Source organism: Lagopus muta, chromosome 1 (genome assembly GCF_023343835.1).
Source record: "Lagopus muta isolate bLagMut1 chromosome 1, bLagMut1 primary, whole genome shotgun sequence".
Lineage (NCBI taxonomy): Eukaryota > Metazoa > Chordata > Aves > Galliformes > Phasianidae > Lagopus > Lagopus muta.
The window spans coordinates 29445120-29567015 of record NC_064433.1 but is presented as its reverse complement, the minus strand read 5'-3'; the positions used below and the strand labels follow the sequence as shown (position 1 = coordinate 29567015).

At 38.5% G+C, this 121896-nt stretch overlaps 1 protein-coding gene across 8 annotated transcripts; it reads left to right on the top strand.

The window, feature by feature from the left end:
* Nucleotides 1-318: 318 nt before the first annotated feature.
* On the top strand, nucleotides 319-85248 carry ADAMTS20 (ADAM metallopeptidase with thrombospondin type 1 motif 20). 8 transcript variants are annotated; one of them, XR_007379936.1, is made up of 39 exons: nucleotides 319-731; nucleotides 924-1258; nucleotides 12046-12208; nucleotides 16301-16563; nucleotides 27497-27580; nucleotides 28073-28197; nucleotides 29032-29072; nucleotides 29372-29477; nucleotides 30490-30636; nucleotides 30955-31096; nucleotides 32451-32555; nucleotides 38552-38697; nucleotides 39269-39450; nucleotides 39575-39711; nucleotides 40846-40963; nucleotides 44198-44293; nucleotides 45394-45560; nucleotides 45673-45802; nucleotides 46730-46856; nucleotides 47520-47730; nucleotides 48412-48576; nucleotides 49236-49400; nucleotides 50082-50204; nucleotides 51481-51597; nucleotides 52815-52979; nucleotides 53160-53447; nucleotides 53740-53901; nucleotides 54568-54744; nucleotides 71378-71545; nucleotides 74001-74174; nucleotides 76935-77105; nucleotides 77616-77816; nucleotides 77949-78078; nucleotides 78236-78330; nucleotides 78425-78519; nucleotides 78942-79075; nucleotides 79781-79849; nucleotides 82762-82866; nucleotides 83561-85248. XR_007379936.1 is itself a non-coding variant. In XM_048961075.1 (39 exons), the coding sequence occupies exons 1-39, from the start codon at nucleotides 641-643 to the stop codon at nucleotides 83648-83650; spliced, it is 5709 nt and encodes a 1902-aa protein (XP_048817032.1). In that variant the 5' UTR covers nucleotides 319-640; the 3' UTR covers nucleotides 83651-85247. The 8 variants fall into 8 exon arrangements, 5 of the variants coding, with proteins under 5 accessions (XP_048817032.1, XP_048817021.1, XP_048817012.1 ...); XM_048961075.1 differs by having other exon boundaries at nucleotides 40846-40939; nucleotides 79758-79849; nucleotides 83561-85247; XM_048961064.1 differs by having other exon boundaries at nucleotides 51481-51588; nucleotides 79758-79849; nucleotides 83561-85247.
* The last annotated feature ends 36648 nt before the right edge of the window (nucleotides 85249-121896 follow it).

Sequence of the window (121896 nt, the reverse complement as noted above, 5' to 3'; positions counted from 1 at the left end):
TGAAGGGACGGTCCATAGCTTTACGGAGCCCTTCTTGGGGTGAATTTGGGACAGCCGGGCTTCACGGCTCTCCTTAAAAACCAGCGCTCGTCTCAGGAGCCCGTTTCCCTCCCCCTAACGACACCGTTCTCGGGCTCTCGGCCGCTTCCGCCAGGGAACGCGGAGTGCCAGGCGGCCACAGGCTCGGAGCACCCCCAGCCGCGGGGCGCCGGGCGCGGGCGGGCGCTGCGGGCGGAGGAGGCGCCGCGCTCCGCCATTGGGCAGCGCCTGCCCCGGGGGCGGGCCGGGCCCGGGGCCCGCTTTGAAGTGCAGGTCCAGGGATGGTCACCGCCTGAAGGCGGCTTGGCATCCTCCTCGTCTCCTCGCCGGCGGCTGCGGCAGGGGCGAGGGAGGCGGAGGGAAGGAGGAAGGGCCGCCCTCGCCCACCTCGGCGGCGGAGCGGAGCTGGGAGTGGATGCGAGGGGCCGGGAGGAGAAGGGCTGCGGGCGCGGGGCGGCTTCCCGCCTCGTGAGGGGAGCGCGGCGGCGGCGGCGAGGGGGGACGCGGGCGGCATGGGGGAGCCGAGCGGCGCGGGGGCGGCCCAGGCGGTTCGCGGCCGCTGAGGCGGCGGCCCGGGAGTGCTGCGGGCGCGGAGCGAGCCATGCGGGGGGCGAAGTTACTGGCGGCTGTGCTGTGCCCCCTCGCGCTGCTCGTCGCCAGGTCGTGGGCGCTCCGCCTCCACCCGGGACAAGGTAAGCGAGCGGCAACAAAGGCGGCCGGCGGCCCGTGGGGCTGCGGAGGGGCCGGCGGGGGAAGGGGGGGAACCGGGCGGGGCGGCGGCGGGGGGCTTTCCGCGGAGAGAGCGGTGCGGCTCCGCGTGGGGAGCGCCGCCCCAGCGCCTCTGCGCTGCCCAGCGAGGCTGAGTGCCGCGCTCTCCGTTGCAGAGACCTTAGTGAAGCAGCTGTCCTCCTATGAAATCATCACACCTGTCCGGGTGAATGAGTTCGGAGAAGTTTTTCCTCACGCGCGTCACTTCAGCAGGAGGAAAAGGAGCTCGGAGCCCGCCGCTCTCCGCACGCACTACCGGCTCAGCGCGTACGGGCAGCTCTTCCAGCTCAACCTGAGCGCCGACGCGGGCTTCATCTCCGCTCAGTTCGCTGCGGTGCACGTCGGAGCCCCGCGGCAGCCTCCCTCCCCCGACCTGCGGCACTGCTTCTACCGCGGGCACGTCAACGCGCAGCAGGCGCACGTGGCCGTCCTCAGCGTCTGCGGCGGCCTGGTAAGTGCGTGCGCTCCCCGGCCCCATTCATCTCCTTCCTGAAAGGCACGCAGTGAGATGCAGGGCTCGGAAGCTCTCGGGAGGCTTTCCAAGAGGTTGGTCATGCAGTGTCTTGGCACTGCTTGCTTGCAGTTGTGACGGGATATACAGACGCTGCTTTCGAAGAGTCTTTCGCTGGCCGATGGTGGCATTGCTTGATGTAACGCTCCGAGTTTCAAGAGCTGCGTCAACTGGTAGTTACAAGGGAGAAAACAAAATATGCTCGGGAAGCTGTTGTTTGGTAAAAATGATGCTGCCAGTTGGCATCAGACAGGTGTTTGCAGCTAGATGGCTGTTATTTACGTATAAGGTTAGAATAATGTTTCTTGAGATGATGAGAGAAGACTGAGTGTTGAAGCTGAGTGCTTTCAGCTGTTCTGTAGAGGTGTCACGTTCTTGGCGGTGCACAGTCATCTTTCTGTTGAAGTGAATGGGAAGTTTCCTACTGGCTTATTTGGGAGTGTGACTATAAAATGCTTCCGCACACAATTTAATTGAACAAATAAATCAAAACTGTGTGAAATAGATTCTGTACCTCTACTTTAATAGTGTTTATGTCTTTCCAGGGGTATAATGAAGAAATAGTACTACACCACTGTATGTCAGAGCAGTTGTACTGTGTTGCTGCATTCCATAGTTCCTGGTCTAAAAACAAGATGAGATATCTGGCACTTTGCTGTATCACTACTTATGAAATACTTAAGAGCTTTGGGAGGCCTGGTCTAGTGGCTGGGCAACTGTGCACATAACAGGGGGGGTTGAAACTAGATGATCACTGTGGTTCTTTTCAACCCAGGGAAGTTTATGATTCTGTGAAAGCTGCAGTTACTGCCATACCGGTCACTGAAATTTGAGTGCTTTAAAATAGCTAGACGTCAATATGGGATGCTGTAAGTCTTCTTTAAATTCAAGTCAGGGTTGTGTGGTGCTTCTTATTGCCACAGTATAGACATACGGGACTTCTGGGAACTGAAATAATCCAGTGTCAGCGTTTTCTTATCTCTTCATAGTAGTATATAGAAGATACAATGGAATTGGGTGGAAGGATGTTGGAGAGTGTGATGTGTGTTGAAAGTAGGTTATGCAAGAGATGGAAGAGCATCAGAAAGAAGTGATACTTCGGAGGGACGCTTGTATTGTCTAGTGCTTACTGTTGGATTTGTGCTTATATACCACCTTTTCTTTGAGTTGAGGCCTTTGGACTTGAGAGCAGGTCTGCAGAAATTGCTGAAGAAGACAACAAAGCCTCGATTCTATATGCAGCACAACTTTGCCTTCTTGCTTTACCAACAGATCTTATTGGTTCTGGTTTGCTTTATACAAAACCCAATTTGAATCTACACTAAAGCCCTTAGTTTGTTGCATACCTGGGGCACAGAAGGAGTTGATAAGAGGAGTCCTCGTAAGTAATTGCAAATGTTTTTCATGTGCAAGTTCATTCATATAGCATGACACTGAGAATGGTGCTGTAGTCTACACAAGATAAATACAAGAAGCTTAATAGATGAGATAGTATTTTCTTTTAGCTACTTATTGCCTGTTTTAATTATCTTCTTGCAAGTGGTCAATTTTCATTACTTGAAGGGAAATTACTTACCTGAAAAATGTGTACTACTGTACTTCAAAGCTGTCCCAACAGCTATTATTTGGTGGTTCCCAAACTATCAGTGCAATACTTCCTTTAATAATTAAAATGTCATACTTTTCTTTTCCTATACTTCATTTGAACATTACAATTTATACTATGCATTATTCCCCTCAGAAGCCATTGAACAGCAGTAAGTTGAACCCTTACATCTTATAGATGAGCCTTGTGAACTTCCACTGAAGTTTCTGGCTGTACTTCATGGCCTCCGTCACTTCCTGGCTGTCAGGAATCTCTGGTCTGGGCTTCTACCAAATGCCTTTCTTTCCCAGAGTTTCCCCAGACCTTCTCTTGTTGTTTATTCCACCACCTTTTGCCAGGCAGGCGTAGCCTTGGGGAACGTAGATGTCACAGTCTGTGGCACCCCAGCATTATGGCCACCTTATCCTTGTTAATGAACCTGGTGACGTTTCGCAGAGAGGAAGCAGAGCTCTGCATGGGTGGCTGGTGCTCTGTGTGACATGGTTAGCTGCCAGGGAGGGGCTGTGAGGGGATAAGGAGACTGTCACAACCAGCTGATGTATGTAAAGAGTATTCTCCAACCTGGTTTGCTGCCTTCAGCCCGCTGTTCTTCCTCATTCTTTTGTATTCATGCTCCTTGTGTGACTGCTAGTAGAGAGCACTTCTTTGGAGGAGAATGGTTTTAAAAGGAAGGAGATAGAGGTTCTTTTTGTAGTATCTTCCCTAAACATGTTCTTCACTTTCCCAGTGCAGCTGTTCTCATGTTGAATGACTAGGAAAGTTAGTAGATCAGGGGTTTTAAAATGTATTTGCCTTGTGCATTCAACAAATGTACCTGTGAAAGTAAGCTAGATTTCTCTTCCATTGACAATACTATGCTTTGTGGATAAATGTAGAGATAAGTGATTTAAGGATTGCTGCTGAGGTAAGATGCTGCTTCTTGTGAGTGAGTAGAAATTAGGCTGTGGTGACTTGGCAGCTCTGTATTCTGTTTAAGTAAAATCTGTTCTCTCTAGGTCTGTTTTTTCCTATGCGAAACATGAGTTTTGTGTGTGGAAATTTAAAATACAAGGGATTGGTTAAAATTATTAGATAGAATTCTATCTTCCAAATTTGCATGTGTAAGGCAATAGCTGTAGAGCAGTTCTTTAAAAGCAAGAAATGGATGAAGAATGTGAACTTATAGGAAAATTAAGGGTGATGTTCTAAAAGTTGCTCTTAAGATGTGCCTGAGAGTGATCTGAAGTTGCACCATGTACTTTCTTTGACATTATCCTGTAGCCTCCTTTCCCCAAGCTCTGCATCACCTATGCTGGCAGCTTTACTGCTGCTTCCCAGGTTACTTCTTTTCTTGACAGCACTGTGAAGCTGAGTGTGTTGCTGTTCTTTTTTCCCCCAAGCTCTTTTCACCTTCAGTTAAGCCTTTTTCTGAGTGTGCCAAGAGCATGTGCAACCCAGAGTACCCATGGAGCTTTGCTTAATGGCCTCTGACACCCTGTGTGCAGTTTTGTTGTGTTATGTTTCAGTGTGCCCTGGGTTCAGGGATGCAAATGGCAAAGGGAGGTTAGAAGGTCAGTCGGGAGCCTGTAGTAATTGCAAGGAGGGAGCCTGTAATTAGGGAAGTTTGGGAGGCTGTCAAAGGCAGAAGGTCATTTGTAGTGATGGCCAGGGTGCCTTGTTGAATGTCTGATTGCATACATGCATTTCTTACATCTTTAGAGTGTTATTCTTTTTTAAATCTTGCACTTGATTTCACTCTATTTTCCTAAGATCTAAATCTCTTTTTACTTTTACTGCATTGGTCCATTTTAGCTTCATACTAATGTGGGAAACAAGATCTGCTGAGAAGGCCCATGTGAATCCAGTGACAAAAGTGACCTCTCAAACATTATCTTGACAGCGAAATCATAGGTGAAAGCAATTTAACTTTCAAGAAAGTATAGGCTACAACTTCACTGACAAATGTGATCAAATGCCAATTTTGTATTGTATCTGACTGTGAGATATCATTATTTGTAACTATGTAGGTTGTTTCAAAAGTAGTGTATCCTACATTATTTCCATGAAAGCTATGATAGATACAAAGAGGACAGTACCAGTATTTGATAGAGTTTTGCAGCTGAGAAATTGTACTTTTTTTTTTTTTTTTTTTTAGCATAATCACCACCATTAGCAGGTTTGTGTGGATGAGCTGGTAGGGATGCTCTTCATGTTGTCATGTGACAGCTCTGCATGGCCATCCAGAATGTACCTTATGTTGCTGCTGCTGAAATGAACCACCCACTGTGGTCACATCCACTGCTTGGCTTCTATAATGGTTCAGCAAGCGTTAATGAGCATCAGTGGATGCCATTTTTTTTTTCTGTGAAGGAGAACTAACTGACACACCTTTTACTTTATATGAACTTCTATGCCAGATGCTGTTCTGTCAGACTGCCCTTCTGCTGCTGTCTGTCACGTGACAACAAAATGTAATGGAATATTCATGGGAAGGTTCAGCCTCTACTACACTTCATTGTGTTAGCCTGTGACATCAAAGGCAGATGGTGGTGTGGCTGTAGGAGGCATTACTTCTGGAGCAACCTACAGAAGTGTCTAATCAAGATGTAATTTCTTGTGGAGTTCTATTGCAGGTAACAGATTTGTTGCCTTGATAGTTCTGCCCGCCTTTTTTTTTTTTTTGTACTGCATACTACTAGTAACTTCATTTAGTTAAGCTACAGTGGTTTTCCAAAGAAAACTTCAATACTTGTAACTGGAAGATATGTTTACCTTAATATAACATACAGGTGCAGCTTCCAAGAAGTTATTTTCTAAATTTAAATGTCAGATTAGCTTTCAATATTCAGATAACTGAAGTCTGTGAGCATCTGTAAGCCACACGATAGTTCTTACAGATTTTTTTTTTTCTTCATAAACAAGGAAGAAGTCATACTAAAATGTCAAGATGATCAGTTCTTGTTTGGGCATACATAGTCTTATTCATGTTGACAGGCTGACCTGACACTTGCACTTAATAGTCTTGGTTTTATTACTCATGGAGAGTTCAAGGTGGATCTCTAGCCCTGAATATCTGCAATATAACAGTAAAAAAAGTCACTACTACTGTTATTGGCTCTGGCATTTATTTTGTCACAGTACAAAATGGTTTTGGGTATAAGGACTAACTGAGTAAAAGATGAATTGTTTCATAAGAAACTGAATAGAACAAAAACAATTCAGAAGTAGAGTGAGCTTATAGGTAGAAATACTGGTATTCAGTTGCTTTGTTTGTGGCTTTTTTCCTCTGTGTTCCTATTTGATTATTTTTTTGCTATTGACTTCAATTCATTTGCATTTTCTTGTCTTTCTTTGGTTTGCGTTCTTATCTTTCCCTAATGTGTGTTGTCAGAAGCAGGATCAGTTAAGTATTTTCACTTGTGATGTTCAGTCTCTTTGAACAGGAGACTATTTTGATGACTGCAGCTGCCTGTTTCCTGGTCTTGCCTGTTGACCTCAGAGTGGATGGTGCAGACTTTTTAACTTGTGTTATCTTGTCTTAGCACTGTTTTTCTGCATGTGGGCATTAGAGGTCTTCCATACATGTAAGGGTAGACTATAATTGCATATGGACCTGTATTGCTGACTCAGCTTCTGCCTACGCATCTTGGCAAAATAACTGCTGACTGCACAAGTCATTTAAAAAATGACTGCTTAAGTTTCCAACTAAGAAAACCCCCAAAAATCCTTAAAACACTTTTTTCTTCCTCAAGCTGTTTGCATCTCTATTTCCAGAGATGCTGTGCTTCTACATATGAATCAGAACAGAGGAAGTACAGACAGAATTAAAGCATTAGGTGAACTGAGCAACAGCCCAGCTGGGACGCTGTGTAAACCTGCATTTTAAAGCCAAAGTAATGCTACCACCTTCTGTGGTGGTCAGCAGTTGGCTGTCATAGATTCCAGCAGATTGTGAGTTCTTGGGTATAGATGGGCTTTCCTGTGAGATGTCAGATCAGCAATAGCTTCAGTTCTCGTTGTTCTGTCTTCATTTTCTGTAGAAGATGTAAGATTGTGGTAGTTAAGTTAGGTGGTATGAGAAGAGGTCATTTTCTGGACATAACCAGATTGACAAAAGTATTTAAAGCATGCACTGCAATTGACTAAACTGAGGTGAAATTCTCACTGTACCTTACATGTGCTAACTGCTGGAGTGATAACTGCCTCATAAGGGTAGAAGGGCCTCTTGGAGTTATTTGGCTCTCTAGGAGAGTGAAAAGTGTTTCTGTGTTTTCTTAAAAGCTGGACAGCTCTTCCTAAACAGAGGTAATTGGAAATGTGAGCTTTTCTTCTTGTTCACTGAGACAGACAAGATTGTGGTGGAGTTTCCTTTAAGACCAAGTGTTTGGAGGATCCTTTGGGTTTGCATTTTAGGGGAGTATTTAGCTTGATAAAGTACTTATGAGTGGTTTTTTTTTTTTTTTTTTTTTTTTTTTTTAGATAAATACAATCATATGTACGTATGCTTCATTTCCCAGTTCCTCTGGGCATTGTGAAATAGCTAACTTTCCACAATCTCAATGCAATATTTCTGTGACAAAAGTTGACAGGTATGTTTAAACTTGATTTGTCCAACTAGTTCACTGTAAGTTTTAGGGATAAATGGGCCATCTCATTCCCTTCCATTTTCCTTCCACTCCAATGAATCTTGTTAATTGCTATGACCCCTGCAGGCTCTTCTACCTGCTTTTTCTGTACGTCTTTCAGATAGGTACATAGCAAAGAACTGGAGAGCATATTAAAATAACTGGCCTGTTACTACACATTTGACTTATAAGCTTTCAGGAATGCCTTCTTTTACTTGGCTTCAGCCAGGTCTTTTGCTGCCTGCAGTAGACTTACAATGAGACTCTCAGGATACCTAAGTCTGAATTTTCCACTTCCCATGTGTGCTTTCCCCTCTGCCATTAGATGGAATATAAACAGTTTTTTTTGTGTTCCTGAGTGAAAGCATGATAGTATTCAACCAGGACCTACACTTCTATCTACCCTGGATGCTTCTGACAGAACTGATAATGCACCTGCCCACTCTCAGAAGTGTGATTTAGTCTGCCAGGAATATGATTGCTATCTGCTAATGAAATCCTGGTGTCACAAAATTGGTAGGCAAATATGAAGTTAGAGCATGCAGTTAGGTATTTTTTCCTGTGTGCTTTTTTTTTTTTTTTTCATTTTACACTCAGTCTTTAAGAACCTGATTGGAAGAAATAATACATTTCACTTCCAAAAAGGTATTCCACTACATAACTCTTTAATTAGCTGGGTTATTTATTCTGTTGTTTAGCTTATTTATTAGTTTTTTCTTTATTATCTCAGTTTAATGAGAAGCTACAACTGTCTTGTTGTATTTCTCTGGTTGAATTATCTTCTGGTAGAAGTGTCTTCTGCAGATATTGGCAGTGTACCTTTATGAGACAACCCCTAATGCTTTTTTCTTCCTGGAGCTAATTAGGCTGCATCTCTTACTTTTGTTAGAAAACATTGTAACCCTGGAGCAGGCAGAGAAGAGTGAAGGGTTTACTGGCATGACTGAGAAGAGCTTTGAATTAACATGATATGGGAAAGAGGGAGAGTAATACAAGAGGAGGGTATTTTGTAACTTAGTTTGAATGAGAAAGTGTCCTTGCTGTAAACTCCTTGCAGGTTCTTGAGTTGGAGTTAGAACCACGCTGTAAGGGCTTGAAAAACCTTCATAGGAGCAGAAGTTACCTGGGAGGGAGTCTGCCAGTTTAGAGTCATGTTTTCAAGACAGTCATCCTAGCATTTTTCTGAAGTTGTTCTAGTTTTGCTGTTGGACATATTAATTCCATGTTTTCAAAAGTTGTTTTATGTCCCTTATGTTTTCCATATGTTCTTCGAAGTTGCCATTATACACAAGGATGTAATTTGTATGTGCATACAGTACATACTTTAACCATAAGTTGTGCAATACTTATTTCTACTCTTGGAATAGAGCAAACGCATTGATGAAGACTGCAGTTTTAAGCCACTTCAAGCTGGTAAGGCATATCATATAAAGTCAGTAGCCATTCTGATCCATTCAGTATTGAGTATAAAGTGTCTGACTCATCCAGAAGATTTTAAACCCAAGAAATAAATTATCGTTTTCGTGTGGGTTTTCTCAAATTTCCTCAAGTCTGTGTTATGTATATGTTCTGTATAGTGTTCTCTCTTTCTTACTTTCTTTGGACCATTTATTTATAATGCACAGCAGGGTCTTCTCGGTTTTAAGTTCTATTTCTACTGAAGAGACCTTTTAAATATACTTCTATCTCTATCTGAGAACAGAAGTAAAATGCTTAGGGCAGATTTCTTGTTACATTGTTTGAAAAGCATCTGTAGATAAGTAAATTCAGTTTGCTTCTGATTTGACTTCCTGCAGAAGCAACCTGCTGTTACTTCTATTTCGTCAACCTACCTCTGTACTTCCAGGTTATTTGCTTTTGGTTGTATAGCACTATTTTTTAAATTTGGATCTTCAAGTCCTTTTCTTTGTGTGCCTAACTCAGAGGAATGGCTCCGTTTTTATTTACTGTCTGGCACCGAATGAAATATGACTTTCATGAATGAAGCACTGCAAACCAGGCAGAACAGTGTAGCTGGTGATTGAACTTTGTAGACCCGTGTGTTAGGAAAATGAGGAGATAACACATAGTTAATCAAAATAAAGCTTTAGTCTAAGGGTTGGTGGTGGTAGTTTCAAAATTGGCTTCACTTAGATTTTTTTTGGCTGACTTGCCTTTTGAGATGCTGAATTCCACTTGTTAATCTGATGGCAGCCACATATGGGTATTGCAGTCTCCAAATGCGTGGATTTTTTTAGTATTGCACTTCAAATTTATTTTACTGATGTGGAGTAGTTCTTAATGTTAGTAGGTCTTAATGTTAGCTTGGATTTTAAATTGCAGGTATAATATACTACTTGTTAAAGCACTGTTGTTTTTTTTTTTTTTTTCCCCTTGTGCAGTATATTCATTTCACATGCAATGTAAAGACTTATCAACTTGGATAGGAGATGTGCAGTGAATTTCATCATAGACTGCAGGTGGGATATATACCTATCCAGTCAGTGACAGTAGTAATTAGTTGTTTATCTATACATTATGAGGAGAGAATTAAAGGAAGGATAAAAGCTTGTGTTACAGATTTTGATCAGCCAAATGCACGTAACCAAACAGACAGTTGATCCTGATAGACTGCAAGAATCAATTGCCCAGGGCATGAATAAGTGATAGGTAACCTAGTGCAATTTCTCTAGTGCCTAAAAAGGTGGAACCTCCTGTACCTTGGATTTTAATCTTCTGGTTTAAAACATATTAGGATAATTCTGAAAGCAATAATTCTGAAGTGTGGTTCAGAACTCTTCCTTTCCAGCTGTCTTTCCTACCTTTCTGCCTTGTAAGCTTATAATGTATCTTTTGTTATGTGTAACAAAAGAGAATGTGTTCTGCTTCCTGGTGATTTTTTCTTTTTTTTTTTTTTTTTTTTTGTGAACTACAGATAAACATGGTTACTGCTACTTCTCAGTGTCTTTTAAAAGAGGGAGCATTGCCTGCTTCCCCATCTCTTCCCAAGTGACTTCAGTATGCCTACTACTAGGACAAGATTCTTAATTTCACTTAAGATGTTCGTGTCAGTTCTGACTGTGATGCTTAAACTTCAGAATAATCAAAGTTGAACTGCAGATGTTGTTAGGCCTTTAATACTGTGTCTTCGTGGTTACACCCTGCTTCTCTCCTAGATAAATAGTTCTGTTTCCCCAGCTAATCTTTACCATTTCATCTGAGAAATAACATTCTTTGGTAGGAAGTGTAGATCTTAGCTGGAGAGTGGAATTTGTGTATGTAAGCTTAATTGCTGGTGCTGAAATGAACTGTGGGAGTACATAGAGGAAAAGGAAAGCAGGATTACTTCTTGTGGAGTATCAGCAATACTAGATTCACTTAGGTCAGTCATGGTGCATTGTGTTAACTGTTCACTGTATAGGTCAATGCATGCCTGAATACATTTTTGGATTCTTAGGTAGTTTACCACTGGTAGGCTTGAGTACAAGATAAGGAATCTGAGTAGTGGGATCCTCAGAGTTATGAAACTCGCTCGAAAACATGAATTAGTGACTTTTGTACTTTGAAATGATAGGGAAATAAACTCTTGTTCTTGTTGTTTTTGTTTGTTTTTTTTTTTCCAGTGGAAGTTTCCTATTCTAGAAGATGAGTTTGAAAAATGTTTGTTGAAAACTTTCCTCACTAGTTGTGTATAACTAGCTGTTATTCTCATAGTTGACATTTGTCATAGCTGAAATAATTTTTTAATAAAATCTTAAAGGCTGTTAACTGGACAAGTTACTGAAGAAACTGGTGTAGAATATCTGCTCGAGCTCTGGATAGTAGGGAAGAACTAAAAGTTACTTGCAGGAATAAAGCAGCAGTAAAGTGTTTTTTTTTCTTTTTTCTTCCATTAAGTCTGAAGTAACATTTTAAATGTCTCTTATCTAAAATAGGGTTTAGGGTATGCCAGCAGGAAAGAATCTATCAGCTTGTTAGGTGTTCACATGGCAGCCACACTTGTCCTTTTTTGGTAGTTTGAACCTTAGCATCAGTCCTTATTGCAGGCTAATGCTGCTGCTAATATGTGGAGAAAACACAGTTCTAGAAGAAAAAGGCTGTATAAGTTATGTGAAGGACAGAAGGCAACAACTCAGTCTAGAATTCAGACAGCAGCTAAACCTTTCTTGATGGCTTCTACTCCTCTCTATGCAGTTTCCTCAGCAGTCCTGCTTGGTTATACTTTGATTCTTTTTACTTCAGTGACCTTGGTTTTACTAAGTCTGTATAAAGATTACATACAATATACTGTTAGTGTTCCTTGATTGTACTGTTAATATATCCTCCTTACTTATGAGTAAGGTAGTCTCTATTATGATATTCCTCTCTGGGGAACAAGACTCTAAAAGAAACTCTTGCTTTCCAGCTTCTACTTCTGTCTCATGTGAATTTACTTTCATTAATCTGAAAATATTATCTTAGTAGTTTATATCATGAAAGTTATAAAAATTGATTTTATTTTTAGTGAAGAATAAAGCAATTACTTCTCTTACTTTCAGATGGGCACCTTTAAAGCACATGATGGTGAATATTTTTTAGAACCTCTGATGAAAACGGATGGAGGTGAACACGAAGATGAGCATAACAAACCACATCTTATATACAGACATGAAGAAATTAATAGAAAGTATCAGAAATCCCATAAACCTTGTGAAGTTTCAGGTATAGTCACTTTCATTTTTAATGCAATTTTTTTCAAGTGTTAGTTCTCATATTTAAAAAAAAAAAAAAGGCAACTTGCCATTTTAAGACATATTTTTCTCCAGATTGTTTCACTAGACCTTTATGTTTTTCTCTCACATAATTTTGGCAAGCATTACTTCTTTTCCTGCCACTGGGTAAATTTAAATATAGGAGGAAATAGGCATGTAATGGTATATCCTTGTGTTTCAGGAACTTCTCTCTTGATTTGTTTTTACACCATACATATGTTGTTTTGTATGTAAACACTTAAAGGGTAGATCCCTGGGAATTGCTGTTGCTTACAGTCACAAAAGTTAATATGTTATTGCAAACTTAAAGAATAATTTGAGATGTATGTCCTCCTTAAGAATGAAAGTATATAATATTACCCATTAATGTAGATGTTTTTCCTTTTGGATATTTTAATAACATATTCATACTACAAAATACATATTTATAAAAAAAAAGCAAGGGGGGTAATTTAAATGTGTATTTTAGGATGTGTCACAAGTGAATGGTTGTACTTTCGTAGTGTCATAGTATGTAAGATAACTGCTGAGTACTGTAATTTTAGAGTGGGAACATATGCAGAGAATGGGAACCCGGAATTAAAACAAAAACCTTCATTCCTCACAAGAAAGTGAGTAGGAAGCATCATGTCTTAAACGAATGTGTTTTTTAGTAGAGTGGAAAACTTCAGAGCTAGTTTTCATGGTTGTGAATGCAATTTTGTAGTCAGAAAATGTTTTGCTGATAGAAAGTCACCTGGAGCTTCTATCAAATAATAAAAGCTACACAGAAGAGCAGGATTAGGAAGAACTGATAAGATGTTTAGAATTTGTCTATGAACAGAGGTGTGATCTACTTAATGTTGCCTGTTTCAGTGTAGAAGCTCAAGCCTATATGAGCAATGATCTTAACCTTTGCTGTTACAGTAGTGCCGTGTTAGAAGTATTTTTTATTGTCTAAAACGTTTTCAAGTCCAGTGAGAATAAATGCTTTTATTTTAGTAGAAGTATACAGGCTTCATGTATTGGGCTTCAGAGAAAATACTGGTGTTGGAGACTCAAAGAAGGAGAATGCAGGTTAAATTTTGTTCAGTTTGGCATATAGAAACATCCTGTCTAATTCCATTCTACATCTTACATGAGACTGGAATCTGCCTTTATGCATTTTGAATCTATTTGCATTTCAGAAGTGTTTACACAACATTGGGAGCATCTGAAGAGAACAAAATACCGAATTTTACCTGAAGGAATATCTGGCCAGTTGTTTGAAAGCACAAACTGCAGAAATAGCATTGTTTTGGCTAATGTTGTGATCTAGGATTTTTCCAAAATTATACTTTGTACGCAGAATGTGTTGAAAATCCTGCTTTTTTTTGTAGATGCATAAAGCTACAGTTATGATTGTCTTCCATTGAATGAGCTCCAGTTAAAGACTTTTTTTTTTTCCTAAAGCTCTGTATTTTTGAAAGGTGGTGCTACCTATTCATAATTGCCACTTAAGAGTAAAGAGCAAAGCTTTGAATAACAGGAAGGTGATTTTAGAGCCAATTTATTAATTTTAAATGATAGATATGTACTGAACCAAAGCAGAGCTCTTTTAGCTGAGTTGAGTATTGTACAATATGCCAGTATTGACATATTGTAGAATAGTACCAGTATTAGCAACTACTGCAAGAAAAGCATAAAGAGAATAGTCAATTTCCCTGTTTTATGTGTTGTATCAGCTACAGAAGACTGAGCCAGGGATTACTGTCCAATTACTATTGGGGTTTGTGGGCATTGCAAAGGAATTCATGAAGGAAGAAGTATTAGTGTAGTATTTTTGTCCTAAATAAGATATTTCTCTATTTCATTGCTAGCCTTGTTGAGTTAGTCATGATTTTTCTTAAAGGGGAAAAGACTTGTGATCATGAGAGTTGGTTCTTTCATTTAGTGCATTTTGACAAGTGTATATGGAAAGGCTTTCCATGTGGAAGTAGTATTTCTAAGCTAAACATTTTATGCTTGATCAGGATGTGACTTGCAATGACAATAGTGATCCATCTCATCTAACTCTAGATATTTTACATCTGTGTTAGTCATCCTTCTCCTCTTTTTATATTTGGAGGAGAGAAAGGATCGCTGGCTCTGGTTCATGTGACTTATTTTAGGTATGCCTTTTAGGGTAACATGATTTACTACATGGAAATGTCTGTTTCACTGCAATGACTATAAAGAGAAGCTGAATGATTAGACATTTTAATGTAGATGATTTCCATGACCTGTTTAAAAAAAATCATGAAAATCATTGTATATGTCTAACTTTAAATCCCTCATCCGTTTTGTTGTTTAGAATTGTTTCCTACTTATTCATTGATACAATATTGAAACATTAAATCTTTTGTCTTGACTTGTTCTACCTTTACAGCATTTCCTAATGCTCTTCCCAATCTCTGGTATCTGTACATCTAGTTGTGTTTTTTTTTTTTTTTTTTTTCCACACTGTGAATGAAATGCTGCTACACCTTTGAAGTCTCCTTCAGCTCATCTTCTTAGTTTGAAATTGGATCACAGTGATTATTTCTAAAGTTGTCTAGCTAATTTTTCCTCACTTTTTTTTTTTTAAAATCTTTCTGTCAGGGAAGGACATCTGATACATTTCGTACTCATAAATCCTGTTTCCTTAATACAGGAAAATTAGAGGAGTTTGACATAATGATAGCTATATGTTGGCTATTGTTCATCCCCTTGTTGTTTTTTGTGCTCATAAACAAAATGAGTTTAATTTAGTGTAGTACTGAAGTTGTCTAGTCCGCAGATTGGTCTTCAGCTCTTATCTTAAGTATGGATTCTGGTTCCTATTTTTTCCAGTGTTCTGAAGTTTCAGACTCCTGTGATGTAATAAAGATGAGTGTGTTACTGCTTCAGCTGGTTTTCTTGTATTGAGTCAGTCAGTCTGAAAACATCAAATATTTATAGGTACTCACTAGCATGGTCTTCTTCTATGTCAGCCCTTACTTTTTTCTATTCACTGTTACTGATAATAATTCTTTTTGAGTTGCTATTCTTGTATTTTGTGACTGTCTCAGGTGACTACTCAGCAGACTTCAAGGTGTTTGTCTCTACTGTCATTTTGATTTAACGTTGTGTCTTGACTTTAATGGGGACAGCTGACATCTCAGAAGTAGATTAAAGCTTAATGAGGAGGGCTCTTCCACTAGAAGATGAAATACATAATATTTAAATCCTTTCAAAATAAGAATGACACCTGAGTCAGGATCTCTTAAGTTTGAAGAACGTAGTTGCTAAGGATTGGCAGCTATACTCTGGCAGCTTCTGCTTAAAAGGAAATCTAGCTTCCAGAAAGATAATAGGGACTGAATCTGAATGGATGAATACCACATTAGGCACTTAAGTTCCAGGGAATAGTGAGAATTCAGGTATGCTTCTCATCTATGTGTTTTCTTGTGGGCATTGCTGAAGTGACTGACTGATCGAGGCATGAGTTTTCTTCAGATGTCACAAGCCCCTGAAGGTAGCAAATTGGGAAGTGCTGAATATTGAGATGTCTCCAAGCTGTATCTTTTAGACTCTGATTCTATGCCACAAATATTAATAGAGCTGTCAAGAAAGTTACTTATATAGCTTTTTTCATATATAAATGATGTCAGTTCAGGACTGGAGTCTAGTCTTTATAGTTTGCTGTTGTTGGTTTTGTTATGTTAAAAGGCTGTGTTTGAATATGGCTATTTCAATTAACTATTTTCCATTCTTTCATTGCTTAAGCTCTAGTGCTTATTTCATTCCAGCCTTCCTGTTTGGATTATTCTGCATTCTAGGAGCTATATAATACTGCTGTCTCTTCTTAACTAATTTTTGACATTGAATCCATATATGAAAAAAGCTGTATGATAGTGTTCAGGACATCTAATTTATGTTCCTTCTGTGTGTAATATATTTTTATTCTTTTATCTGTTCTCCTGGAAATAAGTTCATAATTATAATTTTGTCTACTTTAGACAGAGTTGCATGTCTATTTTTAAATTTAGAAACTGAATTCTGCATTAATTTTTTTATATTACAGAAAAGGAGGTGAAGAAAAGCACTTTACTACATCCAAATGTCAGCAGCTTAAATGAGGAGAGAAACATTTTATGGAAGTCTCCAAATTTAGAGTATGCTTTTAAAAATCTGACTATGGAGGATGCTGGCAATAATCCACATTCCCGGAAAAAACGTTTTCTTTCTTATCCAAGATATGTAGAAGTGATGGTTACAGCTGACACCAAAATGGTTCGTCATCATGGACAGAATTTACAGCACTATGTATTAACACTGATGTCAATAGTAAGTAAAACTTAATAAGTACTAGCAATTTCAGGTTTTTTTCCTGTTTTGATGTTTTCTCTTATGCAACTTCTGTCTTCTGCTTTCTCTGAATTCTGTATTAAAATAGATTCCGTAAACAACAACAAAAAACAAGTAGGGCCAAAACTTCAGATTCTGCCTCTTCAGTTAAACGTAAATGAGGTGTGTAGTTTAGAATGCTTGACCAATTTTCTGATTTGCTGTTACATTAAAAGAATGGTCAAGCTCCAGTGAATTAAGAGTGACTAATTAAAGCAGACAGAGGTTAAAAGGTATTGTGAAAAAATGCTTGATTATGGCAGTCCTAGTTTTTTCAACAAACTTCAGATTGATATGGGTCAGATTTTTGAATTGACATTATTTGTTTCAAGTAAGAATTTAGCACAGCTCAACTAAAAGTCACCTCTTATATCATTTCGCAGCTTAGTATAAGCTCAGTAAAATCAAAAGATTTACTGTGACATCTGTTTAACTGTTTTTGTTTGTTTGTTTTTTTACTAAAAGGTGTGCTAAAATATTCTGTAGAATTACTTCTAGATCTTGTATTCTTTTGTCTGTCAAAAAAGTTAAATTTCTGTGAACTGCATTTTGTTTGGACTTGCGAAGAAGTCACGCTTTTGGTCTCCATGGGAATACCTGGTTTAAGTAAGAATTAATCACTTGACCATCATCTTGTAGATGAGCTGAGTAGCTCTATAGTTTCCTCTAGACACAATTAATTGGTACTAAGTACTTCTGTGAAGCAAATTAAGAGGTGATAGACATTGAACTAGCTGTCAACTGACATTGGACTAGCTGAACTAGTCCCAGCTACAGCCTCACAAAAATGTGTGGGTCTCGTGTAGACCATGTGTTACACCTGCTAGTTGTATGTTGATGTCTAATATGTTGTCTGAAATGACATACATACAGATAGGTAGGTGTCTGAACTGAGTTCAGTGCATTGTCACAACTATCTATCCAGCTGTCAGCAGTAGAGGTGCTGTCACCTCCTATACAATGTAGGCATCTAAGTTTAGAAGTTTTAATGTCGCACTGATTTCAAGCAGGAAAGCTGTATCCTTTTTGAAGTGTTAGGAGGAGGGGCACGGGAAGTTTTTTAGGATGAAAAAGTTACTTTTTTTTCCTTCCTTTTTGTGCACACTACAATGAGATTAGTTACAGCAGTGCTATACTAAGGCTGCTTTTATCCTGTGCAGTTGTGTTGTATCTCTGTGTCCTACAAAGAAAAGAATGTATTTCCAGTGTATGGTTAAGATCTATGTCATACTTAAATCAAACTTCCTTTTTTTTGTGGAATTTTTTATGATGTCAGAACTATCACTGCACAAAAGCAGAGTTGGACAGAATTTTGTTGAATTTCATTATATGACATGTATGCCAAATCTCATAATTTCTAATAATTTGGTAGTCTTCTGAATTTTTATGCTGGTAGTGATGTGAACCTCTAAATTAATGCCTGACCACAATAAAATAAAATCACTATTGGAAGATTTTTTTTTTTAACAAGCTGTTTGGGAGTAATTTATTCTGAAGATATCACTTAGATCTTTCTAATAGAGCTGTACTAGAAAACAAAGTAGTCAAAGCATTATTTAAAAACAGACTGTTTTTCTACAAAACCCTGCAGTGAGATGAAATAGTATTTTGTGTGTAATTTTCATGAACTGCTATTGTGATTATGGCTAATTATTGGTCTAAAATTTTTAACTACTTAAAGGAAACACTAGTTTCTGCATCTGTAGGAGTCATACATTCGACCACTACTCCTTATAATTGGTTTTCTATGTCTTAAGTAGTTAGTTTCTACTTGCTGAACTGCTGCTAATGAGCCTATGGAACTCTTTTTATGATTAACATTAAACAAATTTGTATTGAATGAGAAAGACCAGCTATTTGCTAAAATACCTTGACGTCCTGCTTGCAGTACCTGTCTATTGTAGAACTTGGGCTTAGGTTAGTTGTTGCTGGCTTTGAGGTAATCGAAAACAAGAAAAAGGCTGCACCATTAATGTGAGTTTAATATGGTATTCAGGAAGATGTACAGCATCTGGCAGCAGTTACTCCATGTGTACTTCTACTTGTTTGTTTCAAGATTACCTTTAGGAACCAGGTTTTTAAAAACTTTGTCTAGAAACGTGTGGCTTATATAAAATGTGGAACTTAATAAAAATATGAAATTAGATCCTAATTCTGAATTTTTTTTCTTCACAGTCCAGTTAATTTTACCACTAAGAATATGAATCCCAGCTTAGTGTCATAAAATTGTAGAACTGTTTGAATTGGAATGGAATTGTAAAGGACAAGTCCAACTTCCCTACCTTGAACAGGAACACCCACAGCTAGATCAGGTTGCTCAAAGCCCCATCCAGCCTGACCTTGAGTTTCTCCAAGGATGTGGCATCTACCTCATCTCTGGGCAACCTCTTCCAGTGCATCACAACCCTTACTTTTTTTTTTTTAAAAAAAAAAAAAAAAAAAGTTTTGCTTATCCAACCTAATCTCTCATCTTGCTTCAAACTGTTTCCCCTTGTCTTGTCAGAACAGATCTTGTTAAAGAGTCTGTCCTCTTCTTTCTTATAGCTCCCCTTTAGACACTGAAAGGCTGCTGTTATGTCTGCATGGGGCCTTCTCTTCTCCAGGCTGAGCAGCATTAGCTTTTTCTTCCTAGAAAGAAAAAGCTAGGGGAAGTCTTCCTAGGGGGAAGTGTTTATCTCCTCTACTTCTTTAGGAATTTCAAATGAGATCATAGAATGACAGAAAGAGTTGTAAAGGACCTCTGGAAGTCTTAATTCCTTACATATGTTCGTGTTACTTTGTGTTTACTAGCTCTGTTTGACAGATTAATATACCATCCTCATTCTCTTCTCTTGTCTCAGAGTAGTAGTGCTTCAGTAAGCTAGTAATAAATGTAGAGAATAAATGACTACCACTCTTGGATATGTAATCAGTATCAGAATTCATCAGTATGCAGGTGGATTTTTCTTGACCCATAGCCTATTAATGTTTGAAATGCAACTCTTAGTCTTCTTTTGTTACCAACAAAGGGAAGAAATGAAACTACTACATTCTATTCTTTCTATCATTGAACAGGTAGTTAAATTTTAATAATCAAAGCTGGTACTTGTCTGTTCAAGCAACTTCTGCTGTTACATGAAATTGCCAGGTTGATGGCATTTTAAATGTATCAAGCATTATTCTACTTATTCCAAAACTTCTAAGGATATCCAGTTTTGGCTTGGGTTTTAAACAAAACTAAAGTTTAAGCATATAAATCTCATTAAACTTTAATAGAGTGTAGGTATTTAGCACCCAAAAGAACCCTTGAAATCTTGATCCTTGTTTGCTTTCTCTTCGTATTTTAGTATTAACAAAACCAGCAAAGTAAACTTCCTACTATAGGATACTCTTTTATGGATGGAAAATGAGAACTGAAATGTGCTGCTGAATATTTTTAGAGTTTGAAGTGTCTTGTCACTCATCCAATTTGACCTGTAAAGGCTTAACTCAGTGTGCAAGTAATCCCATTGAACCGAAGCTGGGAATGCATTTTCTCATTTCTTTTAGACTGCATAAATCTTTGCAAGATGAGTGTTCATAATATTTATTCCATCTTGGAGATGTTTGTTATTGTTGACTGAAATATGTATTTAAAAGTTGAAAGATGCTTTTTGCCATAGAAAGGCTTAAGACTTTGTGTTTCAATACAAAGATTTTCATAAGCAGTGGCATTAATTAATGTGAAAGATGAATAAAACAATCTGTGACCACTCCCCACGTTCTTCTTTGTTCTTCTAAATGTTGTATCAACATAGAAGTAGATGCTGTCTTAATAGGTTTAGTAGCTGGAGGACTCTGTCCTAGGCGTGTTAGATTGTAACAGTTCAGAGCCCCAGCTGTAAATCTAGTTCTTAGAAAGCAAGCAAAGCAAGCAAAAATTCACTAAAGCGCTGGAGTTTACTATGAAAATGCCAAGAACCATTTCATTTTTGTGATATACTTTGTGCACTAATCTGATTTTCTAATGTACTGTATATATATCATTTCTGTAGACTTCTTCGTCTATTGTTAGTTTGCTTGCTGCAAGACATTTGTAATCTTGACATGTCAGGAAAACTTGACATGTAAAACCACCTGCAGTACAACTCAGTTGACCTGCTAAATGGGGGAATTGGCTGCTTGCCTGCTCATGTGAGTGCCAGATCTGGGGTATGGAGGAGAGTGGCCATGTGTTCAAAGAAGGGATTGGGACTGGATCAATTTAGAGCACTTAAATTGTCATTGTACTGTAGAATCATAAAAACATTATTATTCAGTAGTAAAGCAGTATCATCTAATAATAATATCACCTGGTTCTAACACTATTCTATGTTGATCAAGACTCATTCTTAATGTGCTTTGTACATCTCTGTGCTGAGAGACTTTATTTTTCCTCTGTTTTGTTCTTTGGTCTGTTCAGATGTAGGAGGTTATAAAAATCTTGAAAAATCATTGTCATTTATAATAGCATTTTATACCTTCCATAATTCACTGAGATATAAAACAGAAAGCAATGAATGAGAGCTCTTACCAAGAATACTAAACTTAGATTTCTGAACTCAAGATCTTGTGTTGAATTTTTTTCCCTGTTTACTGCTTGATGTCTACCAATCATGTATCTTGCTTTCTTTTCTCTCAGATCAGTGTGTGTGTGAACATAAATTAAGAAGTATTGAATGTTAGTATAATCCTAAGTGAAAACTACAGAGCTGGCGCAAAGCCATTTGTTTCTTCCTTAGGCTCATTCCCCTATTTTTTCTTTTGTATATATAAAACCACATGATTGTTTTTTCTATAAGATGTTGTTAAAAGGAGGGTGGCTATTACATTATTAACCAAAAAAAAAAAAAAAAACCCCAAAAAACTAGAAAGTTAAATGGCTTGGGGTGGAAGGGACCTTAAACATCATGTAGATCCAACCCTCCTGTCTTGTGTAGGGTCATCAACTACTCGGTCCTTAAGCTGCCCAGGGTTCGTCCAACCTGTCCTTGAGCACCTCCAGGCATGGAGTATCCACAGCTTCTCTGGGCAACCTGTTCCAGTACCTCACCACTCTCTAACTTCCCCATTAACATCTACTCTAAATCTTTTCTCTTTTAGTTTAAAGCTGTTCCACCTAATTCTGCCACTATCAGACCACAAGAAGAAGTCTGTCTCCCTCCTATATAAAAGCTGCTTCAAAGTACTGGGGGCCTGCAATGTGGTCTCCCTGAAGCCTTCTCCAGGCTGAAGAAGTCCAGCTGTCTTAGCCTTGCATTGCAGGAGGGGTGCTCCAGCCTTCTGATTTTCTTTGTGACTCTGGATCCACTCCAACAGTTCTCCATCTTTCTTGCACTCAGTCCTGGATGCAGTACTCTTGATGGGGGTCTCACAGTCATCTCTGTCTCCCTACTGGCCATCTCTCTTAAATGCAGCCCAGGATACTGTTGGCACTTCCAGGCTACACATGCACACTGCTGGCTCATGTCTAGCTTTCCATTCACTTCCATCCATCAGGACCCTGAAGCCTTTCTCTGCAAGACTCTATATCTACAAACTTATAAGCTCTATGAGTATCACTTAAGCAAAAATTTGTGAGCTAGATTTCTTGCATACCTTGACATACAAATATCTTGATGTAGGAAAAAAAGCCTACCTTTTTTATACACTGACTGCTCTTATGAATTTTCCAGCTCCTGCCTGTATTTCAAATGTCTTAGTGCCTCATAGTGCTCTGAGTCTTGAGGTCCATCAAGTGAGACAGACGTGGAATTTTTGTAGCATGTTAGCAAGCATATACTTTCACATCTTTACTGCTGACTGCTGGTAGTATTCTTTATTACTCTTGTTAGTTAGCTTGTTGTTGTTAATTAGATATTTGTTAGTATTTGTCTCTGTACCGTTCATGTCAGTAGACAGGTTCAAGATCTGTCCCCATGGTGAAGCTTCAGTTGTGTTTAGTTATAGAAAAGGTCCACATGGAACTTTTGTAGAGATAGGAGATGTTTGCCAAACAATGTTCCTATCTTTTATTTTTTTATTTTTTTTATTTTTAGTAGGCTCTCAAGGCTAGAAAGGCCTCTGTGTGGTTGTTCCTCGCAAAATCATCTTTCAGATACTAAAAGGAAGCGCTTTGACATCTGAGTAAGCATTTAAAATAGATATGTTTGTTCTTTTTGCCTTTAAATGGGAAGTCCTCTGGAATATCTTGAATAACTCAAGGAAATGTTAGAATGGAGAGGACATACAAGTAGTAGGAAAAAGTGGTCAGTCTGAGGTACGTAGGTGTATTTGTGCAACTTTCCATAAGAAATTTCTATGTTACTTCAAATAAAGCAGTTTTATACTGGAAAGGTGGATGGAACAGGTTGGGAGTAACACTTGCAAAAATAACACGGCTTTTTCTTACTTTCTCCCAGAGAAGCAATAAATGTTGTGATGCCTTCTTTATCTCATGACTTCAGAAAATTCAGGGGTATTATGAAATATATGACAAAATCAGGATATGACAATGGAAGAGGTGAAGGAGAAATGCTCCAGATCCCAGATATCATGCATCCTTTCAGCACTAGAGTGATAAACAGGAGATTGTTGGAGCCTGCACTAGACACAAGCCAAGAACTGTTATGAACTTTCTTTTAAGTGATATGAATATGTTCTCCTGATATGGTGGTTCTATGTAGCAGATCAGAAAAGGAGAAGCAGTCTTGCTATGCAATTTTCAGAGAAAAAAAAAAAACTGCAGAAATTCAATTATATTTAGGTATATCATTCATTTTCCATTCTCTAGATGCACTTGTTCATGTTCTAGCCCCTTTTCTGAATGTGGCAGTTTGCAGTGATTCACAGTCTCAGTGTAATGGACAGCTACTGCCGGGTCAGCAAGAAAAGTTGCTTCCAGTAGCCTGGCAATGACAGCTGGTAACGACAAGATCCATCTTGTAATCTTTGGGAATTTAATGAAAACAAAAGCAATGATCCTTTCACTGAAAGATAACTATCTTCATCATGGTTCTTGGTTTCTCCTTTCTTTATTGTTTTGGTCTGAGCTGTTGTTCTGTGGTGTAGATGTCCGTATCAAGAGCATGAAAAAATCTCTCAAAAGTTACTTCCCTTTGTCTTGAGCGTTATCACCTCTTGTGAAGGCTGAATTTAGGTTACTATGGAGAAAGTGGGTCTGGAAGTTGCAAATAAATGGTGTATTTTATCAAATTCCTGTCCCATTTCATCATCCATTTTATGAATGCTTCCAATAAAGAGGGATTTAATTTATCCTCTTTTTTTTTTTTTAATAAAGTAAGAAATAATGTCACATTCGGGAACTTTGCTGTTTTCTGCATTAATCTATCATTTCAAGTCTCAGCTGGTAATTTTATCCTGTATGATTCCCTAGGTGAACCTTGGTGAAGGTTGGCTTCCCTAGGTGAAGATTGGCTTGTGATTTTAAACTCAGGATTTTTCTTTTTTTACATGTATTCAGCCTGCCTGCAGAAAATACCTTACATCACAGGTAGGGGCATCTCATTACCAGCACAGTCTTTTTTGCTCCATCTTTCTAAAACAGCATTTATAAGTAAATGTTTGAAGGTCCTGAAAGTGCCCATGAGACAGCGTCTATACTTTGACTGAAACATGAAAATAATAAGAGTAATGTTAGCATCTAGGTTCAGTAGATCCTTACCAGTTTTTGGTATGTGAGAAAGTATGTTTTCGATTCTGATAAGATTCTTGTCAGAACTATTGGCATTATTTCAGACGTCCTGTATGCTCTAGTCAGACGTAGACAGTATTTAGATGTTGAATGTTGCTTAGGTATGGTGTTGACAATCCTACTACAGACGGTCTTTGGATGTGCAAGGCGTGTGTTCTCTTGGACTTAGTCTGATGCATCTTCTCTGATATATGAGTAATTTCCAATGGCTTCTGAAGAAATGCTTTGCCCAAACATTCTTCATGGACACTGGCAGCAGAGGGAAAGGAAGGAACCTGACTCTGCTTTTCATGCTGGGTTCTTTCCATCTTCTGTTTTCAGATTTTGTTTGCAAATAACTGATATCTGTTGAGGTTACACAACAGTAACAGATTTCTCAAAAGCCTGATTCTGTACACAAGAAATTGACTACAGTAAGGATTAAGAACAAGAAATGTAACATTTAAATCTTAAAAAGCCTCCAATTTGGACTCTTTCCCTAAATCCTTCTAGCCACCCAGGACTGAAAATGGGTTTCTTCTTATATACTTTAATACTGGAGGCCTTTATGAAACTGAAGGGTAATGATGCAGTGAAGGTTATGATAGTCCTATTTTGGATGCTTCTGGCATTATTTGTTATCAACTGAACCTAGTACACCCCCCCTCTTCCAGTCCTCTATGACTGTTCTAACTGGAATAAGCTCTTGTAGAACTGGGCAAATCCTATGCCAGTATTTGTCCAATGTATGCAGCATCACTTTACTTGACAGTGAAATATAACTGTTTCCTGAATTTCAGAGCATTGTGTTCAGAAGCTAAGACATTCTTAACTGGATTAATTTGTCTATTTAATTGAAAGATATTTATTTTATTTCTAGAGAAATGCATGTTTCAACATGAAGTAGTCTGGCTTTGTTATCTGCTCTGTAAAAGATCTTCCTGTTAAGATTGTATGCATGTAACCCTGGTAGGTTTGTGCTGTAACAAGTTGTCTGATTATGGTTTAGGTAGCCCTTACGTCAGCTGAAGTGTTAGGAGAATTCTCATGGGCATCTTCTCCCTGTAGAAGGCATTATAAACCAAAGACTCTTGCAGGTCTCATCTCAGATTTCTCTTTGTCATGATTTTGGAGTGCTGTATCAACCAATTTTCTGTTTCTTCTTTGCTGAAGAGAAGTAAAACTTGGAACAGTTGGGTGTAATTAATCTCATACATCTCCTAGACATCTAGTCTCCATCCATTGTAAGTGACTGAAGAAACGTAATTTATCATACTATTTTGTTTGAAAATACATTTTATCTAAATATGTATCTTCAGATGGATGCATCTGGATCATTCTGGTTTGTCTGTTCTTTTTTACTGACTATTGAAGGAGTCTAGACAGATAGCATAATGTTAGTTACATGAGATGAATGTAACAGTGTTATGTTATTTTAATAGGGCAGTTCATTCAGGACAATGCCTAGACTGTGATCTCTCCTGAGAAGAGTTAATATATAGAAATATTCTCTCTCGATTTGTTGAAATTGATCTCGTGCCATAAAAAAACATTCTGTGCTTGATAATTTGTGGTAGCTTTGATAGTAGTAAAATATTGGTTCACTGCATTCAAATTCAGGAAACTGTCTGCATAAATTCTCTTATTTACATTTATAGTGCTTGAGCTATACAGCTGTAAAGACACTTATTCTTTAGTCTTTTGAATGTTCCCATTCCTAATTGAACTCTTCATCAAGCGCTCAAGAGTTGTTCCTCAGAATAACTGGACGTTTGCTAGTTAGTAACCAAGAATGGAATCCTTTTGGAAGGAGACAATAGATAGTTAATGTTTTCCACATGGATTGCAAAGCTCCGACTATTTCCCTGCTATTGAGTCCTCCATATCTTGCTTGTCTGTCAATGAAGGAATGAAGGATGATACTGCGTTTTGCACTCTTATCCACTTTCAAGAACAGGATGGCATGAATTATGGGGAGCCAGGGCTCTGTCATTTCCAGCTTTTAGCAGAATAACTGGATTTTAGGTACGTAGCATTCACACACAGGACTGTGTCTTCGCAAGCAGTTTGAACCAGTTGAAGTGTAGACTAAATAAAAGTATTCAATTCTGCACCATTCCCTCTGTCAACACTTGTGTGAAAGAGGCAGCACCTGTAATGAGATCATGTTGGTCAATATAATGTGATACACCCACACCAACCAAAAAACTAAAAAAAACTATTCAGTTTGATCAATTCCTTTTCTCTTTCCTTTTGTAGCTTTGTAGACATAGTCCAAGCCAGAGTGGGGGAAGATCAGTGCTTTTGTGGTTAGTGGACGGCATTCATTTAGATAAGGCTTAATTGATAGCTGCTTTAAGCCAAATAGGGGAATCCATGTGGATGAGATGTCTGAAGCTGTTATTGAGACTGAATGAACTTTTTTCTGCCTTTATGAAAAATAGCTTTAGTTTACTTTAGTATATGGAATTGAAACATGGTTTTTACTATCTGTCTGCAACATCATAAAGTGCCCGTTGGCTATGTAAATAAAATTTACAAATGAAGAAGAAACCTTTGTATGGTGTGTCAGGTATATTTTCAGTGCTGCCCTGTTTCTATTAAAAGCAAAGGCAAAAGTTTATTGGTTCCCATATGATTTCTGAAATCCTGTAATATTTTAGGCGTTGATTCCTCAAATCATGTGCATAAACCAGCTTGTGTCTATGATAGTTCTGCTGACATCACATAGGCACATTTCTGTCGGTGATATTTTACCAATAATCTACAGGTCTTACAATACATTTAAATACATTTACTCCACTAATTTAATTAACCATGTCTAATTAAATTTAATTAACGTGTCTAAGTGTTTTGAAATAATATGAAATTATAACTAGTTGGATATTTAATAACTGCATTTTTAACATCTAGGAAAACTATTGCTGGATAATTATTTAGAGAATAGCACTGGAAAACATCAGATAAATTCTGACCGTGGTGTGTGTAGTGTGAGACATTTTGAGGTAAAATCATAGTTCAAAACCAGGCGTCTACTTTGGGTTTGTTACCAAAACCCATGGGTAGAAAGGCAGAGATGGATGCCTGAGGCATCTACTGCATAACTGCCTGTTATTCTCTGATAATTCATTTGTGTGTCAACATGAAATGTGATTTGTCAGATGAATTTAATATTCTAACCATCTGATTTTTTTTCCTCTTTAGGTTGCAGCAATCTATAAAGATTCAAGTATTGGAAATCTTATAAATATAGTTATTGTAAAATTAATTGTAATTCACAATGAACAGGTAGGAAAAATATTTCTTAAATTTCAAACCGTGTGAATTTGCCTTATAATTCCAAACTTCAAAATCTTTTACATCTATTTTTTTTATTTAACCATATATTTACATTGCCATTGATATTTACATTACTCTAGAAGAGAAGAAACAGCAACTTTCTTAGAGGGCTTTTGCTGAGAGTTTTCAGCACTAACAGAATATTTTTAATTGTAAGAAGTGTGCATTTTTCTGGTGTATGTTTTAATATTTATTTATCATCATTATCTTGCCACCCTATTTTTCTGTACCTAATACGTGATGCATTGATTAATAAGATGGGTTCTCATGACTGATTATTTTTAGCTAAATTAAGATCCTGATTCTGCAAACAAATTTGTGCCAGTGGAATCTTTCTGACTTCCTTCCATAGTTGTGAAGATTAAGGCCACAAATAACAAAATATTGAGTGCAAGTGCGTGAACATTACAACTGTTTTTTTGTTTCTACGATATTCCCTAGGAAGGACCAACGATCACTTTCAATGCAGCTACCACTCTTCGTAATTTTTGTATATGGCAGCAAGCACAAAATATTTTGGATGATGCTCACCCTTCTCATCATGACACTGCTGTTCTTATCACTAGGTATGTATTGAAAGAGACAGCTGGCTAGGTGAGACAAATGCTTCAACTTTTTTCTTACCTCATTGTATTTAAATGTTCACTGATAAAGTTTGTAGTTAATTAGAGTGAATAAAGAATATCTTACTCTTCCCTCACCCCAGGTGATCACCAGAAATTTAGACCTGAAATTTTTAGAAGGAATTAACGTCTTTAACCATTGTACATGTATGTGACAGGGTTATGGTGGTGTATGTACAGAAATTAGCTAATGCTAATTAAGTGATGATCGGTGCCTTATAAGCTAGGTATAATTAAAATTATCAAAAACTCACAAATGGAAAATGTTAAATACTGTGTATTTTTCCTGTACACTGATCTCAGTGGAAGCTCTGATGCCCATTTATTGAGATATATTCTGTCCTGTTCATTTTAATTTTTTCTCCATGTTCAAATAGGACGCATTATTTTGCTTAAAACAATGTTTGATTTTTGCCTTGAATTTTACATTAATTTTGCAGCTGCTCTACTTTTTGAGGTAATGTCATGTATGCTGGAATCTGCACATTTTCAGCAGCATTTTACAGTCACATGTTAAAGAAACAGCTTATCAAGTTTAACAGCATAGAGAAACAGCTTAACAGTTTATCAATTTGTAGTTTTTACAAGCTAGATAGAAAGTAATTCTGTGGGCTTTGGTGAATGTAAATCACTTCTTTCACAAGAATGCAAATTCTTAGAATGGACTGCAAAATTAAAAATTTAGAATTGAGATTTGCTATTGCTGTAACTAATGTAGCATCAGTGAAATTCTTTTAATGGAAGTATTTTTCATTTGCTTGTAATTTTTCTTTTAAGGGAAGATATCTGCAGAGCTAGAGAGAAGTGTGATACTCTAGGTGAGTTATACTTTTTCTATCAGTATGATTTTTGCAGCAAAATCTGTAGGAGGATTTTACTGTAGGATTTATGAAAAAAATAAAAAAATAGATATAAAATTTAACTGGCAGATGAAATCATTTCAGAGCTGTTCCACACATACTGTCATCTTGGGTGGTAGTTGGTTTTGTGTAAATCTGGTTGCATAGCTTATGCGTGGCTTTTTCAATTCATGTGCTGTAGTGTTCGCTTATAGAGTCATTCCTTCTATGTTAAAACTCCTTCTATTAAGCTTTTGTAAAAGAATTCAATTTTCCAGGTTTGGCGGAGCTAGGTACAATGTGTGACCCACTACGCAGCTGCTCTATAAGTGAAGAAAATGGATTAAGTGCTGCTTTTACTATAGCACATGAGCTTGGGCATGTGTAAGTACCTATTTCCCAGCAGGTAATTTTATTAAATTTCTTTTGAATACGACCAATTTCCAGGGATGTGTTGTACTTTTCCAAGGGTGAGTAGAATGTCTATGTACTTTTGGAATAGTCAGTGGTTTTGGCTCTTGCAGGGAGTCAGCTCTGCCTGCCACCTAGAGATATAGAAACATGAGATTTATAACCTGGCCATTGGCTAACTGGTATGATGGGAGGTACTGGATTTATCTGCCATCTTTTGTCCTTTTATTGTATCAGCTGGTTGGGACACTGGAACAAGTATCTTAGATGTTCAACGTAGCCCTGTTAACTACTTGCATTCTAGCCATGGTAGGAGTTAAAGAAAAGACTTGTGGTATAACACAGATATATTCTTCCTTCTGTTTGATCCTTTCAGAAAACAATAGAGTAACAAAGAGAAATACTTTACACAGAAAAATAAGAGGAGATGACAGCATTTTATTTTATGAAGCATACCTCATCAGTGATGGCAGAAAGATGCTATACTCTAGCTCCATGAGGCATGCCACAGTGTAGGTAACAATGGCATTACAGAGCTCAGTAGCTAGCTTGTTGGTTTTCATTCTCCTGGAAGTTCATTTAGATACATGCCATTTATCATGTTACTTAAACTGAGTTATAAAATACGGTAAAATATTTATTGCATAAAATGATGTTGATGGGCTCTGTAGTTATCGTATACTAAAAATTATAAGCTGAATATTGGGGCAGTCTTGAATATTCAGTTCAGTAGATGGGTTGTTAATTTAAAATGCCATACTTCCAAAACACTGGGATTTTTGCTGGTGAGTGAAAGAATTACACAGCTGTAAATTCTTATGTATTCAGTGTGATTGCCATAATGTCAGATAGTCATAAAATGTGAGTTCCATTGCGGTTCTAAGGTATATTCAGACTTACATCTGGGGCTTTTGCTGTTACAACAGAAGTATTTCCATTAACTATAGCTGAATTTTTTTCGGAGTTTGTTTGTTTTGCTTCTTAGATTTAATGTGCCACATGATGACAGCTTTAAATGTAAAGAAGCTGGAATTAAACATCAATACCATGTTATGGCTCCAACTTTGAATTACCATACAAGTCCATGGACCTGGTCAAAATGCAGTCAAAAATATATCACTGAATTTCTTGAGTAAGTATCAGTATAGTGCATACTTTTTTTTTCGATTTCATGTCATTCAGAAAAGGGTTAAAATTATTGTTTAAATGCCACTTTAATATTGTTTTTGGTTTTAACTACTGACTTGGAGGGCCTAAATCCCCCAGAAATTACAGATATGTAACCCTTTGGAGGATGAGTAGTTCCATGGCTTCAGTAAAGTGATAATCAAAATGTAAAACTAAGACTATTTAAAAATATCGGGGCATTGATTATAGAAGAGCTCTTCAGTATGATCTTAATAGGTCAGAGCAGTAATTAATTCACGTGTTGTTCCTGTTTTCACAACAGCACTGGTTATGGTGAATGCCTCCTAGATAAACCGAGTGGAAGAATTTATGGTCTTTCTTCTCAGCTGCCTGGATTAATGTATGATGTCAATAAACAGTGTGAGCTTATGTTTGGCCTTGGGTCGCAAGTGTGTCCCTATCTGGTGAGTGAACAATGCACAGACTCCTGCTTTATAGGTACTAAAAATTACTGAGATGTAGGCCTAGAAATGAAATCTCAGCCAGTCCATTGTTGTAAGAATTTTATCTTGAAGTACGTCAAAGTTTAGATTCTATTCTTAAAAGGGGAAAGAGTTCAGTGGAAAGCCTTGCTGCTCTGTTTAATAGAAATACATAGGATTAAAATCAGGATGAATTAATTTTGATTTGTACATCTGTGAGTGTAAATATAATTCCTTTAAAAGATCCAAGTTGAGTAAATTAAAACTTACTGCGTGAAAAAAAGAATGATTTCAACATTTTTAATAAATGTTTTCACATTTTAGCCACCATATTGCATTAGCAAATTTCTTATCTGCTTTGACTGGTTTTACAAATTTATAACTTTAAAATTAATATATTAATTCTTATACTTTTCCCACACGTTTGATCCAAATTGCAGATTTCTTTTACTTTGTCAAATATTCCCCTGCCTTTTGGAGTGTACATTTCATATAACTAATCAAATATTCTTTAAAGCAAAATTTGTGTCTGGAAAGAAAATAACGTACATAAAAGTGGGTAAATATAGAAATATTTCAAAACACAGTGTGGCCTATGTGGGAGTGCAAGATATAATAATAAATATAGCATTATGACCTCATTCATTACTGTCAAGATGTCAAGATGATTTTGGAGCAAGTTGTCAAATACCTATACTTGTATTACACAGCTTGTTGGAACTGTTTAGAGGAAAGAATTTAAGATCATGTTCAAAGTGTATTAAGTGAAACTATTGGTGTGGTAAACTACTATATAAAAGGAGTCAGTCTTTATGGGAATATTATAGAAAAGTGAAGAGGAATTCAAAGACCTGAAGATGGGTTACTGAAGGCTGCTTTGAGACGTTTTTAATCCATAAAGTTTATTTGTCCATCAAGAATCTCTTTAATAACTTGAAAAGAAGGTTTTTTTCTTAAGTTTCTAGTCAGTGTGTTTTCAGAATAGTTCCAGTTAGTGTCTTTATCTGAGTATTATGCTCCAACTCTATTGCATAATATTAACCATAATCTCCTACATGCCTTCTTATTAAATTATCTATTGAATTATAAAATCTAAAGTAATTTATCATTTCTAATAAGATCTATTTCAACCATTCCATGTTTCTGCCCAGTGTTAGGCAAAATCTTTTTTTTTTTTTTTTTTTGGAGGGGTGAGGGAGGAGCTATCTGTACAAAATAATAGAAAATAATAGCAAAAATTAAACCCATATGGTATGAGAAAAACAATGCAAATATCTCAATAGAAGTCTAAAGTAGTCTACAAGTACAACAAAGGTAATCTTTTTTTTCTGTTTAGAAACAATGCAAACGTTTATGGTGCACGAGCACAGTGGGAGTTCACAAGGGATGTCGGACTCAGCACATGCCTTTGGCTGATGGAACAGTTTGCGGTGTGGGAATGGTAAGCCTTCATTTGTTTCTCAGACCTTGTATGTGGCAAGGTCATTGATGTAGATAAGAAAGACAAGTGCTTTCTGTGTGACAGTACTACTCCTGCAGTGTAATGATTGCTTAAGAAGTACCTACCTGACTTAACCTGCAGAGTTTCTTTTAGTCTTATATCGTTATGACATAGATAATGTAGGTTGTCTGTTCAAAATAAGAGTAATAGTTTACAGGTGTCATATTGGTAAAAAATAGGCAGAAGACCTCAGGTGGAAGTTGCCATCTTCTCTTCTGTTTGTAAACTTCAGATAATTCAAAAAACTTGTTTGTAGTAGTAGTGCAACAAAGATGAATTTCCTGAAAAGCAAGCACCTCCAAAGCGTATTCCCTAGTTTCTCTTATTGAGGCTGTTTTACTGACCTAGAACTAATTAAGTGTGAGTGAATAAAGTACAGGAGTACAGTTCTTTGGAAAAAAATCTTTCAATCAGACTCCTGGCTTCAGAAAATATTTGTGTATTCTATCTGTTTCAGACAAAATGTGAAAGTATCTATCAGTAGCTCTTCATCTATTCCAGCAAGTACCTTAACCACATGTAACTCACACTCATTGTCTCTCTTGCCTACTGTAATATAATTCAACATACTTGGATTTGTACAGGGCTGAGAAACAGAACTTTCACTTACACCCTACCTATATGAGGTATGGATTACATTTTTTTTTAATGTGAAACGGAAAAAGTGGAAACTGGACTTCTTGAACCTTGAAATGTTGTTTTATTTCATTAACTGTTTAGAGAATGAGAAGGCAGCTCACTGTTTCCTCATCTGGCAGGTTTTGGGTTTTTTTTTTTTTTGACTGGAGATTTTGATCTGCATCCTCTGAGTACATAACCTACAGCACTTAAAATACCTCGCACAAAGCACTTAAAATATCTTGATGGACACAGAAGTATGAATGGATGTTAGTTGAAGTCAGTGTTAATATTGAAGATGTGAGGATTTTAGCGTTGGATTTGCATGTAGCTAGAGACGTGAGAAGAAGCAAAACACTTGAGTTCTTTGCTAATCTAATCTTTGGCTTCTCCGTGTCTCAGTTCACCACCAGCCAACAGAAATATTTTCTCACCCATCAGCTGACTGCGAAAATAAGTATTTCAGAGATTCTGACATGCTCAAATATGACAGTGATAAGATTATCTTATGTTTGGCAGGTTTGTTATGCTAAGGTGCTTTAAGTAGTAGTGTGCTTGGCCAGCTTCAAGGGCTGTGGGAAAACTTATATTTTTATCTTTTAATAGTTTAATAGCTTCAAAAAAGTCTGGTTTGATTTCCATATGGAATATGCTTACTACTTTATATATAATAATAATATTATGTTATTACTGAATTTCCCCCAATAACTTTTTACCTTCGAAGATTACCTTTTTTCTTTTATTTTTGTATTTCACAATACATAAGTAATGAGGAGTTTCAAAATACTGCCTTAAAGAATAACAGTTTAACGGGTAAACAGTGTCTTACAAATGGCTTCTTTTCCTCTTGCAAAATTAGGAAAAGATATTTGAAGGTTGCGAAGGAAGCTTTACTTGATTATATCTACCTGGTGATACAACATTTAACAGATATTTCAGTCAGTCATTGATCAGAAAGAAAGTTCATCGTTTGTATAAACTTTATATGTAACCTTAATTCAATTGACTCAAATTTGCCAACAGCAGAGCACTTCTTTGATACAAGAATTCAAAAGCCTACCTTATGCAATTATTGCAGTGAAACCAAACAGTTTTCTCTAGGAAGTGAAAAGCTAATTACAGTTGTTACATCTGAAAAGATGCAAGAAAGAGCAGCCATTAATCTGACAAATTGTCATGCCTTCTTGTGTAAGGCACAGCTCCTTTTCTTTTGATTTTAGTGGGAATAAGCCATGGTGATGAGTTAATGTAACTAGTATATGCTAGCACAGTAAATATATTTGTGCTTGCAACTCTTTTGTTGTGATGGGACCCAGAGGGAACGACATGGAGCTGTGTCAGAGGAGGGTCAGGTTGAGAGTTAAGGAAAGTTCTTCGCTAGAGAGTGGTTGGGCCTAGAACAGGCTGCCCAGGGCAGTGGGGGAGGCACTGAGCTGCTGGAGTTCAAGGAGCATCTGGACAGCTCTTTCAGACATGGGCTTTGATTTTGGGTGATCCTGTGTGAAGCCAGGAGTTGGACTCAGTGATCCTGACGGGTCCCTTCCACTAAAGTTATTCCACAATTCCATGGTTTTCTACCTACCTCCTCTTAGGAGGATAGCCAGTAGATATTTGATTCTGACCCAAAGTTTTTGATGTCCTAGATACAGTGGAACTGATTTAGCAGCCACCTCTTTCATGAAGATCTCTTCATCTAGAGAAGTCTTCTGACCCACTGTTCCTGTTCATAATTGTAGTTTGCTATTTGTGTAACAGTTAAAGAACAAATTTCAGAGTAATTTGGAAAAACCTTTTTACTAACAAGAAGGAATCTGCACAATACAAGCTTTGGTCCTCTTGGAAAAAATGTGCCCAGTATTTATGAGTGAGAGAAAGTTTTTTACCTTTATTCAGTGCCGATATAGATGGTATGTGGGGTTTGTGTCTTTATAAATGCCCATAATAGCTGTAGAATGAATTTAGATTTTTGTCCTGAGCCCTTGGTAACATAAGGAGAAGGACACTTAAATATGTGAATTCAGACCAAGAAGAGATTATTTTGATCAGCAAGCAAAGCGCCAGCTTCTAATTCTGAGATATATTTGCTGTTCTGTTGTTGTTGGTTTCTATTTCCTTTAAAATCATTGTATTGTTTGACTTCCTCATGAGTGCAATAAATGTGGGTAATGCATCCTAAAGAATGATTCATTGTGTGTATATGTATATGGAAAATAAGTATGAAAAATTCAGATGATTTTAATAAAGGTGATTAGATTATAGCTGTCTAGCTGTCTGGGAAGCAGTGGAAGATTTTTGAGCTGTAAAAACAGAGTAAAATTTTTTTAAGGGTCAAATTTTTCCTATAAACGGGGATTTTAATGAAATATTTTTCTGATTAGATATGATTTCAGAAAAACTGAGTGTTTTCTGTGGGAGTATTACTAGGGGGAAATAAAGTATTTAGATTTTTCACAAGGAAAAAAATGTTGAAAATGTGAAAATGTTGGAAAAAAATGATTAAAATTGTGTGTTATTAGAATATGTTTTAAAATAGTTGATATCGTCTGAGTAATAGATGCAGACTTCTCTGAGAACCAGTACTACAAAGACTTGAGATGCTGTAGGTACAACTTCAGTTAGTTGCAATTCAATTTCTTCTACATTACATGTTCATTTTACTAACCACTCTGTTTTCATTGTTATTCTATGGTCTAGTCCTCACTTCTTGACGTGGTCTGGTTTGCCTGATGCCATACTTGACCTTTTCTCAGAAAGCAGACACAACAAAGCTGTAAGATGTACATGTATTGTAGGAAGAAGCACATCAGACATAAATCTAAAGTGCAGCAGCAGGTTTCCATAGATTCGTTTGCAGCAGATGACACGGAGAGATTTACATTAAAACATTCATTTCAAGGTGATAAATGGTAACACTCCAAAAAGATAAATACAGCCAGAAACAGTAGTTTAGAGATTTTTGAACTTTTAATTCATCTGAGCAGATGTTCTTATCTAGTTCTTGCTCATTGGGTTATATGATGAGTATGTGTAACTAGAATCACTGTATAGCATGTTCTTGTACACTTATCTGTTACTCTTGATTCAGTTAAGTTTAGCACAGCCTGACAATTAACACTTTAATAATTTCTTTCAAACTTGCTTTCCAGGACACTTAGCAAGTACAGTAAGTTGTAAGATATATTGGAAGTGCTTGAAATCAGTTTATCAAATCACTATTTAATCCATACTTAGAAGTCAAAGTGCTTGTTCTAAGTCGGTAGTTAAGAAATACGAATCTGGGTACCTGTAGATCCATTGATCCCAAACTTTGAACCTCCTTCTCATCTCTGAAGATGTAATAATTGCATGTGGATTTGGGTTGGGTTTGGGTTTGATTCAAGCAAGCATTAAGGAACATCTGGAATGCGTCTGGTGCCTGAGTTTTTGACTGTGACTCCATCATGTTGCTTCTGTAGGAATGCAGCAGTAGAATAATAGCTGAGACAAGTTTGTTGAATTGTTGAATGTTGAATTGAAGCTATTAAAATCCCAGATGTGAACATGTGCTTTGCATTTTTATAGATCAGAACAGTGCTGTTGTGGGTATAAAATTTCATTTTACAACTCTCTTTTCCTGAGTTCTTCCTTCAAGCTGCTGTGAATGTTTTTGTGGAAGGAAGAAGAACTTAAACACAAGATCCTAGTGTCATATTTGGATGTTTGGATGCGTTATAGGTTTTTGATGCAAGATTTAGAATACTCAGCCTATAGTTGTAAAAAGATATTTCAGAATATGTTAATGACAGTTCTTGGATATGCAAGATCTCTCTGTTTCCTCATGTTTACCTTCAACCTTCATAAACTGCATTTGTATCTTTTATGTTAGTTGGTTTACCTCCTAGAGGTACTAGAAAGTTGAGGTACAAAGGAATCCTAAAGGCATCTGGGAAAAAAGTAAAAGTAATAAAAACTGACAGTAAGCACTGTGGTGATATGCAGATAACACCACAACAATGCCATTATTTCACTGGTTGAGTTACAGTGTTAGTCTTAGCATCAAGTGAGTGATCTGGCCAGTTTGCTGAAACATTTAAATGGCAAGATAGATCTGGCTTTGATTCTGTGCTTGCTTTGAGCTTTTAATCATCCTGATTGATCACATTCTCAGAGGAAGACTTTCAGGGCTTGAAATACATAGACAGTGCTCGAGAGTCAGCATGACCAAGGTCTGTACAGGCAGAAATTTTACTACCAAATTGGATTAAGAGTTTGGGCATAATTCATAATGGAGAACCTGATTCTTTAACGAAGTCCTGTTTGGAGAACAAGGCCCTGGTCCTCATGGGGGACTTCAGCTACCTTGTTATCTGTTGGTAGGACAGCACAACAGGGCACAAGTGATCTGGGAGGTTGCTGGCATGCTTTGATAACTTTGTTCTCCAAGTGATTAAGGAGCCAAAAAGGAGATGTGCTCTGCTGGACCTTATACTAACAGTGAAGGCCTTGTTGTAAATGGGAAGGCAGTTTTGGCTCTGGTGACCATGAGGTGGTAGAGTTCAAGAACCTGAAGGTACAGAGGAGGCTGAATAGCTGTTCACAGCCATGGATTTCAGGTGAGCAGATTTTGACCTCTTCAAGGATCTGCTTGGTAGTATACTGTGGGATAAGGCCCCAGAAGGAAGAGAGGCCAAAGAAAGCTGCTTAGTATTCAAAGATCACCTCCTCCTAGCTCTAGGAGTCCATCCCAAAGAATAGACAGAAAAAATGCTCATGTTAGAATAACTCTTGAGAAACTACATGCAACATTTAAATCAATTACTGAAAGGGTTGGAATTCTTGGGTTGTTTTATTTTCTGTGTATCCTTGAATTATTTTTCTGTGGTAGAGAGTTTAGTTGGACCAAAACCTTTAAGACTGTGGGATAATACCAAGCTGCTCTGTGCCACAGAGAGAAATGCAAATCCTACGCTTCATAAATAACAAGCAGTTGAGTTGATATGATCTGTTCAGATGATTCTCGTGACTGATCCATATATGTACTGCAGGGAATGATGGAGTATACTACTGTCAATGTGGCTGTGAGAACCCCTTCTGACAACAAATTAGATCATCAGTCTAATCCTGAGTTTGCAGTCAGTCAACTAAAGTATGGAATTTTCTCATTTGTCTATGAGCACTGTCTCTGTGTAGTTCATCCAGTCTGCTCTTTTGTGCTCAGTTGTGGGCAGTCTTCGATGCTTCAGAGGATGGCTGCAGTCAATTTTTTTTTTTCTGTGCCTAATATATATTGTAACCTTTTGCTTAACTTAGAAATCTTTTTTTGTTTGTCAACTGCACAGCACTGCCGCCATGGAATTTGTGTGAGCAGAGAAATGGAGACGCGTCCTGTAGATGGAGAGTGGGGACCGTGGGGACCTTATAGCTCATGTTCAAGAACTTGTGGAGGTGGAATCAAGAGCACCACCAGGCTCTGTAACAGACCAGAGTATGTTTTCTGTTGTTCTTCTTCATCAGAGCAGAGTAAAGGAATTATGACATAATGGCTTAGTTAAAAAAAGATGAAGATATTTTAATTTTGTGAATTCGTTCTAAACACCAGTAAAAATTTACATTATAGTAAGAAACTTTCATTGACTGCATAATCTATGTGGGTTTCATTCTCTGTAACAAAAATCAGAGAGAACTTTACCCTTATCTTCTACAGAACAAGAGCTGCAATTATGGCTATTGGCTTTTCTTAGGAAGTAATGCCATCTTGATATTATCAGAAGGATATCACCCCAGGTTATTTTGTTTTCCCTGATGAGTAAGAGACAGTAGACTAGATCTTGATTAAATAGGTCTCTGTCAGTCTGTAGTAGCTGATGCTACCAATATGCTGTTGATTTTTTCCTTTCCAAGAACCTGCTAGTATGGAAGTATTGTATAACAGGATTTACAAGTTAGGAAATGTAATTTAAAATTACAGAGGAGATACTGCTTCTGTGAAAATTTTCCTGGAAAAAAGGAATTTAGAAAACAGGGGACAACATTTTACATTTATCTGTTTTTATCAGACCAAGAAATGGAGGAAAGTACTGTGTTGGCCGCAGGATGAAATTTCGTTCCTGTAATACTGATTCATGTCCAAAGGGCAAAAAAGATTTCCGGGAGCAACAGTGCTCTGAATTTGATGGCAAACATTTTAACATCAATGGTCTTACATCTGCTGTTCGCTGGCTTCCAAAATACAGTGGTAGTAAGTAACTACAATTTTTTTTCAATTAATAAAATACAAATGTTTGTTTAACAGTAATTACTTTAACATTAATTACTTTAAAAGTAATAAAACAGACAAGAAACCTGTTGGATTTTCTTTCCAGTTTCAATGAAAGATCGCTGTAAACTTTTTTGCCGAGTTTCTGGAACAACTTCCTACTATCAGCTGAAGGACAGAGTTGCTGATGGTACTCCCTGTGGAGCAGAAACCAATGACCTTTGTGTTCAAGGCTTATGCAGGGTATTTAAATCTAAACTTACTAATTATTAAAATCAGTTTTAACAGCTTGTAGAATAGATATTGAATAAATATACACTGAAATAACTGTTATTGAAAAATATGTAAAACCAGATGTTTTGAATTTACTTAAGTTGATTTTAATCCCTACCAAATTAAGATCTGGAAATTGAGGCAATTAAGCAAAGCACATACAGCTGAATCTGAACACCCACAGTCTTTCCTCATTAAGCCTGATGTGTTGTTATTGTCCAAGAGAGCAGAGGGAAACTGATCTGAAATTGGTGTAAAGGGAGGAAAGAATCATGCTGTGCATTTATTGCTATCATATTTCTGCTATCAAAGAAGTGAAGAAGTCAGAAAATGCAAGATAGATAAGAAGATAAGGTAGATAGATAACGCATTTATGACTTTACTGCAAAGCGAGGATGAACAGACCCAGGAAAGGAATCATTTAAATGTGCTGAATAGAAGTTATGGAAATGCCCACCAGATTTTGTTAAAAAATAACAAACTGATATATTATTCAGTTTGTTCAAGTTCAAGACCTTTTTGTCTATCCTAAGTAGATTTGCTGATTTCAGTGAAACTGGCTAAATTCAGAGTGAGGAGAAAATGTAGTTTATTTGGCTGTATATCAGAATGAAAGTGGAAATGCCGCAGAGCAGTCCTGTTTATGACTGTAGGGGGGAAAAAAAAAAAGGAAGTGTAAGTAAATATTTATAAATGAGAAGTGTTTCTGTGCCAGTCTACATGTATTCTCTTTCTCGTTTTGCAGTCATGACAGACTTGCATATAATTGATATTCATGCACGTGTACATACCCATTTTAGAATTCCAAGACTTTATGTAAATACACCTTAGTTTACATACCACGTTGATATTTTTATACAAAATCTTTAAATACTTCTAGGTAGCTTTGTACAGTTCTTGGTATATTGAGTGAATTTGTTGTACTAAGAATGTATAATCCAGAGCTATACTGTATACTAAAATGTAAGAAGGCTTTTCATGAACTGCCAAGGAAGATTAGATATATACAGTAAATGAAAATGTTTTTGGGGAGCGGGAAACTAGCATTGTGTGTTTTCACTGTTTTCCACTGGGCTGAGTGATACAACATTATATTTTTTGTAGCAAGCAGGCTGTGATCATGTTTTGAATTCCAAGGCAAGGAGAGACAAATGTGGAATCTGTGGTGGTGATAACTCTTCATGTAAGACACTTGCAGGTACTTTCAACCGTGCTCGTTATGGTATGTTTGTATTTTTAAAATCTTAATGTATGTTTCAGTGTGGTTTAGAAATTGTATGTTTGAGGAAATGGGATTTCAGTGTATGTTCTTTTTGGCCTCTGCTAACAAAAAATATCCTCAGTTTTCACTCATGTGCCCTTTCAAGGATGAACAGTAAAGTACTGTGACACAGTGACCCATTCCCATATGGTGGAAAAAAAAACCAGTTCAATATTTAGAGCAAAAAACATAAGTAATCTCTGGTTTCATATCAAATTCCAAAAGGCCTCTTTGTGTGGTTTCAGTGGTTGAAAGAGACCACAGGCAAAGTGAAAATGACACCTGGAGAGCTGCCAAATAGGATCTTCAGTGGACAAAGGAGTTACTGGTCTGCAGGGAAAGCATATTTAGCATCCTGCTGGATTTATTTATTTTTTCCAGGCAGAGGCCTTGTGCCATGCAAAAAGTATCAGAAAGCTTAAAGGTGGGATACAACCGCTCCTTCTCTATAAACATAACTTTTCTTGTGTCTATCCAGAGATGATGGAAGAAGACACAAACAACTAATTTTATTAGAGACTGGATTCTGAATATTTGGTCAAAACACTAAAGAAGAAGAATGTAGTTTTTTGTTTTCCATCACTAGAAGTATCACACGAATTATGTCAGAAATACATTTGATACAAATAAAATAGTATACTAAAGCTACCATTCATTCAGCTGTGGTAGAGATTGTCACTATGTTGTTTTTATATTAAAAAGTAAATTATGAAAAATGGAAGCTCATAGTATGTAGTTTTTTTTTTTTTTTTTTACAATCCACAACATAAGGTAGTCTGACTTGAAAGTTACTGTGTCATTTTGCTTTCCTAGATGCTTTAACTGATTTACTGTAGTGCTACGTGTTCTGAGGAAATAATTTATATAGGAGCTCATATTTACACTGGGAAGCAAGATGACTACATTAATTATGCAGACTACAATAAAACAAGTTTCCCAACTTGTTGCTATAGATAAGACAGAATGTTGTCAATTCTCCGAATCAAATAGACTTGCTTGGATTGGAAGGGATTTGTCTAGTTTCAGCACTCCTACCATGAGCAGGGTTGCCATTCACAAGATCAGGCTGCCCGGGGCCCCATCCAACCTGGCATTGAACACTTCTGATGGGAGTGGGATCCACAGCTCCTCTGGGCAGCTTGTTGCAGTGCCTCACCACTCTCTGATTAAAGAATTTCTTCCTAACATCTAACCTAAATCTTCCCACTTAGTTTAAAGCCGTTTCCCTTGTCCTGTCATTATCAGACCATGTTAAAGGTCAGTCTCCCTCCTGCTTGTAAGTTCCCCTCAAGTACTGGAGGGCTGCAATGAGATCTCCTTGGAGTCTTTTCTTCTCCAAGCAGAACAAGCCTGAATCTCTCATCTTTTCTTCACAGAGCAGGTGCTCCAGCCCTCTGATCATCTTTGTGGCCCTCCTCTTTGTTATTTCCTTAGATAAGCTTGCCAAAGTCTGTATACTTGGTCTTTTTCTTTAATCTGTGACTAGTGCCATTCCATACTGTCACAAGCCATTTTACTGAGGAACTAGGCAAGAGCAGCTTGTGGTACGTGCTTGTATTCATACAGTTATGAGGACAGTCATGATGATGTCATTAAGTGTTTAAATGATAGTGAAACAATCTGAAGAAATTCACTGTAATGAAAACGCTAATTTACTAAACTCTCAGTTCAGAAAATGGTCATCTAATTATGTAAGCATAATTGTTATGCTGGTTATAATTGCAGTAGACTAGAGATTCTGAGGATTTCCTGGAAAACTTTCCTTCTCACTGCCTTAGTATGTGATCTAGCATCCTTTTTATACTTGACAAGGCTAGGCAATTTTATTTGTAGTTTCCTCCCATATTTTGTCTTCTGTATTCTAGAAGGTTTTCACTGTGAGAGATGAGGGCCTTTTTTGTGTGTTTTTTGTTTTTCTTCCCAACAGCACTAGAACAGAGACTAAAGGCTCTTTTTATCCAGAGCAGATAGCAAATCATGCAGTTGCAGTGCTGCCCCCATCTGGTAGTTTTGCACCTGTGATTAGTTTAAACGTTCCTTTTAAGTTTTATAGTTTTATTAGGTTAAAAGTACTGGAAAGTTAGTGAATTAAGAAACTTAAAAGACTGTACCCATTTAATTTGCCTCCCATGGAAGTGAGTCAACTAACTAAAGTTCAATACAGGCAAGACTTTTAAACACAGCAAAACTGGATGTTGCGTTGAGGGACATGGTTTAGTAGGAGCTATTGGGAATAGGTGAACGGTTGGACTGGGTGATCTTTTAGGTCTTTTCCAACCTTAGTGATTCTATGATTCTATGATTCTAAAACAAGTGGCAAAGTTAGCAAAGCTTATATTAATGCTTCAGATTGCATGTTTTTGTTTATTCTTTCCCATGTTTGCCATATTCAGTTGTTCTTAGTCACAGTGATCCTTCTGAATCTGTAATTGGCATCTGTGATCTGTGAGAAACTACTGTTTTGTTTTGTTTTTTTTTTAGCCTGTACTTAAGTACAGAGCAACAGATCTGAAAAGTAGATCAGTACAGATCTGATTTTGTTACCTGGAGACAAGGATACCGTAATACTGATTGGAGATATTATAGGAAACAGTGACTCATTTGTGAAGCATTTTTATTCTAGAGGATGCTCAGCATGATAACACTTGTAGTAGCAGAATGTGGATCTGACATAGCTCGTTTGTCTGGTACATCTACGTCTATTATAACGCTGCACTATTTGAGTATTTAGGACTTGTTCTTTAGAGTGCTGCAATGCAGTACTTTTGTGAGATAGGGAAAGCCTAACTCAGTTGTACAGAGAATGGAAGTAATTTAAGTGATTCATTTAGGCATGTATGAAAGTTTTGTGTCTAAATTGTGATAGACCACCATGTTTCCTGAGTCCCATGTGATATATGCGACTGCTCTCCAGGTGAACTCGTGTTATTGTTAAAGAATAGAATTCACATTTATGAACACAGGAATGAATTTTAGCTGTCTTTTCAGTTATGAAAATAAAAATTCAACTGACTTAAAGAAAAAAGATCCATGAAGATACTCATATTTCCATCCTGAAAACATGAGGGTATTCAGAAGTAATGGTTGCTTGTGCACGATAGAGTTTGTTGACTAAAAGTAGTTAAACGTATGCTCATATCTGCCAACATCTGAGTATTTTTATCTGTGGTTAATTTGTGAAAAATTACATTGCAGGTTACAATGTTGTAGTACAGATTCCCAAAGGAGCAACAAACATTGATATTCGGCAGCACAGCTACTCAGGGAAACCAGAAGATGACAACTACCTTGGTAAGGACCTCCAGTGTACAACACTGACAGATGATAGTTGTGCTCATGTCAGAAGTCTGCTCTAGACACATGTTGTCAGAAGCTCAATAAAGTCTGTAGAGCAAATATGTAATTACATTGTATCACCACTTGCCTGACTCTCTGGGTAGGTGTTAATTTTAATAATAATGAGATGATGGTAGGTTTCTGATTCCTGAATGTCTCACTTGTCAGAGAAGACAAGTTATAGCATGATACTGTATGATTTTGTCAATTTTTGAGTTTGTTGTGGCCATGATAATTAAATCATCATGAGCCAGCTAAAGAGCATTTGAGTTTATAAATATTGAAAACATATTTAGAAATGAAGCAGTCAGCAAGCTTACCAGACTTCTCATGTTTTTTCTATTTTTCTGTCATGTCTGAGTGTAAAGATAATATTTTGATAAATTTATTTATGAATTTGTGAGTATGTGATAGAAACAAAGAAATCACAAGTGAATGATACCAAAGATCTTGGTTGTTTTATTTCAGAGTAATTATGTTATCTCTGAAGTGCCTGAGAGTAGTATATTGATGCATAGTTTCTTTCTCCCTTTTTCCATTGTTTTATTAATGTTTACTTTGCTATTCATCTTTGCTATTACAATATTATATACAATATTATTATTCTGAATGCATAATAATTCCCTTTTTCTTATTTTAGAATTAACTTTTCGTGGCTACTTAACTAAAAATGGCTCCAACAAATAGAAGAATGTGCACTGTAGAAATATGTAGATGTTTGAAATACATAGAAATATGAATGATGTTTATTCTCTTCTTCAGTACCTAACTAAACTAATCTAAACTAACTAAATTTAAAGTGTGACTGTACTCAGCTTTCAGAAAAACAAATATCATTAAACATGTTATTGCAGAGAAATGATGACTGCTCAAATGAAAGCTGCCAATGGTTGAGATGGAATTAATGCATTAGAAATGTTTGATACAGCTTTAAAATCTTACATGTAGACTAAAACATGGCAGTGTTGATGCAAAGGTGTATTTTTAGAAGTTTTGATAGAAAGAAACTTCTAGTTAAAATAGAAGCTTTACTTACATATTTATTTTACTTACAGCATTATCAGATGTTCATGGGAATTTTATCTTGAATGGGAATTTTGTTGTAAGCATGTCAAAAAGAGAAATCAACATACATGGAGCAATTTTTGAGTACAATGGTTCAAACAATACAGTAGAACGAATTAACAGCACTGATAGGATTGAAGAGGAGTTAACCTTACAGGTGAATATTTACCTTTTTTCATGAATTTGAAAATTGGCTACGTGGTCATTGTGTTCACAATCTTATGTCATGCTCAAATTTACTGAAAAACAGTTATTTTATCTCAATTAAGGTTTTGTGTGTAGGGAATTTATACAACCCTGATGTGCGTTATTCATTCAATATTCCAATAGAAGACAGAAGTGATCTGTTTACGTGGGATCCCTATGGACCCTGGCAGGACTGCAGCAGGATGTGTCAAGGTAGTGTAAATTCTTCTGACATCAGATCCAAAGAGCTGATGGCATTTAGGATGGGACTAGTCTTAAGTACTCAGATTTTGTTACGTCTGCTTGTAAGGAAGAAACTCAGCATTTTCAGTAAACTTTAGGTGCACATAGCATTTAAGGGCAGAATGGCTTCACTTTTTCTCTTTTCAGTATAATTCTGTACCCAGAATTATGTTTGTGTTCCCTCCCTTTTTAACTATGGGAGTGGTTCATAGAAAATAGTTGAATCAAGTCTAGTACATCCTTCATAATTGTATGTCTACTAAGATATATTTAGCAGCTGTTACAGTACTTCCAGATGGTGACTGACTGGTTTGCCTGGTATTTTCATATGTTTTTCTGTGTTTTGGTTATCTGCTACTTTAAGTGGAGCTATTTGGAAATATAAATTCAAACCAATATTCCATATGCTATTACAGCCTAAAAATAGAGCCACAATATGTATAAAGTGTATCTATGAAGTGTGTGTGCTCAGATTTTTTTTATAGATTCTCCTATTAGCAGGTGCTTTCCCGTACTTGAGATAGATGGTGAATTTCTGCCAATTTTGAGTCAGGCTGAAGACATACTCATGTGCTAGAGAAGCATAACATCTGCCAACTGTGGTACTTCTCCAACCTGAAAGACTCCAGGTCTTTTAGGTACTTTGTGCTCAAACTTTCTCCTTCCTTAAAGAAAGGATCATGACCTCTTAGGTAACACAGTGGCAAATGTGATTAGGATGAGTCTGTTCTCACCAGGAAGGTAGCCAGATGCACAGAGCAGCATGGTTCAGCAGATTTTACTCTATACAAAGATTAATGCTAATGGAGTATCTCAGCTAAATTCCTAAATGATGAATGAAATCCATTACTGTAAAAAGGCTCTCTTATTTCCACCTGCTTTTCACTTCTTTACAAGGTATTAGAAGAAGAAGAATGACGTGCATACGTAGAAGTGATCATGTGGTAGTGTCTGATCAAAGATGTGAACATATACCTCCTGTTCCAGATGTCTCTGAAGAGTGTAATACAGAGTGTGAATTAAGGTAAAAAGAGTTTCTTCACTAATTGAACTACTGTGGTCTTTCTTACTTTTATTGATAGAGATTGAAACAAAGTAACTGACTGCTTTATTCTTCCTTCCTCCACTCCCTCTCCTTCCATCATCTGTCTGATTCTCCAATCTTTCCCTCCTTTCTCAAATCTGTATGTGTGTGTGTATTATATATATAACTATTTATATAGTTGGTTTATACAGTAGGCCTACAGTTCTGCAATTAAGTAGAATTAATGTGTTTCTTTTCTAGTTTACATTCATAAAGCTCAAAAAAATTGTTTTACTGAACAGAATACATTTTTCACCAGAACTGTACCTACTGTAACTGAAACTAATTTGGAACACAGTTTTTTTTTTTTTTTTTTTTTTTTTTTTCCACTCCAAGAAAGCCCTCAATGAAGTGTTCAGAACATAAAGGTTAGAATTATAGCTTATATTTTTCAAAATCACCTGGGAGTTTTAGACAGATCCTTTAAAGATCCTTTAAATTTAAAAAGATGTTTTTAAAACTGGGTTAAATTCTTTTATATTGCTTTGAAAATTCCAGTCGTGACTAGCTATTCCCTAAAATGCAATTCTAGGCACTTTCTCTGAGTGCTTAATTAACTTAATAAATCATAGTTAGACTTTCTATAACAGTTTATCTTTGCAGGTGGCACAGCATTGGCAAAAGTGACTGCACATCAAAGTGTGGCCCAGGGTATCGATCTATAGAAATCCACTGCATGAAGTACTCCGTTTCAAAAGGACTCAGTGCTCTGGTGGATGATAGATACTGTGCTGATCAGCAGAAACCACCAACCAGAGAGCCCTGTCATGGCGACTGTACGTTAACAAGCTGGCACTACACAGAATGGTCAGAGGTATGAATTCAAGACCTTTGTAATTATAGCGTTGTAGTTCTAGTTAGTGTTCGTAGGAAATCTTTGTTTCTATTTATATATATTTTTCAGTTTAAATAACTAAAAGAAAATAATGCTTGACAAATCCAGAATGGCCAAAGGTACAAATTCAAATCCTTTTAGCATTAGACTTCTAATTAGTGTTCATAACAACTCTTATTTTTTTCTAAATATATATATATATATATATATATATATTTAGTTTAAATAACTGAAAAAAAAATAAAATAACGTTATACGAATGAGATGTTGTTGGAAGAGGTGATACCGGACTCTGGATTTTGGTAACTGCTGGACATGATTCCTCATACTCTTGTAAGAACCTCTAGCTGTCTACAGTAGTTCGCAGCTTGTATTTAGAAGTCAGCAGAGAATATCAGGGCATATTTTATTTGGAGCCTTCGTAATTTAGTACTGTGTGTACTGGAGAAAAAGAGTAAGTACAGTTTCAGCTTTAACCTTCATTAATGAGTTTTGTATTGGAGCTGCTAAACAAGGTGCCAAGTTTATCTCAGGTGAACACAGTAGCAATGTTTAACTTTGTAGCTACATTTGTCTAGCACCTCAAAGACCAGTAACCCATTTTGACCTGTGTTTTTCCTGCTATGCTTCCTATTTCGTAATATCATCTGAATGCTGCAGTGCTCCAGGAGCTGTGAAAGAGGCGTCAGAACCAGAGAAGCTTTCTGTTTGAACAACTTGGGTCGTCATCTTCCTGACAGAGAATGTCAGGAACTTCCAAGAGTTGTAACACAGAGTTGCAATGAATTCTTGTGTCCAAGCTGGTCTGCTAGTGAGTGGAGTGAGGTAATGAATTATGTAAAGTTTAAGACTCCTTTGGGCCCGATCACCAATATAAAAATAATCTGAACTGTGTTTTTTGTTCTGATTATTTTGGAGCACATGAAAGTAAAAATTCTTCAGTTACAGGACTGCACTGATGTATCACTCAGGTGTACAAACGGCATGAGAACTTCTGAAAGCCACAGATTTAATTTTTTCTCATAAATTTAATTATGTTAAAGTGATATAGCAAAAGCTCCTTTATCTGGTCATACATGTACCTTTCTTTTTTTCTGAAGCAATGAACCTTCAGCCAACTGAAGAGCAGAATTATATCCATTTCATTGTAGATTTTATGTATGTAATAGAATGATGGATGGCTTAAACAGGTTCCCAGTGAAAGCTGTGACATGTGCACTCATATTTTAACTAAATGTTTTTATTCTATTGAAAATAAGCAAGTTGTACTTTGTTTTCATATTTTATGGCTTTAGAAACTTGATAGTGATTATTTATATTATGTGTTTGAATTGATGTTTACTAGAAATGGAGAACTCACGAAATAACTAGTTCTGTTGCATGAAGTACATTCATGGAATATTTTTGTGAATTATGTAATCTTCAAAATCCTGCAGCTTGCTATAAGGAAGTGAACTCTTTACAACCTGATTATTATTTTACAGTGCCCTGTGACATGTGGCAAAGGAATGAAGCATCGACAAGTGTGGTGCCAACTTAATGATGAACAACTGAGAGACGATTTCTGTAATCTGAATGATAGACCAGGATCAGTGACACCATGTGAACTTCCTGAATGCGCATCTTGGCAAGTAGGCCCTTGGGGAGCAGTGAGTACATAAGTATTTCTGGCTCTTTGTTACTATTTCAGACCATGAATGATCACAGAACACCTTTTATGCATTTTAATTGGAACTTAATCAGCTATTTGAAGGTGTATTGGTTCACGTGTTTGTTTGGTTCTATTGACCGTCTAGCCTGTAATTTAGGAATGCCCTCATGTAAATTAAATGCTTCAAATAGCCACTAACTTTGAGCCTTAATATAAAAAATTACTAATGATATTTCTCATTAACATGTTTCATCTCCAAAATAATGAAAATGTAGATAGCATAGCATTCAAATGAATGAGAAAAGTAAAAGACCAAGTATTTATAGTTGCACCAGCATGTTTAATTTATAGCTTGAATTAAGATAATTGAAGTGTATATGCTAAATAACAGGAAACAAGTTGTTTATCCCAGTCTGTTGCACACCGTCCAACATACTGCAGGGGGCAGAGTGGGGAAAAGGAGGAAGTGGTGATATTCTGCAAGTACTGTTGTGCAATAACCAAAATACTGGTTTGTTGTGAACGCTGTTTTAACACCATATGGTCTGATGTGAAGAAATTTATCTTCATCCCAATACATGTTCCTATTTATGCTAGAGAGTTTTAAAATAGAAAATGGAATGAAAAAATAATTTTGTTTAAACATAGTGCTATTTCAAACGTGTGACATTCTTAACAGTGTACTGTAACTTGTGGACGTGGATACCAGATGCGTGCAGTCAAATGCGTTACTGGGACTTACAGAGTTATTTTGGATGATGACAGAGAATGTAATGCTGCTACTCGTCCTAGAGATAACCAAGTAAGTTAAGAAATAACTTCCAGTTGGTTGAGCATCTTAGCTGAAAGCATCTAAACACAAACATTGTCTATTGACTTCTTGGAGAAGCTTACAAGAAATGAGTTCTAGAGCGAGGAAACTATATACTCTTTTTCCGTGCTATTTGACGTGGAGAATAATGCGGAAATTGGAGATTTGAAAATTTGATACATGTTGAAGGGATCCAAAGAATTGATTATTTGTAAATACATTTTTTTAAAAAGCTCCAATTTGTAGAATAAAGTAGGGTGACTGCTTGCTGTTGTACTAAGTAATCACACCTAGCTAGATTGGAGTTCTGCTCCAGAATTCTGTTTGTTCTTTAAAGATAATGTGCTTACTTGAGGAAAGCTTTAATAGTGGAAATAATAATTTAAAACTCTGTAGACATGAATTGTATATGGTTCAATATGGTATTAATATGGGTCTCTACACTTCCTCCCCATCTCTGTTTAATTACCTTATCTCTCCTTAATTTAAATCTATTGTTTTTCAGAAGAAATGTCTACAATAAGTTACATACATACAAATGAATAGCAATTAATGTCAAACATGCTACATATTAGTTTGTTGATCTGGCTACCAGATTGCATTTACATGCAGTTAGGCAGGTAACCACTTATCTCTAGGAGGGCAGGCTCTGATTCTGATCTTTTTTTTTTTTTTTTTGAGAGCAAAAGAACATAGGGTATTGGGATCCAGAATATACCTTGCACAAGTCACCAGCCTACTGATGGCTTCTTGAATAAGATTCCAAAATGTAAAAGCCAAGCAATGAGTACAAATTAATTTCCTCTCCACTCAAAATTGGTTTGAGTATGCTTCATATTTGGGGTTGTGATACTTCTTCATCTGTTGACTGAAACTGAACAATTTATTGTTATTGGTAACAGAAGGTATGAAGGACAGCAGAGCTGCTTTTTTCTCTCAGTTCTGTATTGCACGTGGCTCTGAAACAGAACAGTCATGTTCATGTCAACTGTCTCCAGCAAGCTACTAAATATGGCTCTTTCTCAAACTGCAAATATTAGCTATTACTAATACAGAATTAATGTTAAATAGATTGTCTTCACCTCTCTATTTAAAACAAAACAATTTGTTAAAAACCTTTGAATAATGCCACTGAAAAGTAGATTCACTGGTTAATTAATGCTGGCATATTGTAGTAAAAGGGTCTGTCATTGTAGGAGCCATCTGCTTTACATTTGGCTTTTCCTAAACTTAGATTTTGAAAAGTTTTTTTTTTTAAACCCCATAGGAATGTGAATTGCCCTCTTGTCCAGAAACTACAAAATTATGGACTACATCGTTTCCTCTAATCCATGTAGGAAAGGTGACCCAGTGGCGATATGGATCATGGACCCCAGTATGTAATGTAATGGTGATCACAGCCATCAAAGCTGTTCTCCATTCTTTCTCCCATTTTCTGTAAAACCGTCATTATTATATTTATCAGACCAAAATGTGCTTGAGATAATTTTTAAAGAAATTCTGATATTTTTTTTTTCTTTTTTTAAGAACACGTTAGTTTTTGTTTTGTTTTTTTTTTTTTTTAAAGGAGATGGACAATTCCAGCCAATTCTGTGATTAAGCCTAGCCAAGGGAAATTAAGGAAAAACAAATGAGTGGGGTTTGAGAGGCTGGAGTTGTGAGCAGACTAGTTTTGATATGATTAAGAACGTTCAAGGAGATGTTTTAAACTAATTGATCATTTTGTGAGAATGGAAAACATCTTTCATTCAAAAATATGATTTACATCTTGTATACTTGAGTAACATATTAAATTGTTTGTGTCTTTAAAGATCCAATTATACACAACTTCTAAAATAAGCAACACAGACCCAGCTGCCATATGCACTAACTCTGTTTAACCAAAGAGTGTTTAATTTTCATAGTGATGAAAATTAGTTGTATTTGACAGAATTATGAAACTTTAAAATCATCTGTAAAAATGTACTTGTCTGTTAATCCCTTGAGGTTCTTAATGAGGCATATAGCAATTACATTTTTGCTGAAAAGGCTTTAACAGAACAGTAGTAAAGAGTGCATAAAGTGGAGCTACATAGAGGCTCTCTACTAAATCCCCATGGTACTTTTTAGCTATAAAGACATCTAAAGGGGCTCAATGGATTATGTTAATATGAATTAGAATGTGATTACCAGGTTTTTATTACATCAGTTCATGTAAATGTTGCATCACTATGGAACAACTGGATCATTCTGGAAGCTGCTCTCTAATGTTCCTATTGTTAGTAAATTTAAAAATTCCCTTTGCAACTGTATAATGATTCCATATTGGAGTTTAAATGCTTCCTCTTAAATATGCTGAATTACTTTCTAGTAAGGCTCAGCACTTCAGTTTTAATCCTAGAGGAATTCTTAAGACCCAAACCATTCTTAAGACCTAGCAATATTCACTTCCTGAGTGCATGGCTCTGTACTTGACACTCGGGTATCACTGTGAGTTGGAAGTCTGGTTGTCAGTGATTAATATTAAAGTCACGCTGATACTAAGCTATGCTAGCATTTTTGATGCTTGCATGATCTCTCTGATCTCCTGGAATGCAGTTAACATGGATTGTCCTCTGACAGTGTTCAGCATCCTGTGGGAAGGGTGATCGTGCTCGCTATGTGAGCTGTAGAGATGCTCATGGAGGAATAGCAGATGAGTCTTTCTGTGCTCATTTGCCACGTCCAGCTGAGGTTTCAAGTTGCTTTAGCCCATGTGGAGAGTGGCAAGTTGGAAACTGGTCCCCTGTAAGTATTGCTCAGATTGTTGTTCTTTTTTTAAATGTATAAAAAACTGGAATTTCATATTCTGCACATGCATGCATCGTCTGAAAAAGAAAAGTATATGTTTTATATTGTCAAATGTAAATGTCTTTGGTTATTAGCTATCAGTGTTCTGTCACAAACATTGGATTAATTTTTGGTCAGTGCACAGTTACATGTGATAGTGGAATAATAACAAGACAAGTTATCTGTGTCAACTACCATCAACAAATCAACGAGAATTACTGTGATCCTGAAGGCCGTCCCTCTAAAGAACAAGAATGTAACATGCCACCATGTTCACCAGTTTATCACACTCCGAAAATACATGAGCATCCAAGTCATTTTCCAGAAGCAGGTTATCCTCCAATACATCATCCACTAGACAGTGTGAACCAGTGGAATCATCCTTCTGTAGGAGGATATCAATGGAGGACTGGACCCTGGGGAGCAGTAAGAAAATTTTATTTTTCTATGTTAATTTATCTCAATTGTGAATATACATTTGGAGAAATGTTATTGCAGTACAGAGTTGGTGAAAAGTACATTGTTTTAAAAAGTACCATTATGAAAAATATATTCAATTTAAAATCTGTGCAATTTCAACTTTCAAACACTTCTACATAATAATATTTGCAAATTTCCAGTTTTGAATGCTAATATATTTTTTTCAAGTTGTTTTAAGCAATACAGTATATATTTTTCTAATGATACAACAGTGATATTTGTCTCTATGTTTCTGTAGTGCTCTAGTACTTGTGCAGGTGGATTTCACCGTCGAGTTGTAGTATGTCAAGATGAGGAAGGAAGAAGCGCTAGTTATTGTGATGAGGCAAGTAAACCTCCAGAGTCAAGACACTGTGATTCTGGACCCTGCCCACGATGGAACTATGGAAACTGGGGAGAAGTAAGACCATTTCATTTTCAAGCGGAAACATGGCTGCATAAGCTTAGAAATAGTATCAAAATAATTTGAATGTGAATCGAACCATTCTTTTAAGTTTTAAAAAATAATGAGTTTCAACGTGCTTATTTATAATTTATTCTTTGATGAAATCCAGAACTGTAGTATAAATATAGGTAGCATAAAAATAAGTCTAAAAGAAGTATTCTACGTTAAAACTGGCTTATCTGGCATTCTAAGATTACCTCTTATGTTTTATGCCCTCTTCTCTTATTCTTGATACACTAATATCTAGAAGCCTAGAAAATAAGACAACATGAGTGATTTCCTGTTTTGGCCAGATCTAGCCATTTAGTTCTCAAGGACAGTCTGAGTGTTGTTTTGTGTTTATTCTCACAAATAGTTATTTTTCTTTGGTAGGGTAGACTTTCTGTAACAGATGTTTTATAGACAGTCACTTGATCAACTATGAAATTGTAGTTTTGTAAATTTTTGATGAAAGAATAGTTTTTTCTTTATATGAACTCAAACTGTACATCTTTTTTCTTGAATTGGATATCCAGGGAATGCTAATGTAGGCGTAGTAAGTAACAGCATGTATTTATTATCACATTAATAGTATTTGATGACTTGCAACAACAATTTTGTGTATAAATTTCTATGTTTTAGTGTACCCAAACATGTGGAGATGGAATAAAGACAAGACTGGTGATATGTCAGCTTCCTACTGGCCAAATGCTGGGTGATCAAAACTGTGAAATTCTAGACAAGCCACCTAATATGGCACAGTGTAATGTGCATTCTTGCCCTGGTGATGTTTCATGGCATCGGGGACCATGGAAATCGGTACGATAGCATTCACTGATATTTTCTGCTTTCTGTTCTTTCTGTCACTCTATTTCCCCACGGCTTTCAAAAATTGTATTATTATTTTATTTGGCAGCAATGAAGAAATAGTGCATGCGGAACATAGTCTGTATTTTTGTTAAGCAAATGTTCCTGCTGTCATTGAATTAAATGGGAAATAGCCATTTTCTTTAGTGGGAACAGGTTTCATGTTCTGTAAAACATCATACAGAGTATTTTGAAAATTAACATGAATAATTATCACTGATAGACTGGGTTGATCTGTTCCGAAGAATTATGTTTGATCTGTTTTAATTTAAAAGTATATGCTGTAATTTATACGGCAGTATTACCTGCATATTTATATTTGTAAAAAACAAAAACAAACAAACAAGTCTTTCTAATACTTAACATTTCTCTATTAGTATATTTATATATAAGCTATTTCACATATCTATATTACACTTTGTCACAAAACAGCATTTTACTCCATATTGAATGTACATTTGTGTATAAAGGTTTATATTTGTGGTTTTAAAACAATGACTAATTAAAGTTGTCTGTGTATAATTATGTATGTAACTATAATATGTTATTGTCTATATGTCACTGTCTATTAATGTATTAAAATGATTACAGTAATTACCATTGATCTTTAAAATTGCCACTAGCAGATAATTAACATTAAGAAGTAATCGTAGCATATTCTGCAAAAGAGAGAACATTATATTCCTTCGAGCTATGAATGCGACAACAATATTTATTAGTTATTGTGCTCAATTTTAAAGAGATTAATGGCAATCAAAGGTGTGTGGATCTAATTCTGATTCCATTCAAAATTATTCCAAAAATGTCATTAACATCTCTGAAGGATGGGCTAAAGATACAATTCTTTACATTTATCTTAATTAATAGGATTCTGTAGTTTCATTCTTTGAATTATCATAGAAACATTTCTTTTTAAATATTGTCCAATTTCAAGTTTGAATAACTGATTAGCGTTTATATAATCTATTCTTATTTATTGCAAATAGAGTTTACCATGGAAGTTTGTATTAATAAGCTCTTCCAATTACCTCTTCCACTGTGCAAACAGAATTTTGGTTTTATGTTTAAAGGATACCAGAGTATCTTCTTTAGCTGTTATTCAGATAACTGGAGATGACTTACTGTTTACTAGTTCTTAATTAATGTACGTACTTCAGGGGCCAAGAAGGTAAGCAGGGTTTACATACAGACTATTGGAAGCAAGGGAATTTTTAAGCACTTGCTTCATGAGGGATAACTTTGACCTCACTGAACGCTGGCTTTGTCTCTGCCCAGCCAGTTCAGAGTGGGTGTAAAAAAAAAATACTTAAAAACCCCTTTTTCTCATTTAGCTGTAGTTTCTTTTTTCTAAACCATATCTGAACTAAAGCTTTAGCTCTCTGGTTATTCCAGGTTTTTCAGAGTTTCCTGTTGAATTTTATGTTCAAGCGGAAATAGATTCCCAGTATCTGCAAAGATTTTTCTGGAATTTATCCAGACTAGAGTAAAAACCTGATCTACAGCAGACCATGATGAGCTGGCATTTAGTGATTTGTAATGCACGGCTGCTTGAGCAAGTTTAATTCTTCCAAGGGAAGAAAAGTTATTAAAATTATTCGGAGTTCAGTTCTTCAAAACAATGTTTATCTTCCAAAGCAATAAATGAATGTCTTGAATACCCATTTCCTTATCCGAATTTAATAGTAACATTCAGAGATATGAGAGGCAGGCAAAAGCACTTCTAGTGTTTGCTCTGGGAGGAAAGGCTTTTGCAATGTCCAGTACACGCTTACAAAGCATTTCTTCTAGGACTTTTTAGCAGTAAATTTTGAGGATTTATAATTATGCAATAGAAATAACAGTCCTGGATGCAGAAATTTCTGTTACTGGCTTGTATTTCAAAGAAGGCAGCTTTTGACTTCAGAGAATTAGGTAATTATTGATTAACTTTAATTCTATTCTATTGATGTAGTGAACATTACAAAAACCACTTAGCACAGATTCTGAATGTCAAAGTGAGATATGCAACGTGTTAGGGTATCTTTCTACCTTCAGCGCAAGCTAGGTACTTCTGTTTTAGGATAATAAGCTTGTTTATACTTGGTTCTAACTCAGAAGCAAGAAAATTTATTCTAGCATGGGGAAAAAAAAACTTCAGCTAATGTTCAGTTCTGTTCCAAAAATTACCATTAAAAGTATTTATAGTTCTTCATCTTGGGATAATGCTTTGTGTACATACATTATGAATAATAAGCTACTACTAATTGTACAGCATGAGAGAAGAGGTAAATTATGGCTCAAGCATAAATTAATGTAAGCAATTATTTAATTAATTTTAATCAGAATCAGAAACATTGACTGAATTCTTGAAACTGTGATTAAGTCCGTAATTTACATATTCGTAACATCCAAACCAGAGAAGGACTCTGGTTTTACAAGTAAGAGTGCTAGGAAACACACCCTTTTGCTTGAAAGATTAATTCATTTCATCTGGAGGTCTTGGAGAGACTCTAACAATGCTTTATTTGTAGAATGTAGCTTACTTTTTTGGCTTTTTTTTTTTTTTCTTCCAACCAGGAACTGAATAATGCTGTTCCTTTTCTTGTCTTTGTATCAAATTTCAGAGAAAATGGAGTGAGTTTACACACAGTCTCTGCTCTCAAGGGACTCTCAATGACTGCCTTGTGTGCAACACTGGAACAGGTTGCCCAGAGGTGGTGGATGCTCCATTCCTGGAGATATCCAAGGTCAGGCTGGACCAGGCTCTGAACAACCTGATCTAGCTGTATGTGTGTAGGTGTCCCTGTTCCTTGCAGGGCATTTAACCTAGATGACCTTTAAGGATCCCTTCCAGCTCAAATGATTCTACAGTGCTATGAATATTCATGACAACTCCTAATGTAAGTGAAGTTGATACAATATTGTAGAATCATCCCTAAATTCAAATATTTCAAGATAATATTTTAGCCTGATTGGCTTAGAGCTAAGTACACTACCTCAATTTTGATATGTGCAAATTATGATACATACATATTTTTCTGTATATACATATTTATAATGTGTTTATAACTTAAATAATACTTGAGGTAGGTAGATTGCGTAGCTGCTTGTTTCAATGGAGTTGCACCACCAGTAAAAACTTGGGCTGTGGATATTTCCCTCTTAGGCTGTTCTAGTCTTTGGTGAAGGGATTGAAGCAATGATCCAAAACTACACAAAAGAATGAGTAAATTACAAGCTACAAAGTATGGAAACCATATGTCACATTATCTAATGTCAAGAAAAATTCCATAGCATTCTGACAGCAGCCTAAGTGTGCTTTGTTCTAATACAGGCTTTTTTATTGTGTTCTTCCTTATTTTTAACAATTCATTGTTGGGTTTTTGTGTTTAGTCCATGTGGTAATACCTGAGATTTATTGCATTATATTTTATCATAATGCTTTTCTGTCTTAATGTGTTTTTTTTTTGTTGTTTTTGTTTTTTACAACAAGCATGAAAAGGGAAAGTATTACAGATTTGCAGAGACTTTAAAACTATCCACAATGACAAGATTTAACAGTTTTCTCCTATAATTCTTTTGGGATAATCTGTCTTTATTTAGCTCAAGAACGCTGTGTTGTCCCATATCCAGATGCTTCAGCATTCTTAGCCAAACGATTGACCAACAACTACCTGCCAGTATTTTATGTCAGAATACAATCAAATCATCAGTTAGTCAGTTAAATGGTTAAGATTTAACAGTCCTTCAGTGCATTTACATGTAGTCTTGCAAAGTTTTCATGAATAACACCAATGTAAATTAACTGTACTAGAGAATCAAATGCTCTAGTTAGCACACAGCACACAGTAATATTAACTAGAATTTTACGTAGAAATGCAGTAACTGACATGTTTGTCACACACCAGTAGTTTTCAGGGAATAAGGCCTGGTTGGCTGCAGAGGTTAACTGTAGCAGCAGATACAGCGAGGGCTTCCCAAACTGAAGCTGCTTCCTCCCATGTGAAATGCAGTATTTGGCTGGGAAAGAATTTGACATTAGCGAGTTAAGGGATTTCTGGTGGAAAAGCCCTGGTGCAGTACCTGAACAGACTAGGTGATTTACACATACTTTTTGTTTGACTCTTTATTCTGCTGTTCAGGCTTTTTATGACTGACCAAATGAGCTTTTCTTAACAGAGGCTTTTTATGGAGACTTATTTAAGAGACTTCACTACATTGAACTACTACCTGAAGCTTCCCCCTTAAATCTCAATTTCTTTTAAGTTTTGGTATTTTTCTCTTGCTTAAACGGTCATATCTTACTTTCTAGCCCTTTTTCTTCTTGTGAGCTGGGATGTGATACATCCATCTTTTCAAAGTGAAGATGTATGAATAATTTGTCCTCAGGCCTTCCGGATAGCATTGGTTCTGTCAGATAATAATTTTAGGTTTCTTTTCTTGTTTACTTTAAAGTTTTAGAAAATATTTTCTGTGATGAAAGAGACCTTAATTTAAAAGTGAACAGACATGGCTTTCCCAAAAGTAGTGATTTTGCAGAGTGCTCTTACATCTGTTCAAACACTATTAAAATAACAAAGCACTGACAACAAACCAGCCAGGTCAATTACACCTTGTATTGGTCTAGAAATCCATCGTCCCAGAGGAGTGTTTTGCTAACCATTCAAATTGCATTTTGAAAGTCCTGTAAAAATTTGATTCAGGAATGTTAGATTTTTTTCTTTGGTTACTTTTGTTGTTCTGTTTGGTTTTTATTTTTTTGGGATAACAGTATAAATCTGGTTGTGCTGAGGTGTTTTTGTTATCACTGTTACAGATAATATTTAACCCTTTCAGAAGACAAACACGTTTGTTTGAAATTTTGATTAAAACAAGGGTTTTTTCCTCTGTCTTAATATTTTCATCTAATTTTGTCAGTAATTGACTTGTGATTTCACAGTTTAGGCATATCAAGTGGATCAATTCCTTTTCTAAGTTAGCTTTAAGTGTCAGAAATTCTTATTACCCTTCAGACACATAATGTAATAGTCTCTAAAGTAGCTATTTTTCTAATTTTTCAGTTTTCTGTCAAGTTAATGCTTTGGAAGGATTTCCATAGAATTCTGTCTTTGCACTAGTGGAAGAAGTCAAGAGAATAAATTTATTTCTAAAAACTATCATTCCAGTCCTCTTTCAGTGATGTTATTGCCAGGCCTCCCATCAACTTCTGCAGGGCAAAAGCAGTCCAAACTTGCATAAGTAGAATGTGTATTTGTTTTCATTTTAATGCAAAAAAAAAAAAAAAAAAAAGATATGTATGATAAGTGCCTTCATTCATTTTTCTAATGTGTAAAAAGTATTTATATCTTTGAAGATAATCTTTTATATTAAAAGGGAATTCAGGATCAGTGAATTTGGTTTTCAAAACCAGCTTCAGCCTTATACCTCTACTTCTGCTGCTGCCTAATGTCAAACTTCAGAATACCTCATTACCAATACAGCACATTTATTTAATATCCCTCTGGCTGAAATCTTAATGTTAGCATACGCTATTCATTTTTAAAAATTCTGGAACTTGGGAGTGTCTTTTCAGAGATAATTGATAACATATGTCACTACCCAAATAATGTCATAGAACAGGCTTGGGATAGTGGATTTCAAGTAGGGCAGTTCTGAATGAATACGAAAGAAAATAATTGTTTCAGAAATTCAAAAACAAATATTTATGTGTATTGTTCATCGTATTTAGAGGAAATGTCTCCATTTTGGTGCTATGTTGCCTGTATAGCTTGAAATAATAAATAAGTTGTAATGTATGTCTGATAATTTAATTTAATGACTGTGATTTGTGTCTGTGAAATACAGCTGCATTTTAACCCTTCTTTTTCAATGCATGTTGTGTGGCTTTGTGTTTATATTTAACATGTCTTTTATTAAGGAATGCTAATGTTTAAAGTTCTTAAAAAAAAAAAAGAAGGAACTAACTTCTTTTGCTGAAAGTGTTTTTAGCACTGAGTAACTTCTGTGCGCACTGAACGTCATGTGATATTTTACTGACATGATTTTCATGGGGTTAAGCATCTTTAAAATTTCCTGTGTAAAAGATTAAAGGTTGCTGTAAAATTTGAAAAAGCTCCTAAAGTTGAACAGCAACAAAAATGTGAACTTTGTTAGTGATAAAAGCAGCAACTGATCCTGTTGGACAATTAGACTGAAATAAGGAGTTGATCTCTGATGATGAACTCAATGTCTCTGATCTTTGATTATGAAGCTTAAAGATAATGGTTATTTAACAACTTACGTTGGAGTTGTAATTTTACAGTACAATCCTGCCTCCACTCAGTGACAAACGGCACAGAAAACTGAGGGTTGTAACACAATGTGCAACTCGTATAATCTCAAAAAACTAAAGCACTCTTACAAGTTTGTGTAGCTTTCAGACCTTTCCTTTTGAAAACGGACAAGTAAGAAGGAACCTCATTGGAAAACAAAGTAAAACAAGGAATATCCCAGAGGAGGATGGCAGGTGATCCTGGTCATCCTTAATACCATTCCTAAGTATTTATAGTCATTCATTGAAAATGAGTATAAGACTACTCAGGCATTTATTTCTTTTTGTAGTGTAGGAACATTCAGAAAAGCTAACAGGTTCTGGGTGGTCAGATCCATGGAAAAACCATTCTGAGCTGCCTGTGGCAGTTCTGAGATTCCCAGTCAATACTCATTAATATTGCCCCAAAGTGTTTTGGGGCCCAAACTTAAAAGCTATGAAACATAGACTGGAAGCATTAATATTGTTAAAAATTTGTGAAGGTTAATACATGCATATCTTGTTTAGCTGGCATGCATTAGAATTCCCAACGCATTCCGTAGCTCTCTATGAGATCCCATCCTTTCTGAGAAAATGGGTAACTGTGGGATACAGGCTGCTCCACTAAGGTAGGCTGCTATACTGATCAGTAGATGTGCTAGCATGAATGTATCTATGGCCCTTGCACTTCAGTGAGAGCAGGCTCAGGCACTTAGATTCCCTGATGAATTAGTCCTTCAGAAGCCTGCATATTTGCTAACATTTATGCACATGGCTGCGTGCAGTGTTGGAAAGATTGGTCTGTAAGTAATTGAAAATATACAGAAGAATGTCTTAGGTTGAAGATAAACTGGAAGACACATACAAAGGTGGGTGAAATGCATTTCATATTATCTACATTATACTTGTAAACTCATATTCTTGCCCAATTAATATTTAAAGTGTGGTTTTTTTTTTCAATTCTTTAGCTGATATTTAATTACATTTTTGATGCTTTTAAAGAGTTTGAAATGTTTTTAACAAAACCGTGTTGTCCCAGTATACACTGTTAGTTTTACAACTTTTTTTGGAAAGTTCATATACAAAACCTTAACTTTTAATCCAATCAAAAAAAGTGAAATGACACATAGCACATATTGCTTTAATTTATGAGCTACTGTTTTGCTGCAGTTCACATGGTTGAAAATGATAAATCAAAGACTACATTTACGGAGACCCAATGTTTCCTTTTGATCATGTTTGCCTTTTTGCAAATCAGCCAAAATTGGTCTGCCATGGTGTGGCTGTTATCTCATTATTTTTGTATTCTGTTGAAAAGACCCTGTATCTTAAGATGAAGTGAAGTTTAAAAAGCAAAAAATATATAAACAAATTATTTTTTCTGTGCAACTCTTCTGTTTCTGAAAGTGTAGACCTCACACCAAGAGATCCTCTGTCATTAAAAATATGGTCCATCTTTTACTGTGAAGATCCAGTCATAAAAAGTCACTCCTAATGAGCAAACTTTACTGTTCAGTGAGAAGGCAGACTGTGTCATTACCAGGCCTTTGCTCAATTTTCCCAAGCGTCTCAAGAAGCATGAGCTGCACCCCCTGTGATGCACCCTTAAACCATGTCTTGTTGTTGACAGTAATCATGAATTCAGTTTGGGTTATAATTTTGGGTGGTTGTTTGTTTTTGTATGTGGGTTTGTGTTGTTTTATTTTTGAGGTGGGTGGGTGTGGTGACATGCACAACTGCTGACTTGATTGAGTGCACCCCTTGTTCTCCCTTTGGGAAGTGCGTCTGGAAAGTTAACCATTTATTGGAAATGAGGGGGGAAAAAAGTGTTTCTTTTCTTTTGGCTTTCATTATATTTCCTAAGGTCTCCTATCTCCATCCCTGCCTTCCTTTTTTCTTGATACTTGTTTCTCATAATTTGTCTCCAGTCCCGCTGCCTTCATTTAATTATGTAAAGGTGTTACTTGGGTTGTATGTTTGTGTGGGGAAAAAAATGAGTAAGACTTGCTAAGACAAGACAAAATTTTGCCATCTGCAACAATGCAGTGATAAACATGCCTGCACTGGATATTTTTGGAGGTTCCTAAAGAGCCCAAGAGCAGAATAATCATTCCATCTTGTGAATTTAACACAAACGTGTATCTGCAGATTAAGATTTTTCAGAAAGTGAGGTTCTACCTCTGTTCCTGTTTGCCAGTAATTTCAGAAGGAGTGGTGAGGCAGAATTGACTGGGTTTGGTCTTTGATTTCCTGCTGTTCTTGTATTTTTGCTTGTTGCTTTTCCTCAGCCATCTGTCTCCGTTGTATATATCATGCAGCTGAAAGGTGATAAAAGTTAGACACATGTACCAGATACACTCTTGCAGAAATGCTGATTGAGCAATGCAGCTTATTTGTCCCCTCCCCCACCTCTCTTGCTTCTCCCCCAGCAAATATGTAAGCTGATCATACTTCTCATTGTTTTAATATATGCTCTGATAAATTACAGCAATAATGTTACTTGAATAAGAGCTGATGGTGAAGTTCTTAGCTGAAGCATGTGCAGACCCTTCAGTGACACTTTGAGGCCTGTCTTAAGACCTGCACGTGAGACAGCAGATCTTGCCAAATGGCTGCTGAAAGGAGACAGAAATACCCATTGTTTTTCTGATTCTCATGTGGCAACCAGATGCAGAGGATTCTAATTGAGAGAAAGTATGGCAGGAAGAGTAACTATACATGATTTTTTACTGTAACAGAGAGATGAAATAGAGCCTTTAAAAGAAGTGTTAAATGAGATACTAAATGTGAGACGTTGTCATTGTTGAAGGAGAATACATTAATCACCTACTTGTGAAGTAGTGACTGCTATATTTAAATATTCATAATAATCAAGAACATGTTAATAGCATCAGAAAATACCTTCAGTTAGCACAAGGCTTGTCTTTGCATCTCACTGTTGTGGGATAGCACTAGCATGCCTCGCATGAACACATGGATATCCTGTGGGTTATGTTGTGTCCAAGTATCTAAGAGTCTTCTTAGAAGACTGAGACCTGAAAGAAAAATAATATCTAGATGAGAAGTCATGACATCTGAATATGATTTTGGACTTTGACTCAACTATTCTGTAAAGCCCAGTAATGTCCTCATTTTTGCCACTGTTCTGTTCATCTTGCTTTCCTTTTCTTCTCTTATACCATGCCACAGTCTTCCATCAGCACTCACACTGAAATGTCCATAATCTTTGTGAAATGTTCTTTTTGTAATTGTTCCCCAGTGGCTTGGATTGTACTCGTATGGAAAATGGGGAAATGGTAACCTCTGCTGTGAGCCATGTGAACTTATTCTTGTCCAAAATCAGTGTCAATTTTGGTTCCTTGTTATGAAATATTATCTGTGCTAAGATTTTCCTTTTTGAATCATACAATCAGGATTTTTTAGACTCCACCTGAAATTTATATGAAAGGTTGCTATTTCATTAATCTCAAGCTTCAGGTTTTTCCTGGCATAAGGAATTTTCACACTCCTTGTTGCAGAGGAGTATTGGAGTCACCTCCAAACAAATCAGGCACATCATTTTTCTTTTGAAAGAAAATGAGTTAGACTTGATCTAGAAAGAAAATTGGGTTCTCTTTTGAATGGGGAGAAACATCTGGTCAGAATAACAAAGCCAGAGAATCACAGAGAAGTAGGGGTTGGAAGGAACCTCTGGAGATCACGTAGTCCAGCTCCATTGCTAAAGCAAGTTTCCTAGAGGGAAATCACTAAAAAGATTTTGGAGGATACAGTTCATATCTGAGCTTGTGTGGTATCCACTGTGCACACTCACACACATTGGTAAATTCTCTAGCTGTAGAATGTATTTGTTCTAAAGCAGTTTCCAGAACAAACAGGAGAGTAAAGAGCATTCTGTCACTCCTGCAGATGTGATAGCTCTCATTTGGTGGCTTTGTATAAACTGGCTCACTCCTTGGAGAGCTAAGGAATTTCACTTGAAATGACAAAGATGAGCATGTCAATATCACTTATTAAATCTCTACAATAGAATTGTCCTTTTTAAGCTGTAAACTAATTATTTCTTAAAATGAAAGCTAACAATGTATTTTACATTTGTAGAGAAAATAAACATACTTTGAAAATACAGGAGAAGTAGTTACATAGTAAGTATAGTATGATCATTCACTTACAAAGAAATGTTTTCTGAATGTTTTTCTTTAAGAGGACAGCTGAAGTAGCACACCTGTAAAGTGCAGTACTTTGCACAATTATTTGAGTTTACACTTGTACAAGTGAGGGCCCAACAGGATCTAAAGATAGAGGCAGAGTAAAATCAAATGCTCTGCAGCTGGCATTAAAAATGATGCCAGGCTTTAGGCAGTGATGGGCAAAATGGTGATATCTGTCATGAGCAGAAAAGACTTGACAGGGATTTCAAACGACAGTCTTCTGTTTTGATTTTGCTGAGTTTGAAGTAATGGGAAGTGCTTTGCTGGGATGTCAGAAATAAGCCAAACTGAAACCTATTCACAAATCGAAAGAATAAATGATATTCAGTGGATGATCATTAAGTGGAACTTCAGGAGTTACAATTTTGATTTTTCCAACAGCTGCACAGAATATGGTTGTTCATCTGCCATCTAGGCAGATTGCTGTTTTGCTGAAAGGTTTCCCTTATTAACACTACCTCCAGCTGCACGAGACAAAGAAATCTGGACCGCATGGTTGCAATTTTAAATGCTAAAATGCCTCCAGTATCATTAGCAGAATTTGATTTCTGAAGGCAAAAAAATCAACTTCCCTTCCCTTCAAGATCTGTCCTGATGGGACTGACTTTAATATAATGGAAAGGTTTGATCTATGTGTCTTTTTTTTTTAACTGGGATGTCTTTGTTTTTAAGAGGAAGATGTTAACACACATTCCTAGTAGATTCCATATGGCTCCTTCACATAGCAGCTTTGCCTTCCTGCTCTCTACATCAACCCTAGAAGGTCTGTCTTTGATCCTCTTCATTCCTTCTTCATCTCCACTTTTTCTGTGTATGTATGTTTGTAGTTTGTTTCTCATTTATACCCCCCTTCACTGTTGATGAGGCCATACCTGAAGTACTCACTCCAATTCTGCCATCTGTTCTGACAGCTCATGAGATACGTTGGATGTACTGGGAAGAGTCCTGTGTAGGACCATGAAGATTTAAGGGGCTCCTATAAAAAAGGCAGAGAGAGCTGGGAATTGTCAGCTTAGAGAAGGGGAGGTTCTGGGGGACAAAAAAAAAAATCTCAATATAAATAATATAAATAAAGAAAGGTGCAAGTGGAGCCAGATTCTTTTTAGTGGTACTCAGTGCCAGGACAGGAGAAATGGGCACAAACAAAAGCACAGGAGGTTACCTCTGAACACCAGGCAGCACTGCTGTGCTGTGCAGTGTTGGAGCACTGGCACAGGCTCGGAGGCCTTCAGCAGCCACCTGGACTTGGGCCTGGGCACCCTGCTCTGGGTGCCCCTGCTGAGCTGGGGCTGGGGCAGACCAACTTAGAGGTCGCATCCAAGCTCAAACATTCTTTGATTCTGTGATATGATGTTGAATCAATGTACTTGAAAAATATTTATTCAGAAATTGGTCATTTTTTCAAATGGAAGTTGAAACAAAATTGTAATTTTATGAGACAGACAAAGGCTGCCTATCCATGGACCACAGAGTCCACAATCCTTTTGCAGAAAAGATGTGGCTATGGAGAAGTTAGATGACCCCAGGAAGAGCTGCTGTTGCCTTTTGTTGTTCTCAGCTGCAGCATTCAGACTTACTGTTAGGTCATTCTGTGGTGTACTCCACAATCTTGTACACAAACACTGGGACTGGTCTGGTGTGCACAGGTGTTCACATGCACGATACACCCTGTAAGCAATGGTAACCAATGTAAGAATGGTAGAACGCTGATGTGTCAGGTTCCTGCCCTGCTATGCAGAGTGCAAAGTCATTCTTAGCCTACCTTTCCTCCCCTTCATTGCTGTAGTTGCAAAAGCAGCTTCCTTAAAACTAGTAAAACAAATTTACACACTGCAGCTGCAAGGATGACTTAGTTAAATCATATCAAGACATGTACAATAACTTTGATATAACACTTTTTAAACGATTCTATACTCAATGAGATAATTCAGAATCTTCAGTGTAACTTCTGTAGTTAATGTGTGTAGCTTAGAAATAAAAATAAATCATATACATACCTCCTGGAATTCAATATACTTTCTCAGGAGTGATGGGTTGCTTGGTCTTTTCAAGCCCTGGTCCCTTCTGATTGTTTGAGCTAATAGTACAAGTGCTTGTGCTTGTCGTAGTGAAGAGTTGTGACACTGAATCCGTGAATTCAGGGAGACCCAATCCCAGAGTCTGTGTTACTTCTTGACAGTATTCTACATGTTTAAAGGGAAGGATAACTTGGTGAGTGATTTCAGCTGAAAAATACTTGTTTCATGCTGAAGCATCACAAGGAATCTTGGGGAGATGTGGCTAGTGCCGAAGAGCTACTTATGATAAAACAAATGAAAATTTGAAACAACTCTCAACTGAGTAGTGCTCAAAGATGTGCTTTATGAGTGTTTTGTGCAGTAGTGTTCCCACTCTGTATTTAGCGTAGTTTTAAAAGAGACCAAATAGACTCTTGGGCTAACCAAAAGATCATCAAAACACAGTTTTCAGATAACTCAACTACTGTTTAATTGTGTAGGTTTGTACATTTTCTTTTGTATCATAGAATCACAGAATATCCTGAGTTGGAAGGGACCCGCAAGGATCATCAAGTCCAGCTCCACGTAGGATCATTCTAAAACCAGAATATGTCTGACAGCATTGTCCAGATGCTTCTTGAACTCCAGCAAACTCAGTGCTATGACCACTGCTCTGGGGAGGCTGCCATTTTAAAATCTGTCATTTCAAAAATTCTTTCTATCCAGTTGCAGAAATGCCTGCCAAAAAAAAGCAAACAAAAAAAAAAAACAAAAAAACAAACCAAGAGAAGAAATGTGTATTAGAGCACACATTTAAAATATCTTTTATCCTTTTTTAGTGGCAAAGCAACACTTTTGGTCATATTCATCTGTTAGATCTCCTTATGCCTAATGTGAATACAAAGAGAACTTGTTACATGCTTCTCATTTACTGGTTTATTTTTCATTCTCTGGAATCCCAGTGAGCTCCAGCTAAGCTCCACAAAATGCTGCCTTGAAAGAAAAGGTTAGGAAAATTTAGAACAAAATCCACCAAATAATCCGTAGTCTACAAACTTGAAATGAAATAGTATCAATAGTCAAATCATCATCAAAAAAAAAACCCTTTACTGAGGTTTTGTGAAACTACATCTGTCAGCTGCAGACAAAGCCTTAATTTGGTGAGAGATGATGATGGCATGCCTGTCTGAGAGTCAGTCTGTACCACAGAAAGCACCAGGATTTCTGTCAGGCTGATCCTCGTAGAATTTTATTGCTATGAGAAAAAAAAAAAGCCAAACAGATGAATCCTAGTTACCAGCATCATGGAATGGCTTTGAACAATAGTAATCAAGTCCAGCTTTTTACTGCAGTTTTATGTTTTTAAAAGAATGAGGCATATGGGAGATATTACTTTAGCCAATGTTGAGACAAGCGCTAGAATTTCTGTGCAAAATGGTTACAGGGATACTTTTATTCAACTTGTACCCTTTTTAAAAGATTTGTGTTTATTTTGAGATTTAAAATTCTTACAGCCTTTTTTCTACATGTGCAATCTGCAGAAAATATATGAGAGAATGTGCTTTCCATGAGTCTCTAATCATGTGGAATGTTATCCAAATGAAGCCACTTCATAGACGTCTCGAACTGCAAGGATTACATTAGTCTTGACCATGTGCAAACTTAGTGATCAGAAGGAAGTCAAGCAGCAGGAGATCGAAGTGCAGGTAGACTTTTTCAGTTGGAAGGATTAAGCCTTGGGAAGATCATTACCAGAGCATCTCACAAAACTGGGAACCAGGCAGTGAGAGGATGAGATTCCACAAACTGTGTGTAGTAATGCATTAGGAGCTTCAAGGATGAGTAAAGGCTCAAGAAAGGCAAAATCCATCTTTGTACAAAATGTGCTATAGGCTAGGCTCAGTAAAAGGACATGAGTGATTTCCAGAGCAAAGAACAAAACCTCTGTCCAGCTCAGGAGAGAATCTGATGCTTCCTCACATTTGTATGGAACTTCCATGCAATCACAGAATCCTGATGATCTAAAGCTGAAAGGAGGGCAATCAAGCAGGTACCTAGCTCAGTGTGTGCAATACGCAACTCTAAGGAAAATACAGATGATGGGAATGGAGTGCAACAGCAGATACCTCATCAGCTATATTTAGATGTCTCTAGAGACTTGGGATTCCCCATCTGGGATCTCCTGTGGAACCTACATTTTTCATTCAAAGAGCTGAGCAGCAATTACAATCCATCTTTACAGAAAAGCTAGAAGACACACCCCAACTTCATATTGATTAAAGTTTTTGATTCAGCACTCAGCAGACCTGTTTTCCTTTCTTTGGTTTTTGCCCTGTGTTAGAAGGCTCTGTGCTCCCATGTTTGTCAGGAGTCACACTGAGAAGCTGCATGGGACAAGAGCAGTTTATGTCTCTTGCTGAAAGTGGGCCACTGTCCTGTGCAGAACACAGCTGAGCCTGCCTGCACCTGATGCTGAGGCACACTGGGGACAGATAATCCCTTTCAGAGCTATTTTTATGTATTATCTATAGAATGAAGTCAGATTACATCCTGTTTCCAGGGGAATAGGTACAGTTAGATGCCTTCTTGAATTTTCCACAGATGATCCTAGATCATCTGCATCCAGAGTGAATGCATTTGCTTTTCTAAATGTTAAAGAGAGGGGAAAAAAAAAAAGTCTTAAAAAAAGAGCATTTTTTCCTTCCTTGGTTGCATTAAATATTGTCTATCATTGTGTTTTGCAAGGTGACTGACTCACCTGCTGTACTACCAGAGTACTATAAGGGGAATTGCTTTTTTAGCCTGTTCCTGGAAAAGGCATATTTCTGTATTTTCAAAGCTTATTTCCATCCAGGTTTTGCACTGAAACTATATGTGCTGAATTTCATTTCTAGAAAATAGAAAGCCTAAGTATTCAGAAATGCTTAATTAAGTAGTGTGTAATGCTAGTGACATAGGTAACAATGTAAGACAAAAGGCAGAGAATGTACTTAGGAAGAGAATCTATATTTAAATCCTTTTTCACAGCCACTTAGAAATTAAATTTTGAGTATTAATTCTCTAGCTGATTGTAAAGGAAGTGTTTGTGCAAGTGTGAAATAAATTACAAGGTAAGTTGTAGGGTAAAGTATGCATATTTCTTTCCAGACAGAAAAATTTCCAGAAGGTATCTCCATTCTTCAGAAGTTTTTGATACTATATCTTGAAATAGAAAGGTTAATGACAAGAGTATATGAAGAAAAAAAGAGACTTTAGTGCTTCCATTTAAAAAGCTCATGGTATCCATTTCATTTGGGAGTGCTCTGCTCTGCAGGTACATGGACAGCCTGAACAGTTCACTTCCAACCTCACTGCAGCCCAGGAGGTAGTGCAGAAATGGCTCTTTCTTTGGAAGAGAAATATCTGTCATCTGCTCTCTAATCATATCCAGTGCACACTGGTGTTTCGCAAAATACATCTGCAGCTCTGTTGGTTTCATGTTGGAGAGAGGGATGCTCAAGTGGCAGCATGGTCTAGCACAGCAACTTTCTGGAGGAAACAGAAGAGCCAGGGGATGAAAGGGGCAGGGTTATGCTTCTGAGTAATGTGCTGTAACCTATAATGACTACTTAATACATCTTCCCTTGCCTCTGTGCCTTATACAGCAAGATGCCCAAGACTCGTAGAAGGCAGGAGTCAGAACAAGCATGGTTTCATAGCCTTATGGATACATATGCATACCTACGATCTGCATTTGTCTTTGTTTAAATCTTATAATAACCATGGGTAGCATAATGCTTACATGAAAACAGCAATATGCTTACAAAAAACAGAAGGCTGCTAGAGGGTGTCATGAGATTGCAATAGCAAGCTGTCAGCATGGCTTGCTGAGCTCAGATATTTATCAATGAGTATATGAATGAATGAACAATACATGACTGATGTTTGACATCTCATCAATAATGCTCCGTACAAGAGAACTTATGCAGTGACTTCAGATGTGTGCAGTAGATATTATGGCATAATAATACAGAATCTTATTCCTTACAGTCCAATTTGGCCTACTCTGAAGTTTCTTCTTGTTTTCTTACTACTTCAGAACTTTTAGTAAATTAATATACTTCTCTTTTCAGTGTTCTGTTTCCTGTGGGAAAGGTTTGAAGCATCGTGATGTGCATTGTTTTAATAGCTTCCAGGCTAAAATAGAGGATGAAAACTGCAGACATTTAAAAAGACCACGGACATACAAAATCTGTAGAGCCGGAAGATGTCCTGCCTGGAAAGCCAGCGGATGGAAAGAAGTATGTAAAATTGCCATAATTTTGTTCTTCTCTTCTATAATGGTACTTGGCAAGATCGTATTCATAACATAGTTGCTTCAGTGAAAGGGAGTGTCAGCAAGATTAAATCTAGAAATTAAAAGTTCATTGTTTTTCCTTTCTGTCTTTTTTTCTGTCTTTTACAATTTACAAGAAATAGATCAGCGATAGTATGAAATGCTCCAAACAGATTTTGGTTATGTGATTCATTTGGTTATGTGATTCATTTTAGTTTCACTCTCCTGTATTAAGCCATCAGTGAAAAATTTCAGAATTACAATAGAAATTCCTGCTTCAGAAAAACAAACAAACAAACAAACAAAAAAAACCCAACCAAATTAAAAAAAAGAACTGATAAATAATTGGTACTAGCAGATACACAGAGAGTTTGAACTGCTGGCTGTCAAGAGAAAGAGGTGCAATAAAGATCAGGCTGCTCCCCAAAATGGGCTACAAGCAGAGATTTTACAAAGGGGAAGAATGTTCTCCAGAGTTAACTCATAAAACATGGTTTTATGTTTATGGTTAAATAGGTATTTTATTCTCTTTTTGAGAAACTGAACTAATTCACATGTCCTGATGAAACTGATGCATCTAAGTTTAAGCACCAGAGAAACTGCTAGGCTTTAACACTCCAACTGAAAACCAAGAATAAAAAACCCATTAACTTTGAAGAACTGGGTCTGTGCTAATAACCCAAGCATTAAAGACCATACCCCAAGTACCTCCCCTATGAGGACAGGCTGAGAGAGCTGCGGCTCTTCAGCTTGGAGAAGTGAAGGCACTGAGGGGACCTTATAGAGGCCTTCCAGAACCTGAAGGGGGTACTTCAGGAAAGCTGGGAAGTGGCTTTTTATAAGGGCAGGTAGTGACAGAAGGAGGAGAAAAGGCTTTAAACTGGAAAAGGGTAGATTGAGACTAGGTATTAGAAAGATATTATTTATTGTGAGGGTGGTGAGGTTGTCCAGAGAAGTTGTCCAGACCCTCTCTCTAGAAGCACTCAAGGCCAGGCTGGATGGGACTCTGAGCAACCTGTTCTAGTGAAAGGTGTCCCTGCCTACAGCAAGGAGGTTGGAACTAGGTGATCTTAGAGGTCCCTTCCAACTCCCAACATCAAACCATTCTATGAGTCTACCTGAGCGGCGAGTGTAAAAGTAGTATTACAGAAAGAGATACACTCTGGTGTTATCTAGCCTTAATGATTCCATGATTCTCTGAATCATTGAAAAAACCCAGACTGACCTTTTAGAAGATAATATGGAGCCTTTAGTTATTGCAGGTTGTAAGCTCAGTTCCAAAACAGTGGTGATAAAAGGCAGGGTGCTATTTATTACTGATCTCAATTTGGCCACATTTCATTGGCCACTCCTTCCAGAAGGAGTCCAGCAGAGGGCCGCAAAGATGATAAAAGGCCTGGAGCAGCCTAGGCAAAAGAAGACTGAGGGGAGATCTGATTAATGTTTGTAAATATCTAAAGGAAAGTGGGAGGCAAATGGATGAGAGCAGGCTCTTCTCAGTGATGCGTAGTGATAGGACAAGGACCAATGGCCTAAAACTTGAACTCAGGATGTTCCACACAAACGTGGAAGAACTTCTTTATGGTGATGGAGCACAGGAACAGGCTGCCCAGACAGGTTGTGGAGTCTCCTTCCATGGAGACACACAAGATCCATCTGGATGCCTACTTGTGTGACCTATTGTTGGGAACTTGCTTTAGCAGGCTGTTGGACTTGATGATTTCTTGAGATCCTTTCTAAGGCCTGCAATTCTGTTATTTTGTGATTTGATAGATTGGTTTCTCCTTCATGATTAGGTTGAGTCATTGGGTGGGTTCTGGGGCCTTGTTGTGCTTCTGACTGCGGTAAAATGGAATGTTTATTACAGCATATCCTGGCATTGTAATAAGCTAACTGACAAAGAAGAAGGAAAAGAGATGTAGGGTAGGTAGGATTTGAATCCTTTAAGTTCATCATGATCTGAAATACTTAGTGCTACTTCAAAAGGCTGCGCCATTTGCAAGATATTTCTTCATTGAAATACTGAGGTTCTTTCTTTTCTATTTTAATGTTTGCATTTTAAAAAAACAGGCAAGATTGTCATTCTTTAGTTTAATAATGGAATGAGGTAAGTTCTAAACTTTCAGTTGTGTGATCTCGCAAAATCTTTAACTCCTCGTTTGCATGTGCATACACTGATTTTATTCCTACTATGAAGCAAGATAAGGAGACAGAGCAAACTAGGCAAGGTGGATGCATTTTTTTTTCCATATATCTTACAGGATATATCTGATATCTTTTATTTTAATTCGAATGTACATTTTCACAATAAATTTATTCAGATAATACAGCAGAGTCAGTGAAGTGCAAGAATGCTGAATAATGGAGATGTACCCCATTCTGTTGACCGTTTCATTTCACAATTACACGATCATTTTTAGTGTTCTGTATCCTGTGGTGTGGGGATTCAGCAGAGGGACATCTACTGTCAGGTGAAGGGCCTGGGTAAAGTGAGTGAAGCAATGTGCAACCACGATGCCCGGCCCGCTGACCACAGGCCCTGTTGGCTGCCTGCCTGCACACGGTACCACTGGCTGGCAGATGGATGGGAGAATGTAAGTAACACTTTCAATTTCGATCTATATTTGATGCAAAGAGTTTTCTTATTTTTTTTCACTTTTGGATACCTTTCTAGTAGCCATTACATTGCAGAATAGCAGTTGAATGTTCTTTTACCAGAAAAATATATTTTTGGTGCGTGAGAGTGGATTTTCCTTTCCTATCAAATACTTCCATATTCCAGCTGGGTATTCACTGCTCTCCACAACAAATGCACCATGCTCCACTACATCATCTCACTACTTCATAACTTCTTCCACATTTTTATTGCTGTTTGCTTGAAATTCCTGTGCTCAATTCCTTTCTCATCAAATTCATATATAACCCCGCATATCTTGCATTAATACTAGTTCTACAAGTACTTATCCATCTGTGTTCCCCTCCTGTATTCCCCCCTTGAGTACTATGTACTCAAATTTGGAATATTTTGCCCAGCTGTCTCTGCTCTGAGGGCTCATGTGTCATTTCCTTACTCCACTGGTCACAGTATATCAGAAAAGTCTCCAGATCTGTATCTCACAGCTGGGAAGCTTGCTGTTATCAATAACCAACATTCTCATATCAAATATGCATTTTCATACTAAAAATAAGAATCCTTACCAAAATAATATATAAAATGCTCTTCTGCCTGTTCTCATTGCCTAATGATTGGATTATCCCTAGTATGCCTAATATTCTGGGCTGTTCCATGCCATTAAAAGATGAGGTATTCCTGTAGCTACACCAGCCAACTGGATTCACACTCCATCCCCTGACGCAAGTCCATACACGTGTGCCTTCTGAATGGAGTTTTTAAAGGCTTTTTTAAAGGCTTAATGGACATATGCACCGCTGCTGAGGTACATTTGCTTGTAGATCTTCTGATCTTCTGATTGGGCTCTTGTTTACATTCCTGATTCTCTCTGACTTTCTGCCATACTGTTTGTGGCCTCACCATTTCACGAAAGTAGGGAATCAATCAGGTTGCAAGATTAGGGGGTTGCAAGACTTGGGTGTTAGCACCTTACTTCTGCCTAATGCAATAGAATTTTTGTCATGTTTTATTTCTCAAAAAGCCCTGCCAATTAACGGAGTGATGAGAGGCTGTTCCCTGGTGTACTAACACTGTTGCTTTTCCATGTCAGTAACATATCACTGATTGTTTTACCCTTCAATTCTTGTTCACTTTCTTTTCATCATAAAGATTGTTTACTTGGCTCTCAGCTTGTTCAGGGCTTTTTCATCAGGTGAGGTTTGTAAGCCCACATGTACGTTTTGCAGCTTCTTTCAACAGCATACTTACCTCAGTGAAATTTGCAAAGCTGTTCCTTGGGCATCAATGCTTTCTCATCAAGAGGACACCAATGTGGGGAGAGCACTTTGTAGCTGGAAGGCAGGGCTGACATCAGGGTGGCCCAGACAAGATGGAAGAACAGAATGACAACAGCTTTATGAATTTCAACAAAACAAAAGTGGAACATAGTCTGGGGAATGAAGACCCCCTAAGGAGGAACAGCCCAGAGCCTGGTGACAGCCGCCAGTAGGCCAGTTGTGTTCCTGGAGCAGTGATGGCCAGCAGCCTCTGGGCTGTATCAACAGGGATACTGCCAGGAGACCAAACAAAGTGATCATCTCCTGTTTCTCAGCACTTGTTAGATCTTGCCTAGCTTCTACACCCAGTTCTGGTGGCCCAGTGTAAGAAAGACACTGAGAAATGGGAGCACATTCAGCAAAAATCCTGCAGGCTGACGGGGGCTGAGCACCTGCTGCTGAGCAGAGGCTGAAGGGACCAGGAGAAGTGGTAGTTCGTGGGAAATGTGGCAGGAGCCTTCTAATATCTGCAAAGAAGTTGCCAAGATGAAACCAGGCTTCACAGTGCTATGGGGTATATAGATGCAACAGGAGGAAGGTGAAGCCAGAGGTTCACTGGACGTTGTGAAGAACGTTTTCTCAGTGAAGACAACTGAAGTAGTGGAATGGACCACCTAAAGAAGATCTTGCAGTCTCTTCAAGGTTTTCAAGGAAATTTGATAATATTGGAGGTTATATCTAGCAGAGCTGCTCTACCTTACAGCATCTGTTTTCTGTACTTCAGGTTGCCACTTTGACTCAGTAATATTAGAATTTGAACAATAGCTTTGACCTATACATCAAACCTTGGCAAGTCTTCTAATTGACTGTGACTTGGTCCAAATTTCTGTTAAATTATGTTCAGGTCTCTGACTAGAATCAACAGGCAGTAAGTAAGCAATGGTATTGGTTATTGCATCTGCTGAGACTGGAGTTTGTGTATTTGAGCCTGCCTTTTTCATCACAACAGGTTAGTTTCAGTGTCCAGAGCAGTTTTGTTTCCTTTTGCTCTATCAGTGTAATATTGTGTACATGCTTCTAGGGATTCCTTATGTTTTGTTTTCAAGACCAAGCTATTCATTTCATGTTTCACTGAAATCCTATTTTGACTTTTCATACAGAAGAGCTTTTTCACTTACCCTATCATTTAGCCTGACATATTTATTTTCTGCTCCATTTCACCCACCAGTTACAGTGTCATGTCATGAAGTGCTATTCTGTTTTTTTTTTACAGCTGATTGGAGGTATCTGAACACTAAAAACAAAGGGATTTTGATTCAGTACATAATTCAGTCCAACAATGATAACAGATTTCATATAGGTTGTTGCTGTGTGGGCCTTAATGATGTGTGACAATTGGCAAATAGCCTTACTCTGTAAATAACTTGTTTAGGTACACAAACTGTGATTGTTTTTCTCGTGCTCAGTGCTCAACGTCATATAGAAGAAAGGAAATACACCAGAAGGTTAAGTGTGTGGATGAAAACCAGATCCAAGTGGATGAAAGCTTCTGCAATCCTGCCACAAAACCTCCATCCATCAAAAACTGCAGGAGAGCTCCCTCCAAATATGTTGTGCTCACAGGAGAATTGTCACAGGTAAACTAATGATTTTGCTTACATCTCTTTTGTGTAACTTTACACTGAATGGTATCATACTGTTGTAAAACGTTCAGAGAGGGGAAAAAAAAAAAAAAAAGCATATTTTCATCTGAATTAGAGTGCCCCTTACCACAGGGCTTCTCAGGGAAATGTCCTTATGGGACAATCTCACTGAAGCAAACAGAAATCTTTTCCTTGATTTAAATGAAATGTGGGCTCAATCTCTTGTTTTCCTTGCACTACTGACATGTGTATGTGTATGTGCACATTGCAGCTGAGAGGGAACTGCTCTGTAAGCTCTGACAAGAGCTGCATACAATGTCCTATCTCCTTGCGTGCGCTATTGCAGCAGACCTCAACTTCTGCACACTGTTTAACCAATATGGCGTGCATCAGGTTATATGATTTTGCCAGAACAAGGGTCGGAAATGACTTATCTGTGTTTGCAATGCTGTGAGAAGGTTCAGCTCCACAGGAATAACATCAATACTTGGGATTCTGTTCTAGTGTTCAGCCAGCTGCGGGTTGGATTACCAACAGAGGATCACATACTGTGTTGGAATCCATTCTGTTCAAAACAAGCACGCCTACGGCCTTCGAAATGTGGCATATCGCGAATGCCCAGTGACACCCTCCCCATACATTTATTACTGTAATATCAAAGGATGCTCACAAGCAGCTACCTGGAGAGTGGGGAAGTGGACCAAGGTGAGTACAGATGTGCAAGCTGATTTTTGCTACCTGCCTCAAAAACAAATGGCTGCCAAGGCATTCACTGAAATACTTCTGTCAATTATTAACTGCCTTCTAAACTAACTGCTGATTGCTCTCCTTGTCTAGTGCTCAGTGTCTTGTGGAGCAGGGGTAAAGGAGAGAACAGTGGAGTGTATGACTGAAAATGGCTTATCCAGTGACTTGTGCCTGCCACATTTAAAACCAGATACCAGGAGGATCTGCCATGCAGAGGAATGTAAGTGACAGCTGTACTTGTTAGATGAACTTCATGTTTTCCGAGCTGATTTATACAAAAACAATGAACATATTTAGAGCATAATTATGGAAAACTAAGTACTAAAAATGCATTCTATCTATGAAATATTAATATGATTTAATCATTCATTTTGAAGGTGAAATTATTACCACCTGCAAAGATATCCAGATTAGAAAAGGGATGAGAAAAGACGGTGAATACCTACTCAACATTAAAGGAAGGATGATAAAAGTATGCTTAATATTTGAGTTTTTATGAACACAATTTTATTAAGTAATACTTTTCTCATAAAGATTTTGCTAAAGGTCTATATTTGCTCTTGCAGATCTATTGTTCAGACATGCACTTAGACAATCCCAAAGAATATTTGACGTTGGTAAAAGGAGAAGCAGACAATTTCTCTGAAGTGTATGGACTCAGGTAAGAAAAAAAAAAAAAGTGGTTTTGTAAATTCATTAAGTGCATTTATTTCTTCCTAAATAAATCAGTAGAATAATACTTACCTGTGGTAAGAACAGATTAATATAATTTATTTTCCTCGATTTTCTGTTTTGAATATCTAGACTTACAAACACACCTGCAGAAATGTGGATATTTCCAAGCTGGACTTGAGATAGTTGCAATAAATGATCATGGTTTTTTGTTTTTTTTTTCTATCTTGACTTCAGAAATGGCTTCAATCCACACTGATATTTCAGTTGAGCTGAGCTAATAGCTGAATTTCACGTTCAGTAATTGTTTAATATTCTGTAGGTGGCATAATGCAATACAGCTATTTTTCACTACAGTATTCTGTTATGGAAAAATGTCAAATGGAAAACTAAATCTTTGCTATTCTCTAGGTTACAGAATCCATATGAATGTCCTTTCAATGGAAGCAGGAGGCAAGACTGTGCCTGTCGAAATGATTACCTTGCAGCTGGCTTCACGGTTTTTAGCAAAATAAGATTTGATGTCGCCTCCATGCAAATTAAAAGTAAGCATTTTGGCAGTTTTAGCCAGTGTGAGCCTTCTGTTGATATTGTGCATGGCTGTGATTAGAGAATTATCGCTTCAATTCACTGTGGATCTAGTAATGCCATTCCTGACAAACAAAATTTGTGTTTTCTTTATGACTTCAGTGGAAATATCAAAGAAGAAAAAAAAACACACACAAGAAACAGAGAAACAATTCCTATGTTAGTCTGTCCCAAGTAGTCAAATGACCTGAATTTTGCATTTGCTTATTTCATTTACATATGAATTAGATTCAGTTTCAAAGATTTTGTTTCCGTTATTCCATTTCCTCTAATTCATTGGCATATTTTTCTTGAGAAGGTTGAGAACAGTGCCATGTCGTACACAGTCCCTTTCAGACTAAAGGGACTGGAAATCTTGCAACACTTTCAAGCCCCTGCCTGAAGATGGCAAACTGGGCCACAGCCAGCTCATGTGGAGCTACGTCCAGCTGCATATCCTCCTATCTTCACTGTGTCTCAAAGCGCAAACTGGGCTTGTAGATTTGATTCATGTGGCATAAGCTGCAATGGACAATGTAAAACATAGTTTATTTAAAAAAAAAAAAAAAAAAAAGAATTGTCTTTTTCACACTGTTTTCACCTGAGATTCTAATATTTGAATGCAGTATTTTCGGTGTTGAGTAATTTTCTGTTTTCTAGCCACAGATTTTCTTTTTGCTCAGACTATACTTGGGAGAGCAGTTCCGTTTGCTACAGCTGGAGATTGCTACAGTGCTGCCAGATGTCCTCAGGTATTTATGATTTCTCTCCCCTTGAAAAAAGAAAAAAAGTTTTACTGATTTAGTGCTGCAAGGTTCTAAATTTCTGAAATTCGTTCTGCCTGGTGTGTGTGTGACATTAATAAGTGCTTTTTCTTACTCCTTCCTCTGTTCCATCATCTGCTTTTTTCTGTTTCTACCACAAACTGTATGCCTTTGAGAACTATCAGAGGAAATCAACCTTGTTTAGCTGCTGAATTCAATGTCAGTGTTTTAGTTTGGAATGGCTGAGGCTTCTCAAGTGAATGTCTTTGTGTCCCAGCTTTCTGTTTGTTGGTTCATGCCATGGAGCAGTGTTGGGACGCATGAACTGGATGCCCTCTGGATGAAACTGAATCAAATGATGAGTTCCAGAAGGGCCATATGTGCTCCAACTGCTGATGAGAACTCAGTCTATGGGACTAGATGAGAGTTAGTCCAGTGTAAAATCTGATTTGTCTACTGTATATGGACATGAGGTTCTTGACTTTTTCACTTCACCGTTTTGCTCATACTGCAGTCTACTCCTTGCTAATGCAGTTATAGCCCTAGCATAATCTAGTCAACCAAGGCTGTCTTTGGAGTCTATTGGAAGAAATGGGAGTCCCTAGAAAATGGTTCATAGACTCTTACCACATTAGAAACCTTAGGATATCCTAAGGTGTCTGATAATGACCTCGAGATCATCTTCTGGAAGTGCATATTTATTTTCACTCATTATAAAGGAAGATAAAGCCAATAAGCTCAAAACTTGCATGGAAGTGAATATTTGTTGTCTATCTAACCTGGATGCCTAAGCTTAAGACAGGCTGTGTGGGAGGATGCATTCAAGGGCAGACAGAGACCTACCAACTTAGGTACAAATGAAGTGCTTAAGTTAGGCAAACTTAACCTTTGGCAAGAAAACTGTTGGAGTTCTTTACAGTATTGAATACCTTCAACATTCAGACTCTGGGCTCGGTGCAGTACATATCTACTTGTGATCAGTAACTTTTGTCAGGAAGTCATTCTGCTTATGTGTTTTTTGCACTGATGTATTTTCATTTGTGAATTAGCATTGAAACTAACCCCTGTGTTAAACCCCTGCAGACAAAAAGTGTCCATTCATTCATTCATTTATTTTTACAAAACATAACCCTATGAACGTATTTATGTTGGGCTTGTTAACTGTGGGAAACATTCCACACCATTTGTATGAATTTCCTCCAGATGCTTTATTCATTCATGGAAATGTCCTTTTCCAGCCTTCAAAGAACTATCTACCCAATCGATATTTGCTTATGTTAGTGCATCCTGAGCGTAGGAGTGCTATCAACATATCAAATCTGTGTAGAAATGCACTTGAAACAAATCTGCCATAACAAACGTAAGACTGAATTTTTAGAAAGGAATTTCAATGACTTTCAAGAATAAAGACTGAATGATGTATTTTTACACATATAAAACATATTAAACATACACAGATCTTTTGTATACATATATATATATCACTGGCAATATTAAAAATAAAATATGAAAGCTGAAATACATAATGGAGATTTTATCTTTGCTAAACATTTGATATTGGGATTTAAGCAATTTTTATAGTCTGAAATCAGAAATTCAGGCCTTTGAGAATTGTATGTGGGTGGCTGGAAATTTTCAGATTAGAGTTCTGCCTAAACCAACACTTAGGCTCTTTGTGGAGGTAGCACTTACTTTTCCACACATTGCTCTTCTGTGTAGATATAATTTAATCATTTTCTATTCCCAGGTTTGTTTACTAGCTTTTAAATTATTTTTCTTGTCCTCATATGAACCATCTGTGTTATGAAGATCGTTTTCAGACTATTTATTTGCATAAGCAAGGACTTCAGAATCAATAAAATATTTTGAATGGTTTGTATAGCAAAGCATACTATTTAGCAACAAATGTATTTGTTTTATCCTCCGTTTATGTTCATGTTCAGTTATGTTATAAAGTATACAGAGAAAGAAATGGGAGATGATATAATAACGATGCTTGGGCAGTTTGCGTGCAAAGGTTTGAGACCTGGATGGCTAAGAAGTGATTTATCTCCAATTTCCAGACAACATCAGGACCTGACCGTGTTGTCTCCTAAAAGTTCAGGCGCTTAGAAATGTCTTTCAAGAAAATCAGCCTCACTCTTGCATATTGCATGTACATAATTTTTGTAAATTTAATTTAAATATGTAGCAAGGAGGCTAAAATAATTTGAATTAACTGATCATTGAATCATAGAATCATAGAACATCTTGGGTTGAAAAGGACCATAATGATCATCTAGTTTCAAACCCTCTACTAGTGCAGGGTCAAACCACCAGACCAGGCTGCCCAGAGCCACATCCAGCCTGGCCTTGAATGCCTCCAGGGATGGGGCATCCACAGCCTCCTTGGGCAACCTGTTCCAGTGTGTCACCACCCTCTCTGTGAAAAACTTCCTCCTAATATCTAACTTAAATTTCCCCTGTCTCAGTTTAAAACCATTCCCCCTTTTCCTATCACTGTCCACCCTAATAAACAGTCATACCCCCTCCTGTTTATATGCTGTCTTCCAAGAATTGGAAGGCTGCAATGAGATCTCCCCGGAGCCTTCTCTTCTCCAAGCTAAACAAGTCCTGTTCCCTCAACCCTTCTTCATAGAAGAGGTGCTCCAGCCTAATCAACTGATGTCAGTTCTGCACTCAGACTTTGCAAACAGGTGCTACTCACTACAGAATAACTGGTTCATGTGCTTTTGTGTCACGAGAGTCAAAAGATAGGAAATAACTTGATGTATCTAAACCAGGAGAGCTATGCATCTTTGAGTACTTAATGTCCAGATATAACCTAACCTATGAGTGTTTTAGTATTCTGAACTCTGTTTATCAGTTCTGTACTTTACCTTTTGTTTTTGTTTTGTTAGGGCCAGTTCAGCATTAATTTGGCTGGTACAGGTCTGAGATTATCCAGTACTGTTAGGTGGATGGCTCAGGGCAACTATGCAACCGCTGACATACACAAATCCCATGTAAGTCAACACTGTTTTATTTACCTGCTATTATAAAATATTATGCCTCTGGATGTGCTGATGATGACTCTAAATAATATAGCAAATAAATAAATATGGCAATAATAATAATATAGGAAATAAATAGCAAAGCTATTTATTAATAAAATACAGTGCTCAAGGCCACTGATCTATCTAAATGTTCTTACAAGCGCAGTATGAGGCCTGATAAACTAATCTTAAAGATATCACAACATGTTTAATCACACTTCTTGCAATCTAATCCAGATAGCACTGCCTACCTAGCTTTCTCTTACTGGTTTTAAAAGCCTATTGTCACGTTGATTGGGTTCATTGAAAATTTGGAGGTGCCTAATATTGCCTTATACAAAATACCATTTTATTGAAGATACATACTGCAGGAGTTGCTTCCAACTTGTCTCATAGTAGAAACCAAAAGACCAACTGAAGAGGAGAAGTAAACAAGCACAGTTAATAAAAATACTGCATACCAAGCTAGATTGGAAGGTATACAACAATAATGATAAAGGATTTCTCTGCCTGTTCTGTTAATTAAATGCTATCATCTCTAGATTTAGTAATTGTAGGTTTGATCTGTAAAATGTCTATTGTGTGCAAACCTCAAGAAGCATTTCATACAACTGAGATTTCAGCAGCTTCTCTTGATTGACTGTTCTCTCTGTCTAATTTCTAGGATGGTACCAAAATATATGGAAGATGTGGAGGGTTTTGTGGGAAGTGTATTCCTAACACAATTACTGGTCTCCAGCTTCAAATAAAGTGAGAACTCTGATGTGGTAAGAACATCAAAGCAGGAACATCTGTCATTTAGGTGCAAATTGTAGGTGCTGTGTATATACATATTTTTTAATTCTTTCATCTCTGTAATGCTCATTACTGTAATGCTCACTGCTGAGAATTCCTTCCTGTTTTCTTTGGTGTTTATTCAGGGAGGTACTGCCTGTTTATGGGCTAACAAGTGTGTAAATCACAACCTTCAAGTTTTAATGGGGAGACCTCCGTTCTTTGTAAAGTAGAAATGTCAGCAAGTAAATTGCACTCATGTTGCTAACATGCATAACACCTTAAACTGTGCCATAACTGCATTTTTTACTTACAATTAGCCAGTGCAATTCTTTCTGCAATATTCAGTACTTTCTGCACTGATTTTCTTGATTGGCTCTACTAAAATTTGGGAAGGAAAGGAAATGATCGCTACACAGAGAAAACAGCTGGTAATGTCACATACGTGCAACTTTGTGTATCCTTTTAAGAATGTCAATAATTTTCAGCAGGAAAGTACATAACCAGTGTTCTTTCTCCTGAGATAGTTTCTATAGATGTGTGTGTTTCTCTGTCAGTAAAAACATTTTTCCTTGTCCCTCTCGTTAAATCCTTCGTGGTGCTCAAATACTAGCAGTAATGCTGAAAAGTGTGGTTTGACCTTTGTAGTCTCTCTAGCACATGCTAAACATTTAATGCTTAGTATTTCTGTGGTTACAGGAAGAGAAAATAAGAAGTATTGCTTGGAGATCTGATTTTAATCCCTGCCTCTCAACCAAATATACTGTAAAAGCAGTTTATTTGTTGACCATATCACCTTCTGTGTGATTGTCTGAACATGCATTTACTTAAACCCTTTCCACATACACCTTATTGCAGTGGTATATTAGTAATGACTAGTGTGTCTCCCTTTTATATTCCAATTCAATCAGTAACCTTAGTGAAAACTTTGGGCAGCATCATACTCACAGTGTGTTTAGTGTCTCTTTGACTCAGTTTGATTTCTGAATGGTTGTAAATGCAGCTCTAACATCTGCTAATTACAATTATTTCTTCCAGAAAAGTAACTGTGTGATAGAGGGGAAGGATTTGTTGTTTTGCATTACCTTACAGTCCAGAACTGTAGAAGTATGTGCTAACAAAGATAATATGTTTCAGGGGAAATACTCAGGTATTCCAAGCAGAATTTTCTCCATGTCTAGTATCTTATATGATGTAATGGATAACTATACATACTTCTGACAATGTGCATTCTGTAAACCAAATACTTGTTTTGTATGCTGGTAAAATTGGTAGATCAAATGACAACTATATCAGATTTTTACCCACAAAGAGCTAACCATAAATTAGTAATATGTATTAATTAAAAACAATACTGTACCACATAAGTGTAAGCAGCTACATTTTAGATAACACAAGTAGGTAATTATTTTTTTTATCTCTGCATCAGAAATGTATTTTTGCACTATGTGCCTTGTATTAATTGTAAAAGTTATTAAGAATTTTAAACATTATTTTCCTAGAAATTTTTATGTTTATAATTAAAGTCTTGTAATTTATAAAGTATTTATATAATAAATATGCTTGTGTGAATGGTACTTGTATACTTCTTCTTTTTAATCAAATGCTCAGCACAAAATGTTGCAAAACTATGTTGACTTGTTTGTGCACAGAATAATTACGATACTAATACCTCCTTGCCATGATAGATACAGGTACTGGAATAACTGCTGCACAAGCAGATTATAGTCATGCAGACTTTTTCCCTGGAAGGAAATCCTACTTCAGAGGTGTAAACTCCACATCAGCATGCCCCTACTACAGTGATCATCTGTACCTTTCTTGAGGAGGTTGCTTGTAAATCATTCACTGAAATGATCTACTTCAGTTCTTCCTCTTCCCTCTGCTACACTCAGATCAATTCTTTCGTAGTCTGATCCCTCAATGGTTGCTTTGGCAGGAGGTAAGCTGCAATCTACCTCCATCTACAGGAGGATCGCTTTCTTTTCAACTCTGAAATAGTGATTACAGGCTGGGAATTGCTCAGCTCTTCTGCTGCAAAATCACTGAAAATCCATTATCAAAGTGTCTTTTCACGTCATATTCAACACAGCATTCTTATTCTTATCAGATAATTTTTTAATTTAAATAAATTTTCTATAATTAAAGCATACCCTCTGACTGAGTGCAACTTCTATATGAAACAACGTTGCATTTAAGATTATTTTTTTTAAAGGGGTGGGGGGGCGGGAGCTTGTTTGGGGGTCTTCAGCCCTAGTTTAGGGAGAATCTTGCATGTTCTGACATTGTATGAATTCCTCATATTATGATTCTGATTTATCTGAGAATCAGTGCTTAATCAATCCTTCCATTTAAACTGGTCAGTTTTCATCTTGAGGGGAATTTACAGAAAACACGAGCTTCATGATTGCCTCTGATGAATCTGGAAACTTAGTGATGCTGATGTGTTTATAGGTTCATGTAATAAAAGGTTAGTTATGGGCTGTCTTACAGTATTGTGCTTCTGTTTCTTCCAACTGTTGTGGCTGCAAATGTGCACAGCATCCCAACTGAGTGGGATCCTACCTGAACAGTGGGTTCTGAGCAAGAGGCTGAAGAGTCCACCAAGTGGGTCTGTGCCTGCCAAGCTGCCACTGCTGGTCACAGGCAAGTGGCTCTCCAGATTTCCTGGAGGTTTAGGAGACACTGAATTGTCCCATCACTCATCCATAAGAAGAAAATGAACTAACTGAGGAATGACAATAGCTAGAGAGGATTGTAATATGTTCCCCTGGATATCCTCTATAACGTGTTCAATCTGATCAACATTTGCAAGACATAACTTATATGCATATTAGCACATTGAGCACTTAGCTGACTACTGTATGTTGAATGGACTAGGTATAAAAACCAATTTTTGCTCACCTTCAGCTAATGAAATGTCACTCTGTGTACACTGAAATGATGGCATACTGCCTACGACCTGTTACATCTTATTATGACAGAATCTTTCTTCTGGTTGTGTTTTCCCTACAGTGATATCAGGAGCCAGAAACCCTAGCTTTTGTCCTTCACTGGGTCTCCAGCACAGCTGAAATCATGCTGGAGCACTCTGTCCTCGTGCCCTTTTGTGCCCCCTCCCTGCACAGAGGAACAGAATACACTCAGGTGTTTGATGTAGGACTGATGTAGGTTGTTGTACAAACAGCCCACCCAACATTGAGGGGAACAGCTGCTATTGATTTCAGCAAGTCTATTTGTCTATGAGGATTTTTGATGGCATCTGTATATTTTTCTGTAATATCCAAGAGGCACTTGAGATGATGAAAGAAGCTTTGTGGGTTTTTTTGTTTTTTTTTTTTATTTTTAGTCCTTTAGCCTTGAATGTGGTTAGCATCTCAGATTTGTTTACTATTTGAAATAAAAATTGCACATAACTTGGAGGGGTTTTACATCTTTGCATTTTCATTGATAGAAACACAAGAGATCCCTAAGAAATTCAGGCCCAATATAAAATATTGCTACCTTGCAAATGCTTTCAATGTTTTCCAGGATTTTAAATATGATTAGCAAATGTGTGAAGGGTGGTTGGTTTATGTTCTCATAAAGAAGCAAATAGATTCCTGAAATTTGATGTTCTGCAGCTGTCAAAACCACACTTGTATTGGAAGTGAAATGGAAATAAGCTATAATATTTTAAACTTACATTATAAAAAAACAGAGCAGAAAAATTGTATCCAAAAGTAGTTTTAAAGCAAGATCACTTATTTTTTTAATAGGAAATAATGATTAAAATGAGCATTCTGTATATGCTTTGCAGTTGAGATTCCGTGTCAGCAATAAATGTATGTTGGCTTTATTTATTTACTTACTTATAAATTGAACCAATTCCCAATTGCACTCTAAAGAACCCCTCTAAAGAACACCAGAACCCTTTAAAGAAATTAGTTTTCATGACACAGTGCACTTTCCTATTCTCCTGTGGATGTGGTGCTTGAGTCATGGAATGCCACAGGCTGGCATTAGATGCCTTTATGCTTATTGTACTATTGACTAATTGTAGTATTTGATTCACTTAACACACACAAATTAGGACTGAAACCAGCTGGCAGAGCCAACAGGAGGCAATGTCATCAAGGCTAAAGAGCAGCAGGCCTGGGCAAGAAGTTGCAGCCCAAGGCCTGACTGCTGGTCTGCCTCCTGCTTTGCTCTCTGGCAGTAGCTGGTCATCACCTCCTCAGCCTTTTTCAAGATGACCTTGTTGTATTAAAGAAAATATAGAAGTGGGGGGAGGAAGAGAGGGATCTCATCAGCCTCCCTGTCTCTGCTGTGCGTTGGAAATAGGCTGAATAGATCACAGAAAAAGTAAGATGTTGCTTTTAAAGTGCATTCCTGCTTCACAGTGCTGGCTTCCCTTCAGACAGGGCAGTTACTGTGATAAGAGCAGAGGAAAATTACCCTGTGCGTTTTGTTCAAACAGAAGAACAAGCGATCTGTCTTGGAGCTGAATGTGACATTTAATCTTCTCATCCACAGAAGGTGGTTTTTCTTTTGCACAATTAAGTTTATTTTGCAATAGCAAAGCTTGAGAGGCTTTTCTGGTCTTTGTTTATCCTGGCCTTGGAGAAGCAATCTGTGCTCTGTTTCTGATAAATTTCTCCTCGTGTTCAGTTATGACAGATATTCCTTTGAATTGGCTGTATAAAAATACTGTAGCAGCAGAGCACAGCAAAGATCTAACTGTATTTATGTCTATATTCTGTCTTTAAACATGAACAGCTGTGCATACATTCATCTGTCTCATGTCTGACTGAGCTGCCATCCAGAACCTTTTCCTTTTTAATAAACAAATGTTTCCTTCTTTAATCTGTGTGTGTGTTTTCTCTCAGTTCCTGCAACAAAATTTTCTTGTCTGCATATGTTTTTCAAATCTTATTTGTATAATTAAACAAAGCATGCAGCATGGAGAACCCGCTCTGCTCTCTCTCGCAGCATCTGAAATAAAATAAGCTATTTCTGTCTTGCACACCATTCCTATTTTGTTTTGGAAAGCAAAATCTCACATTCATGAATACTGAAAGGCTCTTTTTGAAATCCCTGCTATATGGTCTTATTTTACAATCTGATTTACAGAAGCAAGGAACCTTCAGAAAGCTCATGCATTTTCTATACGCAAAAGCCTGGAGTAATTCACAGCAGCAGCAGACACCCAGCCTTAGTGGGATCAAATCCTTTTTGCACGTCAGCTGTCTCTGGTGGTTTTTATTGATCTTGATAATGATGCCCACGGTCAGTTCATCATTCCCTGCGAGTTTTGTGATGTTCCTTTGGAAGCTGCAATAATTAACAACGTGGTGCAGAAAACATACTGACATTTGTGCTAGTGAAATCAGGGGGCAGCAAGTTTCTTTTCAGTGTTTTGTACTTAAAATGTCTTGCAGAAATGGCTTGTAAAAATATTTATTTAACACCTCTCTAAAGCAAACAAAGTGCTGCTACTATTTGCATTCCTCGAAGGTCTGCCACTCAAACAAGGCCAAGCAAGCAGCCGCCAGTAGCCCCTTTCATGCGGGTTTACACAGTATTTTTGCCCTTCAGTTTTCTGTCTCAAGTTTATTACTACTACTGCCAGAAAAGGAACACCATCTTCAGCTCGTCAGCCAAATCCCTGCTGGTAGCTTCTGAGAGGGTGGAAAAGAGGAAAAATGCATCGTTTTGCCTCGAAGAGAAAATACAGAAGCGGTTTGTTTGTTATAGAGCTAGCTCAAAAGTGCTACCAGAGTGTGCACAGCAAAAAGAGATTCTTTTACCTTAAGAGCCCCAACTTTTGTGCTAGGGTTAAAGTCTCGTTGCCATTCTTTCTTATATGCTCGAGTATATTTGGTACTCTGCAGCCAAATATTAACAGAGTGATTATCCTGATGGGTCTATGGAGGAGAGTGCTGAGAGGCTTACAAGAGGGAGCTTGTCTTTGGATTGGAAGTGCACCCTTCTGCAGTGAGTTTGCCTGGCCAGCTGTCGACAGCATTGCTTCATATGAAATTCAACATTCAGAATATTTTCGATGAAGCAAAGGAAGTGAACTCCAGAGCTCTGTTCTGAGCAGCAACGTACACCCCTGGCTAAGCAGAGACATGCAGAGGACTTTTTCTCTTAAGTGGAAACACGCTTCCAGCTATCTGAAAAGCTCACCTAGCCCATAATCACAGAAAAGCCCCTCTATTATCAGCGCTATGTTGTTACTACCATAATAAATTATATATAAGCTGTGAGAGTCATGAAATTTTCATTAAAATAAATCTATAGGCAATTCTGTGCTGTTCAGTGTCTTTTCTCTCTGCACGTTTTGTTCTATATACCACAAACACTGTTTCATACCCTTTGGATGAACCTGACATTTCTAGCTGAAACAACTTTCTTTTGGGAAAATTAGTTCTTCAGAAGCTTTACTTCCTGAAAATGTGAGCTAGCCTGTTTTAGTGTTCCTGCCCTATGAACAGATATTGAAACAACCATGAAATGGCCTCAAGTTGCACCAGGGTAAGTTTAGGTTGGATATCAGGAAACACTTCTTTACAGAAAGGGTTGTTAAGCACTGGAATAGGCTCCCCAGGGAGGTGGTTGAGTCACCATCCCTGGTTGTGTTTAAAAACCGTTTGGATGTGGTGCTCAGGGACATGATGTGGAGAGTTGTTAGTTAGGGTAGTATGGTTAGGTCGTGGTTGGACTTGATCTTTAAAGTCTTTTCCAACATGAGCAATTCTACGATTCTATGATTCTATGTATTCAAGTGTTTCTACACACCCCACACCACATGCTTCTTATCAGGCCAATGGTATTTTCCATGCTAGAAGGCAGAATTTGGCACAACGACGAAAAGCGACTTGGCAGAGGGTGCTTTGGGGTTTGATTTTGTAATGTGGTACAGGTTTCTCTGTGATTTGGTGTGCCCCCAGCCCAGTACAATAAGACTTTTGGTTCTGTTCCCACCAAGATGCATTTCTAGCCCTTTGCAGAACCCCAATAACACACAGCAGCAGTTCTGTGCTAGTGCACGGATCCTGCTCCTGCATTTGAGACCTCAGGCTGAAGGCTTGGTTTGGTTCTGTTTCTGTGTATGTGTGTGTGTCTATATATAATTGCAGATAAACACACTCACTAGTAGCTACATTTGCCATAAGGTTTGTTCCTGGTTCTGTGTCTTCCTCTAGTGTTTTGTTCAGGACAAAGCATGCAGTTATTTTTTGTATCTATTTTTCAAAATATACTGTTACTAATAGGAAAACAGGAGAAGTGACGTGACACGTAGAATCTTGTGTTATTTTTGATTTCTTTAATCATGAGTTGTTATTTAAAATTCAAATTTTTAATCTCATTAGAAATGTTGCCAGTTAAATTCCCTATAGCTAAACAGAGCAAGTCACTATGAAGAAAGGAATTTCATGCATATCTGAGAGCATATTTTTCTTTACAGACGGATCTAGCTTTACACTGTGCTGCTAATTTATGCTGCCTGTACCATTTGAGCCACAGCTGAATGATGTGATCAGTGCTGTCCTGAGTACGAGCTAAAAATGTTTGCATATTAGCTGTGAGGATAATGAAGTGCTTTCCTGGCATGCAGGAGACTGAGGCTGTCATTTCTACATAGCTAAAACTAGCAGAGTCTTAAATCTTCCTCCTAAAAAGTTTATGCTCCTAATTGATGAATTGCAGAGCATACCAAAGAATCTCTCTTGCATATATGCATATATGCAAAGCTTGTTAGGCTGGAAAGTAATTTAATTTCTCGCACTGGGTTGCCCTACTTCTTGCTCCAGTGTTGTTGTACTAACTCTTCCTTCAGGAAAGGGCTTATATGTAAACCACAGACACTTCCCCCCATTGTGGATATTGGTGGTCAGGCTGGAGCTCCCACCTTGCATACCCCAGGTCCAGCAATGCTGGATTTCAGTCTGATGGCCCCAGTTTTTCCCCAGGCTCTGTCAAGAAGCACCCTATATGCAGCTGTGGCTCAAATGACCTGGCAGAGCACCTCAGAGTCCAGCATTGGGATATTTACAGTGTTCCTCTCCAGACAAATACTGTTTGTCCCTCTGAAGTTCAGGAGGTGCCTGCCTTTCAGCCTGTTGGAAATAACAAGACAAAGCATGAAAGAAGTCCTCTTCAAATCTCCACTTGTCTTTGTGTTTGCAGCTGTTCTTAGTTTTTATTGCCTGCGGCAAATTTAGCACAAAATCATTGCACAAACTCCAGAGGCTCCAGCAAATAGCGGAGGTCTATTTCATAAAGTCCAGTATAACCAGAGGCCTCGGGCCAGGAGGACAGTAATACACTGAACAATGAAAGATGTAGGGTGACATAGACTGTTAAAAATTGGGAAATAATCTGTTCCACAATTTTCCATCCAGTTCTCTACATATGTCCATTACATTCAATAATAAAGTCCTGACCTTGTGGCTATGTGCAGACTGCTAAGTGGTGGCACATCACAGATCACCCCCTATATGTAGGTCTACAAGTACAGGTGTCCCCATCGAGGCAGAGGTCCCTGCTTACTGCCAGTAGACCCTGGTGCGTGCAGCTCTGGCCATGCCCGCATCCCATCTGCTGTACTGTAGAGGCTACAGCAGCACTGAGAAACATGACACAAGCAGCAAGACAGTATTGGGAGAGCCAAGAGTCCAGTCTATGTGTGGGAAGCCTTAGCTGAGAGCTGGGTCTCTTCTTGTCCCTCTGTTATGCAGCTGATGCTCTTCATCTTGGCTTCAGCATCATCCTTCATATCTGCATTTCCTTCTGCGGCAGAAACCTTTAACATTCCCCTGCAGGGATGAAACACTACTGCATTCCCATGCATGAAGGTGTCCTGCTCTTTCACCATCACCCTTCCCTCTTCTCATTGCTAGTGCTGCTAGACTGGATTGCTAACTTTCCCTGGGTGCGTTATGAAGGAGGAGGATGCTGGTTTGGGAGATACATCTTACATTTTTAAGAAGTTGCAACAGATTCTGGAGGGAGAGGAAATTCGTGGTTTTTGAATAACACAAAGTGGCGCCAGCTCCTCTGCTTTTATTCCAGGGGAAATTTTATTAACAGTTGGGAAACACAATCTGACTCCAGATTTCCCTATCTCAGACCTCTTGGATGGCCTGACCTGCCATGCGCAGCAGCACGGGCTCTCTGCAGGGTGCTTGCAGGCAGAGCTGGTGCAGAGGGACTGCAGGCATGAGCATATGCAAGCTTGGCATCTCTGTTAGATCCCATACACAACTGGCATGTTTGCTCATTTGACTGAGGTCGGCACTGTACAGTGACTCTGCTTTTCGGGGCCAGGGCGCTATTTCCAGCAGATGATGTCTGTATGGGGTGAGTGGGATCTGGAGCAGTGTGCTGACTGAGGCTGCCCTGTGCTGCTCTGCAGCTCTCTGACCGACGTGCGCTGGCTGAGGGTGTGAGGGACGGGTCACATGTCAGCATCAGGGAACATCTGGTTCGCATTTACCCAGAGCAGTTTGCATCAGACACCAACTGCTTGGGTCGATGGAGAGAGGGAGTGTATTTCTCAAGCATCTTCAGACTAGGCACAGTTTTTGAACTCAGAGTAATAAATCAGGGCTTAAGGAAATCATCTAAAAAGCAATAGTTGAAACAGAGACATCTTCTGAGAAGATATATCTGTTTAGGCTGGAAATCTGATTTCTCTTCCTCCTCTGTTGTGCCAAATATCATAAGACTCTCCACTTAATCTTTGGGAGAAATACTTGGCCTACAAAAGGGAAAGTTTGCTCAGCAGCACATTAAAACTGCAGGAACTCCAAAATGCTCATTTTACAGCATAGTATGCACTGACACCACTGTAATATTTAGAACCATCGCCTCCTCATTATCTTCTTGAGCACATATTGGACCCACAAGTTGCTATCAGAAGCATGCCAGATGTTACCCAAACATTCCACAAGAGCAACTCCAAATATTTTCTTACCATGCAGTTGCATTAAGCTCTGCTGATATACTTTGAGCACATTTTAATGGCTTACTCATTTGGAAGAGGTTCATCATTTCAAGTATTTTTTGATTGCATTTTAAATTAACTTCAGGATCGGATACAATGTTACAGTCCTCCCACGTTAGGAGTCACAAGTTTCTTAGATATTGGAGAAGGAAAAGCATTTTTATTTCTTCTGATCCATCCCCTTGGCAGACTGTTTCCCTTCCCCTCCCTCTCTGCTTTCTGTGTGTAGAGCTCTCATGTTCCATAAACTCTTTCCTTTCTGAATCAAACATGAAAAAATCTGCAGTAAGTGAGGCAGGGGGTAAGGGACTCCTGCAGAGCAGGTATATGCTGTCCAGAACCAAGATTGGGAACAAACACAGTGGCTCCCAAGACAGAAAGACTGCAATGCCCTTGACTTCTCAGACAGGTATTTTATCAGATTTCTTTTTCTTTTTCTTTTTCTTTTTCTTTTTCTTTTTCTTCTTTTCCTTTTCCTTTTCCTTTTTTCCTTTTTCCGTTGAGCTATTTTGACTGTTTTCTTTTTGGTGGCAATCAAGTTGAGAAACATAAAGAAGCCTAAGCTGTACTGTCCAGTATTAGAAACAGATGCTTCCCTGCCCTATTGTTTTAGAAACAATAAACACAACAAAGCCTTTTTTTTTTCTTTTTTTTTTTTTTTTTTGCCTGTCAAGGGACAATAAAAACTAGCCTGTAAATACTAGCTCTTCATTTTGGTGAAGAGAGAAGCTGATTTTCACAGACTGAGTGACTCTGGGCCTGCAGTTGCCTGAAGAGGACTGCAAACACATTACACATTCCCAGCTGTAGCTGTGGGTTTCTATCAATAGATGGCAAGATCAGACTAGTCCTTTGGCTACGACTTGCAAATACATTTTGGAGTCTTGAAAGCCATATGACCAGATTTTCAAAGGTATTAAACATCCTATTCTCAGTGATTTGAATCTGAATTTAGTGCCTGAATATGTTCCATTTTTGGCCAGAAGTATCAGTTAAAGTAACTTATGCATTCAGGAGTCAGCGTTACATGCAGTGCTTGCATGATAAAGTGCAGGGACACCCAGCCTGTTCTGGACAAGCTTGTTTGGTTATCAGAAGCGATACAGCCACATGTGCACAGCAGTCTGCACAGGAAAATCAGCCCTACTGAGGCATGTACTTAGATCATCTTCAGAATCTCACCTCCCACCTTCATTTGACATTTGCTGTGAATTCCTTCCCTAAGGATTTTGACAAGGATCAACACAAGATGATTTTGATGTACTTGTGATTTTTAATGCTTCACATGAGATTCACTGGGATTCAGTGTAACATCATTTAGCTCCTTCTCTATGAGACTGGATGTCACCAATAGGACGAGCACACTTTGACAGCGTAAGCAGGGGACAGCTCTGTACTTGTCAGTAGAAGCTTACCAGTACTTAGCAGGAAATTTTTTCCCCACCTTAATTCTAGTTTTAAGAGTTATCCTTTCTCCCTCCCCTTCTTTCTCTCTCCAAATGCTGTGTAATATTTGTCTTGGATCTTCTCAGTGGCAAATTCCCACACAGGTGCAGATTCACATTGCACATTACTCCACACCTCCACTATTGGCTGATGCTGCATTTGACACCTGGCAGTAGAAGAAACCCTGCGTTTCCCAGCTGGCACAGCCACGCTGAACAAGTTCTTGCTGTCTACACCCTCTTTTAGCAGTTTTTTTACATTTAAGAACAGCCCAACCATGGTTGTCTGGAAGTGGGCTATTCACACTTGCTGTACAGTTTTTCAAATAAGAAGCTAGATGCCTAAACCCATGTTCAACATGTAAATAAACATGACTTAATTTTAAGCATCTGCCATTCCCATGGTCTTTGCAGACATTATTTAAATGAGCAGTCCTTGGCACCCAACTGGGAAAGTTTTGGTTTATGTTTCCAGAGGCCAGCAAGAAAGCTCATTTATGTGCTAGTACTTTACAGGCATAAAACATTGTGATTCAAAAGCAGGGCCTTTGGGCTTTGCAATCAATCCTGGGCAAACCATTAGAGCTACTGATAAAGTGCTCTCTTTGCAGGAAAATACTATCAGCAATGGCAGTCAGCATGGTTTTATGGGGGGAAAAAAAAAAAAAAAAAAAAAAAAAAAAAAAAAGCTCTTATCAGATTCACCTGGTATTATTTTTCAAGATGTATTAAAATGACTGTTTTAACAAGTGAGATTGGTTGATAAAGATTTGAAAACTGATAAAATTTATTTAGGCTTCTTGAGAGCATTTTACATGATTTATTGTGTTGTGTTTTCCTTTCTTTTCATTAGTGGAAAAGAACAAAAATGTAACCATAGAAGAGAAAACATCCTCAGATGACTGTATTTCTAGTCAGATCCCATAGGGACTTGTTCTTGCCCCTATATAGTTATGAAGGGAAAAAATTATTAAGCTATGAAATGTGCTGCAGAAAATACAATCCTACCCCTCCCAGAACTTAGTTGACCTTCCAACTAGATAGCAACTAGATCTCATTGTTTACCTCCTCACATAACTCAGTTTTGAACATCTCCAAAGCAGATTCCACAGTCTCTGGGCAAACCCTTCAAATATTTGACAACTTGCAAAAAGGAAAAAGACTCCTACTATCTAACTTGAATTTCCTGTACTGAAATTTGTGTGTACTACCTTCACCACTTTCAAGAAGAATAAGGTTCTTTCTCTATACCCACTTACCTTTTTGTAGACCGCAGTAAGGTTCCCGCAAAGCTGTCTCATACTTGTTGTTTACTAGGACTTTAGGTCTTTTCTGCAAAGTTGGTCTCTAGTCAATTGACTTGCCTGTGATGGTAGATACACTTCATTTATTCTGGATTATGCCAGAAATAGGACTTCCCCTTACTTTTGTTAAGCCTGAAAGGATCCTGGCTCCATTTCTTCAGGGCATTCCGGTCCCTTTGAATACCAGCTTTACTCTCTAGCTCTCAACTGCTTCCTCAGATTTGATATCTGCAGACAATGTACCGCATCTTACTGTCCATGTTGTTAATGAAGATATTGGACTTAACTGGCTTCCATGTTTATCCCTGAGTATACCACTATTAACCAGACACCTGGAGGACTTTGTCCTGCTGCTCACCACACTTAGTTTGGCTGGTCGCTATCTACCTACTCAGCTCCACCTGTCTCGTAGTCCATTTCTTTTGTCCATATCTTACCAGTTTCATTGTACAGATACTGAAAATTTGCTAAAGTAAACAGTATGTCCTATTCTCTCCTTGTCTATTCAGCTAGCCTATATCACCACAAGTATACCTGAACTACTAATAAGAGAGGAAGTAGGGAACAACAGCAGTCTATGAGGAGGTTATGCAAGCAAACTTGCAGCTACAACCTCCAGGTCCCAGGGGAACAGGATAGGATGAGGAGCAACACATTTCTGCAGACCGCATATTAAAAAAAAAAAAAAAAAAAAAAAAAAAAAAGTTTGTCTTTCATGCATGTGCATTGAATCCTACTGAAGAAACCATTCTCCTCCTCACGAGCCAATAGTCTGGGTGTAAAATGTAGGCCACTCCCCTATGCTGTGTCCTGCACCAGAACTGGGGTGGAGGCAAGGAGGCTGGAATGAGGCAGGGAAGCTGTAGTCTCTCTGACTGCCTCATCAGAGCCCTTTGGAACTCCTCTCTGCCGAAACATTTTGACAAAGGCAGAGGACCCAGTGCAGGGTAGTGGTGCTATTCCTTCTGCATATTCAGAGCTGAGCTCTGTCATTTCTTCTGCCACCTTCCTTACTACTTCTCATCCAAAGAGAAAAGGCTGTGTTCTGAAATTTCTGGTGCAAGATGTTCTCTGGAAGCTGCCTTCTGCCAATCCCATCCTCAAAACTGTAGCACTTGGGAACAGGCAAGAAGAAGAAAAGCTCAGTGCTGGATTAAATCCACTTTTGGCACAAGATAAAAGACAGTCTGTTTCTCTCTCTCTTGCACACACACATACACAGAGACGGGAGGAAAATCTCCCGGGGGCACCATCAATTACAGCTCTATCTCTTCTGGGCCGTCAGAGATAGTCACTGGCACGGGCCCTACTGGAGTATGAACCAAAAGGGATTTGCAAAAACAAATGCTCACGTGGTGTAGATACCTTGTACATCAGCATGGCCCACAGCAATTTGTAGAATGAGAAGAAGGAGGCTAATATACGATGATACATAAACACAATGAATAGTTTTCTCTTAATTGAATTTCCTCTGGCCTTCTGTACTGAACTCACTGAAACAAAGACTTTGCTGTTTCATGCTGCTCATGAAAAGTTCAAGATTTTCAGAAATTTGACTCAGTCCCAATGGGGACAGACATAATCCTTAGACATAGCTGGATATATAAATGCAGATACGAAGCAGAAATTTTTTTAACGGCAGAACTTAGAAAGTCCAATATCCGACTGTGTATGGGCTCATTCACTTTGTTGCTGCTGGTGGCAGCTGTGAAACTAGACAGAGCATGGATAGCAACATTGTGGAGGCATCAAACTGGAAGGTAACCTGAAAAAGTCACCAGGCCTTCCTTGGCAGAAGCAACTGCCTGCATTTTATCAGTTACAAACGGGGAACACAGCTAACACAGCTTGAGTGCAAATATTTGCAACCAATTCAGTATTCACTATTTGTTTTGTTATCAGGTAACCAGTGCTGAGTCATTGTGACAGCCACGTAGATTCAGACTAACATAGCTAACATGCACAATGAGGAGCTGTGCTGTGATCATGTAGGAAAATGCCGTATTGCTTTGTTCTGGATATAGAAAACATTGAGATAAACAGCAGGAACACGAGGGTTTAGTTTAATGTTGAAAGGCTAGGGGGAAACAAGCTGAGAGAGTCTGATGAGAGCACATTTCTTATTTGTTGTGATGTTATGCTCAGTTTATCTCACACCTTTCTGAATTTGAAGTTCTGGACTCATGCAGTGAATGAGTGAAGGGATAGTAGCAGACAAACCTGGGAGCCCAGGCCAGGGTAGCTGTCCTGGGGGATGGACCCTCACAGCCAGGAGAGCTGCTTTGGGCTGTTAGGAGCCCAGGAGGCCCCAACGTGGGCAGCAGAAGTGCAGTAATAAGTGAAAAGCTCAGATTAAATCTGCAGTGAAGACAGGTTGTGAGCATAGATTAGAAGCTTAAATTCTGCTCTACAGCTCTAAAGATCTGGAGCAATCATTTGAGCCATGTCTGCCTGCGGTAATGGCGCCAATGGTTACCAAGCTCAATCTCTACCACATACAGCACCACAGCGTCTATAAGGGGCAGCTTCTGCCTGACGAATGTCAGCAGCTCTCAAGAGCAGAGGCAGCAGCGTTAGTGAAGGGAATGGGGCAGGATTGGGTCTTCCCCTTCCCAGCATAGGCCAAAGGTTTCAGCAGCTGTAGGGGAAGAGCAGCTGGGAAAACTGACAGCATGCTTGGTGGGCTGTGGATGTGGGATGTGCTTGAGCAGCCATCTCGAACACAGGCCACACTGCACATTCTGGAGTCCTGTCACCAACCTCTGCCCTTCCTGCAGATATTAGCTAGTAATTAGCATAAATTCAAATTAAGTTTTAAGTTTAGGGTAATATGCACTTCACAACTCTCCTGGATGCAACAGCTCGGTGCATGTCTTTGTGTGTGACCACCGCAGAGTGTGGCAGAAGTTATTCAGTTCACAGGGGCTGTGGAAAAAAAGAAAAAGGCTAAGGTATGAGGAGAAGAACAGCAGAGGGGGGCTCTGTTCTTGTGCTGTTTGTTTTACTTCATTTTCCTAAATATTCTGGAGTATGTTGCAAAAAACTTCGCCATCTGTCTAACGGATATTAGTGAAGTGGGGACTGTGTTAAAAATAAAATGCCAGGTTGTCCTCTGCAGAAAGTTAATAAAAAAAAGGAAGTGAAAGACTGCTCATTATTTTTAATGACTCTGCTTTCCAGCAGAGAGCCTGTATCTCCCTGCCTTTACATTCTGCCTTATTTCAGTTCATTACAGCACATTAAACTGCTCAAGAGAATGACGGCTTTGTTCTAAAGCACGGAGTTTATCGGGAGGCCCCTGGCCTAGCCTGGCCAGACTGTTAATCACAGCCCCTGTGCCAGGAGGAGGATGCCGAGAAGAGCCCCACAGCCTGTCTGCCTCTCAGCGAGCCCAGCCTGGCTACCTGTGCACTGCTGCTGCTCAACACCATGCACATCTTATCATCAGTGTTGATTAAGCGGTGCTTGATGACTGCCTGAACATTTTCTGAATGCATATGTCCACATTTGTCTCTCTTATGGCTCCATTTGACATGAACCTCTCATATCCTGTCAACTGATATTTGCTTTATTAACTTTAAAATATAGGATATGTTTGGCAGTCCAGAAGATGAAGATACATGAGTGTCCAATTCAGACCACAGCACCATGCAGGGCACCCGTGGCATTCAGCTGCATCTTCAGGCTCCTTGCAGGGAGCAGCAGGTAGGAAAGCTAAAAGCAAAAGCTGCTTTTCCAGACTTGAGAAAAGCTAGCTTTTCTCAATAGCCTTGCTTGCAAAAAATACATGCTGTGATTCTTTTAATCTGAAACTCTTCAGCTATGCTCTCTGCATAAATTGAGCTCTGTGTAACAACAGCCAGGTCTTTGCAACATCACATTTACAGTGGTTTGTACAGGAACATAAGGTATGCATTTTCTACGGCACAGAGGAATCGCTTAGAAGGGGTCCCCTACCAGACCCCAGCTCATTGCAGATTTGTTTGACAGCAGATGGAGTTGTCATGCTTTGCTTTCTTTTCATGCTTACTGGTGGTTGCAGCCCTGGTACAATCAGGCACAGCCAGACTTGCATTCGGCATCTTATATATAATGCAAACCTAACAGTCCTATACGCAATGGAGGAGCATCTGTGTTGTTTGGAGCTGCAGCAGGGAATGTGGAGGCCTTGCCCAGCTGTGGTGATTGCTGGAGCAACTCCCTGCTCTTTCCGTAGGCACCCTGTGGCTGGTGCTCCATCCTCAGCTGCTTCTCCTGGGGGCACATTTGTTCATGGCAGTTTGTAATGACTAAGGCCTTTCAGCTCAAGTGGTTCTCCATTGGGAAAATGGCTTTCAAGAGCAGCCTGGTCAAGGGGATCGAGTTGGATGGGATGGTAAGGAGACAGTATCGATCCTTTAAATTTTAAGCATGGCAGGCTGGCTGATATTTTTAATTTGCTTACCTTTTAACACAAGAGTGATTTATACTCACAAGCCACATTTTTTTTTCTGCCTGTCTTAATCTACAAAATGAAAACCGTGACCAGAAGTGTATCCCCCTTGTCTAAACACTGGCATACTGGTGTTTAGAAGAAAGGGCTCCACCATGACTCTTCCCAACTGCCTGCAGAGTGAAAGGAGTGCTTTGGCCAGGAGGAAAAATTAGCTCATTCCTGTGTGAAAATACTGCATGGAGTGAAACAGAGCTTTTTTTTTGGGAGGGGGGGAGGGAGAAGACAGATGAGGGGCTGTTTGTTTTCCAGCTCTATCAGACACTAAACTTGGCAGTACCCCTACAAGGCACTACAAAGCACCCTTCTGGCTTAGTCAGTAAGTTAACAAGAGAAACGTTTGATAGATGCCTACTGGCAAGCTAATTAGAAGAGAAGTGATTTGCTGGATTGCAGGAAAAACAAAAGGAGAGGAAAATGTTCAGGCAGATCATTTAAGGTCCTCATCCTGGGAGAGAGGGAGTAACTGGTTTCATTTCCCAGAGGCTAATCCTGCTCTAATTGACTTATTATTAGACTCCAAAGGAAAACAGTCCATGTGGCCATGACAACATGCCCAGGGAATGCATGACTGGCTGCTGGGGGGAAGACACATGGGGAGACAATAGGTTGCTGTGTAAGAAGTGGCACAGAATCACATTTGTCACATGCAGATCTGGGCGGCACGCTAGCCGTAACTGGGCACACTGGTTAATGTTACACTGTGGAAGCGGAGTATTAAGGACAACCTCATGATTCATTTTGACTCAGTGGTTTCAAACACGTTGGTCTTCCATGAGAAAAAGCACAACCTCTTCCTAAACACAGACCAGACAACCATGGATCACATTACGAGAGCAGACTACGTGGTAAGCTGTAAGTTACTTGTGAAACACAAAACACAGATTTATGTGTTTACAAACCAAACTCAATATACAAATATACTGGCATTGCTAGAGGCAGTCTTATGGACATGGTATTATGGAGCTCCAAGAAGATGCTTCAAACTACTGTACGTCTGGGAGCTGAGCAAAGTCTTAAGAGATTTGCATTTTTCTAATTGAGAAAATCTCCTATGCTTTCCAATAACACTTTGAAAATTATTTTGAGTCCCTTCTTTGCATAATTCAAATGCGTAGCTATAAAATGCAGAGCTCAAATTTGGGCTAAATTGCACTGTGGAAACCATGCTCAGTTTTGATCATTTCATTTGACATGGACTTTTTTTGTTAGAAATGCACAGAAAACATACCATTAGAAAAATAAGAACTATTACAACATGCCTAAATGATACAATTCATTACCTAGATAAACTTTAAAATAAGCAGACATCACTGCGTGCTAAATTGCAATAAAATGCCAATGGAATTATGTATCTCTTCCATAACAGGTTAGATGATCTCATCTCATGTGTGTTATTATTGAGAATACCAAATTTCTCCAAGGAAGTGCAGAAGAAACAGTAATGTTCAGGTATGGTTAGCTAATGTAAATATATTGTAACTTAAAGAAATCAAGTACAAAGATAAAAATTCAGCAAAAAATACAACTATTTTGAAAAATTCCTTCTACCTCTCAGTTTAAATTTAGTCTAAGATGTATTTTTCTTCCTGAAATCAGTGGAAATGCTTTTTCTTCGGAAAGACTTGAAAGGAATAAGAAAGCTTTGAAAAAAAAAAAAAAAGACTGTGAGAGTCTCATCAAATAATTAATTACAAGCTGTATCTTGGCAAGAAAGGTGTAAAACTTTGGTACCATCTGTTGAACCAGGTTTTTTGAGGTTTGGGCCAGGCTTTTTAGGCATTCTCTTTATTTCATTGTTTCCAAGGGGAAACTGGTGAAAAAGAGCAGCCTAAAATTAGGAGACCAGAAGTATTTGAACACTGCTGGAGTACATGTATGTGGACGCAGTGGGCACAGCTTGTAAAGCAAAAGCTTGCTATAGAGGAAGGAGCCAAGGCACATGACTCATTGTCTGCCACAGATGTCTGCAGCTTCTCCTGGGTTACAGCTACAGGGAGGCAAAAAGTTAGAAATTCCTTGCTGAATTCAGCACGTTGCAGACAGTGAAAGAGACATGCCACCCAGATGAGGGCAGAGGCTCCTTTTGCTCCACTGCTTCAATGTGGGAGCGCTTCTGGAAACACCTGGGGTTGTGCTTGGTGACTGCTGGGTCAAATGCTCAACCTGTCGGAAAGGAAGGGGGAGGAAGAGGGGTGCAGTTCTAACAGCTTTTCCAGAAGCATGTTTTTTTCTATCCTACAGATATAGACATACACCTCTACATTTTGCTGACGTATTCTAAAGTTAGAAAATGTAAGAAATTCCAAAAATCCTTTAAAACTTTGGTCTTACGACAGACTTTTTCACTGGAAGAACCAGCTGCTGTACCATACCGTAAAATAAAATAAAAAAAGAAAATAAAAAATAAACACAGGTGGTAGCAGTAAGGAAAAAAGCTCAAGGAGAAATTGGTGCATTTCTCACTTATTAGGACATTTCCTTGATTTTAAGCATAATTTATTCTGTTTCAGCTGCACGGTTTCTGCACACTTCCTTTGAAACATCTGTAATTCTTTCTGGTATAGATCTGAGGCAATACAGTGCAGCCTCATCTGGGAAGAATATCATAGGAGAGTGAAAATACACCATAGCTGTAAAGAAAATAAAAATAATAAGCTAGAATTCGAGGGCTTGAGTGAAAAAATTGATTTGATCAGGAGCAGGCGAATCTCATCTCCCAGAGACTCAGGTAACATCAGCGAGGACACTGATACCAGCCTTCTGATGCACAAGCAGTTCTGAGAGGCCCATCCTCGCTCCAGTCTGAGACTCAGCAAACCTGGGTGCTGGTGGACTTCTTGTTTGTGGATGACTGACATTTTAACTCAGTTACACGTTTGAGTCATGAAGCTTCGTCAGTGAAATCCACCTCAGAGAAAGAAAATGTGACTGAGGAGTCAATTATTTGTAGACTAATAAGGCGAAGTCCTGAAACATGCTTTCTGCAGAGCTCTCTATGGGCTCTCTCCCGCCTTGAGGCACCACAAGCAGGTACCCTTTCTCACAAACCTTGTAAGAACTCAGTAACTTTATAAATTTCATTAGCTCATGTGAAGTGCAGACAGCAGGTGCAAGGACATCCTCCTGGGCAGACGCACAGAGGGCATGATCTCAGAAACTTCGATTGTTTATGACATTTTAAGTTGAAAATTAAATGAAACAATCTACAGTTTTAGCCAAAAATGGATGTATTTCCTTTTTCCAGTTTAGTAGCTATGGGTTTCTGCATAGTGAATTGAAGTGTTACACAGATCTCTTGTTCAACACGCCACCAGACGGGAGGTCCACTGCTTTGGGACAAGTGACTTGACCCACCTTGTTCATAGCTTCTCCTCTGTGAATCAAGGGCTAGATATGAACTCGCTACCACTGGAAAGAGCAGCATATATGAATACTTTTTAATGAAGTAAATATAGCCACCACAGTTGCCATGTGAGGCCCACAAAGAGGTATAGGATTCTTCCTTAGTAGAGTACTCACTTCAGTACAAACACAGAGTCATTCTTCGATCATTTCACTCACTCTTGGAGTTCAGCAAAGGATTAACACTGAACAGAGACTACAGATAGATCTACTACGTCCTATACAACACAGAGTGGGATCCCACATGCCAACAAGCTCATGGGTCTATGTGGTACAATGCTATGCCCTGCTGAGATACTGAGGTCTCAGAGTGTCATGGCCACATCAGCATAGCATCCTGTCTGGCCTAATTAAAGAAACTGAACTCATTAGGCCAGGCAAAGTGCCATATTAATTAGAAGGTATAGATGCATTCCTAATATCTAGACTTGTTAGCATTGTAGCATAGCCCTTGGATTACATGTTACCCAGCTAAATCAGAGCCTTTCTTCTGTGTAATCGTCATTTTGGCACTGCTCACATGCACTGACTTCACATGGGCTTTAATGCTGTACTGTGTTTTATTTTTCTTTAATACTAACCAGAACTTAACATTCATCTCCTTGTTTTGTGGGCACAGTTCCTGAAATAAGATTAATTTTGTCTCAAGGGGTCACTTTTCCAGTAGCAAACCAAAAACTGTGTGAGAGATTGGAGATGAGGCAAGGAGAAAGAAAATCAGGCTGTGTTGCAGAACTTCAAGATAGAAATTTGCAGGGATCTTTATGAGGAAATGCACAAACCTACAGCTTAGAAATTTCACGTTTGAAGAGACCTCCACATTTATCTGACTGCAAGAAGCTGGAGATTTCCCTGTTTGTTCCCATGTTGGCCAGGGGCCACCTGTCCACAGGGATGGCAGTCACACAGGGTTCAGATAAAGGGCTTTGCTGAGCTTTGGGATGGCTGTTCTTTCTAGAATCATAGAATCTCAAGGTTGGAAACGACCTACAAGATCATCCAGTCCAACCGTCTCCTCATCACCATTGCCACCACTAGCACTAAACCGTATAACGCAGCACGTCGTCTAGACGCCTCTTGAACACTGCCAGGGACGGTGACTCCACCACCTCTCTGGGCAGCCATTCCAGTGCCTGACCACTCTCTGAGAGAAAAAGTTCTTCCTTGTTGTCTAATTCTAATAGTTCTAATTTCATAAAGGTCTTGCTAAAATGAATGAAGAGATGAATAAGCAAATAAAGTCTCCCACTAACACACAACAAAATGCGGACATACAGGTCATTACATGGACCCACTTCCCAACGAATCCTATCCGACAGCCTTTTCTGTGAGCTTGTTCACCCCACCCTGCAGCCACCTGATAGCAGCTGGTTTTGCTGACCCAAGATGACAGCACAGGTACAATAACCACAGGTGAACTCAACCTCCTAAAGGTAATTCTTTTTGTGGTCTCCATTTACCACTTCCATTCTCATCACCTAGAATATTCCGAAAGGATAGATATAATTATTTTCCTAAATTATTCTAGAGGGACTCTAAGAATGTTAATATTTATGAGTTAATATCTGGGAAATCAGACTTCTTCATACCACAGTGTAGCCGTTTTGAAGATCTTGATTCAAGGAAAAGGGAATCCCAAGGTTCAAGCATCTGAGGAAAAAAAAAGAGAATATTTTATTAGCTATGATCTTTCTGATCAAAGCAATACCAAAAGCATTTGTGTCTGAAGATAAAACAATGAAGAGTGTGGAGTGGGCAGAAAATTAACACTCATCCTGTGCTACATATGCCTGTACTTCTGAATTCCCTCCCCACGAAAAAAGAGCATCAGAGGGTTTCAATCTGCAAACACATGCACACAACTCCATTTATCAGGCTGTGAACATCTTTATTTTATTCCATTTCAATTTGTAAATAAATGCAAATTGACAGATAAAGCAACATTCACGGAAATGTGTTTTACTCGAGAGCAGACAAGAGGGGGCACTCCTGCATTTCCTACATTGCAATTTTTGCTTTGCAATGGTTGGTTGGTAGGAAGTTTATCTTAGATGGTTCTTGCTGAAAAAGATTGCAGAAAAAAAATAATATAGCAACATAGAAGCAGAAAAAATGTCAGATTGAGAAAAACAAAATATGAGGGTGTGTGGGTGATGCTAGATGTCTTGCATCAGGCTGAGATGTTTGACTGCAAATCTGTTTAGTAGGGAGGAAAAGGTGCTGCAGCAGCAGAGGTGGAAATAGACTCTCCTTAGGGTGAAAGAAAGGCTGAATCATAAGTATAATCCACAGCAGTGAGCTGAATTTGGCCTCAGGCCTCTTGCAAGATTTTTAATTCTCAGGGTAATGAAAAAGAGCTGGACAGGGGCTGAGAACAGCTGAAAGAGATACAGCCTGAAGGGTAGTCCTCATTTTACTAATGAAACAGTTTGGGCTGCCTACACAGGGTCACTCAGGAAAGCTAAATAAATCAATCAACTGAAGGTGTGAAGTCAATTTATATAAGTTACAGCATATTAAAACTCTGTGTGAATAGTTTCATTCAGGGTAAATAGCTTTAGATTATTGCAGCTTAAATTTCTAGATTAACAGAAACAAAATATGTTTTGATAGCAAAGTAAAACAAGATGGAGAGAGAATAAACATCCAGTTAGTAAATTAGTCCTACAATCATGGCCTTTGTTTTTAGTAGCAGAAAATCCAAAGCTACTCAGATAGAAAAATAAAGTTTATCGTGCATTATACATATCATGCAGCAACCTTAGATGCAAAAAACCTTTAAGAAACAGAAAGCAATAGGGCACTGAAGTACAAAACTCACAGTGTTGGCTGTACCATTCTGAGACCCTGCACTGCCCAGCTTTCTTTGGGGGCACCCCAAATGGATCTGAACCATATTCCTAGTGCATACTGCAGAGTTAATTAGCTCCCGTGTAACTTGTAACTAACACAATTTAACTGAATTACTGGAGAGTGGTACTACCAGGAACACAGTTCTTTTATTAAACACTACATTTACCTGCTAAGTTAAGTAAAACATCTGTCAGTCAAGAGCTCTGTGTCCCTTCTCTCTCCTTAGCATTTCATCAGGCTCTGCTCAAATTTTCTTTTTGCACTGGTAAAGTAAGTCATGCTTGTGGCTTTTCTGTTGTTTGTAGGCTTTCCTCATTGCAGTCATCATCACCCCAGGCTCTTCAAGAGGTTTGCTCTGCTATGCAATTGAAGAACTTTCCATCCTAAAACTGAATTAAGAAAAAATAAGGTAACTGGCTGTAATCAGCATGTGTTTGTGGACAAGGAGCACACATTCTTCACTGGAAAAGCTGTTCAGCAGAATCTCAAGATGCATGGTCCTAGTTAAAGTCAATGCAAATTCTTTATGTAAAACATTATCTATGTATGGCTGACTAGATACCCTGCATAAAACTAAGATATTACTAAGATCACTTTTTAAAAGTGCAGTCGGCAGATAAAACGCACCATCTTATGAAGGTTTTACATTGCCTTTTGAACAACCTGTTAAGAAATGTATTGCTTTTCCTTATTTCAACCTTTCTAATAAACTGGCAGGAAGAAACAGCATTTGAAATTTATTGGTGAACATAAAGTTTTTAAAAATATTTGCATGTTGCAGCAGTGCACTTGCTCCCAGATTCTGAAAAATATTTACCCAATTCAAGACAACTGTCTGGAAAAATGAAGGCTGCAACATACTAAGCAATCAGGAGACTCTGGAAAAAAGAAATAGCATTAACTGAGACGTATCTAAGGCCTTAGAAATGCTTGCAGCCTACAGGAAGGACATGTGTGGGATTTGTTCCAGGCAATAAGTTCTCAGGTCCTCTCTCCAACAATAGCAATGTTTTTCTTTTCTCATCCCCAAAGCACCCTTTCCTTCAGCTGTCCTTTTGGTCTTCAAGGCACCATTCTCTTGTCTTCTAACCCTCTAACACCCAAGCTGCACAGTCACTGGCAGAAGCCCTTTGGTTTACCCACAGTCTTTCGGTATAAGGTTGAAAAGCCATCAGAAGCACTGATGCAGCACAGCGTTTGCTAGTTGCTAAAAACAGCCTCCCTTGTGAGCTGAAAAAGGGGACGCTCCTTTTGTGCAAGATTTGTATACTAAATCTCTGAATACACACACACAACCACTGGAGGAAAGAACTACGGTGACCCAATCTTACAGGGTTCTGTGAGTGACCTATTTTCAGGCAGAGCTTAGCATCATTCAACTCCTTCCAGTATCAGACAATACAAGAGTCTCCTAAGAGGTTGAATGAACCCTCCCCTCACGCTTTTATATAACCCTAAAAATTAAGATAGGAAAAAAAATTAAAAGAGGAGTAGAGGGAAATAATCTAACTCTTGAGAATAAGACAAATATCTTGAACTTACGCATACATTTGCTCATAAACAATATTATTAATACTACACGCAACGTTTTAAAAGCTATTAGAAACGGCAAACTGAGAAGGGTGAGAGCAAAATGCTCTATCTCCTTAAGCAGCAGCTGAAACAGGCTCTAAATTAATCAGGAGTCTTAGAAACTCTAATAAGAAGGGGCTGATGAGAAACAGCTGCACCCAATCCCTATAAAAACCTTCAAAAAGAAGGGAATTAAGTGATAATGTCAGTGGAAGGGAATATCATCATAGGATGGTCTCCTGCTGCTACAAAATGCTCATACAAAACCAAGTACTTTTCCAATGGGAAATAATTGTTATGGATCTCAGTCCTGTTTTCAGATCTTGGACTTGATTTCAATCCTCCAGTGTGGTGATGTAGCAGCCATTTAGGAAAACTAAATTTTAGCAAGCTTTTGAGTCAAATAATCTAGTTCTAATGTTTATTCAAAGTGGTATTCAAAACATCTACTCTGCTCCCACCATAGGCAGTTGTGTGAGAAGTATGCGTGACTGGAGTGGCTTTGTGAAGAAGGGGAATAGGAGGAGAAAAATAAAATACATGCACACCATTAACTGTTAAGGGTCCTTGATACCATGGAGTCAATGAAGTGAATATTCAGTTTAGTACTTGTGAAAGTGAATGTCTGTGGCAGGGAGGTGAGGTATAAGTAAGTCAATGCTTCGCAGAAAAATGGTTATGGTTGCTTGTACAGGGAGACTGGTGAAATAGCAGTAGGGGATGCTAACAGGTTTTAGTATAAATTTGATGAAAATTAATTTATTCTATTGTAGTTAATAGCCCAACAAAATGATGCTGTACAAAACCCGTAATTTATGGAAGGAAGGAAAAAATGACTTTTGCATGATTGTCTCAAATGTATGCTTTATGTTTTGACAGAAAAGCAGTCCATCTGCCAGTGGCTACCTTGCTCCATGCGTTGGCACTTCCAAGCATTCTCTAACAAGGCTGTACATGCAGGCTGCAGCAGACCTGCAGCACCTGCACACACGATTCCTGATCTCCACAGGTTTACAAGCAGCTTTTTCTGCATCACTTTGAAGAATTTGGGCAATGCTGACAGTCCGTCACTATGAAATCTCTTTTGTTGGAGGGACAGTTGCAAAGCTGATTACAGATTTAAGACTTGGATACTGAGGTGTGCACTGTGCTTCCAAAATGGATTTTGGTGACTTAATGAAAATGTTTGCAGAGTGAATTTTCAACTTATTTTTTCCCTGGAACAAATGCTTCATTTTTGTCCTCTGCAACTTCCGTGTTTTTAGGATTGTCTTAATGCTTGCAGCTGCAGTGGAGACTTAATGAATGAAGATTTCAGGGCTCCCTATGGAAACACTGTATTACCTTATTGCTGCTGCTACTCCTCTAACCCAATTCCCCGCAATAGGAAATGACTGCTCAGAAGTTGTGATGTATGAACTGTAACACACTCATCCAACATTCCTATAGAAAGCTTAGATTATTCTCTCTGAGCTAACTGTGTGATAAATGTTGATCTCACATTCATTTATCCATGCAGCAAATTCAGGCTGGAGCAGTAAGATTTTGGGTTCTAAATGTATGAAGAGAACAGGGAAAATAGGAGCATTGCAGAGGGGCCACCAGGCAGGTTCTCACCCCTGGGAGGAGGTATTTCAATAGCCTCTGCACTCAGACTCAGCTCCCTGTGCTTCCTGGTTTGTGCAATTCCTGAGTCTGTCATTTCCCAGCATAGCTGAAAGTCAATTCCTGAAAAAAGATTGGATAATTCAAATGTATTTAGTAACGATGAGCCATTCTGAATTCTCTAGGAGTCATAAACATGTTTGTTTTATCAAGATAGGGTAGGGTTTGTAGTGCAATAGAATGATGAAAACAGCCTGGATTAACAACTCTTCTCATCTCCTGCTCTGACAGCCCCTTTCTCAAAGCACCAATATTACCCACTTAGAAAATGGATTTATGCCAACGTTTAAAGCACTTCTTTTTCTTTCAGCACACCAGATGGTACTAAAAATTCAAAATATTTCCTACAACAGCTGTATCTTCGACAACAAAGTTAATATAAGGAGAAATACCATTGCTGTGTGTAGGCCGTAATGGCCAAATTATTCAGTTTTAAGTCTAATGTAGAAAAGCATTCTATAGGTAAAAAAATAGATCTGATAAACTAATATTGCATTGATCATGTGACTCTGTCTGGGTTTTCAAAACCAGATGCAAAATTTAGTGCCTTTATAATGTAACAGCTGGTCTGATAAGAATGCAAAATACACCTTTCCCTAGAGCTATAATAAATGTGTTAACACTTTCTTACAACCAGCCCTTTCCTACAACTCATCATTTTCATGCCCCAAGCTCTGTCTTTATGTATTTGATGACATAAATCTTGTAAGCAGGTTTTGACCAGAAGCTAACTTCCCTTACTCTGATATCTGGACAACAAAATGTGTTTTTTCCTCGGTGTTTGAAGTGGGGAAGGAGGGGGAATGTTTTCAATTTAGGCAAAACAAACAAAAAAATGCAAATGACATGCTTGCTATTTCCATCTCTTTAACATGAATGTGTGCAGTAGGGTTTTTTAATGATCTATTTGTTAGATCATTAGATAGATCATAGATATAAGGCAAGAAGCTCTCAAAATTTTAGTATTTTCAACAGCTTTGGCATGCCCTGAGCAATGAGCAAAAAAGACAGGAAGCATGAAAACAAAGCTCATGCCAAGTAATCTGCCCATCAAAAGGGTGCAATCTTCAAGCAATGTAATGAACATGATTTTGTTATCTCTACACTTTTCTACATATACGTGAACTTTCTTGATTCAAGCATATGAATATCTGCAAAAAAATCAGTTATGTAACAGTGCTGTGAAGAAAGAAATGACCATCGGCTTTATCCGGAGCAAGGTTGGGCAATCTAGTGGCTACTGGCACTGGACTCCAAGTAAGATGAGGCAACTTCATGTCCCTTCTGTCACAGTTGTGAGACACCTCAGCACAGATCTTTACATCTGCAAGTTTTCTAAGGGACGTGGGGTATCTATCATGGAAATGGATGCTAAAAGCCCAGCACCTCAGCTCTGGATGCCCTTTTCCTGGTCAGACATTGCCTGTGGCAGGTGAACATCATCTTCTCCACATCTGTTTGTTTGGCTCTCTGCTGCCAAGCACAGATCCCTGCTTCCCCACTGGTGCCTGCCCTGCACGAATCATTCTTCTCATTTTCCAGCAATGCAATTCTCACCTTCATTTGTGGGATTCCCTTCTCTCCTGTACTCTGTTCCTCACTGTCCACTTGCACGAGGCATCTGGCATCAAAATGATGCTGTTGGCCTGGCACTGTCATATTTGGACATGATGAGTGAGGTATTATTAATTGTGGATATATCACTACAGCTATTTTTAACCATCTTCCTTTTGCACAGCTGCAATGTTGTCATATTAGTTCAGTATACTTGAAAATTAACATTCATGAAACAAAGAATGAAGGGCTATGATTTTAAAAACTCTTGAGATTCGTTAATATTTTTAAAAGTGAGACATTATTTTGTACATTTTTTGTACATTTTGTACATTTGTACATTATTTTGACATTTTGTGTGCTTTCTTTAGAAATTTGCATTCCCTGCACTCAATTGCATTACAGATACAAGGTGAGAGTGAAGGATCATAAATCAGATGGAGGTGGAGAAAAAGGACAGTTCACATTACTCAGGGCTCCCTGCATGTTCCTCCTCAGGCCTACATACTGCTCTGTGACCTTGCAAGAACAAGACCACAGTGGGAAGCTGGGCAATAGTCATGCTCTGTGTCTTACAAAGACATTTCATTAAAATGATGTGAAGATAGGACTGATGATAGCTATTTTTTGTTAAAGATGAGTGCTCCCATTGCAACTTTTTTGTTATTTTTGCCGTTCAAAAAATATACTGACAAAACTAAGGTTCAGAGAAGCATCAGGAAAATGTATGCGACATCAGCAAATATGAACAGATTTTTTTTACTGAACTTAAGGCTCTAAATACCACAAGGATGATGATTTTGCCTCTTCTCAAGTACAGTGTGTCCCCACAGCTGCACACTTGATGTCAGGTTGACTTCTATGCACTGGTGAACACCTAAGCAGGGTCCTAAGTGGAACAGGTGCCTCTGATATATATTGAAGTCTGAGCTGACCCTAGAGGTTTGCAGTCCTCCTTGTTTTCCTTCCCCTGTGGTGTCATGCAGACAGCCAAGGGCCAATCCACTGTGAGGACCCCTTTTAACTCTAGTGAAGTAATTTTAAAGCTATATTTAGAAAAAAAAGTCTCTAAAGAGCCTATTGCATTGTGAAACCAGAAAATCTCCCTTGATTTTTGAGGGGAGAAAATGAACAGTCTCTATGCACTGCAAACTAGGCAGGGTTTTATGAGTGCTGATAGCTTATTTTGCATTTGACCATGATTCACTTTATAGTTGCTTATTTCCATTTGCAAGAGCCCATCTTTCTCTCCCCAAATCCCTGTTGGTGACACACATCCACAGTTCACTGGAAGCTAAAGGGAGGGTTACAGCTTAGCTACTGATTTGGAGTCAAATCACCTGTTAAACCTCCAAACCCCGAGGCTGCTGCTTTCTATTGTTGTGCCTGCAGAGTAGAGCATCAGCAGAGGGCCAGCCTGTGTTAAAACTTCAGCAGATAATAGCTAACAGGAGAAATTACTTCCAGAACAATTTTCAGATGTATCCATTTCATTCCAGTGCAAAGCCACAGAGGTTAAAATGGAAACTACCAGTGTTTTAACTAATCAATTTGATTTTGCACAAGAATGAAGGATAGCTGAGAGCAGATTGAGGGAAGCACTGAGAACTTACTGTTAGCCATCTTTTTTGTTAAGACTTCATTCCTACCTGCATTCTCACTTTGACAAAAACACAGTGAATTGGGTGATGCGTTGAGCAAAGACTTTGGACACAGGCCTGGGCCAGAGAAAGTGTTTGATGATATTCATGGAAACCAAATTCTTCATTAAAACTACTTCCTCCTTCAACACTGGCTCTGCTAGCTGAAGTAGGAACACTGTGCGCTTGAGTGATTCCTAGAAGCCCATCTGCGGTTTCCAAGCCTGTCCCTGTAAGTCTCTTTCTCAGCTGCAGCATATACATAATCACTATGGCTAACTGATTATTCTGGGAGCATGTGTGATTCCCAACCTGTCACATTTTTGAGGTTTGAAATGTTGACATATAGCTCCAAGCTGAACACTTTCAGCTGCAGGATAAAGCACGTAAAGGAAAATAGAGTGAGTTTGGTACACCTGTTCTCCATCCATCCACCGAGAACACACTTTAAAAACTTGAGACAAATTCACCATAGGTTCTCAGAGGTAAAAGGCAATGAATGAAGTCACTCCACAATATTTTATTACTGCTGAGGTTGAAGGAAAGCTGACACCAGGAAAGGTTTCACAGACATCCAGGAAAGTGCTCAGGAAGTAGCAAACACCTCCCATACACTTTTAGTGCACTACTAGGAAAGCTCTGCACATTTAATAGCTTGCTCTTCATCAAAAAGATTTATGATGCTTGATAACAGAACAGTACTGCCAGGAGACTATTCTGCAGGAGTGCTATCCTTGTGGTGGCAAGCAGCGACATTGCTAGAATAAATGATCTCACTCCCTCACTGCAGTAAATGGTTGTAATCTTTCTGCCCAGTCTGTTTACTGAAAGAGAATGGGGCTGCAGATAGCACAGAGGAGTGCAGGGACTACAGAACCCATCTCCTTCTTCTGCGAGGGATGGAGGCTCCAGCTTTACCTGGAAATTCACCTTTCTGTTTTGTCCTGGGGAGCTCATGGTCTCCATCATTCTGCTCTCCTCAGTCTCTTCAGGTCCAGCGCTGGGGCTTTCTTTGATGCTCCTGAAGCGCTTTTGCATTCCTCTAAGTCCCATATCTTGGAAAATATCGGCTCTTTGAGGGGATATACAAGTCTACTTCCTGTGTAATCCTTTCCATCTATTTCTGTGCAGCAGCCCACAGCCTTGTCACTCCTGGGACACCACCAGCGTGCAGCATGTCCCTCCACCACACCCTGTGCTGTGGGCATGGGCAGAGCTGCCCTCAAGTGCCTCTTGGCTCTCCTGCTACCTCTTTTGGTTCAGAGGGGTGCAGCGGGCTGTGGGCTGTGCTGCACACTCACAGCTTGCATGGAGTTACCTGCAGACACTATGGGAAAATCAGTGAAGAAGTCGGCTTTGTTTGTAAGTAGGAGTAAATGAGACATTTCATATCATGGTGGGTTACAGTTGGCTTCTCCCCACACACATATGCTGCCCTCAGAGCAGCATTTTGAATTCATAAATTTACCCTTGGGTTTTTATGTGAATTTGGTAATTAGATTTGAAATCCATTTTTGCAAAATGAGAGAACAACAGATGTCATCAGACAACCAGAGGAACCTCTGAGGTGTGAAATGCAGATAGCACCGTGTCTGTTGGCCTTGAATTGCTAGTTTTCTCTTACTCCTGAATACGTTCTTGCTTTTACTGTTCACTCTGTCACACTAGGCTCCATTTACCTTGTACTCACTGTACCTAAAGCCAGGATTTATCCCTAGCAGCTAAAGAACACAAAATTTCTTTCTCTGCATAGCCAGAGCTATGTCAAAAAAACTCTGTCTACAGAAAATAATGTGAGCTGGGAGAGAAGTGAGGTATTTGCATGGGCAGTTAAGTTCAGTTCTAGGATGAAATATCTTTACAAAGTACTGAAAAATGGCTGTGACAGTACTGTGGTCATTTGTACAGGGTGAAAAGAACATTTTCCTGGCAACTGGCTGAAAAAACAAAAAACAGAGAAGCAGCATCATTGGCCACATACCAGTGGCCTCCCCTGATGGGAATATACCTGGGATAGGAACTTTCAAGTCACAGCACATCTTTGCACATCATAGTCAGAGCAGTAGTTCAACACGAATGGTACCTCACTTTCCCCAATAACAGGGTAAGTAAACATGACAGAGGGTCACACTCTCCATCACAACTTGTCAGCATTTATTCCATACTCTTCTGTTTGTCTCATGTACCAATATACACAGTCTGCTTTTATTAAATCGCCTATTTATCCTAGGATCTCCTTTTTTATTACATTTCCTGAAAAATCTTTGTGCCTTGTGCCTCAGTAGTTACAACACTGTCTTCAGCTCCCCACAGTGACCTTGGCATGTCCTTACTGTTGCTGCAGTGGTTGCACAAGTGATGGATATTTGCAGGTCAGACTGTGCGAGGATTTGGGAGACAGAGTCTATTCTTATCTCTGTCACTTGGCTTAGTGGGTCACCTTGGAGGAGTATCTTCCCTGTTCTTTAAGTCTCCTTGTATGTAGGAAGAGATATTTAATATTTCTGGAAGAAAAGTGATTAGCTAAGCTGTAATACAGTTCCCTTGCTAGTTATCTGTTAGACTGCTGCCTGCTGAGTTTTAGTTTATCTCTTAGGTCCTAGTAGAGGCTTGGTATTTGAAGTAAAATGATATTTGAAGTAATGTGAAGTGATGGCACCCTGACTCTCTGAAGGACTTCAGCACAGTCCTACCTGGTGGTAGACAGCACAGAATCACAGAATCACAGAATCACAGAACTGTAGGGGTTGGAAGGGACCTCCAGAGATCATCGAGTCCAACCCCCCTGCCAAAGCAGGTTCCCTACACCAGGTCGCACAGGTAGGCATCCAGGCAGGTCTTGAACATCTCCAGAGAAGGAGACTCCACCACCTCCCTGGGCAGCCTGTTCCAGTGCTCCGTCACCTCACTGTAAAGAAGTTCTTGCGCATGTTTGTGCAGAACTTCCTATGCTGCAGTTTCCAGCCGTTTCCCCTTGTCCTGTCTCCACTCACCACTGAAAAGAGTCCGGCCTCGCCATTCTGCCCCCCACACCTTAGATATTTATAGACCTGGATCAGGTCCCCTCTCAGTCTTCTTTTCTCAAGGCTGAACAGACCCAGTTCACTCAGCCTTTCTTCATAGGGGAGATGCTCCAGGCCCTTCACCATCTTCGTGGCCCTCCGCTGGACTCTTTCCAAGAGATCCCTGTCTTTTTTGTACAGAAGGAAGTGAGGTCTCAGTAAAACAACACTTGGGGACTGCACATTTTTCATCTTTCTAAATCCTTCTTTGGAAGATCCTCCAAACACCTGCAAGAGCAACACATGTGATGCCTCTGCTCTCTGGAGCATGAATTGTGCTCATGGTGAGTGCATGTTCAGAATAGCCATATAAGGTATATGTAAGAAGTCCAGCATTTCTGGGATACCCCAGCATAATCTTTTATGTGTTGCATCTACCAGCTGTAACAGCATTTTGCCTGGGACTTCTGGAAATCTTGCAACTCTATGAGCATTTTTTATCTTTCTCCTTGTCTTTGTACTATCAGATGATTTTAAAGGAAAGGCTGGATGTTGTGTTGAGGGACATGGTTTAGTGGGAGCTATTGGGAATAGGTGAACGGTTGGACTGGATGATCTTTTAGGTCTTTTCCAACCTTGGTGATTCTATGATTCTATGATTCTAAAGGTCACAAAAAAAATTTCTATCTGCTGGTAAAGCTTCTGGATAAGGAAAAAAAAAAAAAAGAGGAAATGTCTGGGAAAATCCAGAGATGTTCTGTTGAATACCAAAATGAAGTTCCTCTTGACTTTCCTTACCTATTCCTTCTCCCTAGACTTGGCATGATTTTGTCCCTGCAGCACATAAACGCTCTTCTCCTGCCTGGAACCCCCTCCTCTCCAGCTGGATTTCTGTTTCTTCAGGTGATGGTGCAGAGAATAGAAGTCCTCTATGAAGGCATGTGCCTTTGTTCCTCCTTTTTGCCCAAAGCCTTCTCCCTCTTCAAACTGCTGCTCTATCACCTCTGCCCCTTTGTTCTCCTGCTTAGGGATTTTCCACTCCTCACCTTCCTGCTGATAAAGTTAATCAAACTAATTTTCCCACTCAGTCACCTCCCTTATCACAGTCACTGTTTGGCCAGAGCCCAGTGGATGTGGTTTATGAGCTCTATCCTTTGTTCTGTAGCTTTTTCTGGCCAGAGTGAGTGATATGTCTCAGAGTCTATGTCAGCTCCTGGCTGATTCATAATACTTTGAGACGGCTAATAAATACATTTCAGGCCATTTTGGGAAATAACTAGAATTCATAAATTCAAATAACTTAATCATCAGGAAAAGATCCAGGTCTTGTGGTTTTGGTTGATCTGTGTTGTGTTTTTCTTTCTTTGAAACTCTTGTGCATAGCTGCCCATATCCAAGTGACGACTGTCACTTGCTTCAGCTTCAGTGTTGATGATGGGAAAGTTAGAGGCCACAGTTTGCTCTGCCTTATCCTTTTTTTGGTTTTGTGTTGCACTGTAGATATTTTAAAGAGGCAGAATGGGAATGCAGATCAGCTGGAAACTGTCTCTGTCACCTCCAGCAGTTATTTAGGTCAATCTGCTCCCCTGGGCCCCTATGTATGGTGGAAGAGCATATGCTAGGCGAGATATCTGTGAGGTGTGGGGGAGAGCACATGGCCCTTCAGCACCCAGCAACCAGGGAGGTGAGACAGTGGACGCAGACAATGTGCTTAACCCCAGACTGTCTCTGATTTGGGAGGTGACTCCTGCCCAGCGAGTCAGAAGGATTTTCAGTCTCTCCCTAATGCTTTCACTGTGCCAGCACCAATCTTACAAGTAATACTGAGGGTAGTATGCAAGACGGCCAACAGCAGCATTTTGAGTTGTTTGCCAGCTAATTAGGCAGGTGGACAAGGAACTCCCAATGCTCAGTTGGTTTTGTGCCAATATGTTTATCCAAACTTTCCCTGTGGGGCTCCCCACAACACTAATTGTCAGCATTAGAGACCTCTGAGGAGGTTCTTGCAGCTTGGTGATAGAAATATCACCGAGTGTCCAAGTCATGGGCTGTAAAGCACTTCCAAAGGGATTCCTCTCTGCACATCACTCCTGGTACTGGGGGACATTTCACAGACTATTGCATGGGGTCAAAAAATAAAGCAAATTCTGTTCCTTCTTACAAAAAACTTTTTTTTTTTTTCTTTGTTTTTTTATTCTGCTAGATTTGGGCAACAAGTATAAAGGATCAAAGGGCAGATCCTGCTCTGACCTCATATGTCCCATCCCCATGGCAGCTCCTGGTCACACACCTGCGTGTCTCTGGCACAAGTTCTGAACCTTGCTGGAGCCTTCTGTGAGCTGATAAAATGACATAAAGGAGGCAAGGAGACAGAGATGTGAATGGTTGTGTGCAGTTTCAGTGAAGCTCTGTAGCTCAAAAGGATGCCTAACGGGTACATGAAGAGGAATGCAATACTGGGCCGTGGATAAGCCTCCTGCTATCCCCCTGCAGTCAGCTCTTTGCCAACTCTGAGGCATATGTGGACATCCCATCCTTCCAACATCAAGCTTCACTGCTCTGGGCAAATCTTTGTGAACCAGTCCTTTTCCTAGGAATCTGACAAAGAAAATGCCACACTGGGGATTTCGTGTAGCCCAAAGACTAGGTACTTAATAAAAATAGGATATCAATTTATGATCTGTCTAGTGAAAAGATGGTTGATACAATGTTAGCTTTTGATATGCAAAAGTGCTTTTGAAACCTCAGCTTGGGTGGCCCAGAAAGTGTTATCATTTCACTGTCAATAGACAATTCATTCATAGTGTGCACATGTATATGAAATTTCCTTTGGCAACAGTGCTAGAACGATGCATTCTTCAGGCTCCCCCCAGCACCAAACCCTCAGATCACTTCAATGATCTTGTTGTGGATGCACAAGTAGTACATTCAGCCTAACGAAGGTGCATGGTGACAGGGACAGGGCAGGGATAGGGACAGGAAGGGCTAACTTTCCTCACTAGCACTAATATTGGGGAAAAAAATGAAAATAAAACTTGAGTTTGAAGAGAGATTTGAATGACTAAACTTTCTATGGCATACAACAACGCCTTCTAAACAAGCACTATGATGATTATAAGATACAAATTATCAGTAATTCTACCTTGGTGTTAAATGCAATTTCTAGGAAGATGAACTGTAAGGACCTAAATTCCAGTTTATGGGAGATACAAGAAAGAGAAGGCTGCTGCTGCTGAGGCTCAGTGTGGTGTTAGTAGCATCTCTCTATATTTGGAAAGCCCCAGTATTTCCATAAATAGTATTTTACTAGTATGATAATGAGAATGATGGAATTTCAGAGGGATTTCCACTGATCTCATATCATAATGCTCAAACTGTGTCTTCTCCATTTGTTTCAGTATTTTCTGCTATTTTGATTTAATTTAACCTGATTTTCTGCAGAGCCAAAAAAATTTCCCACTCATTTCTTTTGGACTGATTTGCTCATGGAGCACATTTGTTTCCATTTCAATTATGACCCTGTTAAAATGCAAACATTTTCAGTGTTTTAAAAATCTGCTTTGAACAGCATAGCATTCTTAAATTAACACTGGATAACTATGCACTTTTCGTGTTATTCCACTGATAATTTAGAGCACTGAGTTTGATTCATTGTGAAAGTGTTACTAGTGAATTCCTGTATCACCTGCCATTTTGCTAGACAGTTCACCTCCTTGTTCAAAGAGCATTTATGTCCTCATCTTCATCAACAAATGTGTTTCCTTTTCAGACTGGCTTGTTGGACAGCTTGTACACTGCCTGGTATTGTCTCTGTTAACACACTTCCATGGTTGCCCTGTGGATTGGCCCCAGAAGAGACTCATCACTCACTGCAGCCTGGGGTTCTTGGTGCAGAGCCATGATGCTGTTAGCTGGTCAGTGCCACATGCTGATGTCCCCATTCAGAAGATAGAGGCCCTGCTCAGGAGAGCTAGTGAACAGAGCTGGGAAAAAGGAGGGGGAGTGATGCCCCAGGTAGATAACTGCCAACTATTGATCCCACTGGAGCATCTATACCTTATTATCCTACCTTTGCTTTACAGGCATTACCAGATGACCTCCAAAAGTTGGATCAAGTGACCTCCAGATGTCCCTTTCAAACTCAACCATTGCATGACACAGGCAGGGAGCACAGATGAGAGGAACTGTCCCCTAATCTGCATTCAGTAATATCTCTGGCCACATCAGTAATGTTCCAATAATCCTGGTTGGCCCCAAGGTAGCAGTAGTATCAGGTGCTTCCAGGTCTAGATCAGCTTAGGAGCAGTGTCTGGTCATGGAGGGGCTGTTTCATGCAGCAGGTTGCTATTCTGGGAGATTTGATGGTGCATGTAAATACAGGCTTCTAAACTGCACACTGCAGTGTCTTGCCTGGATACAAGAATGTGGTTTCCCAAATTGTGGAAAACCACCAGGGCCAAAAAGCTTGAGGGAGAGCTGATTGGATATGCAATACAGTGCAACATAAATGTTGTGACCCCATGTCACAGTGCAGCAAGGTATTGATTGGGTATTTTGGGGGGATTGAGAAGCTTTTCTCAGGTTTGTGATAGACTTCTTTAGTTTCTACTGATCTCTATTTTGTTGGTCTCCTGACCTTTATGTCAGCTTTAATTAAAAAAAAATAATCATAAGTACAAAACCTTAGATTCCAGTGTCACTGCTCACCATTTGCAAATGCTCAGGTGTGGAGCTGACACTTATAGTGATGGATATTTCTTACTGTCAGAACAGTGTTATTTCCAAACTGCCCAGCACAGCTAATGGCATTACAAGCTCCCTTAGGGTTGAGGGCCAGATACATAAGCTGATGAAGAACAAAAAAAAGGATTTGTTTTGCACTGAGGCAGAACAGACACACAGACATGTTGGTCACACGGTGACATTACTGCATCTCAGACTGAGTGGTGGCCAGTTTAGACTTGAAGCTGGTACCAATGAAGAGATTAATGAATTGCAGTAGCTTTCTTAGTCCTCCCTTCTTCTGGCAGCATGCAGCCAGGTCCTCTTCCTGATGGTATGAAAGAGAAACCAATCCAAATCAAAAGTTTCTCTTTTTACTCATTAATCTTCAACTGCAAAACTCCAATGGGAAACGTGCAACAAAGCAGAACCTAAATACTGTAGGAAAGGAAAAGCAACTCTTCAAAAGCAATCCAAAAAGGGAGTTACTTCAAAAGGGAACCCTGGAGTGAGAAGTACTTCAAAAGGGGCAATCTTCCCTGGGGAGTCTGTTGCAAATTATCTTAAAGTAGGTCCTA

Coding starts and splice junctions, on each gene's coding strand:
- ADAMTS20 (XM_048961055.1), top strand. CDS start 641: ATGCGGGGGGCGAAGTTACTGGCGGCTGTGCTGTGCCCCCTCGCGCTG. Junction 732..923: donor CCGCCTCCACCCGGGACAAG/GTAAGCGAGCGG, acceptor TCTCCGTTGCAG/AGACCTTAGTGAAGCAGCTG. Junction 77,817..77,948: donor GAGTGGGGAAGTGGACCAAG/GTGAGTACAGAT, acceptor CTCCTTGTCTAG/TGCTCAGTGTCTTGTGGAGC.